This window comes from Mytilus trossulus, chromosome 1 (assembly GCF_036588685.1).
Source record: "Mytilus trossulus isolate FHL-02 chromosome 1, PNRI_Mtr1.1.1.hap1, whole genome shotgun sequence".
Taxonomy (NCBI): domain Eukaryota; kingdom Metazoa; phylum Mollusca; class Bivalvia; order Mytilida; family Mytilidae; genus Mytilus; species Mytilus trossulus.
In genome coordinates this window covers 9,660,614-9,800,917 of record NC_086373.1, presented here as the reverse complement: position 1 = coordinate 9,800,917, position 140,304 = coordinate 9,660,614, and the positions used below count along the sequence as shown (strand labels likewise).

Here is a 140,304-nt window from a genome sequence, read left to right as displayed (position 1 = left end):
ATGTGTAGATTTCACTGTTATATGGTAGTGGTTTGTTGTGTCAGTGTAGATTTTACTGTAATATGGTTAAGGTTTGCTGTCTGTGTAGATTTGACTATCATGGTATGGGTTTATTGTTTATGTGAAGATTTCATTGTTATATGGTAGTGGTTCGTTGTGTCAGTGTAGATTTTACTGTATAAATATGGTTAAGGTTTGCTGTGTGTGTAGATTTGACTATATCATGGTAATGTTTGTTGGTCTGTGTATATTTTACTGTAATATGGTTAAGGTTTGCTGTGTGTGTAGATTTGACTATATCATGGTATTGTTTGTCGTGTCTGTGTAGATTTTACTGTAATATGGTTAAGGTTTGCTGTGTGTGTAGATTTGACTATATCATGGTATTGTTTGTCGTGTCTGTGTAGATTTTACTGTAATATGGTTAAATTTTGCCTTGTCTGTGTAGATTTTACTGTAATATGGTAAAGGTTTGCCATGTCTGTGTAGATTTTACTGTAATATGGTTAAGGTTTGCTATGTCTGTGTAGATTTTACTGTAATATGGTTAAGGTTTGCTATGTCTGTGTAGATTTTACTGTAATATGGTTAAGGTTTGCTATGTCTGTGTAGATTTTTCTGTAATATGATGTGGGTTTGTTGACTGGGTAGATTTTACTATACTATAGTATAGAATGTAGATTTTACTTCATCATGGTATAGGTTGTTGTGTATATGTAGATTTGACTGTATTATGGTATGGGTTGTTGTGTCTGTGTAGATTTGACTGCATCATGGTGTGGGTTTGTTACTTTGTTGTAGATCTGAATTATAAATGGAGTAATTAATAAGTATTTCATCAGAAATTGAACCCTTGTGATTCTTTGTTATGCTAATACTAACAATATACTTTGATTTTAGATTTTGGACTAAAATATGTAAATGTCCAATTTAAAGTTTTTCAGTTCTTTTGCCCTAATCATTTTGTGTCACAAACCTATGATGTGTCAAATATTCAATCAAAATTATATATCAGAGCTGTTTTAAGCTTAATTGATTTGTTCATACTTGCTCAACTGTTCAGGTTTTGACCTCTGCAAAAAAATCAGGTTTGTTGTCACTTTAACAGCCTCTTGTTTCGTGTACATGTTAGACTGCCATAGAACTGCATCATGCAAATCAGATTCTAAAACTTTCTCATTTTATATGAAGCTCTTGAGAGTTGATTGGGTATCAAACTAATATTTTTGCCCCTGCTGTGGTGGAGAGGGCTCTAAGTTTTATCCTTGTCAATCTGTATGTATGTACATCCCAAAGGTGGTTTCCTTTCTCTAACTTTAGTTTGCCTCAATCAAATGTTTTGAAACCTATACACATTACACAATGCTTATTACCACTAAATACAGATCAGGTTTGAAATTTGGTAGTGTCACTTTTACTAATCTAGAGAATTTCCTTTCTCAAACTTAAGTTTGCCTCAACCAAATATTATGAAACTTATACACAATGCTTATTACTACAATATTCAGATCAGATTTAAATTTAAGTACCCTTACTTTTAATGTTCTAGAGTTATGCCCTTTTATAAATGGAAAAATTTCAAAAATATTAATCAAGTAATTATTTTTGTTGAGCCTGCAACTTTTGTTGCAGAAAGCTCGACAGGGATAGTGATCCGGTGGCGGCGGTGTTAGCTAACTTCTTAAAAGCTTTTTATTTTAGAAGGTAGAAGACCTGGATGCTTCATACTTAGTATATAGGTGCCTCATGTTACGAACTTTCCGTCAGTCACATGTCCAATGTCCTTCACCTCATTTTTATGGTTCAGTGACTACTTAAAAAAAAAGTTAAGATTTTTTGAAATGTTAAATTCTCTCTTATTATAAGTAATTGGATAACTATATTTGGTATGTGCGTACCTTGCAAAGTCCTCATGCCCGTCAGACAGTTTTCACTTGACCTTGACCTCAATTCTTGGATCAGTGAACAAGGTTAAGTTTTGGTGGTCAAGTCCATATCTCAGATACTATAAGCAATAGGTCTAGTATATTCGGTGTATGGAAGGACTAAGATGTACATGTCCAACTGGCAGATGTCATCTGACCTTGACCACATTTTCATGGTTCAGTGGTAATAGTTAAGTTTTTGTGTTTTGGTCTGTTTTTCTTATACTATATGCAATAGGTCTTCTATATTTGGTGTATGGAATGATTGTAAGGTGTACATGTCTAGCAGACAGGTGTCATCTGACCTTGACCTTATTTTCATGGTTCAGTTGTTATAGTTAAGTTTTTGTGTTTTGGTCTGTTTTTCTTATACTGTATGCAATAGGTCTTCTATATTTGGTGTATGGAATGATTGTAAGGTGTACATGTCTAGCTGACAGGTGTCATCTGACCTTGACCTCATTTTCATGGTTCAGTGGTCAAAGTTAAGTTTTTTAGTTTTAGTCTATTTTTCTCATACTTTATACATTAGGTCAACTATATTTGGTGTATGGAAATATTTTATGATCTATACGTCTGTTACGCAGGTTTTATTTTACCTTGACCTCATTTTCACAGCTTATTACTCAGTGTTAAGTTCTTGTGTTTTGGTCTGTCTTTCTGAATTTATAAGCAATAAGTCAACTATATTTGTTGTATTGAAGAATTGTTAGCTGTACATGTCAGCCTTGCATTGTTCATCTGAACTTGGCTTCATTTTCATGGTTCATTGATCAATGTTTTGTTTTCTTGGTTAATGTTGAGTTTATGTGACAGTTGTAATAAAGCTTTATATTTGGTCTATCAACATAATATCTATGATTAGTAAAGAAGGCGAGACATTTCAGTGTGTGCACTCTTGTTTTAAATTGCAGTTATCTTCCTTTGTCCATGATTATAGTTGACTCAAATACAATCAATGGTTTTGGAAATTGGAGTTATCTTTCTTTGTCCAGAATGGTAGTTGAATCAGCTTAAGCCAATGCTCTATTCAATGCAATATTCCATTTTACTTCCAACTGGTCCGAGTACACAGTTATTTCGTAGTGCATTTCTTTTAGACAATAAATGTAAATAAAAAAAATCCCACCTGCGCTTTCTCAATAACATTTTTACAGTGTGTTGTACAACTTTTGGGACAAATTATATCAAAATTATAGAAAACTTCATCAGCTCTAACTCAAAATATGGACAATTTTGTGTTAAGGGGGTCTTGAAATCTTTTGACAGCTTCCGAAGTGCTAAATTTTGACCTTTTTCAGCTGGACCTAATCACTACTTTACCTAAATATTTATGACCCAAATTTTTTTACAGTGTCATTTCACCCCCCAACTTGCTATATGAGGCATAAAACATGGAGAATTAAATTTGGAAGGGGTATAACAAAAATTGGCAAGTAACACACTGTCCACATTAAGGACTATATTCGTGAACAACGAAAATCAAAGGACGATAACTGTGTACTCGGACCTAATAGGATAGAAAAAGTTGACCAATCTTTATAAAACTTGGTATGACACAAGCCTAATATATTATAAGACTGCTTACAAAGTTTCATAGCAATAGGATATATATTATAGACACTATGATTAATTCTATATTCAACTTTACGTGTTAAATTTGGACGTTAAAATTGAGAAATTTCAACTATCAACATTTGGGGCTTTTAAAATTAAAATATTGCAAAAAAATACTTTTACAATGCCTTAATATATAATACATCATGTATTTAAAGCAATAGAGTACTCATTTTATATATCAGACTTAGCATAATTTTTCAAAAGTCAAATTTATATGAGCCTGTGCCTAAAAATGGAGGTTTTCCAATGAAGGGGAGCCTTACATGAAGGTGTAATATTTTCCAGCAATTTTAAATTTGTGAAGCTTTTTGATTATAAATGATCCTTACATATGTACTTAATGTACTTTAAATGGAAAGAAAACTTACAAATAACATATCATATTAGTTTAAAAGGGTCTTAGGCCAAGTATGACTAAAAATAATTTAGGGTCAATTTAGGCCGTAGCACATATTTACATTTAAAAATGCATATTGAAGCTATAGGAAATAAAAAATTGTGTCTTTTCTATCATTTCTATACTCAGGTGACATGATACAATGAATCTGAGCTCAAAAAGCCTCTTACATTCAACTTTTTGAGCAGACAGTATGGTCTGATACAAAGATTTTTCACTTTTAGTGAAATACTTGCATGCAATTTTAGTCTCAACAGGCTTATATTTGAACCACATGGTATCCTACAGAGGTAAAGAAAGATATTATGTGAAATGAAACAGGTACAAAAGACATTGTTAAGTGCTTTTTATACAAATTTAGTGAGGTCTTTATTATGGACTTCAACTTTTATGTACCATGCTCCTCACATTTAACTTGATCCAAACAGGGCGTTAGATGAGGGTCATTTATACAACACACTTTGCTCATATTGTCTGAGATAATCTTCTTTTCTGTAAATTCAGAGTTCACAAATGAGTAATACAACTGGATTAAATCATAGAAACACAAAAATTGACACATGAAAACATGTCAGATAGAAAGTCAAAATGCCACTTATGCATCAAAATTGAAAAAGCTATGAAATGCTTATTTTGACCATATAATGCCAAAATTGGTCATTTTTGCAGAAATTCTATCAAATAAAAGTTTAAATCCTTTACTTTTATGCTATTTGACAAATTGACACCATCAAATCATTCAGGGAAGTTGCCAAAGTACAGATTCTATATTTCCTGATTTCACCTCTTAGGTCCGAGTACACAGTTATTTCGTAGTGCATTTCTTTTAGACAATAAATGTAAATAAAAAAAATCCCACCTGCGCTTTCTCAATAACATTTTTACAGTGTGTTGTACAACTTTTGGGACAAATTATATCAAAATTATAGAAAACTTCATCAGCTCTAACTCAAAATATGGACAATTTTGTGTTAAGGGGGTCTTGAAATCTTTTGACAGCTTCCGAAGTGCTAAATTTTGACCTTTTTCAGCTGGACCTAATCACTACTTTACCTAAATATTTATGACCCAAATTTTTTTACAGTGTCATTTCACCCCCCAACTTGCTATATGAGGCATAAAACATGGAGAATTAAATTTGGAAGGGGTATAACAAAAATTGGCAAGTAACACACTGTCCACATTAAGGACTATATTCGTGAACAACGAAAATCAAAGGACGATAACTGTGTACTCGGACCTAATAGGATAGAAAAAGTTGACCAATCTTTATAAAACTTGGTATGACACAAGCCTAATATATTATAAGACTGCTTACAAAGTTTCATAGCAATAGGATATATATTATAGACACTATGATTAATTCTATATTCAACTTTACGTGTTAAATTTGGACGTTAAAATTGAGAAATTTCAACTATCAACATTTGGGGCTTTTAAAATTAAAATATTGCAAAAAAATACTTTTACAATGCCTTAATATATAATACATCATGTATTTAAAGCAATAGAGTACTCATTTTATATATCAGACTTAGCATAATTTTTCAAAAGTCAAATTTATATGAGCCTGTGCCTAAAAATGGAGGTTTTCCAATGAAGGGGAGCCTTACATGAAGGTGTAATATTTTCCAGCAATTTTAAATTTGTGAAGCTTTTTGATTATAAATGATCCTTACATATGTACTTAATGTACTTTAAATGGAAAGAAAACTTACAAATAACATATCATATTAGTTTAAAAGGGTCTTAGGCCAAGTATGACTAAAAATAATTTAGGGTCAATTTAGGCCGTAGCACATATTTACATTTAAAAATGCATATTGAAGCTATAGGAAATAAAAAATTGTGTCTTTTCTATCATTTCTATACTCAGGTGACATGATACAATGAATCTGAGCTCAAAAAGCCTCTTACATTCAACTTTTTGAGCAGACAGTATGGTCTGATACAAAGATTTTTCACTTTTAGTGAAATACTTGCATGCAATTTTAGTCTCAACAGGCTTATATTTGAACCACATGGTATCCTACAGAGGTAAAGAAAGATATTATGTGAAATGAAACAGGTACAAAAGACATTGTTAAGTGCTTTTTATACAAATTTAGTGAGGTCTTTATTATGGACTTCAACTTTTATGTACCATGCTCCTCACATTTAACTTGATCCAAACAGGGCGTTAGATGAGGGTCATTTATACAACACACTTTGCTCATATTGTCTGAGATAATCTTCTTTTCTGTAAATTCAGAGTTCACAAATGAGTAATACAACTGGATTAAATCATAGAAACACAAAAATTGACACATGAAAACATGTCAGATAGAAAGTCAAAATGCCACTTATGCATCAAAATTGAAAAAGCTATGAAATGCTTATTTTGACCATATAATGCCAAAATTGGTCATTTTTGCAGAAATTCTATCAAATAAAAGTTTAAATCCTTTACTTTTATGCTATTTGACAAATTGACACCATCAAATCATTCAGGGAAGTTGCCAAAGTACAGATTCTATATTTCCTGATTTCACCTCTTAGGTCCGAGTACACAGTTATTTTGTAGTGCATTTCTTTTAGACAATAAATGTAAATAAAAAAAATCCCACCTGCGCTTTCTCAATAACATTTTTACAGTGTGTTGTACAACTTTTGGGACAAATTATATCAAAATTATAGAAAACTTCATCAGCTCTAACTCAAAATATGGACAATTTTGTGTTAAGGGGGTCTTGAAATCTTTTGACAGCTTCCGAAGTGCTAAATTTTGACCTTTTTCAGCTGGACCTAATCACTACTTTACCTAAATATTTATGACCCAAATTTTTTTACAGTGTCATTTCACCCCCCAACTTGCTATATGAGGCATAAAACATGGAGAATTAAATTTGGAAGGGGTATAACAAAAATTGGCAAGTAACACACTGTCCACATTAAGGACTATATTCGTGAACAACGAAAATCAAAGGACGATAACTGTGTACTCGGACCAACTGATAAATTAAAGCAATCATTACCATTCAGTGCTTACAAGCACTTTGTTTACCATTCTAGGGTTATGCCCCTTTTCGAATGGAAAAATTATTGAATGTTTTCCTTTCTGTTCTGATCTCTTAACTGAAGTTTGTTTCAACTAAATTTAATGAAATGTATATATAATGCTAAATACCACTAAACTCAGTTTAAGTTCAAATTTTGGTAGCTTCACTTTTTCAGTTCTGGAATAATGTGCCTTTATAAAGTTATATGCTACCGGGGCACCATCTGTGTCCCAATGGACACATTTCCCATTTATTTTTTTGATAAATTCCTGTTGATAGATTACAATCTTCAATCTGTTCTGTTATTAAACAGTAATGTTCTGACAATTTAAGGTACTTTTTGAATTCTAAATTTCTGCTTCAAGCTAAATTTCATTCCAAATGTCAATACTGTTATTTGGAATTAATTTAAGCTACAAATTATTGTAGCATAAATTCTGAAGGTTTTTTTTTCCTGTTCCAGGACTTGGGATATTTTTACTGTTGTAAAATTTGGGCATACTAAATGATCATTGGAACACAGGAAAATGATACATTTATCAAAATAAATCATTGCGAAGGTTTATGAAATGATGATAAGAACATTGTGAGCAATGATTAAAAATAAACCATAAATTAAAGTTAACCTAAATTTCATTAAATTTATGAGAAAAAAACAATTACCCTAATTACGTAACTAGTAGGATCAGCCAACTTATATTTTATGTTAATTGGCCCTTTTATCTGAATACCAGAATTAACAGATTATAAGTGCAGATTTACTTTAATTTATAAAATCTAACCCATGTTAATTTTTTTAAATATTGCCACGTAAATGCTCCAATTTTTAGATCAAATATCTCTAATAAATATTATAATGGTGTTTCTTCTTGATGATGTTGAATTTTGATCAATTCTATGTGTAAAATATTATGTGTATGTGCAAATGTTTTATACTTCATTCAACTAATTAAAAAATATTAAAAAGTGCAAAAATTTGATGCATCAAAATATTTACTGCCACTGTTTAATTGAAAAAGGTCAAAATCTCAAGATTTATATGTATTAAGCATTTTGTATTCACATATATTTTGCATCTTAAAGAGTGAGGGATCCAGTTCATAGAGAGTAGATGGAGTGTTTTTATAAACCAATAGAACATCCAGTTTAATTGTTCTAGTACCAGCACAGTATATCTCAACCCTGGATATCTGAATGCTAGACTCCTTTAAATCTGTCATACAAACATTATCAATTCCACATTCTGTTCAAATCTTTTTAAATTATTCCTTTTGTAAAACATATTTATTTATATTACTAATTGAAGACGTTTTATATTTGTACCCATCACATGAACATAATCAAATATTCAAGTATTTGCAACTTTTTACTAGTCTAGCAGTTAATCTGTCTATTAAGTTTTGTAGTGTGAAATTGAATTATTAATTTAAAGAGACAAATGTATCATATTTTATATAAAAAGTAATAATTCTATTGAACTGAAGAAAAAGTTGATAGAAGTAACTGGCTTAAAAAAAATATATAGTTATAAAAATGATAAATAAAAATTGGGATTTTTTTTTCTCTGAAATTCTTCTTCCTCACTTTTTCATATTCATTATACAATCAGTATATGACATCTCGGTCTATTATTTATTTTAAATATGGAATTCATTATGAACATTAACATTTACATATAATTGCACCTATATGACAACAACTTGGCACATGGAATATTTGACAAGACATTCAATAAACAATAATGGGACAAATGATATAACAATGTATAATATGATTCAATTGTTATTTGCAAGTCACAAATCTGTGTAATGCCAATAACTTATCTGTGACTATAAGTCATTGTGTATTATCTGATTAAAATATAAATACCAATCAATGAATAAAATATAAAAAGACTTGGAATGTTTCCAATAAAACTTATCAAATTATAATAAAAACAATAACATTATAAAATATTTGATAAACAGAAAAACAGAAAAACACATGAGATTCGTTATCCATATATTATACAAGGATTTTGTGTTGACCTTATGTTGAACAGGGAAAGAAGCTTTATCTAAAGATTTGTATAACTATACAAATCATTCGTTTATTGTAGTATACATGATTAATTCTTTATAAAGTTTAAAACACACATTTGTAACTTCTTTTGAAATAATGATTCCAATATAAGAAGATAAAAGGGTCTATTAAAAATCAGATAAACAAACAACTTCATGGTCTATCGAATGGCGAAAAGAATAAAGAGACCAGTTGTAGATGATGAATTTCAAAAACAAAAAACTAAAATATCATAATTCTTAAATGAACTTGAAACCAATCTAGGAGGTGTGAAATGAAATTTATTAAAAAAAAAAAAAACACCATCAATTTCATTTACGAAATAAAGATAAGAAGTTTATATTTACCATTTCCAACATAAGTTTCTTAAATGAGTGTTTCAAGTTTCTACCATAGCTATTTTTTTAATAATTTGTTATTCGTTTGATGTGTTTGAGCTTTTGATTATGCCATTTGACATATGTTTGATAAGAGATTTTCGTAATGAATTTTCCTCGGTGTTCGGTATGTTTGTGATTTTACTCAGTTTTGCTGCATTTTTATCCATTCTACACTATTTTATTTAATGAATGGTTTTGATCATTTTGATTTTGATTAATACTATGCTAGCTGAAAACGTTCTTGGTGGGAATCTGAGTATTATGCATTGGGGAGTTCAAATTGTAATGAACTTCGTTGTCTATGTTCATCCTGCCATCCCTGAATTGTGTACTTCGTGGGTATCACCTTTCAGTGTAAAATATAAACTAAAAGCCAAGGCATATGTGGCTAGTCCAGCAAGTATTCCAACTATCACAAAAATCATGGCTTTCTTTGCGTGATGTTTTGAAGCAACTTCATCTCCAAGCTGCCATGCATGGTTTGCTTTGACTGAAATAGATAAATGCTTGGAATTAATGTTCTATGCAAATACCTACCAGAGAAAAAAAACATTACTAAATCAACCGAATGTAGGACTTGCCATTGTCTTGCATATAAGATGTTTTACTCCATTCTATCGTAGATCAAACACATTATGTTTAGATTTGTTTTAACCTTACACATTTTGCCTACCCATTATACATTTGTCCTAGCTACCAACCCTAGTTCATTTGAACAGAAGGAAAGAATTTAACGAGTCTTTGTAAGAGACAAGTTGTTTGTAGGATATTGAAAGTGTAGAGAATTGCTTAAAAAAGCGTTGCACTGCATCGTTCACTCATGATAACAGCTTATTTAATGAATTACCTCCATAATGATATCCCAGAAATCCAAATATGAAATTGCATAGCATGATAACACAACATGAGGTGACCACATAGTCCTTTGGTTTTCGTTTTCCATCAGGTTTTCCTTGAGTTACAACGTTACTCCCCGATTGTTCTGATATGATAACACCAGACGAGCTATAGCCAACTGTTGGCTGGGTTTTAATCACAGCTGGTCCATTTGATGATTTGTCTATATTTACATGGACCTCTTCGTGTGTTATGGTTGCAGGGTTGGAATGTTCTAGACTCGACATTTCCTATCGCTAAACAAACGGTGGTTTTATTTACTGTAACAGAGAGAAAAAACATGATATATTTTATTAAATTTAACTTTGTCCCAGGTCATTTCAGTAAATAAAACATGCCTTAAAAACGAAAGCAGACATTTCTCAATTTCTGATAGAAATAAAACCAAACCCTTATCCTAACACAACCATGACCTTGTATCCCCAAAAAAGAATAAATATGAAATATATCTATTTCAAATATATTGACATTTATGCAAAAACAAATCTCCAGAAACCCCTTCCTTCACAATAATCTATCTTACCTTTTACATCAACGATGAAGATATGCGTAGGTAACGGTCCAATTCAGAAATAACTTTATTTGTACGTTTTTAAAATATTTTAAAAACACGTAATTCAGGGTCATCTTCAAGATAATAGTGTATTGATGTATTTGAAGATTTACCTGTTATTTACCTGTTGACGTCACTATTCTTCAGGTGAGTCACCTTTTTATAAGGGTGACAAACAGTACACAATTCAATCATCTGTGTATTGTATAAACATATTTATTATCCACCAGGAGGTCCGAGTTCTAGCGGTCAGGAGATTGAATCAAATAGAAGTATATATTTCACCAGGAGTCCGAGTTGTAGCGGTCATGAGAGAGAATCAAAAAGAAGTCTATTTCAAGCTGCAATAAAAACGACAGGGTTATTGCAGTATTCAGACCATGGTCTTTGGGGAACCTTATTCTGTTTGATTGATTGCTTGTTTGTTACTTTACGTCCAGTGGCAAATAGTTCATGCATGTGCTAGACGAATGTCGGTTTGAAGTGTTACTGATATTCATTTTGTCTCAGAGACAGTATCATTTTATAGCTATGCGGTATTGGTTTAACTCCATGTTGAAGTCAATACTATGGCCTTTATAGTTGTCAACTTGTACGTCATTTGGTCTCGGATGGAGAGTTGTCTCATTGGCTATAATCATAACACATCTTCTATTTTTTATATTGTCACGAAAAATGCTGTCACAGTTGAGGCCACCTTATTGTCGGATTCACCCAAGGTTTAAGACTTTAAGGTCTGAACAGTGTTAAAATAGACATGATTTATGATAAACACTGGAATATCTCTTTATATCAATGACTTTATGTTTATGTAATTACTGCACACACCCGAATGCATAACAATTGTGCCAAAATAAAACTGCATCTGCTTAAAATTAACAGTTGATTTATTTATCAAATAGAAATTATCTTACCCTCAATGCATGCAAGTTGTATGTCCTATAACCCTACTTATTATTTCGTGCTAATCTGTCATTGATTTTGTTGCTTAATGCCACACTTGGCTTGAGAAGCAACAGATTCGTTTTAACCAACAACTCAGCAAGCAAGCAATGATCGTTCAGGTGGAAGCAGGAGGGTCGGGTTTTCCATGTATGATAGCATCAGACTTACGGCAATTTATTTTTATTGCCATCATTTGTCACATTTCTGATTATACTTTTCAAAGCGATTATAATTATTTGATACGGTATCCGATTCTACAGTAGTATAGAAGTTACAAAAACCTTGCTTTAATTTATTGGCAAGCTTAAAAAATAATAACGTTACAGATTTTAAACACAAGGCAAACTAGAGTTATCTTTCTTTTTACAGGTTCGGTAAACATGATAAAGTTTACAATATCTTTCTTAGGTGAACACACAGTGAGTGGGTGAATAAACTATTTTATCATTTATATAATAATATGGATTCATTTATTCAGAAAGTGGCGATAATATATATACACTTTCGCGGACCATCGCACTTTAGCGTGTGAAGGCATAGTACTTTAGCGTAGACCATCGCACTTTAGAGTGACCATCGTACTTTAGCGTCCCCATCGCACTTTAGAGTCCTACATATATTTTTTTTATAATTCAATGAAATTACTCTGCTCCTTGTGGGCGCTGTAATTAACCAAAAAAACATCAGTAAATGTTTCTTTATACAAGACAACCCTCTGTACAAACCCATAAAAAGAATTGGATTCAGATAATATATTAGAAATAACTTATATATGGCATAATTCTCCATTGCAAATCATATGATAATATACAAAACAGCATTTGTAAGTTTTTCTGTAGTATAAAACAATACGATTATGTAAGAATTGTTTCTAATTTCTAATGCATCTGTCCTACAGTGCATTTTTCCAGTTGTACACTTTTTTTTTTATTATTATCTAAGTCAAAAGATACAATTTAATAAAACTAAATTCTTTCTTTTTCTTTTTTTTTTACTGAACGCTAGGATATTTTCCGGAACTCTTTCTAATAGTTTATTTTTTTTTACTTTTAATACTTGATATATTAGTTTCTGAAGTGAATTTGTTGGGTCCTTACATTTAATAGTTATATAATTATGTGTATAAATGTTTAGGAAAGTATTTATCTAAAAATCTAGAGATAAGGAGAAGTTCAAATATAATAAATGCATATTAGCCACAAACATACATATATTGAGTGGTATATGATTTTTAATGGTATATTTTAAAGATGTAAATTGTATTATCTGGTTCTGTCCTGGCTTTTTATAGTATTTTTAATAGTATACAAATATTCTTATAATACATTTATTGTACATTCTCGACCCTCTATAGTTATCCCTATGACTTGATATATCATATACAAATTCCCGCAGTTATCCACTTCAACAAAACACAATGAAAAAAGATAAACCCATTTCGCCAACCCTGCTTTTTTTTTAATAAAGACGTGTCTATAATTCCCACTTTCACTGATAAAAGTTGAAACCATAAAAGATACCCCATTAAAATTTCCTGGACAGGACTTCCACATGCAGTAACGTTACATTAACAGTATCTGAAATAACCCAATTTTACCCCACGATTAGAATAATTATAATGACATGTTTACTTTTGTTGTTGTGATAGAATGAAATAGGTTACAACTGGTTGTGACGCATTATTAGTTATTTTTAGATATGCCAAATATGGAACCGATTATGACGTTCTCTCATTTCATTGGTTCAACGTATGCATAATTATCCGCTGATTGTTGACGTAGGGGTTTTTAGAGTGGATTCTACACAACAAGCGTAGCCATTACAGCTGAGAGAGCGAACAAAGAAGGGTGGAACATCTAAAGCAGAGCTGTGGTGAAAAGTAACGAAAAATTGGTTAAGAAAAGTGTGAAACTGGAATATTTAAAGAACAATAAATTGAAATACCGAGTTATATCAAAGAAATTTTAATACGGTAACAGAAAAATTTGGTGTAAAACAACGACAGCTGTTGTAAACAAGTTACGGAAAACTCAGAAAATTTTATGACAATTGTAAACATTGAGTATGAAAATTGAATTAAGAAGTGCAGTGGATTTTCTGTCAAATTTCATCAGGATTTCAAAGTATGTAACGGACGAGCAACTATGTAACTTCAGGGAATCATTACTCGACTTACTCCAAAACAAGTATGAAAATCATTGGTTTCCAGAGAAGCCATGCAAAGGAAGTGGATATAGGTGTATTAGACTGAATCACAATATGGACCCAACAGTCAGGGAAGCAGGGTCAGCTTGTGGACTTAATCAGAAAGCTCTAGAAGACATTTTACCTAAGGAATTAACAATGTGGGTAGACCCAAAGGAAGTTTCGTATAGGTTGGGTGAAAATGGAAGTATAGGCATTATATTTGATGGAACCGTCCGAATTAACTCATTCTACGCCAGTCCTGCCTCACATAACAGATTGCAGCACTCCTGTAAGGGGAAAGTATTTATATCTAGAGACAACTTTCAGCAAATGCCAACTTTAGTTCAGGGCTGAGCAGGTGGATTTTCAGACATTCATTTTGTTCATTAAATTCCAGTATTTTGATCACGACCTCATTTAATCTCAAAGGACATTGAAAACGGGAACAAAACTTTTGTTTGTGCAGTATTTATGGAACTTATTGTGAGTGTGCATGTGAAAACTTCGAGAAAATGGTTGTTATTGTGGAAGTGCTAGGGAGTGTGTGATTTGAATTATAGATCAAAATGTTTACCTCTAAACACAATTTGTATGATATATCATTCAATGATATTGATATTTTGATCAATTGAAATGCCACAACCATTTAATGGGACAGAATTTGTACATTATTCACAGTTATTTTTTTAATTGTGCAAAGCAATGTCTTTCATCAATTTTTGTCATGTCCCTATGATCTCGAAATCAATTTTTCTTGTTATATTAATGTAATGTGTATAAATAATGCGATGTTATATTATAAATGGCAAAGCATATTGTACCTTAATGATCTAAGGTAACTATTTGTTTAAAAATGTGTAAAAAAAACAAAAAAAAAAAGAAAAAATAGAAATGAATATTGATTTAATATAAATTCAGCAAATTTAAGCACTAGTTTGTTATCTATTTATCAGTTATACTGTTGCAGTGTCATTTACAGTTTTTGTTTGAGTAACTAAATCAGTCAACTTGTGACAGATGTCACCTGATGTTTTATCTCGTCCTAAATTAGATTTCATTAAGTTGTTAATTAGATGTTAATTAAATCTGTACCTTAAAAAAGTCTAAATATATTTATAATGAATTATATATAATATTGTAACAAGCTAAGTGGTTAATTTTTACAAATTCTAAATTTAACTATGTTCTGTATTTTAAAAAAAAATTGTCAACCTTTCAGATCAAACCTAGAATAGATAAGAACTTGTTTTATTAAAAAAGACCAAAGGTTGATTAATGTTAGGCAGTAGAAGTTGACAACAAAAACTGTAAATTGAATTGCATTGAACATATTGGAGTAATGGTGAATACATATTGCATGCAGCAACTTTTCTGCATTATATATCATTGCACACATGAGTTAAAAAGTATTTTTTTAGTACAATAAAAAAAGAGTTACTACAATGTCATACACAAAGTCAGTCTGACTTCCTCTCCTGGTTAAATCCTAATCCTACTGATTTGGTTTGATTCTTGAGTTGGTAGGTTGGTTTATTTGTTTTGATTAAACATTTATGAAAGAACAAACATGTTCAAATGAAGGCTGTATGGTGACCTATATGCTATAGTTTTTAATTTCTGTGTCATTTGGTCTCTTGTGGAGAGTTGTGTTTATTTCTGTGTCATTATGATTTGGTCTCTTGTGTAGAGTTGTATCGTATGCAATCTGCCTTACCAAATCACTTGATATCATAATTATCATGCTTATGATCTTTGCATCTGTATCAGGATGAAAAAATTTAAAATAAGGAGATGTGTCAAGAGCAAAACCTGTTCTCTATTTATAGTTGTATATAGAAAGCCCTGACATAAGAAATTGCGAAACGTATATAGCTGGATATAAAATGCCCTGACATGACAAATTGTGAAATGAGGGACTTTTTTGATGTGACAGACTTATGACAGCAGAGTTCATAACTTTTGACAGGTTTACTTTACACTCTGTGGTTGGACTATCAGATACTCGGTCTGGTAAAAGATGTCAAATTGAGCTAATTATAATTGGTGCCAATTAGGGAAAACATGGATGGATGGATGTGATAGAAATAGTTGTAGTTAATTGCCCCTATATTTGTACTAAGTGTAAGCTTGATTTTACTTTTTTGAGTTGCTCTTACACTTGACCAAGTTCCAGATAGGTATTATAATATTCTGGAGTTAAAAGTCATTGTAATAAGTTTAAAATAATCCATTCCATTATACATATATGAAATTTCAATATACTGTTGATTGAGGAAAACTAACAGGTTCCTGGTTTTGCTGAAGTATGCCTACAAGCCTATTGTAGAGATGCAATTTGTTGAACATTTAATTTCATGGTTCATGATCAATACCCTTGAAATCCATGAAAATTGGTATCCATTGAATAATAATGAATCCACAGTAGTTGCCTTAGAATGCCAAACCCACATCAGAGACATATAATCCTCTACCTACATATATATAAGTATGATTTTAAGTAACATTATATCGATTTTAAGGATTGAGGAAAATATTGTTTTCATGAATTTAATCTGGTTACAGCCTACAGTAAATGACTTTCATTGAACATTTGAATTCAAGGATCACAGTTACACAAAAAATGATTTTCCATGCATGATATGAAATGAAAATAAGGAGATCTGGCTGGTATGACCATTGGGCAAAACCCATACTGTACTGTAGTCAGCGACAAGGTCTTGAAATGACAGTGCATTGTATAAGCAACAATTCCAACATAAAACTAATGGTCTGATTTATAACCGAACAATGAATGATTGTCATTTATTAACCTTAGAGTTGTGGTCACATATACACTTGGCATATAGTACACATGTTCAAAATTATAATGTGAACCTATTGAATTACATGTCATGTATATGTCAAATAACAGTATCGACTCAAATTGCATGACAAAGAGATGTGTGAGTAGGACAAGGTATGCAATTGGCATACATACATGTATTCTTGTTTAGCATATTCAGCATAATTTAAACAACAGACTTAAAAGTCTAACAATCAGCAAAACCAATACAGTATAAATTTGCTACACACATTGGGTTTATATATAAAAGTATCAAAGTGCTTTACCCTAAAAATGTGCTTCCTATATAATACATGGTAACTTAAATTACAGGCTTTCCTTTTTTTACGCCCGTCTTTTAGACAGGACGTATTATGGTATACCGTTGTCCGAACGTCTGTCGTCTACACTTCGGACAATATCTCAAAAACTCTTTCACCAATTTCCATGAAACTTAAGTGAATTGTTTATATCTATTGACGTAAGCTCCCTTTAGGGTTTTTTTAATTTAAGATTTTAAGTTTTGGATTTATGGGGCTTTATTCATAAAAAAGGGGGTCCGTCACTCACACTAAGGACAATAACTCAAAAACACTTTCACCAATTTCAATGAAACTTATGTGAATTGTTTATATCTATTGATGTAAGCTCCCTTTCGTTTTTTTAAAATTTCAGATTGTAAGTTTTGGATTTATGGGGCTTTATTCATAAAAAAGGGGGTCCATCATACACACTTCGGACAATAACTCAAAAACACTTTCACCAATTTCCATGAAACTTATGTGAATTGTTTATATCTATTGACATAAGCTCCCTTTCGTTTTTTTTTATTTCAGATTTTAAGTTTTGGATTTATGGGGCTTTATTCATAAAAAAGGGGGTCTGTCGTCCACACTTCGGACAATAACTCAAAAAGGCTTTGACCAATGTCCATGAAACTTTGGTGAATTGTTTATATCTATTGATGTAAGCTCCCTTTCAATTTTTATAAATTTCAGACTTTACATTTCCGTGTTATGAATTTTTATGCTTAAAAAGGGGGGATTTTCCAATTTTGGGACAATAACTAACACTTTCACAAATTTTTATGCAACTTTGATAAATTGTTTATATCTATTGACATTAGCTCCTTTTCCATTTTTATAAATTTAAAATTTTACGTTTTCTTAAGTAATGAATTTTTATACTTAAAAAAGGGGGATTTTATGCAACTTTGGTGAAACTTAAAAGAGCAACGGGCGTATCATGCGCTAAAGCGGAGCCCTTTATTGAATAAACCTCAGAGTTCACTATTTTTGTGATTTTACTTTTTTCACCAGTATTAGTGGCCATTTCTGACCATCAAACATCACTACTATTTTACAAAGGGAATCACTCGGTAGAGAACAAGTGTTCCACCCAAGACTATTTTATTGATCAATCCATAAATTAAATGTGTAAACATTGTATTATACATGTATATAACACTACCAGGTGAATAAGACATTTTGATTGAGGCTGCATTTTGGGATTAAATTTTATATTTGATCCTGATTTAAGTGTTTTTGCTGAGCTGTTCAAATTGTTAGAGCTTTCATACTGACAGGTATTAAATTCTGCTGACTTGTTGAAATGGAGTACATAGGCAGATCCGGGGGTGGACCCCTCCTTTCGTGGGAAAAATTTGGTTGATTATATAGGGAATCTTTGAAGCATGACTGGAGCGGGCCCCCCTTAGGTCAGTCAGCAGCCCCCCCCCCCTTTAAGGGAAATTTCTGGATCCGCCACTGGTCAGTATCTATATAATATACATGACTGAGAAAAAATATATTTACATCATTTAGGACAGCATAAAGTCTTCAAAATTACATTCCGAATTTCGTATGTGAAGGCTTCAATTTACATTTTAAAACTGTGGACTCCCTGTAACCTTCGGAGTGTCCAGATGTAAAACTATTACTTGGAATAGCTAATGACTATGAATTCGTTTCAATGACAGGGACAAAATCCAAATGAGATCAAATTAAAAGGACTTTTCAGTATTCGGATAAGGATAGTTTACTGTATGTTGCCAGAAAACAAAGAAATATTGATGCCAACGTTACAGCCGGTTTCATTTAGTATGTAGCCAAAGATAATGGCTTTGGTTAGCTTGCGTGTTAGCTGAGCCGTGACGTCATTGTTAGGCCAGGTAAACTACCCTCCCTTGAAAGTAGACTAGTCCAGCAAATAATCGACATATCTCTCTGTTGGACTAGGCTACTTCGAAAAAAGGGTAGTATACCTGACCTTATAATGACTTCACGGTTCAGCTAACAAGCAAGCTGACCAAAGATTACATTATAGTAAGGCAATTAGTAATGATGGACAGACGAGCTCAATAGAACTGAGGGTAATGTTATAATGTTAATGACGACTGATATGCTAAGATCAGCTGATGACTAATATAAATCTGCCTTCCTTTTCTCCTTTTTTTGTGACATCTCACCGTGAGTCAATTTTTAACCATTTTCGTAATTTTGGTATTCTTTTACTATAACCTTCGTCACTTAATATACTGATCCTAGTAGTATTGAGCTTGGCCACATTTTCAATAGGTATCTTGATTGAACAAGAGGCTCTCAAGAGCCCGAATCGCTGATCTGTTTTTCGAAGGAGAAGCTTTTTGAATGTAGCAAACTTGAGTGTAACATTGTCTTTAAAAGACAATAACTCCTTAAAAGATCAATTGACAATTTTGGTATTATTAACTTTTATGTAAATCTCAGTTATACTTTGCTGAACATTATTGCTGTTTACAGTTTATATCCATCTATAATAATAATCAAAAATAATTTTTAAAAAATGCAAAATTTCGCTTAAACTACCAATTCAGTGGCAGCAACCCAACAATGGGTTGTTCGATTCGTCTGATAGATCTTGACCAATTCAACAATTTAACCAAATTCCAGATAGCTGTAAAAGCTTTATTTTATGAGATATAAACCAAATACTGCATTAGACGCCTATATGTTCTATGTTTAGCCATGGCGGCCATGTTTGTTAATGGATCAAAACTTTGAATACATTTTATAAACTAGATACCTAATGAAAATAAAATTAAAGTTTGGCCCAGTAGTTTCAGAAGAGAAATATTTTTAAATATTCGTAAACTTGATGAACAAATTGTGTAAAATTTTCTTAAAAGGACACTAACTCCTTAAGGGGTGAATTGACAATTTTGGTCATAGTAACTTTTTTGTATATCTTACTTTGCTGAACATTATTGCTGTTTATATATATAGGAAGATGTGATGTGAGTGCCAATGAGACAACTCTCAATCCAAATCATAATTTAAAATAGTAAACCATTATAGGTCAATGTACGGCCTTCAACACGGAGCCTTTACCCACCGTGACCGAACAACAAGCTATAAAGGACCCCAAAATTACTAGTTTAAAACCATTCAAACGAGAAAACCAACGGTCTAATCTATATAAAAAAACGAGATACACGTATAAATTACATAAACAAACGACAACTATACTGTACATCAGATTCCTGACTTAGGACAGTTTATATCTTTCTATAATAATACTAATATTCAAGATAATAACAAAAAAAACTGCAAAATTTTCTTAACACATACATCCAATTTAGTGAGTTACCTATTCATCTGAAATTTTCAGGGCTGATAGATCTTGAGCAAATGAACAATTGAACCCCATGTCAGATTTGCTTTAAAAGCCTTAGTTTTTTTTAGATAAAAGCCAAAAACTACATTTGACCCTATGTTCTATTTGAGCCATGGTGGCCATCTTTGTCGATGGATCAAAACTTTGGATACAATTTATAAACTAGCCTCAAGGAACATTTAGCTTAAGTTTGAAGGAATTTGACCCAGTAGTTTCAGAGGAGAAGATTTTTTAAATGACTAATCGACGATCGCGACGCACGCTAAAAGATGACATAAGCTCTTATTGGGCACTTCCGGCCCGGTGCGCTTAAGATGTCATTGGCGAACCTGTCATCCAACCAACATGTGGGTCTCATTGGGGTCTAAGCGTGACACGGAATTGCCTATTTTTTGTAAGCGTGACACGTGAAAGTCAAATTATTGTGCCGTAAAAACGGGAAATGAAGTGTAGCCGGACACGGGAAATAACAAAAAAATGAGAATTGCTTACATAGTGTAAGAGGGATACGGTAATCTGGCAAAACAGTAAGCGGGATCCGAGATCAGAACACCCCGATGAGCACACGATAAAATATCAATTGGCAGTCTTAACTCAATCAACAAATGTAAATTAATAAACAAAGAACGAATAAATTTGAAGTGTATGGATCTCTCTGACATTTACCACAAGGCTCCATATCACAAAAGGAAGGCTGGGATTAAGTTTGGGGGTACATAATAAATATTTGTCACTGGACGTTTAGCAATCAACAACCAATCTAAATTTTGAGTTTCCTCCCCTTAATGTTTCTGTTTTTTGTTGTAAAATACAAGAATAACTATAATGATTAGTAATGTCATTTTCCATATTTAAATGAAAATTCTTACGCATTAATTACCTACTAATCTTATAATTCCCACATTCGATTATAGATCTAGACCGATTATTCTGGTATTTCAAAATCCAAGATGGAGGAAGACACCCTATCTAGCTACCTTAAGAGTATGGATTACTCTGAAATTGTACCACAAGGTTCCATACTACAAAAGAAAAGGTGGGATTGAGTATGGGGATAATTTTTTCCAAGGGGAGGGGGTCAGAAAGTTTGGGGGCTACAATTTTTTTTAAGGGGTTCAAACTATTTTTTCAATTTTTTTTAAATATCATTTTTTTTAATTGCACAGTATTGCGCAATAGATTTGTAAGATCTTGACATTTATTTTGAGTTAGAAACATATACTATGTCAACAATTTGTTCAGAATCAAAATTCAGACAGTATCACTATCATGCTTGAATATTGTGTCCAAATTTGCACCAACTGTTCAGGGTTCAACCTCTGCGGTCGTATCAGGCTGCGATTAGCGAAGTAATTTATTATTTTTATTAATAATCTATTTAAATCCCCTTAGAAGTAAAAAAAAAAAAGTAAAACTAAGTTAACATAATTTTAATTATAAATAAAATATAAAAACAAAAAATAAAAAGGGGGGTCCACTCCACATGCAAACGCCTGTGGCTTAAATAATAATTATGGGTCTTCATTAACCATTGTACGACTACACTGGGACAAAGCTCTTGAGTACATCTAGTTCTTTTCTTTGAGTATATAAGAGGCAGATGATTATAAAGTTGTATGTGTATTAACCCTTTACTATAATATTTCCTATAATAGCGATAATTCATTTGTGATATAACGGCGACCCCCGCCCTCAAAGTTCATTTTATGATGCTACTCATGGACACAAACAGAGACATATAAGATAATACATGTCCCGGGCACTATGTTTGGAAGAACTGTTCGATAACAGCTGAATGAGATACCGACATCTTCGTTTGGAGTCCCCGGACCGTTTTTCCAAGTTCTCAGTTTAAAACTTTTCTATGCAACGGTTCGTATATCACACAGTAACACTAGTTTTATATCATACGCCTGCTCTCCAATGTGAAACTTAAAGAAGGGAATTCGAAAATATTGAGTGTTGTTGAATCGTATTGATAATCATCATGACATAATGCTATAATTTGATGATCATATATATATATATAAGTCTTAAAAAGGGGGGTCCATTCAGCAATGCTTATGCAGTGGCGGATCCAGAACTTTTCCTAAGGGGGGCCCGCTGACTGACCTAAGAGGGGGCCCGCTCCAGTCTTGCTTCAATGATTCCCGTTATAATCAACCAAATTTTTCCCACAAAAGGGGGGGCGGGCCCCCCAGCCCCCCCCCCCCCCCCCCCCCCTTGGATCCGCCTATGTTATGTGATTGATATACACCAGTCCAGAAAATCTATTTCTCTGCACCCAGAGATCGGGCATTCTCAGGCACGCCGGATAATATAAAATAAAGTTAAAAAAATTTAAAGATTCCAATTCTTGGAAATATATATTTTTTTACAATGTAGCTGTAGTCAATGTTGTCGGTATTCTGAACACCAAGGAAAAATTTATCTATCATCTTTAAGTTTCATTTAATTGAGGAGGTTTGGTATCGAAAATACCTTCAATATCTTAATCTATTTGTCTTTTTGTTCGATCTAAAACTATGAATTCCCTAATGTTTATATTATATAGTGTTCTTATGTTCCCTTACTGAACCCCAATCTTATAGAACTCTTTCTTGTGGAGATTAAAAAAATGGCGGTTAATGGAAATGTCAGTTTTAGAGGAGAAGGCCTTAATAACCTTGTATTAACGTGTTCTGGGGTAAGTATCTGTTACAAAAATTTCCATAGTTTCTTCTCACATTCCATGAATATTGAAAATCTTTTTTTTGTCAATAAATGTGCTTTTATAAGTGTACAACATCAAGCATTTAGTAGCGGATCTCATGTTTACACGTTTATAACCAGAACCAGATGTACATGTATTACGCAGATATTCTGTACTAGTGGCAGCAGTAGCCACCATTAGAGGGATTCCTCAAACAATGACTTGGTGATCATAGAATTTTAAATCAAATGAAGCTGTTCTCTTTTATTTGCAAGCTGCAGACACAATAAAAATGTATTGAAAAAAGGGGGGGGGCACAAATTTCTCCAAGGTTTAATAGTTGCCAAGGATAAGGCTTGATGTGGTTAACTTATACTACAGAATTTTCTCTGAGTATAAAGTAATATGTGCACCTGGAAATATGTTCAGGTATGGAAGAAAATATGTTCTTGCAATTGAAATGTATTTATTAAAACAGAAAGCGGAGTTGTTTTACTTTCTTGGAAATTGATTGTTGTCATTTGATATGCATAGTATATATGCAATATTTAAATACCATGACATTCCCTGAAAAAGATTTATTTATTTGTGTATTGGCCTTTGTCTCATTTATTGTCTAAAATTATCAATTACTGCAGATTGATATACTAACCTTTTTCTCAGAACTCTACCTGGCGGAGATTATAAATGGAAGTCACTAGATATGTTAGTTTTTCTTTTAGAGGAGAAGGTTTCAGTAACCTTGTATTAATGAGTTCTGGGGTTAGTATCTATCACTTCAGTCTAAAATGCTTTCATTCCTTACAGTTTATTTTGAAAATCTGTATTTTGGCCAAGAATGTGCACATCTAAATATACATCATGATCAAGCATTTGGTAGCTGACCTCATTTCAATGATTAACCAGAACCTTAGATATTTTTTACAGAGGTTGCAGTAGTCACCATTTAAGGGGTAATTTTTATGCTTAAAAGACATGACATACTGTTTTTTTTTTTTTATTGAAAAGGATGTTCATTTCACTGTCTACACCCCTGAGTATGCCACTCTTTTACATGGCACCATAAGCATGATAAGGGTCCCTTACAATTCTGCTGATTCTTCTGTGAAATGTATCTGGTGATAATATCAGGCTGAGGTAATGAGGTAGGAGGTTTTTTTGTGTTATTGATAAGAAGCGGACTTATATAGTTTGTCTAGGCTGGAATTATGAAAGAGTGTTGACTGCATGTTTTTTGTCTTATTTGTGTGCGAAGTAGATATTAAGTTGGTATGTTGCAGTTTGTAAATCATGTTCCTCACATATAGATAAAAGAAATAATAGTTAAATGTCTGACCTGTAGCAAGTTTTCTTTTCATAATGATGTTGTCAACCACATATTCATTGACAAAGTCAGATTCCATGGTTAAACTGAAATCAACATCGTTGGTACGATCTGTACACACAAGTCTCAACCCCTCACTATACTAAATGACTAATGAAATGTCAGCACCCAGGTCATCTGCATTTGATTTGACATTCAAAGGAAATCCTGCATCAAGAAATCATAACTCAATTGTTGTTGTTTTTGTTTTGTCTGATGACTTCTCAATCCAATGAATGGCTTAACCAACTTTATAGTGAAGTTTTTCATTGGGAAATCTAGATTCAGTTATATTGTGCTGCTTGAACAAACACATAATATTCATGGTAATATTAACACTGTTTGTTTTTTTTCTCTCTGGAAATCAGGACATTTTTCTCAATCATTTTAAAGGCATGGACAAAATGCACATCTAAATTACTCCTACTTTGTGTTTATTGTATACATAACATTTCATGTTTCTACTGTATATAATTTTTGACTTTTAGCTTGACAAAAATAGTTGACGGACAGATAGACAATGTGAAAAGTATAGAGCTCCTGCATCCTTGATGCAGCAACTGAAATATAATACAGCGAGCTATAAAAGCTAAATCAAACCCTAAAAAAGGGCAGCACTTCCGCTTAGAAATAAGCTTAAGTTATATAAAAAACAATTTCCAGTTTATACCAGACAAAAGTTTGGGATCTAATAGAAAGAGATTGATTACCCACTTTAAAAATCTCCCTGTGATAACTTTTAGTTTACCCCTTTTAAAATCCCCCTAAAATAATTTTTAGTTTACCCCCTTTTAAAATATACCCCTGAAAAAAAATTGGGCAGCACAGAAATTGAGAAGAAGTGGGGCAGATTCATTTATAGGAACATGAACCAAACATCATCCCAAACCTACAGATAGACTAATATATTATATACACTGTACCTGGCAGGACACTTTCTTTTGGCAAAGCATCTGTGGCTTTTCATCAGAATGTCTAAAGCATTGATTGGCTGACCAGTTTCAGATGGATTAATATCAGGTTCATTTTGAAGAAGGGTCTGGCATGAAAATAAATTTAATTCCAAAAGATTGCATTGTTCCAACAGTTGTGTTATTGTCATCAACCTTGGTCCAGTCATTTTTGCCGGTGGCCGAGCACAAAATTTGTGTTGTGTATTTTTTTTCATCGATGTTAGACATTGGATGAATTTCATTGCTTATGTCAAAAAAGGTGTTACTTTCTGTAAAATTTAGAAATATTTTTTTCCCCCGCGAAATGGTCACACTTTCCGCGTTGAACATTGAATAGGACGCGTTTTGTTGCCATGTTTAAACACTGATTAACAAAAATATCTACTGCGCATGCTCCCGCATATATAATTGGCCAAGAAGATTCCACTTTCCAGTACATTCTAAAAATAAGCCTCGAGTTTAAATTAGTGTTGTTTTCTTTTGGGGCGATAAAAAGATTGAGGGACTTTCAGAAAAAACAGTTGGTAGGTATACAAATTATTTTTTTTCCCACATCAGCTTTAAAAACTTTTGATTCGGGGGTCTGAAGGATGGTTGGTCGGGTGACCGGAAACACAACATTTTTTTTTAGGCCCCATCACTTTACGTCCTTTGTTTGTAGTTAAGTCGTCGTTAACTTTTACAAAAATCTTCTCCTCTTAAACTACTGGGCCAAATTAAACCAAACTTGGCCACAATCATCATTGGGGTATCTAGTTTAAAAATGTGTCCGGTGACCCGGCCAACCAACCACAATGGACGCCATGGCTAAAAATAGAACAGAGGGGTAAAATGCACTTTTTGGCTTACAACTCAAAAACCAAAGCATTTAGATCTTATATGGGGTAAAATTGTTTATCAGGTCAAGATCTATCTGCCCTTAAATTTTCAGATGAATGGGACAACCCGTTGTTGGGTTGCTGCTCCTAAATTGGTAATTTTAAGGAAATTTTACTTTTTTTGGTTATTATCTTGAATACTATTACATGTATTATAGATAGAGATAAAATGTAAACAGCAATAATGTTCAGCAAGGTAAAATGTACAAATAAGTCAACATGGTCTTTAATTATAAGGATGACTGATACCTGAAATATATATATACACAGTACATTAGTAAATGATTAGTTAATAAACAATATATCTGTATATATTTGGTGCATGGAAGGACTGTAAGGTGTACATGTCCAACTGGTAGGTGTCATCTGACCTTGACCTCATTTTCATGGTTCAGTGGTTATAGTTAAGTTTTTGTGTTTTGGTCTGTTTTTAATATACTGTATGCAATATAGGTCTTCTATATTTGGTGAATGGAATGATTGTAAGGTACATTGTATACATACATATCTAGCTGGCAAGTGTCATTTGACTTTGACCATATTTTCCTGGTTCAGTGGTCAAAGCTAAGTTTTTTTAGTTGTTGTCTTTTTTTCTTAAACTATATGCAATAGGTCAACTATATATGGTGTATTGAAATATTTTATGATTTATATGGTTTTATTTGACCTTGACCTCATTTTTTACGGTTCATTGCTCAGTGTTAAGTTTTTGTGTTTTGGTCTGTTTTTCTTAAACTGTAAGCAATAGGTCAACTATATTTGATGTATGGAAGAATTGTTAACTGTACATGCCTGTCTGGCATGGTTCATCTGACCTTGACATCCTTTGCATGGTTCATTAGTCAATGTTTTGATTTCTTGGGTAATGTTAAGTTTATGTGACAGTTGTAATAAATAAAGCTTTATATTTAGGACTTTAAATATAATATCAATGATTAGTAAAGAAGGCGGGACATTTCAGTGTTTGCACTCTTGTTATAGAACAGTTAGTTTGACAGAACTTTCCATTCATAATACACTTAGTTAATGATTTCTGCAAAGAGATAAGATGGTTTAACACTGAGTAGGTAAAATAATAGACAACTTTCGAGTTCAATGCATTTCCGTCAAAAACTCTGGTTTTAATGAACGTCATTTTTGGTTTAGGGGAGTTGTCACTTCCATTCCAATGTTGAGCGAGTGGTTGGAAAACTATAATTCTATATTGTAAGAATTATTCGGAAAATTGAACTCTCAAAATTGACAATCAGCTCTGCTGTCATTAAAATGATTAAGTACATACAGAACAACCATTATTTCTAGTTTATCTTGCACAATGCTGATCACTAAGACGCTTGATGAACTTTAATAGTGCAGGGATACAGGCGACCCCCTCTATCTGGTAAATGACTTCATAAAGGCGCGTATAATTGATGAGTTTTTTCCGGTGATGGATGAACTCGAAAGTGGTCTATTCCCTGTCATTGTTCATTGTATTAAAACATATTGGAGCATTTAGGATAATTCTTATGTACCATTTGAAAAATACTCAATAAAACTTATCTTTGAATTAAGTTTAGGAAAGAAATGTTTGTTTTCATTAACTAGTGGCCACCTTCCTTTAACATGTTAACCAATTACTTTAACAGTGAATTGTTTGAGACGTAAATTTAAATTTCGAATATTGTTGTGTTATTTCTCCCTTAAAACAGCATTATTTCATTTTTTAGGATAAAAAAGTATACCGATTGATGAAAAAGAATACAATAGTTTCACATCAAGATCACAACAATCATTCTGATAAGGTGAGTAGTCAATTTATTACAACAATAGCATATAGCAATCTTATTCTTAAATGTTAGTGGTATTTTTGATTCATCAACAATCTGAATTCTTTTATTTTTTTATTTACACCACATTCAAACAATCCGTTAAGTCTTTTAATGTTGACATATAAACTATCTTGGCTTATGATAGGAAAATTCCCTCCAGGCTCCATGTGTCACCATTGCAATTGCTGGTCAAAATCATTTGTCCCAAAGAGAATGTCTTTAACTAATTAAGATAGATATAAATGCCACAATGGTTAAACATGTTAAAGTCATAGTCATAGCAGCTTTTTTAACTGAAATGTTGGTTTCTTCATGTTATCTATATGAACCATGTCTATCAAACATGGATTTATTATGTCTTATGCTCAGGAAGATCTCTTGGTTGTTAGGGCAATAAACTTGAATTAATCATGTCCATATGGTCAAGATGATCTCTATTGATTGTTATGGCAATAAACTTGGATCGATCTGTTAGTCTATCATGCCCATATGGTGAAGAAGATCTCTATTGATTGTTATGGCAATACATATTGATCATGCTCATCTGATGAGGAAGATCTCTATTGATTATTAGTCAATCATGTCAATATGGTGAGGAAAATCTTTATTGATTGTTAGGGCAATAAACTTGGATTGATCATGCCCATATGGTGAGGAAGATCTCTATTGATTATTAGTCAATCATGTCAATATGGTGAGGAAAATCTTTATTGATTGTTAGGGCAATAAACTTGGATTGATCATGCCCATATGGTGAGGAAGATCTCTATTGATTGTTAGGGCAATAAACTTGGATTGATCATGCCCATATGGTGAGGAAAATCTCTATTGATTGTTAGGGCAATCATGTCAATATGGTGAGGAAAATCTTTATTGATTGTTAGGGCAATAAACTTGGATTGATCATGCCCATATGGTGAGGAAGATCTCTATTGATTGTTAGTCAATCATGTCAATATGGTGAGGAAAATCTTTATTGATTGTTAGGGCAATAAACTTGGATTGATCATGCCCATATGGTGAGGAAGATCTCTATTGATTATTAGTCAATCATGTCAATATGGTGAGGAAAATCTTTATTGATTGTTAGGGCAATAAACTTGGATTGATCATGCCCATATGGTGAGGAAGATCTCTATTGATTGTTAGGGCAATAAACTTGGATTGATCATGCCCATATGGTGAGGAAAATCTCTATTGATTGTTAGGGCAATAAACTTGGATTGATCATGCCCATATGGTGAGGAAAATCTCTATTGACTGTTAGTATATCATGCCCATATGGTGAGGAAAATCTCTATTGATTGTTAGGGCAATAAACTTGGATTGATCATGCCCATATGGTGAGGAAAATCTCTATTGATTGTTAGGGCAATAATCTTGGCTCAATCATGCCCATATGGTGAGGAAGATCTCTATTGATTGTTAGGGCAATAAACATGGATCGATCATGGCCATATGGTCAAGAAGATCTCTATTGATTGTTAGGGCATTAAACTTGGCTCGGTCATGCCATATTTAGGTTTATGGTCAGTCACATTATTTTAGCCTTTATAGTTAATTCATACAGTGTTGACATTTTCAAACTGACCTGTTTTGTGACCATGTCATTGACCTAAAGGTATTCAATCAAGCAAGTTTGGGAGGTATATTTTGTACTGTCATTTTTATCTGCAGGGCTGAAAGTATCATTTGTATGTTTATTCAGTTGGATAGAAAAGTTAGTGTGAAAGTACTGGTACTCTCGTAAGTTGTCTGAAAGGATAAACTGTTGACCCTGTAACACCAGTGTATACATGTTTCAAATGATTCCAATATTTAAATGCATAAATTTAATAATTCATCCAATCATTTATAAAAGATCAGGTTGTGAGTGTGACTACTGTATGTGGGCTTGACTCCAATCTCAATTAACTACAATTGTCAGTTTTCCTACCAAAAGTAGATGGTTATCTCCAGTCCAGGTACCTTGGGTCCTTCCAATTAAAACTGAATGCATAGAAAAAGGACAAACTTATATATAGTGCTGAAAGTGGGGTTAAAACACCTATCAATCAATCAATCTGAATTGAGTTGTATAACAATTCCACTTACAACTGTTAAGTTTTTGCCACTACTTGTCTGATTGAACAAGTGTAAACAAGTGATTGCAGAGGCATGATCTACCCCGTTGTACCTATCCAGATGATGGATATCCAGGTAAATGTACTATAGATAGCCTATTTATTTCAGGAGCTTTATCACTTCAGTAAACCAATCAAATTTTAATTCAGTTTGACAAATATTAGATATTTTTTCACTGATGAAGGAGGGATGAACATTTTATGTAACTTTGACTTTCATGACCTTGATAAGTTTAATCTTTCAGGTACACCTCTAAGGGGTAAACAATCATAACATTTTGTGCTATAAAACTACACTTAGTGGTTTATCATGGCTTCCAATTCCAAATTCTGGTCTCCTTGCAAAATAAAATCATCTTTTATCAAAGTAGATTTAATTATCATTGAACAAATGCTACTTTGGAAAGGTGCATATAACAGCCTCCTACCAACAACATGCATCTTAGGTTTAGGGTATACTGATACTGAAAAGTTGTTTATTTTTATAGACTTAAAATTTTGCTATTGCAATGTCTGAACCCTGCTTGCAAAATCTTATTTTTGTGATATTCTTGTCTTTAATTTTAATTTTCATCTATAAAGATCATATTTACTGAAAGGGAAAATTACACAGTTTGATATTAATCACACATTAGTAAAATAAACCCTTCATAAAACTTTCCAATTTTTTAGTAGAAATTTTGAAGCAGTTCGGATATCTGTACTGTCTACATAACCCAAGTGCAGAACTCAGTCAGTAGGTGACTTCTTGCAAGGCAAAAGTTTGGCCTTCTTATAATTAATAAACCTCTCTTATCCATCATGTCCATGGCAGTGGAATTCTTTATTGCATACTAATTTGTAGTAGGATTAATCCTTATGCTAAATATGCATGACATATTTAGGGCATATCAAAGGAAACGTACAACACTTATATATGTAACATATTTCAAAAAAATTGAACTTGTTTTTCTGCTGGTTTTGCTTCATAAGTTTAATGTGGTATTGGAGGTAGATATTTTTATTTTAGGAAAGGACAGAGAAGATCAAACAGATCCTAGAGAACCAAGTAGAATATGTCGAACATGTGATCAGACCACAGATTTTAAAACAGTTTATAGCTGTACATGTATGTATATATACACATATTTCATTTCTAGGCTTCTTATATAAACTCTTCGACCTCTACACCAAGAGAGAAAAATGGTTACTTTGATTTAAATTTATTATTATTTGGCTGCACAATTGATATTCTTGACCAATTGTTACTTCTAAGCCAGCTTGCCCTTAATTTGAACCAATATGAATGTCTTCAGATGACTGAGTTAAATTTCACCATCTATATAGATATATCTGGATATTTTTAATATGAAATCAATAATATAAAGAATCATCCTACTATAATTTTATTTTTTTATAGAAAATTGTTACCCTCCCCGATGGTTTTGCAGAAACTATAGAATCAGACATAGCAGATGGGAGACCAGGTATGTGCACCATTTTGCTTAGTTTTGGTTGGGGAATTGTGGGATAATGTTGTTTTTAAAGCCACCATTTGAAGGTCTCCTGTAGTTTACTTAAAAACGAATATATTTACAAGTATACATGTTACATAACTACTATAACAGCATGTCTCGAATAAATTCAATTTACCGCTGAAGATTCTAACCAAGAAACATCTGTTCTGATAGAGATAAGATGATTAGTGCATGTTTCATTTAGTTTATATGTACAGTAAATATGCAGCTCAGACTGATACTGATCGTAATGATGAATAACCACATATTGTAGCTCGATCAAATATACTTGAAATAGAAATGATTCTATCAATTAAGAAAAACATATATGTGTTACAGTGAATTTGTATAATCAGTGATTATGTATAATCCCTGAATTTTTCAGTGATTAGTTAGAATCACTGGCTAGTTTAGTGATTATGTAGAATCCCTAACATTTTCAGTGATTATGTAGAATCACTAGAAAAAACGTCAGGGATTCTACATAATAACTGAAATGAAGAAATAGTTGTATTTATAAAGAAAGTGAATAAAAATAAAATAATTTATTCTATAAAATCACATAAAAACATCATAATAAAGTAACAAAAATTGTAACAATATATCAAAATGATAAAACCATATATTTTTTTAAGTTAGGCACACTATATTAAAATGATATACACAATACATTAAAATAATATGCTTCACATCTGTTTTTACCACAATATCCACATTTTTAAATTCCTTTTCCTGCACATATCGAATCAGATTTTAACAACACGCCTAAGAGAAAAATAAAAAGTTAAGTAAAAACATACGCAGGCACCCCCCCCCCCCCCCCCCAAAAAAAAAAAAAAAACTAATTAGAAAAATAAATAAATGGGAATTTGCAACCTTGAATTGGTTCAAAAAGAAAGATAATAATATCATTATTTGGTGGTCAGGCAATATCCTTTTTTAGTATTTTTTTAAGAATTGCCATTATGTTTTTTGGGTTTCCCTTTTCTTTTTTATTCCGTCGAATTGATATGAGAATATGCCTCTTAAAGTTTGATCTATTTGTCAATCCCAAGTTCTGCCTGTTTTTCTTTACATTTATATGCCTAAGTTCTCAAAGTTTGAATTTCTTGCAAATTGTTCTTTGAACAAAAAAAACCCACACAAAACAGTTATTCCATAATCTACTTCACCATTTGCTTTACATGTATAACAAATAAAATGCTTGTGGATTTACAAATAGAGCATGACTATCCATTCGAAGATGGCTTTTAATAAACAAACAATACATGTTAAAGGAGACGTGACACAATTTTTTTTTTTTTTTTTTTTTTGATTTATTAATAAATATTGGTAAAACAATATATTGTAATAAATTTTTCTTGTCAAAACATCATTTAACGGCCTTTAAATGGTCAAAGAATCCAGCGCTTGTCGTAATCTTTGATTTTTAATGAGATACCGGTCACGTGATCGTGATGACGTCAGTGGATACAAGCCGAGAAAATTTCTCAATGAGGACGAAGTCGATCATATTTCTGCATAATTAAACAATGGACAGTGTTATCATCAGTTTTCAAGGCAACTCTCTAACTTTAGATATTCGACCGTATCATTTTGAGCCGTTACTTGTAGAAAAAAATCAAGTATAAGATATAAATTCGTCATCCGACATTGACGATCTTTCTAGCATTGTCGATATAATATAAAAATACTATATCAATAATTAATTTCACCAAAAATAAAGATACATTTCTTAAAAATTTAATTACATTTAATAAGAGAAAAGGATAGGTCATAAAGAATGTAGGACAGAAAGTCACAGGACAAAAAGTCACAGCCAAAAAGTCACGGACAAATCGTCACAGTACAAAAAGTCACAATTTATTTTCGAAATTATTTTTCTAATAACGAGAAAAAAATAATTTAGGAAAATACAAAATTTTTGATTTACTATATATGAAGTAACTGTGTTACTTAAAATTATTCAATAGATATCAATAATCAAATAATTGTTATAAAAATAACATGTCAAAGTGGCTTGATGTCTATAAATGGCTTCATTTTGGCGTCAGATATATCCTTTGCATGATAAAATTTGATTTTTTTTCATTAATCAAGCTTCATGAAAAATTTCTTAAACAAGCAAATGAATGAAAATAATATAATAACTATCACCTTACCAAGTGTGACGGGTGTAAAATTTGAATCACTGAAGCTGTCACCAATAAATGTGTTATAAGTATGACATAACAGGGGGTTTGGGGGGTGGGGGGATGTATTAAAAGAAATATTTTAAGAAGTTGTAAAACAGTAAAAAAAATCCATATGTCTCTTCTCCTCCATAATTAACCCATTGAAAATATTCTATGAGTACTGACTTATTTTTTTAAAATATTTTTTCTGTGTGGTATATCTTCAGTCTTTAAATTGTTTTGTATTTTGTGACTTCTATCTAACTTCGACAAAGTTTGGCATAGGGGCCGTATAATATGTAAAATGAAAGCTTACAGTATTGACGGAAATTATTGAATTGGTTTCAGGACTTTCTTCACGACAGAAAACAGAGAGCAGTAATGTATAACAGAAATTTGAAAAAAAACACGATAAACGATTATATAAAATTGAAACGTTTCATTTGTACGGCCCAATAACGCAATTGAGATGTTCCCATTCATTTATAACAATGATCTTTTTAGAGCTAATATTATAAATGATCCTTCTTGTCATTGTGGGTCAGATATTAAGGATGTCTACCATTACTTCTTTGTTTGTCCAAAATACACATCATGCAGAAAAACCTTATTCAATAATCTTAACTGGCTATCTGAAAGCATTGTTTTAGATACAAAACTATTAATTTGCAAACACATTGAACTTTCGAATGAACAAAATATTTAAATTTTCAAACATGTTCAAAATTTCATACAATGGTCAAACAGCTTTTGTTAAGCCTTGATAGTCTATGATAGAGCGTTACTGTTACTGGCACGGAATATCATGATCGTCATCATAAGTACACACGTCATTGTCACATTATCATACGACTTTTCAAACTTTCCTTTTCTCTTTTTTACAAATGAAAGCTAGTATTATTCTATAAACTGTTTGCCTTATATGTATGTCCATTATATCATACTAGTATAATTGTAATTTTATATTGTCCATGTTGTATGATTTACTTGTGTCTAATCCAATTTGCTTTAATTCGGCAAATAAAATAATGTTTCAACTAACTCAGTCTATACTTATACATAAACTACTACTCCCAGGTCTGTATCAATTGGATGTATTTGCATTATTTAAGTTAAAACTATGTAATACAGCTGTATGTCTTATGCAATATAAAGACTTGCATACATTCACTAGCCAAAATATTCGTTGCACATTCAAATCGCCTTTTGCGTATAGTTTTTCACCGCAATAACCTTGCATCAATGGTCTGTCATTTGAAAAGCATTACTTGACATCTCTTCACAATTATTTTTTTATTAAGAAATAAAATGATTATTAATTAAAGAATAAAATAATAAGGGTAAGTACTAATAACTTATTGCAATACACCTTTCATACCTGCCTTATTTCTATTAGAAAACTCAATAAAATTTAGTTCGTCGTACGTAAGTAGTTCATGAATATTCATGACATGTGACCATTCGTCCGCACTTAAAACCCGTGCGGTCATCTTTCTGACCATCGACTCTCGCTATAGCCTAAAGTAGACACGTGTATTATGTCCGAAGAAGAAATTTCTGCCGTGGAGCCAATGGACGAAAGTCAACTTTTAAAAGACGACGAAAGTGATCTTACTACAGCTGATGCAGTTTCCTTATTTAATAGTTCTTTAAATAAGGCCCTTCAGAGACAGAAAAGTGAGATTTTGTCGGAGTTCAAAAAGACCCAAGTAAGCTCTGTCAATACAAACACACACACGTTAGTCAGTGGTCAATCCTCTACAATTGCTTCCCAGTCTCCGTCATTTGAATTCAGACAGGAAGGGATTAAAATGCAGTTTAATTTTAACACCGACCGTATTTCTTCATTAAGAAGAATTGAACATTTGCTAACTTCCGAGTCACTTGACCAAACTCTTGACCTACAGTCCATTGTTAAAACTGAGCTTGACACTTTGAACCAGCGAAACAAAATTCTGAAAATCGCTGATCGCCATGGGTGGGATACCGTTCACGAATATCTGGACGATCCTCTTGCTGACAATGTTGAAGATGCTTCAAAGTTACGCACTGCCGTTTTCAGAGCTAACCGTAAACGTACAGCTAACAAGCCTTACAGCAGAGGTGGTGGCAGAGGAGGTTTCAATGCTAGAGAATTTTTTCGTGGCTTCAGCAAAGAATCTGGACCCAGAAATGACAACTACAGTCAACAAAACAACTCCCAGCAGCAGTACAACGACGGACTGTGCTTTTACTGCAAAAGACCAGGACACACTGCCCGTTTCTGTCCCTTCAAAGCACGTGCCTTCAGTAGTACCAAGTCAGCACCAGCCACTATTACAAGTGCTCCATCCCTGTCTTAATGAAAAAGTTGAGTATGATATAGAATTTGATAGTTACGAATATACTGATGGCAATAAGACTGTAAAAAATCGATTAAAAGATCATGTTCAGTTTTGGGAAGATAGTTTAAAACCTTCTGAATTAGTTTTAAGCACTGTAAAATTTGGTTACGTTATTCCTTTTATTCAAGAACCTCCATCAGTTTATTTGAATAATAACAGATCAGCATTTAATAATTCCTCATTTGTTTTGAAAGCTATTACAGAATTAAAACTGAATGGTTGTATTACTGAAGTTTCAAACAAACCTTATGTAATAAATCCTCTAACTGTAGCCATCAGTGATTCGAAGAAAGAGAGATTAGTTTTAGATCTGAGACATGTTAACAAATATGTACAAAAACAGAAAATAAAATTTGAAGGGGTTAAAGAGGCCAAGCAATACGCCAAAAAGGGTTTTTTCATGCTAAAGTTCGATTTACGTCATGGTTATCATCATATTAATATACACCCAGAACATCAGAATTTTTTAGGTTTTTCCTGGGTAATTGATGGACAAGAAAGATATTTTATTTTCTCAGTTTTACCTTTTGGGCTATCTTCAGCTGGACATATTTTTACTAAAGTTGTTCGTACATTAGTTAATTTTTGGAGATCACAAAGTTTCCCGATTATTGTGTATTTGGACGACGGATGGGCTTGTGACAGTAGGGAAAGATGTGTACGCATGTCCAAATCTGTTTTACATACTTTATTAAAATCTGGGTTTTTACCAAATTTTGAGAAATCAATTTTTTCACCAGTGCAAAAATTAGACTGGTTAGGTTTTTCATGGAATCTGGTATCTGGTGTTATTGAAGTTCCCAGAAAGAAAATTGAAAAAATACAGTTAAAAATTGAAAAAATTCTTTCAGATAATCGTTCAACTGCTAGAAACTTGGCATGTGTTCTTGGTAAAATCATATCTTTGATCCCAGCTTTTGGTCAAATTTGCCAATTGATGACACGTAATTTATGCATGTCTGTTTGCCAGAGAAATACTTGGGACTCATATTTTGAAATTTCCACCCAAGTCAAAACCGAACTTGAGTTTTGGAAAAGTAATTGTAAATCTATACCTAATTTATTGGTATGTCCTATACACAAGATTCCAGAACGTATTATTTTTTCCGACGCCAGTATGTATGCTGGAGCAGGTTTTGTCGATGGTAATGTTTTACAAATTGCTCATTATATGTTTAGCGAACAAGAAAGACTTAAGAGCTCCACATGGAGAGAGTTGAAATCTGTCGAGTTTATATTAGAAAGTATGTTTGCACAGTTAGCAGGAAAACTTGTAAAAATTTATACTGACAATCAAAATGTCGTGCATATTTGTCGAGTTGGCAGCATGAAGCCTGATTTACATGAACTTGCTATGAATATTTATACAACTTGCATAGTTAATAGTATTACGATTGAGGTTGAGTGGATCCCCCGATCCGAAAATGTACAAGCAGATTACTTAAGTAGAATTTTTGATTTTGATGATTGGGCTGTGGACGACAGCGTTTTTCTTATGTTTAATAACAGATGGGGGAAATTTACGTTTGACAGATTTGCAGACGATAAAAATCATAAAATTGCACGGTTTAATTCAAAGTTTTGGGTTCCAGGAACTACAGGAGTCGACGCTTTCGCTTTCGACTGGTCAGGAGAAAACAACTGGATTGTGCCTCCAGTCTGCTTAGTTTGCCGAGTTTTAAATCATATGTTAACTTGTCGCGCAAAAGGTGTATTGGTAGTTCCTAAATGGAAGTCTGCTCTATTTTGGCCTATGGTTTGGAACAACACAGAAAATAAATTTAACGATTTTATCACAGATGTTGTTGAATTTGATCGTCCTAAACATTTCTTTTTATCTGGTTCAGACAGAGACAGTGTTTTTGCTAAATCCCCATTCATCAGTAGCGTCCTTGTTTTTAAACTTGATTGTTCATCGTAGGAGGTCACATTCCTTTGTACGGTTCAATGCACAATTTTACTATCGGATGTAAATTTTTACTACACGGTAAAATACACGTATCAAAATAGGTAATTACTACGGAATGGACCCACACGCTTACATATGTATACATTATTAGTTCAAAGTATATTAGCTTTAAAGAATTAAGATGCACCTTGTGCGGTTATAATTTGAGTAGCACCTTGCGCAGTATTTAATTTAGATGCATCTTGTGCATTTTATCTTTGAGATGCACCTTGTGCAGTATATAATTGAGAAGCACTTTGTGCAGTTTATAATTGAGATGCACCCTGTGCAGTTTATAATTGAGATGCACCTTGTGCAGTTTATAATTACGAAGCACCTTGTGCAATATATAATTGAGATGCACCTTGTGCAGTTTATAATTGAGAGGCACCTTGTGCAGTAAAAAATCACGAAGCACCTTGTGCAGTTTAAATGCAAAAATGCACCTTGTGCAAACTTTAATTGAGAATTACATTGTGCGGTTACAGTACAAAAAGATTTAAGATAAGAGATGCACCGAGTGCGCTTTAAAATATGCTCCTTGTACAGGTGTTTAAGATGCACTTTGCATGATTGTTCTGTTAAAGTGATATATTTATTTTTATCATTAAGCTAAGTTGTGCTTAGTTTTATTTATGTTTCATTATTACAGGACAGTGCAACATGGAGGAAAATTTCTCAGTTTGCGAATTCAAATCAAGAGTTTACCGGATGTGAAAAAAGCATTTTCAATATTGTGAGAAGCAGTAAAGCAGTTTCTACAAATAAAAAGTATGATGTGTATTTCAAAAAATTTAAAGAATGGTGTATTTCATATAAAGTTATTCCGTTACCTGCAAGTGTATCATCCGTTGCAGTTTATATTAGTGGCCTTGTGCAGCGATCCGTATCTGAGTCTGTTTTATTAGCTCATTTTTATAGCATAAAGTGGTATCATGATTTCAGTTTAGTGTGCAATCCGTGTGAAGACAAGCTTATTCAGATGATGATTGAAGGAGCTAAGAGAATTCTAAGTAAACCAGTTTTGAAAAAAGAGCCAATTACAGCAGATCATTTACAGAAGATAGTGGACAAAATTGGTAGTGATCGTGCTCATTTGCCGAATGTTAGAATTTGTGCTATGATGTTAGTTGGTTATGCAGGATTTTTACGCTACAGTGAGATAGCAAATTTAAAAATGTGTAACATAAAATTTTTTGACACTTATGTTTCTTTGAATATTGAAACCGGGAAAACTGATGTATATAGAAGGGGTAATAATGTTATAATTTCTAAAACAAATTTGCCTACCTGTCCAGTAGTTTGGTTATTGACATACATTAATTTAGCTAAATTGGCTTTGGATTCTAATCAATATGTGTTTCGTTCTGTTAGATTTTTTAAGTCAGTAAATTCTTATAAGTTAGCAGAGGTTGATCGTCCTTTATCTTATACTAGAGCTAGGGAGTTACTTTTGGGCACATTAACTGCGATTGGTCTTGATTGTAAACTTTTTTGTCTTCATAGTTTGCGCAGTGGTGGTGCAACTGCTGCTGCAAGAAATGACGTTTCTGATCGTTTAATTAAAGAGCATGGAAGGTGGCGTACCGATTTTGCTAAAGATGGTTACATCAAAGATTCTGTTAAAAAGCAACTAACGGTTTCGTCAAATCTTGGTATATAACAGGTTATAGATATTTAACAATTTTGGTGATATTATTCAGCTCAATTATACTATGAATTTGCTATTTTTTCCCTTTGTCTCGAGGTTATAGCGAGTAGCACACCTACTTTATGTCGTTTGTTCTTTGTTAAGGCCATAGAATATTAATTACTTTATATTCGGACGAACGTAGTGAGGGAGAATATAAATAAAATTTAGTTCGTCGTACGTAAGTAGTTCATGAATATTCATGACATGTGACCATTCGTCCGCACTTAAAACCCGTGCGGTCATCTTTCTGACCATCGACTCTCGCTATAGCCTAAAGTAGACACGTGTATTCACGGTTGATTTAATGTGAATTTGTAATTGGAATTATGATATTATTGTTATTATGTTTGTATGTGGTACATACATTGTTGTATTATATAGAATTAAAGGTTATAGCGAGTAGCACACCTACTTTATGTCGTTTGTTCTTTGTTAAGGCCATAGAATATTAATTACTTTATATTCGGACGAACGTAGTGAGGGAGAATATAATAGAAATTTATGTACCAACTACAGGTTATGTATTAGTTATGGGGACTGACAGGCTTTTTTTTAATTATTTTTTTTTACTTTAGAAGCATTACTTCTTAATTCTCTATTTATTTTGCTTATTTAATTATTGTTATCGTACTCCATTGTTTACAAAGTAAATTCACAAACCCAATATTTTCGATCCGCCCCCTTTTAAAAGCTGCACTGTCCAGTCCTTTTTTTCTCTATTCTGTAATACCCCATATCCGACAGTTAGGTATTGACTATTGTTTATTCAAACAGGTTAAACAGATATGCATTACGTAACTTATATCCGTAACAATTGCCAACCTCACCTGTGAACCCAGTAGGTGAGCACATGGATGTACACAGATTCGGCGCATGTTACGCAATAGCGCATATTGCCGATGTCTTACATATCACCACCCGGGGGCATGACACCTGTAGCTTTCAACTTCAAAGGTAAATCAAGCGTTGTAGAGAACGTGTGCCGATACCTGTAACTTCTGATCAATGTTGATGACTTTTAATTTATTATGTCCAATTTCAGTGTACACACCTGCACACGTGAACAGGTAGTAAGGTACACACAGGAGGTACAAAATACCAATTTTTAATATTGAGATATATTTGGCTATACAATTATACACAAATATGACTAAACTATATAAAAAAAAATTATAAAGGGAACCAAAAACTATTTGCGAAGAAAAAAAAATATTTTCTTCAGCCTTTCTCTGCTTTTTATAAGCTCCCTGCGTATAGGTATAAGTGGACTGGGCTCAGCTGTTGTTGGTTGTTTCAATGGAATATCAGGTACTGCATTTGGAGTTTTGGCTTCATGGTAGGACATCCCTCGAGATTCTTCTTTACTTCTGGGTCACGATCGCAACAAACATTTGTAAAGTGGGCGGAACAAAGTCTATGACTAGTGTTTGGTAGGAAGTCCTATCTCTTCATGAGTTAGATGATGATCTACTCGGAAAACGAAAAAAAAAAATCAAACTGTCTTATGCCTTTTGTTGCATCCACTGGCAGCACACAGAACCATTTTTAATCACTGTCATGGTTTTTTTAAAGATATTAGAAAATGAAATTGCGCTAATTATGCCTATACACCCGTCAGTCAAATATGATTGATGTAACCACTGACGTCACAGCCTCGTTCTGAGTGACTTCCGGGATTGAAATATGCATAATTAGTAGGTCGACAGATCGATACATTTAGATTCATTATTTATCCATTTAAACGATAATTATATTGCTTTCGATGTTTTTTGGGGGGTAATTATGTATAAATAAATATTTATTTACCAAAAAAAAAAAAAAAAAAAATCATGTCACATCTCCTTTAAGCTATCGTTATAAAGGGAATGTTAATATTTTTAATTTTGAAGTCTTCAACTATATATCGAAATCTTGTGTTGGTTATATCTGTTAAATCATCCTCTGTGGTTAAAAGCTAAATTAATTCATCTGGCAAAGAAAATGAAAGAAACTTAAAATTATAATTTGTCTATATTAATTTGTTTATAAAACAATGGACCATTAAATTATTCATAATCCCTGAAATCATATTAGGGAATTTGTAGAATGATTATTAAAATGTTCAGTGATTATGTAAAATCACTGGACATTTTCAGGGATTATATATAATTACTAATGATTTTAGTGATTCTACATATTCCCTGAAAAATCAGGGATTCTACATAATCCCTGATTATACAAATTCACTGTAACATATGAACAATATAGGGGCCATGGTTGCCAAGTGGTCTAAGAAGTTAACACTGAGGTTCTGAGTTTGAACCCCACTCATGCACGTGTACTTGACTCCAATCTTAAGGCTTAATTTGACAAGGATTTTCAGTTTTCCCTATCAAAGGTCAGTAGTTTTGTCTGGGCTCTCCGACTTCCTCCACCAATAATACTAGCTGCCACAAAGTAGCCTAAAAGCAGAGCTAAAAAGTGGCGTTAAAACACCAGAAATAAAAAAAATCAAATATAAACAATATAAAAGCCAACATTTATATTTTCAAGTTCATCTTTTCAAAGCATTGTTTTTCATAGAAAGAGTGTACATATAGTATTATTTTGTATATTTACCAGTGTTTAGGTCTCAGAGTTTAAACAGTAACCATAACTGCCATAAAACCATAGACCCTGCCACCAAATGTGCTGTCATGTTACCAGATCTTTGTTTTGTTACTGATGTAGAAAGTAACCAGTGCTTGTCTGACGACTGTCCTGACAGACCTACCATTAGTGTTGAAATCAAGGTTCGTATTTTGATTTCTAAAAAAGAGTAACAAATTTTATAAAACTGGTTTTTTTTTTTAGGGTTAGTATAATGCTATGATGTCATCTGAGTTGGCATCGTTGTTGTCCAAAGACACATTTGGTTTCCGGACAATAACTTAAGTTAAAGTGAATGGATCTTTATGAAAATTTACAGAAATGGCTCAATACCACAAAAGGAAGATTTGGATTGATTTAGGGGGTTATGGTATGGTACCAACAGTTTAGAAATTAGGGGCCAAAAACAAGCATTTTTGTAGTTTCCTGACAATAACTTGTGTGTTAGTGTAAGGGTCTCTCTGAAACCATACCACAAGATTCTGATCCCAAAAGAAAGACTAGGATTGAGACTTTGGGGTAATTGCCCAAAACATATAGGAATGAGGGCCCAAAAAAAGGGCCAATAAGAACATTTTTCTAGTTTCTAGACAATAACTTGTGTTTAAGTGTATGGATCTCTCTAAAATTGTACTAGAAGTTTCTATACTACAATCAGGAGGCTGGTTTTTGAGTCTTGGGGTAATTGCTCCATTAGGGGGAAGAAATCATCAATTGCACTATATATTTTTGGTATCTTTGACCACATTTATTTTGTGTCCAAGAACTATATAATGTCAAAAATTTGATCACAATCAAAATTCAGATAGTATCAAGCTTGAATATTATGCCAAAATTTGCCATATCTGTTCAGAGGTGACCTCTGTGGTTGTATCAGCCTGTGCTCAGCATATTTATCTTATCAAAGTCACAGTAAACCTATCTTTATTCAAAAAATCTATCCTAGTACCTTCCCTGTCAATAAAGAAGAACTTGTTTCTATGTGACAAGGATCTATAGCAGTAGTATTGATGTCAAAACAGATATCTACGCCTTATAAACCATAATTTGATAAATCCAAATATAGCTTGAATATGAGGACTAAACAGTGCTCAACTATGACTTTAAATAAAAAATACATGTAAACTATAATTAGAAGCTATTTATATTCTGATATTTCAGCCAAAAAAAGGGTTCATGCCAGAGACTGGCAGCCTTCCTGAAGAAAGTGCAATAAAATACAGTGTATGTAAATTTTGTATACATCAAAGACTGAAGGTAAGTTTTTAAATCATGGGGATAACTGCATGCATGCAGTGCAAGCAAAGATTTCCGTACAACCAAATATTTAGTAGAGATATTAGTATAAACAATTACAAATAAGGACCAATTCTAGGGTGTGCTTAGTTATAGTGACTTGGCATCATGTTTTGACAATTTTAAAAACAATTAACCGAAGAGATAGCACAACTAGGATAAACACATGAGTTATCAATGTTTAAAATGTTATAACCAACATATCCTAATAGTCTGTCGATTTTTTATACGACCGCAAAATTTGAAAAAAATGTTGTCGTATATTGCTATCACGTTGGCTTCGTCGTCTGCGTCGTCGTCGTCGTCCGAATACTTTTAGTTTTCGCACTCTAACTTTAGTAAAAGAGAAAAGAAATCTATCAAATTTTAACACAAGGTTTATGACCACAAAAGGAAGGTTGGGATTGATTTTGGGAGTTTTGGTCTCAACATTTTAGGAATTAGGGGCCAAAAAGGGCCCAAATAAGCATTTCCTTGGTTTTCGCACTATAACTTTAGTTTAAGTTCATAGAAATCTATGAAATGTTGACACAAGGTTTATGACCACCAAAGAAAGGTTGGGATTGATTTTGGGAGTTTTGGTTCCAACAGTTTAGGAATCAGGGGCCAAAAAAGGGCCCAAATAAGCATTTTTTTTGGTTTTCGCAAAATAACTTTAGTTTAAGTAAATAGAAATCAATTAAATTTAAACACAATGTTTATGACCACAAAAGGATGGTTGGTATTGATTTTGGGAGTTAAGGTCCCAACAGTTTAGGAATTAGGGGCCAAAAAGGGACCCAAATAAGCATTTTTCTTGGGTTTCGCACCATAACTTTAGTATTTATAAATAAAAATCTATGAAATTTAAACATAAGGTTTATGACCATAAAAGGAAGGTTGGTATTGATTTTGGGAGTTTTGGTTCCAACAGTTTAGGAATAAAGGGCCAAAAGGGTCCAAAATTAAACTTTGTTTGATTTCATCAAAAATTGAATAATTGGGGTTCTTTGATATGCCGAATCTAACTGTGTATGTAGATTCTTAATTTTAGGTCCCGTTTCAAATTGGTCTACATTAAGGTCCAAAGGGTCCAAAATTAAACTTAGTTTGATTTTAACAAAAATTGAATCCTTGGGGTTCTTTGATATGCTGAATCTAAAAATGTACTTAGATTTTTTATTATTGGCCCAGTTTTCAAGTTGGCCTAAATCGGGGTCCAAAATTAAACTTTGTTTGATTTCATCAAAAATTGAATAATTGGGGTTCTTTGATATGTCAAATTTAACTGTGTATGTAGATTCTTAATTTTTGGTCCTGTTTTAAAATTGGTCTACATTAAAGTCCAAAGGGTCCAAAATTAAGTTTGATTTTAACAAAAATTGAATTCGTGGGCCTCTTTGATATGCTGAATCTAAACATGTACTTAGATTTTTGATTATGGGCCCAGTTTTTGAGTTGGTCCAAATCAGGATCCAAAATTATTATATTAAGTATTGTGCAATAGCAAGAAATTTTCAATTGCACAGTTATAAATTCAGCAATAGCAAGAAATCTTCAATTGCACAAAATTGTGCAATAGCAAGAAATCTTCAATTGCACAGTATTGTGCAATAACAAATATTTTCAATTGCACAATATTGCACAAAAGCAAGAAATATCTAATTGCACAATATTGTGCAATAGCAAGAAATTCCAATTAGATCCAATTGGAGTTATCTTTCTTTGTCCAGAATAGTAGTTGAATCAACTAAAATCATTGTTTTATACAATATACAATGTATATTCACTTTTACTACCAACTGATTGATTAAAACAATCTTTTCCATTCAGTCATTGTCAGTGATAACAAGCACCTTTTTTACATTTTAATATTTTATGATGTATTTAAATGAGTAGCTATTATTGCAAACTTCATTAGAAATTTGAATTGAGATCAGTTTTGAAATAAGGGAAAGGGGGATGTGAAAAAAAAATTGGGGGGGTCAAATTTTTTCATTTCAAATTTCATAAATAAAAAGAAAATTTCTTCAAACATATTTTTGAGAGGATTAATATTCAACAGCATAGTGAATTGCTCAAAGGCAAAAAAATTTTTTTAAGTTCATTAGACCACATTCATTCTGTGTCAGAAACCTATGCTGTGTCAACTATTTAATCACAATCCAAATTTAGAGCTGAATCCAGCTTGAATGTTGTGTCCATACTTGCCCCAACCGTTCAGGGTTCAACCTCTGCGGTCGTATAAAGCTGCGCCCTGCGGAGCATCTGGTTGTAAAAATATTGACTTGAATTTCAACCACATTTTCCACTAAACATGCTAAATGCAAGGAAACAAAAAATGTTCTGAATGTGAACAAAGTTTTTCTATGGCATGTCTCTTTTATTCTTTAATTTTTCTCTGTTAAAGGTATGTTTGCCTATTGAAGATTTCATAATACATAGCATATAGAGGCCTTCAACCTTCAAAAATGGTCTTCTAACATTTCAAAACTAAGAAGAAAATGTTAACATTATAGTTAACAGTTATGAACATATGCTCTTTCTTAAACTTTTCTCTTGTAATCCAGTAGCCTGTAGCATTCTGCAAGAAATACATTTCATGTCCTGCATTTTATGTTTGTATGATTTTGTGCTTTGCATAAATAAACCTGTATGTTCCCTTCAAACAAGAGATAAAACTATCTGTATAAGACATGTGTATAAATCATGTAGAAGTACAGGTCTTTAGTTGTTTCATGTTAACCACATACTAAGGTTGTTGTATAGATAGAACATCAATTATATAGTGTTGAGAGAACAAGGAAAAAATGATGAAACTTCAAATTTCTTATCAATATATTCTGAAAGAAGTAAAAAACAAATAATGTCAGAAGTGTTGATGTGATTAGTTATGGTTTGAATTCCTGTTCAAATGTGATTTTATTGGTTTCCTTTTCACAAACCAGGGCTCACGCTACCAGGCGACTTGGGCGAAGAAGTCGCTTTCCCGACCGTCACTTCACTTCCCCGACCCCCAAAAGCGAAGACAAGTCGCCCTGTTGATTACGATACTTGCTTTCAGTCGCTTCCGTCATCGGACTTTTTCAATTTTTTACCAAGTTGATGAAACATCAACTTTTTATTGATAATTAAAGAAATTTAGACAAAAACGATTAATAATCTTATGAAATGAGGTTGAAGCATCGTTTTCTGCAGTGTGTAGCAAGTTATTTGATAAAAATACAACTTTTTATCACTTGGTGAACTTCTGGAAGTTCCGGTGCTTGTTACTCGCTTTCTCGACCGTCACTTCGCTTCCCCGACCCCCAAAAGCGAAGCATGTTGCCCTGTTGATTACGATACTTGCTTTCAGTCGCTTCCGTCATCGGACTTTTTCAATTTTTTACCAAGTTGATGAAACATCAACTTTTTATTGATAATTAAAGAAATTTAGACAAAAACGATTAATAATCTTATGAAATGAGGTTGAAGCATCGTTTTCTGCAGTGTGTAGCAAGTTATTTGATAAAAATACAACTTTTTATCACTTGGTGAACTTCTGGAAGTTCCGGTGCTTGTTACTCGAAAACGTACATCAACCTAACTTTTGGCTGCAAAATAAGTTTGTTACTTCATTTAAACTTGTAATGCGGCGTAAAGCAACCAACAATCAATCAATCATTTAAACTTGATAAAAGTTGCCCCAAGTAAATGTTCAATCCATTTATTGCATTAAAAACGTCATGATCCTTTCCAAATAACTTGTAAATTTTCTTGCAATCGTCCGCCATTGTTCAATTTCTAAACTACGGATCGGAAACGGACCAACTATGACCGAAATCCGTATTTTTACAAAAATTACTACGAACACATGTACACGGATGGAACAGCTGACAGAAGAATATTGATCCCAAAAGGAAAAATTACGCATTCCACATGCATTAAAAGACTTTTGGTTACATCTAAATAAACTCATCATTGATTGGTGTATATAATTCCCTATGATTTATATGGATTGTTGTAAACTATTGTAAAGTTGCTTAACTCTTAGACTATTACACTAATATCAATATATTATGGCCAAGCTTAAATGCCTTTATATATCTTTTGATGAGAAACACTGATTTCATACACAAGATAGTTTTTAATTTAACTTAATTGTAATTGATATATTATAAATTCTTGACCTTTTTAAAAAAAAAAATTTTTTTAGTGCTAGACATTTAGTTGGTAGTTTCTCACAAGGACCATAGTAAAATTAAAACAACTTTTAATTTGAAATGTTACTTTAATTGAATACTCAGATATGAATTGAACAATATAAAAAGAACCTTATTTACAAATGACCTTTTATACTACAGTAAAATCCAAACATTGTAACCACCGCGCGAATGAGCACTTCTCTTTCAAATCTCACCACTTCTCCCTTTTAGTTTCAAAAAGAGAAGTCACTTCTCCCTATAATTCTGAAGTAGTGTGAGCCCTGCAAACAATATTGTTGTTTCAAAAGTTGCAGTGTCATGAATTAAAAGAGTTAGTCAATGATTTATATGAGTTAAACATATATTTGATGGTATATATGCTTCAGTTGAGATAAATAATACTGAACATGTGGATGCAGTTGTTGTAAACATGATATTTATTCTTTATTTCTAGTGTCGATATTTCATCAATAATATTCTCTAAGTATCTGTAAATGCATTTTAGATTTATACCAATAATAAGTGATTTTGGAAACTTGAACAGAATATGTTTACCTCTTCGAATACAATTTAAATGTTGTATTTTATGCCCAATTTATTATGCCCCATTTATAAGCATTGTGTTTTCTGGTCTGTCAGTTCGTCCGTCTGTCCCACTTCAGGTTAGTTTTTGGTTAAGGTAGTTTTTGATGAAATTGTAGTCCAATCAGCTTGAAATTTAGTACATACATGTAGTACTTAGATGATCTTTCTAATTTTAACGCCAAATTAGAGTTTTTATACCATTTTCGCGGTCCACTGAACATAGAAATGATTGTGCAGATGGGGCATTTGTGTACTTGGGACACATTCTTTGTTTTAAATATAATTTTGGATAATAGAACAGTATATGATTGTTTCCTGGAATACAATTGAAAATTTCAATTTCTTTTTTTTTTATAATTAATACAATTTCCTGCTTCATTGTTTATAACTGTAAATTACTGTCAGTAGAGTTATAAATATCTTCTCGTTAATTACTAGAATTAAATATTTTCTCATTAATTACTAGAATTAATTTGTCACAGGGTCATTGATCTTCCAAGCATAAAAACTTCCTCAGGGATAATGTCACTTTCTCACTATAGTTGACAAAGAAGTGACCCCAGGTCATCTGAGGTAATTTGACCTTTGACTGATAATGATCCAACACTGTGACAATATTACTGATAATTTGGACTAATATCCAATCTTTGATTATGTCATTTATCTATAAGATCAAAGTTTTTTTTCTGACTCAAAAGAATTTAATGTCTGTATTCATAATACATCAATTAAATCTAATACTATCATTTAAATTTGATAAAGGAAGTATTAAAATACTTGTATATATGTATCAATAAAACTTAAATTTTATTATAGAAAATATTTTGTGGGTTTCGATTCCACCTTCAGAATGGAATTTCCTAAAAATTTATAAATATTGTGAAATGAGATGCACCCATGTGATTTAATAACTCATAGAATTGACTGAATTGACATGTATTTGTTAGTTTATTTTTCGATTCAAATGGTATAATTAAGAGTTTTCAATGGAGTGTCTTTATGAAAAAATAAACCAAAATATAGAAACCTGTATTGAAAACATTATATTAATAAAAAATTCGCATGGGGTATAGAAATATGGTCATCTCTTATTCGCAATAAAATCCTTGTCAAAGCAAGGCATCCGTTTGGCTATCTAGTTGTATAAAGGAGTAGTGTTATACCACTGTCCCAGGTTAGGGGAGGGTTGGGATTCCGCTAACATGTTTAACCCCGCCACATTATTTATGTATGTGCCTGTCCCAAGTCAGGAGCCTGTAATTCAGTGGTTGTCGTTTGTTTAGGTGTTACATATTTGTTTTTCGTTAATTTTTTTACATAAATAAGGCCGTTAGTTTTCTCGTTTGAATTGTTTTACATTGTCTTATCGTGGCCTTGTATAGCTGACTATGCGGTATGGGCTTTGCTCATTGTTGAAGGCCGTAAGGTGACCTATATTTGTTAATGTTTGTGTCATTTTGGTCTTTTGTGGATAGTTGTCTCATTGGCAATCATACCACATCTTTTTTATAGGTCTTGTAAGACCCCTTTTCGGCCCCAAAATATAGCAGTTTTACAAAATTGTCAAACTGTTAACTTTTAGTTATTTATTGGATAGTAGAATGCTTCTGCTACATAAATATGGGCTGCTTTTGACAATACAATGCATATATGTCGGGTACTAGCACCTTTAAGTCATGCTAAATCACTGAAATCTTCACAATTCTAGCATTTTAGTTAAATTAAAGACCAATTTTGGCCTCAAATTTCAGGTTCATCTGACGAAAGATTTTGACCACTTTTTAAACACTTATGTGTGTATTTTATTTGATTCTATTAGTTTATGAAAGATTTTAACTGATTTTGTCATTAAAAACGATCTGATTAAACACATTCGTGTTCATCCTTAATATTAAAATGTAAGTTGTATTTGATGATAATACATAACATATATAAAGGTTGAGGATGAACACGGATGCGGCCACTTTCATTTTTGACAAAAAACATCTAAAAAGTGACATTTTTCGTCATATTTGGTAGACTTTTCATATTTGAGCTTAAATCGGATCGTTTTTAATGACAAAATCAGTTAAAATCTTTCACATAAACTAATAGAATCAAATAAAATACACACTTTTAAAAGTGATTAAAAAGTAGTCAAAATCTTTCGTCAGATGAACCTGAAATTTGAGGCCAAAATGGGTCCTTACTGGACCTACTCCTTTGAAGACTAGACCTGTCAAATTCGAGAAGTTAAATTCAATGCCCTGTGTAGAGAGAGTGCCACCCTTTAGTTGTCTATTTACCATACATAGTAAAATAAACAACGATCAATCAATCAAATTACAAAGTACATTAAAGGAACTTTCAGTGGCTCGAAAATCTATTCTGTGATTGGACAAAATGCTGTCATGGTTGGTGATTTGGTTGTGTTTGAAAAAACTTCTCGAAAAATTATATCGTGATGGAAGACTATAAATATTTGAACTAGATCTTACAAAGATTTATATTTTTTTTTAAATAATTGTTTCTCCAATAGCTCTTTGCATCCATGACAGCTGTTTATTCGGGACTATTATATAATTATATAATTTTTAATGTAAACTTTGTTGTTTGAACGTACATGACTTTTAGAACGCACCTACGCATGTGAGATTACCGCAGGGTTTAGGTGAATGTAAACAGAAAGATGCTACTTGTACTACCAATAGTTTCTAGCTTTGTTAACCATGAATTAAGTTTAATGTAAACAGTAGAAAATGTATATTTGTTTCTTTTTATATGCACTAGATTTTTCGACAAAATAAAATTTTTAGGTGTCATCACAATATTCTTATATATTATTGCCTTTCTAATATAACCAGACTTAGTGAAGAATTTCTTGTAGTTACATTCAGATGGAGATTTTACTAAGGAGGTCCTACGTCATTAAGTCATTGTGCTTCTGAAGGTTATCGAAATGATAGTTTTAAACATATACTCAAATTTAAATACGTCGGATATCTTTTTTAAAGAAAGTGCTTGTTTATTATAATCTGTATTTTTAAACTGCCTTGCCTTAAGATGGAATTAAGTTTTAGGTTGTTTTCTCTTTGGGAATTATTTCCCAGTTTCTCTGATGATGTGTTTAAGACTTTGTGGGAGTGTTATCTATTCGCCTTGAGTAAATTCTGGTTATCGCTGTTTCTTCACTTAGATGATTTGATATAATGTCATAATGCTTCAAAGTCTCATTAATTTCTCTGCCAATAATATGAATCAATATCGACTAATTGAATGACTCTTGGAAAATACTGTGACTCAATTCTACATGTTCCTGAATTGTAATGAACCTTTTTACACATTGATGGATATTTTATGGAAATGTTATCATTGTTATTTCTTTAAAATTGAGTGAATATTAGTTGTCTGAATGGTGACAGTATATATTTCCTTTTGTAATTATTGTCATAAAACATGACATTTATCAATCAATGTATTTTTACAGTTTTATGATTTTCCTGATGTAATGTTGACATGTTCGTTATACATGTACAAATTACAAATGGGAATTAGTTTTTACTCATCAGCAATCAATCAAATCATAGTTTACTGCGAACTTTCAAGGATTGATGTACTTTCAGATTGCATAGGTGGATCCAGAGGAGGCCCTGGGGAGCCTGCCCCCCTTTTGTTGCCAAATTTTTGTTGATTATTTAATATACAGGGAATCACTGAAGCATGACTGTAGCTGGACCCTTCTTATGGCAGTCAGTGGGGTCCCTTATAAAAAGTTCTGGACCCACTACTGGATTGTTTCAAATACAAATGTATTCAAACAAAATAACATATTTTTTTCAGCATCTTTAAAGCAAAATGAAGTTTGATCAATTGAATGTTTTCTAAATATCCTAAGTTCAGTTTGAAGCAAGCATGGCTTCTATATAAAGTGTATAAGCACTCACCAATAAACAAACACACTATCAGTGACATGGAAACATTTAATATCAGTATTTGTCATTAGCATCTAATGGACACAAATCATAGATGTAAAAAAAGAACAATAGGCTTATGAATATAAAGGAGCTTAATTGTAAAGGTTATGTTGATGGGTGGAAGAAAATTAATTTGTTATTCTGATTGAATTTTTTTATGGTTGTTTTCCAACTGAATAAGAGGATTTACCGCACGTTGATGAATACGCACGTTGTCTTCATCGTGTCAGCGACAGTATTACCTCATAGATCAATAGAAACCTTCAATCCCGCGTGTTATTCAGATCCGAGAAACCTTCAATCCTGCATGTTATACAGATTGGAGAAATCCGATCAAGGATTTAGTCAGAGATATAATGACAGTGAATGTGTGGGTTTAGTACTGCTGTTTATGATATATATATTTAATAGTAGACATTGAAGTATTTAGAAATCAATAACACGTTTTCGTAATGATGACAGTAATTGTTTATTAAATACAGAAGTTTATAGCACGTTGTTGTAAATATTTAACCCAATAACAAAAATTCAAAATAATGGTTGGGTCTCTGGTTAGGTTGTTTAATCTGTTTCCATCCAATAAAACTATTTGATAATATTAAATACCAATTTATCATGTGACTGTGTTTTTAAAACAAACATATAACTCCAGGGACACGTAACTCACACACTCTGATATACAATAACACAAGAGACACCACAAAACTTACTTGTAGTAAAACAAAATTGCAAATGGAAATGGGGGAATGTGTCAAAGAGCACAGCAAGAAAAACCTGTGTCTCGACAAGGCTTTAAAACAAAAATATGTACTTTTCAGTGGAAAGGGACGTCATACTAAACTCCAAAACATATTTATAACTGAACTAAAATTAAAATCATACAAGACTATCAAAGGACAGAGGCTCCCGCATTTGGGACGGATGCAAAAATATTTTTTAAGTTAGTACTTGGTGTACCCTTATGTTTCATGCATGTTTTAAATTTAACATGTATGAATTTTTTTTGTCCTGAAATTTGTTAACATTCATCATGGGGAAATGTATTATTTCTGTACTTTGTCCTGATAAAGTGTATATATCTATAAAAAATATTGTGTTACACTAGATTGTGGATAATGCAATCTTTTGTAAGAGAACATTCTTGTTCTATATCAGCATTTTGGTAAACACATTGATTGTGAAATTCTGGGGATTGTCTCAAAGGTTAAATCAATCAACAAGAACATATATGCCATATGGTCCTCAATCTGTGTATATTGAACTTTAAATTATTATTGATTATAATAAATAGTATCTCAGATAACTTAATATGAAGAAATATGTAGAACAAATGAATTTAATAGTGTATCCATGCCTTATTTTGGTATTTCTGGCGTAATCATGTATATTTTTAGCTCACCTGGCCCGAAGGGCCAAGTGAGCTTTTCCCATCACTTTGCGTCCGGCATCCGTCGTCGTCCGTCGTCGTTGTTAACTTTTACAAAAATCTTCTCCTCTGAAACTACAGGGCCAAATTGAACCAAACTTGGCCACAATCATCATTGGGGTATCTAGTTTAAAAAATGTGTGGCGTGACCTGGTCAACCAACCAAGATGGCCGCCATGGCTAAAAATAGAACATAGGGGTAAAATGCAGTTTTTGGCTTATAACTCAAAAACCAAAGGATTTAGAGGAAATCTGACATTGGGTAAAAATGTTTATCAGGTCAAGATCTATCTGCTCTGAAATTTTCAGATGAATCGGTCAAACTGTTGTTGGGTTGCTGCCCCTGAATTGGTAATTTTGTGGAAATTTTGCAGTTTTTGGTTATTATCTTGAATATTATTATAGATAGAGATAAACTGTAAACAGCAATAATGTTCAGCAAAATTAGATATACAAATAAGTCATCATGACCGAAATGGTCAGTTGACCCGTGAAGGAGTTATTGTCCTTTATAGTCAATTTTTAACCATTTTCTTAAATTAAAGTAATCTTTTACAAAAATCTTCTCCTCTGAAACTACTGGGCCAAATTCAATCAAACTTGGCCACAATTGTTATTGGGGTATCTAGTTCAAAAAATGTGTCTGGTGACCCGGTCCACCAAACAAAATGGCCGCCACGGCCAAAAATAGAACATAGGGGTAAAATACTGTTTTTGGCTTATAACTCAAAAATCAAAGCATTTAGAGCTACTTTGACATGGGGTACAATTGTTTATCAGATCAAGATCTATCTGCCCTGAAATTTCCATACGAATTAGACAACCCTTTGTTGGGTTGCTGCCCCTGAATTGGTAATTTAAAGGAAATCTTGCTGGTTTTTGGTTATTATCTTGAATATTATTATAGATAGAGATAAACTTTAAACAGCAATAATGTTTAGCAAAGTAGGATTTACAAATAAGTCAACATGACTGAAATGGTCAGTTGACCCCTTTAGGAGTTATTGCCCTTACAGTCAATTTTTAACCATTTTTCGTAAATCTTAGTTATCTTTTACAAAAATCTTCTCCTATGAAACTACTAGGCCAAATTAATCCAGACTTGGCAACAATCATCTTTGGGGTATCTAGTTTTAAAAATGTGTCCGGTGACCCGACTATCAAATCAAGATGGCCGCCACAGCTAAAAATAGAACATAGGGGTAAAATGCAGTTTTTGGCTTATAACTCAAAAACCAAAGCATTTAGAGCAAATCCGACATGGGGTTAAATTGTTAATCAGATGAAGATCTATCTGCCCTTTAATTTTCAGATAAATTTGACAACCCATTGTTGGGTTGCTGCCCCTTTTAAGGTAATTTTAAGGAAATTTTGCTGTTTTTGGTTATTATCTTGAATATTATTATAGAAAGAGATAAACTGTAAACAGCAATTATGTTCAGCAAAGTAAGATTTACAATTAAGTCAACATGACCGAAATGGTCAATTGACCCCCTAAGGAGTTATTGTCCTTTATAGTCAATTTTTAACAATTTTCATAAAATTTGTAAATTTTTATTAACATTTTCCACTGAAACTACTGGGCCAAGTTCATTATAGATAGAGATAAATGTTAGCAGCAAGACTGTTTAGTAAAGTAAGATTTACAAACACATCACCATCACCAAAACACAATTTTGTCATGAATCCATCTGCTTCCTTTGTTTAATATTCACATAGACCAAGGTGAGCGACACAGGCTCTTTGGAGCCTCTAGTTTTAATGCACCTGTCCTGATTTACATTTTCTGTGTACTAAGACTGTACTAAGTTGGAGCCCCTAACTTTAATGGTGGTAATTGGTTGATTTCTGTTATGTTTAATTATCAGTTATTGGTTTGTCAAATATTTCAGGCCATTCACAGGTTCCCTTGTTAGATTGTTTTATATTTTGTCATCTTTGAACCTTATATATTAATATACATGTAGTACAAAAATGTATGGCTTTGGCTTATTTTTGAATGCCTTAGGTGGCCTATAGTTGTTGAAATCTTTTGTACTTTTGTGGATAGTTCTCTCATTGGGATTCATTACACATCTCCTTGTTTTATAGAGTTGTGTGTAAAAAGCCATTATGTACTCATGAAAATGAACAAGTTCAATCAAAATATAATAAAAATAAATTTCATATAAATCATCATTTTGAAAATAATTTTTCTATAAAAGCTTCAATGAACACAGAGTAGTTTACATTTATATATGTGGTAGGAATTTTCATGTAGGCAATTATATCATAGAGAGAACAAAAATTACAAAAATCATTTGAAAATCAAAGGAGAATTACACAAATGATTACTTTAAGAATTCATTATAATTTTAAAGGGTAACCAATTTTGTGGACAGAGGGAAAATGTATCATAATTGTAACTTGATTTTTTGATCTTGACAAGATTCATTTAGGTCGAATGAAAACTGGTATTTGAATAATGAATCCACTGTATAAGATCTAGAGTAATTTTCAGTTTTGAGAAGTTCCCTTATTTTTTTCTGTTTACAACAAGGCTACAAATATTGAATAAACATCAAAGTATAATCCCGATTTAAAGTTACTCATGTACAAGATTGTATTGCCTTCAATTGTGAAATGTTCTACCACAGAACATTCTGTTAGGTATTGTTAGTTGTGATGAAATGTACAACACCTGCTGGTTTCTACCTGATTAAATCAATTTAATTATGTGTATTCACCTGTAATCAAAGTTTGGCATGCAAACAAAACAGTTATCTATGCCATTTGTTAATTAGACTGAAATTAAAAACTGTAATCTTATTGCTGGTTAATTCGGTAGAGAATTTGTTGTTCAGTATTCATTGCAGAGTTGATATCTGTACTAGGGGAAATATATGTTCAATATTAGAGACAGGGACTGAAAGACTTTGCTTTTTTTTTTTAAACCAGAATAAAATGCTGTTTTTATTTTGCTGAAGTAAAACAAAAACATTTAAAGGACTTATATATATTGTTTGAGAACTGTATCATTATACGTTATATATATTGACCAAATAAATGATAACCTTCTGACTCTACATGATAGTTATAGTATTGAGTAAATTATCTTAAAGACATATTAGTTTATTGTTGTCTAGTTGATCCCTTTACTAGGTACAACATATACTATTGGAATCTGGACTGAAAGACCTCAGTTTATGCCTTAAATAAAGTTATCCAGTATTTCATATAAAACTGTCTTAATAAACTACCATTTATAGTTTAAAAAGACTAGTCACATCAAAACTACCAGAAATATTTTTTTACTGTGCTTTCTTTACAATAGGCTTCACCTTTTAAAGTTCAAATTCCCCCCCCCCCCCCAAAAAAAAAATCAATTTGCAGTTTGGATTCATCTTTCAATTTGATCAGTAGGATTTTTAAGTCCATTGCTCCTAGTTGAAGGCTGTGACCTATAGTTGTTAACTTTTACATCCGTTGGTCTCTGGTGGATATTTGTCTTGTTGGCAATCATACCATATCTTATTCTTATACAAGTTATCAATTATTACAGTCTAAAGATGGTGTTGTCGTACACAAATATCAATGCTATGAATGATTTGGTTGGTACAAACATCTTCCACAGTCACTCTCAACACTGCACAATAAGGTTAAAGGTTGATGTTTATTACTGTATTGTTCTGTTCCGAACATGCTAAATATTAATCTGTTAGTTTTCTCCTTTGAATTGATTTATATTGTCATTTCCGGGCCTTTAATAGCTGACTATGTGGTATGGGCTTTGCTCAATGCTGAAGGCCATACTGTGTCATATGGTTTCTTGTGGAGAGTTGTCTCCTTGGCAATCACATCTCCTATTTTATATAAATAGTTGTCTCCTGACTGATGTCACGTACAAAACGTTTTGATTCATAGACATCTAATTAGCGTGTTGTATATATAGAGTTGTTTGGTATGAATTGAAATGACGAGTTGAATATTATATATATGTAATACCTCACGTTTGTTTGAATGTTACAGACTATGAGGACTCGCTGAGGAGGTAAATGTATTTAGCACCTACATGTTGCTAATTTACTTTTGATCAATTCAGACATCTTATTAGCAAGTTATATATATATATATACAGTTGTTTGTTATGATTTGAAATGATGAGTGAAATATGTAATACCTCAGGTTTATTAAATGTTATAGACGACGAGGAGGTAAATGTATTTAGCACCTACATGTAGCTAATTGACAGTAAAAGATGTAAAATATGTAGGAAGGTGATGATACCTCTCTTTGTGAACAATATTACATTAGACATTGGAACTTGTGTAGGTTGTCAAAGAGGACCTATGTGGTTCATATGCGGGTTTGCTGAAATATTGTTTCATTCATTAGAACTTGTATTGTTTGTCACAGGGGTTTTCAAAAAATTGTTTTACTCACAAAAACTTCATTTTTTTTCCCCAGGAATTTGCATATTTTGCTATTAATGGTTTATTTGTTTCATTAATTTACTTAAATGTATCATAATTCTACCCATGAGTCCAAGAACACTTATTTCTAACCCCTTATGTAAATATTATTGTTGAAATAAACGGCAGTTGTAGAAAGTGTAGTATTAGACCTACAGTTCCTTGGCATGTTTCCAAGGACTAACCCCTATATAGGTCAGATACTAACGGCCTATAGTTTACTTTTATTTTATCTGTCTGATAGTGTTATATGTTTCCATAAGGTGTGACATGACAAATGTATACACATCATGCCTAAAGCACCGGATATTTAATTTGGCAAACTTCATGTTTAGAATCATGTTTCTCTTATACAGGGCATTATAATAACTTAGAGTAGTAAAGGACATGTCATATATGTTTAGCTTAGAGGAAAGTGTAATGACATGAATTAATACTTTTATACTTTTCTGTACTTGGTCTTATGTATTAAAATGAAGATTCCGGTTTTCCTGAATAAATTCTCTGTTATCAGAAACCATATTGGAGTCTCAGAAACAGATGCCCCAATTATAGCCTTAGCATAGTAACATAATTCATTAAAAAGTCATGCATAATATAGTTATTATGCAACCACAAAAACATACACAGAAGTCTTCTGTCTCCTCTTCAAATAGGATGTACTTATGGTAAATTTGAAAATGGTTTCTATTTGAGTTTTGCTTAAGAGCACTTTTTGTGACCAATTCATACTTGGTTTCTAGTGGAGAGTTGTCTCGTTGGCAGTCATACCACATCTTCTTAATTTTTTATCAGTAGTTATTAATATACATTAGAAAATTCCACTTTATCTCCTTTATTTTGATTTTATGGAAAGGTACCTGTTTCAATTAAAAATAGACCATATTGGGAGATCTGCTTTATAAAGTGTAAAAACTTTTTTCATTTTAGTTTAATCAAGCACAGACATATATTTTAATATTTGATATTTTTTTTTATAGACATTTGATCAGTACATTTCATTTCACTGTTAACTTTGATTTAAATGTTTATGTTCTTCATTTTGGCCAGTGTTCACAAGCTTTCTTGAAGACAAATCAAATGTACTTTTGTATATAACAAATTTGGGGTAGCGTTAATAAACAAAATAATAAAGATTAGTATTATTTTATCTCGTTTCATTCTTTGTATGAACATAAAGTTACACCACATAACATTCACATGAAGTTTACACAATTACTTTTATTATTCACACTCAAGATAATCATAGATTTAGTTCACAAAAGGAATTCCATTTTAATATAAACATAAGTGGACGTGTCTAGGCGGCTTGTCCTTTGTGAGGTTCTGATAGCCATCTGCTGGTTTTATCTCCAGTTCTCAATCTGTCTTTGTCCAGGGTTTACAGTTATCTTTGGTCACTCAGGTAGAAATTGACAACAAGGCCTAACAGGTATGATTTACCTGTCAAGCTACCATGTGACCATTGTCCTGTCACCTGTCCCCCGTTTGTCTTTTGTTGACAGTATGAAAACAGTTAGTTTGACTCAAGCTTTAGGTCTTTATGAAATAATTGGTCTAAAGATTAGGGATTTGCTTCAATGAGAAATGTAATGTCATACAATTTGACATAGATTGTTAAAAAATAATTTAATTCCAACACCCAAATTGTTTGTTATAAATCCTATAATATAGATTTGTTAAATACCTATGAATAATCTTTATATACACTAAAATAAAGATACAGGGAATTTTTTGGCAAATTATTAGTTTTGTCCTTTCTATTTGATTTTTTATAGACACATTGTTGTAGAAACAAAAATTAGACCGAAAGAGACTACAAGAAACATTTACAGTGTAATCTTTAATGCAGAATCACAAAAGTCTTAAATCAAAAGTGCATTAAAAAAATCTGGCAAACAAAATAAAGAATGAATTGTAAGTTGGAGTAAGAGCTTAAGAGTGATTATAACACACATTAATCATATTAGATAAGGAAGACATATAGATAACAGTAATATTGGTTAATCTTAAGTACAAGTATATCCGATTTATTTTAATTATCTTAATCAATCATATACATGTATTACAATGTAGTACTTATTACATCCTGGATCAAGATTTTCCCTGTTTTATTTTATTGTGTTAACCCCTCACTCAGTTTGGTTCAACGCAGAAAAAGATAGGACCGATTTCCCTGTTATAATATATAGAAGATACCAAATCCCACTAGAATTTGAAATATTAGAGACTTTATCTGTTACAACAGTCCATAAAACATTAAGGTTATTCAGCATTAAAGACAATTTTATACAAAATTGAAAATTTAACATGTATTAGTAACATTTTTGCATTGAAGAATTATGTATTTTAATGGAAATATATTTCTGTACATTCAACATAACCTTGGATTTGCAGTTATTACATTTTATTGATTTCCAAAATCTGTCAAAATTGCAGTTTTGAGTTTTCTTGAGGTGTTTAATCGATTATTTGTTAAGAAGTAGGTCATCTGTTAGAACCTCACAGTACCAGTACATACATGAAGTGTTATACTCATAAATCAAATAAAGGGGGAAAGACTATTCTAAAATAGCCTCTATTCTGTGAAATATATACAGGGGAAATGACCAAATCTCTTTGCTAATGTTACACAGCTTAGAGAAACAATCTCTATCAGGTCTTTTATACGTGTTTGTTGTTATAAATAGAAGATTAAAGTTTGGCTTTAATTTCCAAAATAATTGAAAAAAGCTCTTTTGATCTGTTATCGTATAAAATTTCTTCCTTTTATCAAATTTTTTCCTTTTATCATTGATTATTGTACTGTCAATCCTTTATTTATACCAGCATAATGCCATGTGTATGGTGTAAATATTAAATGTCTCATTTGGCAGATGTTCGGACAAATCTGCGCTGACTTCCACATTCATTTATTTTCCCACAAAGAATTATATTTCCCATTTGCACACACTTCTTGTGAAAAGACCCAGTAATGGAGGGAAGGTATGGATAATGATTTTCATTCAAAGTAAATCAATGCAGCCTGATTTTATATTTTTTTGTTGACATTCTCAACACATGTTACCACTGTCACATGTCCACATCAAAATATGAAAGATTGCTGACAGATAAAAACATGAATATGATATTTCATATGCTAATGTTATAAATTATGTACAGTTTTAATATTGGGTTATTGTGTTACCATAGGGTAGCTTATTTATAAGGTCAAACGTGCAACTCAATGATTACATAGAAATTAAGTTCATTGAAATTTTCAATAAACTATCTATCTGTTACAAGGTGTCTCCAAGAGACTTCTTGAAATGAGTTCCAGAATTCAATATAATTGGATATCTAAGTCATAGTTGTTGAAAGCAAAGTGGAATTCTGCATTTTCCCTCCTATTACTCTCTTTTCATTTTCAAGCCAAATACAAACAAATTTTGAAGGCAACAAGAAATGTTGACAATTACTTCAGACTTCCTAACATTCATGTATTCACGTATTTACGTATTTATGATAGTAGAAATATTACTGTTGCCATTGTTAAATCTTAATTTGCTTGTTTGAAACAAATCTTGCACTCCTTGGCCTCCAAAACAAAAATATTATTCTCAGCTATAAATTGTATTAACTTTCTTTATGCAAATATTTTATATTAAAAAATTGAATTAAAAGGTCTATTTGTTTTGCATTATTGTTCAATATGATGTGCAAAACACATGTTTGTTTGACTATAAGGATAACATAGAACAATTGTTTTAAATAGGGATTTATATTCATAGCATTCAAAACATGTAGATTAAAAATCTTATGTACCAAGTACAAACTAAGAATCTATTATCATATCATATCTGGAGTTCAAAATACAACCTTTATATATGGTTTTTTTGTGGTATATGTTTTTTTGTGGTAAATGTTGGGCATATAAAAGGAGACAATGTAAGAACCTGTTTAACATGTCAAAATAGAAGATCCACACAAATGTTATTGCCATTTTGACATAAAAATTTCATCAAAATGTCATGTGGTAAAAACGCAATGCATTATTGTTCTTTATGGCTGTACAAAACTTGCATGGTTTCTCTAATGAAAATGTCACATCTTTATGGCTGACAGGTGTTTTTATTTCTATAATTATTATTTTCTATTGCAGGCAAAAGAGGGAAGATGGACAAAGACCAGCCATTATTGTCCGATTGATCTGTATTCTGGGTGAGTGGTCAGCAGACTTTAGCCAATGGCTAGGGCAATAAAATGTCATTATTGTCTTGTGATAATGATCAGTGTACATAATAGATTCAAATTAGATCAGGACTTCAGGGCAATATATTGACATCACACTCCAAAACAATTTCCTCAAGTAGTCAAAAATCTTACATTACACTTTTATGAAGCAGAATAAAAAGGTTCTGTTTCAAATTATGATGTATGTTATTTTTAATATCAAGCAAAATTTGTTACAGATGTGTGAAGTAAGATGTTTCTTGGCATATTTTATTAAAAAAACTAGTTCACTCTGTGTAGACAGTGGGTAATACATAAAGACCTAGATTCAATGCATTCACCAGTTGTGATTTCTTTGTGTGTGTTTTTTAATCCTAAAGGTTGCAAACACATTAATCATAGATTTTCATAAGAGCCAATATTTCTTATGTTCCTTTGTCCAAGTGCAGATCTCGGTCAGATCCAGTAAGACCATAAGAATGTAATATAAAACCTGTTCTCCCAGTCCAATGTTTGTATACAAAAGTACAGTTAGAATAGCTTTAAAATTGAGGCACCTTGAAGGGAAATATCAAGGACAATGATAATTGTAAATGGAAAACATTGCAAAATAACGTACATTACCCATTCAATAACTTTAGAAAAATTGATATTTTTTAAAATTTAAATATTATTTAAAGGTGCAATCTAAATTTATTCTGTGATATAACAGTTAATAGTGCTTTTTTCAGATTGACAGTTTAATCTCTGAATAAAGATATGATAAAAACTTTGATATTTTGTACTTTCACTCTGACCAAAGTACACCAGTTTTATAATCTGCTAATCATGCATGTATATTTTTTGCTTAATAATGAGAATTTTAGTAAAACTTTATTCTTAAACCATGCCAACAATTTTATTCTCAACACTAGTACATTGTTAGTGCAGAAGATTTAAAATGAGTTGACACAAACTTGGCTTTTTGAAATAGGAAAATCAGGGTTTTTAGTTTCCACTAGTAATGTAATGAAAGTCAAATAGCACACGGATAGGCAGAAAAAGCTTCTTTTTTTTTTATATATATTTTCGATAAAATGAACCATTTCCCAACCAAAATTACAGCTAGGTTTATTTACTTACAGAGATCAGAAGTTTCTCAATATTTAGTAAATTTATTGTGATTTCTGCTAAATGATAAGAAAATTAAAAGGAGCCATTCATAATGCCAATTGAAATAAGTAAATGAAATAAACAAAAATTAAAGAAATACAGAAGTATTTTTCTCCTTTGGTAACCTCTCTTTGTTCAGTTGATTTAAATGACCTTGAACTGTTTGAGTCAGCTGTTTGTAAATCTGGGAAAATGATACTTTAAATATAGTAACAAAACAAGAGAGTTGTTGGGGATTTTTCAGTATTTTTGGTATTCTTTTGTTGCTGAAATTTTAATTAAACATTTTTTTGCTCATTGATTTTACCAATTGTTTTCAAACTGTTTAGTTTAATAAAATGTTGTCCTAAAAGAGGTATAAATTTCATCCTGCAATAGATGTAAAAAAAAAATGAACTCTCTAAATTTCAGTGTAAAGACATATTGTGCATATTTGAACACCTATTAGGATCCTATTTAGATATATTGATATTCTGTTTACCATGGAGAGATTATGAAATTGATATTTCCTTGAAGGTGCGAAAAGTGAGAAAACTCATTTACACCTTACAAAAGGGTGTGTATAAATGTGCTTTCTAAACAGATTTATCTGATACCTGCGTCATTGTTCTGAAATAACAGCTTGAATAATATAAAAAATAATCAAATCAATGTAATGATCTTTACATACATACTTACTGGAGGTTCTTTCTGATTGCTTGACATGTTTACTGACCCTGACATCACAGTTTGGAAGTTAATGATATCAATGACAGTTTGAAAGAAACAAAATAAGAATGATATTAAATAACAAAATCTAAAATAGCAGAATGTTCCCCTTGAATTAAAATTGTTTTGCAGAATAATAGAAGTATTTGACTATATATGTTGATTTTTCTACGTTTTACTTATATATTTTGATATTTATAATAAAGAGTAGTTTCTATGTTAAATATTCACAATTTTTGGACCAGGGAGAAATGAGAGGTTGATATTGTAATGACAAAGATTTAATGTTGAACCCTCATGGCATACACCATTATTTTGTTTTAGTCATTTGGTTTCTGTCTCTTTCATGTCTAACCCATGTCTCCTTTTATTTTATATTAAGAGCTTTCTTGTTTTATCAATCATTGTGAAATGACACACCAGCTTTATATGTCTGATCCTTGAAGTTGAAGTTGTTGGAATACATTTCCAAGTCTGTAATCTACGACAATGTTTTGTTCAATCCTTGCAGATTTTGAAATATATTGTGAAGTCTGCAATCTGTGACAAAGTTTAATCTTGACTTTAAGCCAGACAGCCATTCCTTACAATAGAATATACAGTAAAGTATGATAATGTGTAGGTTCTAAAGCCACCTTTATACCTGTGGTTATTGTTAGTATGAAATAGACTGAAATAAACAGACATGTAATACATGACAAAGGACACGATTCATAATTATGTCAAGTGTTGATTATTAACGTGCATGTCACTTCACAAAAACTCTTCAGGAATAAGTGTTGTTTTTGACTCATGGCCAAGATAGTATAATGACATATTGTACAACTTTCTGAAGTACACCATGTTTTATTTGGTCATATTTATATAGAAGAACTATCTTTATGAATTAGATTGTGTTTCTGTCAATGATCTTGGAGTTAAGTCAAAGGAAATATCAGACAGATGAAAAGAAAACAATTTTGTATATGAAATATGAAATATACACAGACGTTTTTACCTCTTGATATTGTATCCATTCTTCTGGCAATTGAGTACAGATTTATATGATTATGTGTATTTATCAAAATAATTAACTCTCTGAATTCTTATATAACTTCTAAAAATTCAATGAAAATAGCTAAATTCTTTTGTAATATTTAATTTGATGTCCCTTTCATAGCTTGACTACAAATCTTCTAATGTTTTATAAGGTTCTTTGCATCAAACTCTCAACAAAAAAGATGATTTGGGTGTAGTGATAGTCAAAATAAGTAAGGGTGGGTCTGTTTAACTATGAATAGAATTTGTCAAGACATTTAAAGTGTTTTACACCACCAGTTTCAAATAGTATATGTGTATTACATCACACTTTAAAGTGTTATACATGACCTGTTTCCTATAGCATCATTACATGACATATTTTGCTGATCACATAATGAATCAATTTCGGCCAATGAGTGTATTTACCAAAAAATACTGAATATTTGGAAATGGGAAACATTTGTGTAATCAACATATTTTGATTAATTGAAAAATTTATAATATTACATACTTCCAAATAAACTTTACTCTTGTTTGATAAAACTTTATCAAGAAGAAATGTTAACAAAAGATTCTATTTCATACAGCAGCTCTTTTTGAGACATTTTTCATAGGTTTTATATTTAGAAAGGTACAACCTTGAGCATATGACTATTTATATCCTTCAGTAATCCCTAAATTTTAATAGCATTTTTTCATCATTATTATTTTTAAAATAGCAGCCTTCTAGAACTATCTTAAGTTACAAGTACACGAAGGTTATCAGACAATGTGTAAAGGTTATTTTTGACTGATGGAGATAAAATACTAGTAAGTCTGACTTGGGTCATGTAACGAAGCATCTAATAAGTTGTACAGGATTGGTTCTTTAATTTATATACAAGTAAAAAAAACTGATGTTATACATTATTGTCTCAGTCGGAGTCTGTATATAGAATTAAAAAAATAGTATCAACTTTCAAGACGTAGTTATCTGTTAATTACTAAAAATAAACCTAAATACAGAATTTTAATACTTCTAGTCCACTCGCATGTTTGCTCAGTCATATTTTTTGTTGTTAAAAAGTTAAATTTACAAAAATTTGAAGTGTTGATGGTTTTCCAAGTTACTGGTACATTAAAAAATAAGTCAAGTAGTTATTAAAAGCTCTACTTATAGTTGGGAAAACTGTTTGAGTAGGCTTTGATAAACAGATCCTGTTATAGTTCATAACGACATGATTAGCTCCACTTAGAGACAAAGAGATTGTTGAATCTTGGACAAACTTCATCTTTTCTTTCTAATTTCCTGCTGTTCTAAATTCATATCACTGAAGATCACAAATTGGGCCACACTTAAAAATATTTTGGTTTGCCCAAACCCTACCCAAAGGTTGAGACAGTGGATAGGTAGGTAGGCATTTTCTTTTTTTTTTTTTCAAAAAAAGAAATTGAAGTATCAGATGTCTTCATGCCTATTTAATTAAAAAAAAAACTTCTTCAAATCAGGAAAATAAAAGAATTTGAGAAGGCAGCTTTTTTCTGGGTAGGTAGCGTTTGGGCAAACAAACCTTTTATTTATTATGGCCTTGTTGAATGTAAATTCCATTTAGTACCTTGTTGCATTGACTTGCATATTTAAAGATATGGTGTTAGGGGGATAAAGTGAATAGTACTATAATCCAAATAAGGCTTATAAACATTATATTTTTCAACCTGTTGTGAAATCATTTAAAGCCAGCTGTAGTTTTACTGTGATTCCCCTAGTACCTTGATAGAGTATGAACTTTGGTACTAGCTGACCCTCATATTACTGAATCAATATTAGTATACACTGTATTAGCATAAAGAACAGCTGTACAGCTTTTGACAGATGTAGATTATTGTCACCTAACTCATGTAATTAATACCCACATATTTTATATTTGGTATAATTTTTGTAGAGATTTGTTTAATACTAATGCTGGCTTGTTTACTAGTCACGATATATTGATAACTATATTGACACTTGAGTATCAGATTAATGATCAACATCCGAGAGATCAATGATAAATTTCTCATATACTTTACCTCCTCAGCGATGTAAATATTTTTCTACGTTAATCAAACTAGGACCCTTTTGTCCAGAAATGGACCAAGGATAAAACTTTAATTAAATATAATTGTATTTTGAAAGCGAAGTATTAAATGTATACACAAACATAGAGTTAACTTTAGGTCAGTACAATTTATTATGACGTTTATCAACATATGTTGCCAAATGTAGATTCAACGTAATCTCTACACCGAGGGCGATTGACCGAGTGTGCTGAACAATAACATCTTGTACTTGAAGTAGTTTACGTAGGAGTCTTTACACAGTACTGTGTTACCTGTTTTTAAATAGACCGTATGATTAAAGGTGAGAGCAATGAATTTGTTATTGGCTCACGTTTTCCTGCGAGGAACATATCCTTATTTGTTTGACGTGAGCAATTTAAACTGAATAATAATTGAACTGGATGTTTATCGTAAGGCTTAAATAAAAGCCTAGTCTGCACAAAGGCTGTTTATACCTTACGCATCATAAAAAGAGATTGCGATATACGTCAACATCATCGTAACATGACAAACACCCAATAACAAAATTAAAGGCATGTTATTATTGGCTACACTAAACATCTGAACTTTTTACATTTTTATAGATATAACAAGGCATTGAAATTTCCTGGAACCTATTGATATAAAAATATTGTTGATTCAACATTTAATTGTCTGAGATCTATTTCACATGTCAGATTCCTAACCATCATTTACAATAGCCTTTGTTTTGTATTTAGTAAGAACTATTTTTTTCATGACTTAGAATTAACCTTTTTCGCATGAACTATTGTTCTGTCTGCAGGATATAGTTTCTTGAACCATGTTTATTTTCTCCTAATCAGATTGAAAAGTTCAAAGGTTAACCTATCATTTATTTATTAAGTAAGGTCTCTGACATTTAGTGGTGCTACTGGCCTAATGTTATATCTCCGTATTAAGTAAGGGGACATACACCATGTAGCATATAATTAAATCAATGTTATAACTGACCATTGGCCCTTGGGGCACCTGTACTAATAAACATTAATTAACCTTCTAAGAAAAAGGTTGACCCTACTTGACCTTTACGATTTATAATATACAGTAGGTCAGTTTCTGTCAATCTGTATGACCACAGAACATCCTGATTTATAAATAATTCATCTGTCATTTTATATGTGGTTAGACCACGATAAAGGAGTTTTATATATGCATTATAAGTAAAACCTTTGTTTAAAAATGAACGCTGATCTATTATATTCTATCTATAACTATAATATTATTTCATGAGAACTTTGAGTATTGAAGATTCTGGATCTGATCAGAACTTATAAAAATGGTATTTTTGCTTCAACGCTAAGCAAAAGCATTTAAAAGCAAGAGCAATGGCTTGTAGCTTGTATAGTCAGAATACTGAGTTCTCAAATATTTTTCTTTAGTGATCTTTGATGAAATTACGCTGGTCCTGACTCTTATTTCTATTTCAAAATACAGAATTGTGTAGGTGCTGTGGTCAAAAATTTCAGACAACCTGTTTTTTCAAGAACTCTGAGAATACGTGTATGAGTTTATACAAATTCCTGAAGACTTCCTCTTCTGCTAGCTATAACACATTAAATATCTGACACAGCATGTTTTCATGTTTGTCTAGTAATTAAACAAGATGTATTCGCATTACATGTTCATCATGAATATTCATCAATCTTTACATTTGAACTTTAATCCATCAAATATCAATTTATTCTATGAGACAAGTAATAGTTTGACATTTAGAAAGTCAAACTGTTTAAGGAAATTACACCCTTCAGCTACTGTTGTGGCTAAACATTTATACCACTAAGTAGATATGAAAAAGGATGAATCATACAATAAAAAATTACTGAACAACTAAAAACTGGTGATTAGAGAGGATGACAAGATATACGAGATCTGATTCTCAACTCAACTCTAGCACTAAATCTGGTGAATAAAGAAAAGATATAAGATCTTTCCCTACTAAGCACTTAAAGGCAAACTTTTATACTTAAAACAGTCGAATAAACTACCTAAATAATAACAGGATTGATTCCAAATACATTTGATACAAAATAATTACTCAGTTGGATGTGTTACTTACTTTGATTGTTGACCACTAAATTTTATAAAGTAAATATATTCAAAAGTATTTTAAAATAATAAATTATGAACACAATGAATAAAGCAAATTGTTTAATTTTATATTTTAGAAACAGAGACAGAATGAAACATGCCCTGTATGCCATGTGTGAGACTCCACAGAATAATCTGAAAATGTGTATGGTAAGAAAGATAACTCTGAATGAAAATTAGATAAATAACTGAGCATGTTTTATAAATGTAATGATAAAGAAAACAGATACTTTGAGGAAAGCCATACTAGTATATTTGCTAGAGAGTCATTTCTTTTGCTATATTTGATAGATGAAGGGATTGATCTCCCATATCACCTTGAAATTATTCAGGTGTACAGATATAAATTTATTGATAAAAGTTTCATGCTTAACTTCATTTACAACTATTTAATATTTAAACTGATCAAAGAAAGATAACTCTTGGTTATATATAAAGATTTCATATACTTGTACTTATTGGACATGATATGCTAATGAGCTGTGGAGTAAGTTAAGTGAGAAGCTAAAATTAATGGAATTATGTTTAAATATTTACATGTTAAATGAAATTAGAATTATTAATAATAAAAAAAAATAAAAAATTCAAAAAAACATCTGAATCTGTCAAAATGTTGATTTTTCCTGAATTTTATTTTACATTCATGTCTAAATGAACTTATCATAGATACTAGGACTAGATTTATTATATATGCCAGACGCGTGTTTCGTCTACTAAAGACTCATCAGTGACGCTCGAATCCAAGAACGTAAAAAAGGCCAAAGAAAGTACGAAGTTGAAGAGCATTGAGGACCAAAATTCCTAAAAGTTTTGCTAAATACATCTAAGGTAATCTATGCCTGAGGTAGAAAAGCCTTAGTATTTCAAAAAATTCTTCCAACTTGGTAATTCTAGAAAGGTATTTTAATGTGTCTAATAATAACCTCTACTAGGAAGTGATAAAAACATATTCATTATTGGAAGTATGCAAAAATAGCTGAAACTGAACAATTGTATACAGTGATTAACATAACCCAATAAGATATCATTGGCTTATAGAAATGCTGGCTCATTGTGTATAAGGGATTTTCTCTTTTTTAGAATGGTGATGAAGTATATGGTAAAAATGTAAAACATGATTTGAGAGCAGTTCTGAAGGAATTCTTTGGTGATAAAAATACAAATGGAATCAAAAAGCAGTTGTGAGTAAAGGGAGATAACAACAAGTTTAAGAAATATCAGGGGTTAATAATTTTGTCTGTATATCAACATAAATTGTATTATATCATCTCTTTTGTGTGTCTTCAGTGCAGAATAAAAACAAAAGAAATCTGATATTAGTCTTAAGAAAGTATTAAATCAAATTAAATAGACAAATAATTATTCATTGTTGAAATCCAGTGACAAATATTTTATGCAATTCAAGATAAAATGAAATAAGAATCATTGGGATTAGCACCATAGTATATACTTTTAATAATGAATAATGAGATGTGGTATGATTGTAATAGAAATATTTATTCACCAAAGACCAAAGGACAGGGATGAAACAAATTATATATTACTGCAGAACCTTCAACATGGAGAAACCATATATACTTAACAGAAAAAGGCCAAAGAATTATTTCTTTAATGTTGTTTGAGAGGCTTTGTGTTGGAAATTTGTTCAGTAAGTGTCTTTTTCATGATTACATAGCTTATCAAACCAGTATACAGTTATGTCTTGGGGGAAATGTACCAATGCCTTATAGGGCTTTAATTCTTTACTTAAGATTAAGGGAAACTACATTTGTTTTTCAGAATTTTGTCAGAATTCCTAGATTTGATTTTAGATGCATTGTTACATGTTCCTGTGCAGACCAATGGCCACTCTTCATTGTTACATGTTCCTGTGCAGACCAATGGCCACTCTTCTGGCAACAAATCAGACCCTGGTCCATCAAATGGATTGGAAACCACTGAAGCCAAAGGTCCCTTATGTAGTCATAAAACAGAATACTCATTGAAACCTCGTTCTCCCGACGGTCTCCCACAAACCTCCAACAGTCCAGTTGTAAACGGGCATACCCACCAACCATGCCAAAAGTGTTCACAAAGTTCTTATCATTTATTTAATGATGAAAGTAAGTACACTTTGTTAAGAGTGTTGTCAGTCAGCAAACTTCTGTAACTCATGATCACACCTGTGTTATGAACAATTTTATATTTTGATAATACTTCCAAGGTCAAGTTTGAGGGTATTTGTCATTCTTACATTGATGTCCAGTGATTATGATTGTACCCTCAATGATTTTCAAGGAAGTTAATTTATAAACAAAAAATTCTGCATCAAAATGGTAGATTGTAACTGTATCACTTTTTCTCCCTTTTTCCAATGGTTCAATTTTTTAAACAGTAATTAGTCCCCTACTGGCGAAGTCAAAGGGGACTTTAGGCTTGAACTCTGTATCTGTCTGTATGTTAATCTGTCTGTCCAGCATGTCTGAATCAGTTTTCTAGACTTTTTTCTTCATGCTTGAAGATATTGACTTGATATATTGTTTAATCATGACAAGTTACAAGTTTAGTTCAATTTTCACAATTTTAGCTTTTCTCCTTGTCCAGTTCAAGCCCTTTTCCCAGAATTAAATTATTGATGAAATACTTATTTTAAAATTACGAAAAAATGTTCTAGATTTCTGATTAAATGGAAATAACTCATTTGGTAAAGACATTGTATTATGATAAATGACATTTTGGATTTTTTCCTCTTCATTAGTAAATTGTTTAAAGAATTTAGTGGTAGGTTTGTTTGTTATTTAATGTAGTTTACACCATGACAAGTCATAGATCAAGTTAGAATTTTGTTCCATTACAATGAATTTTTAACTGGTAGGCGACAATGTTTTGCCATGCAATACTCACAGAATGAGTGTTATTTATATCATGCACTTTGTATAAATAAAAGTTGTTCTGTTGGTTTTTTAAATTTTTAGTCTCTTTTGTCTTAATGCTTCATTAAATCAATATTTTCCTTATGGTCCTTTCGTTTATTATAAGAGCATTAATTTTGATGTTTCAGATATTTGGCTCTGTTCTGTCAAATGCTGTTGACTTAAAGCAGTTGAAGTTCATTTTGAAACTTCACGATCCTGCCTTACAGTTAAAAAAAATCCATGTGACAGTCAGTTGCAGGGCATATGGGTTAACACATGTCTATAATTCCGTTTTAGACAAACAGTTGTTTTATTAGTGTGTATTGGTTAGTTTCAGATCATGTTTCTATTCTGGATGTTATTGAGACCTTCTGTAACTGGACAGGCATGACATTGGTGTCATTCTCCATTGGGGTAAAATTTGCACAAAGTATAGTAGAATCCAAGTGGCTACTGGCCTGCTATCTATATTTCATTTTCTTCTATGTCTTTTTCTTCCACTTAGGTTGCACTTACAATCCAACTATTAGTTTCAGCTGAAAGGGAATGGTTATTTAGGTAATAAATCAATATAGTTTTCAGGGAACTAGTACTAGTCACATAGAAAGAAAAACATTAGTGCCAGAATTTAATTTCAGAGAGTAGTTATTCAGAACTTTTAACTTGATTTGTAGAATCTGATATATTTTTATATTTCATTGAGAAGAAACTTTAATTGTTATAATATACAACCCTTCAAATTAGTAGATTTTATTGCATTTAAACCCTACTTTTTGTAGATTTTATTAAACTTTAACTTTCTACTTGTAGATTTTAACCTACCACATACATGTATATTAGGACAAGTTTTAGCAGTACAATCTTTAGACAAATTAGATATAGAATGTGTATACCCCTTGTTTCTGAAGGTCAAGGAACATTTAAAACAACATCCAAAAGACGGGTAAGGACGACAGATTATCTTGTTTGTACAGAGTAGAATTTACCTACAAAATGACATGTACTAACTTTCAACAGAGATCAGAATAACATTATATATACTATTTTGTTTCATACTGTAAAGCTGTACGTTTTCAAAGTTTTTATTTCACAAAATGCAGAAATAAGTGAATATGATGCCACAAAATATTGTCTGTTTAATAATAGATTTTACTCAGTCTAAAAAATATATGGTATTTGTTGTAGCCAGTAAAAGTAAAACAATAGTAATATTATATATTCTTTTCAAACAGTGATAAATGGAGTTTATTTGGACCTTTTAAAGAAGACTCCTGGCTACGACCATGTATAGACACTGTGATAGAAGATAAGGAATCTTTGGAATATGCTGTAGATATGGTAGGTCTAGGTTAAAAAATATAAATAGATTATTGAAGGTTTTTCAAACAAAGAAAGAGCCTTGAGATGAGATGTTGTTGAGAAATTAAGACCATTAATAATTTAAAAAGTTTATAGCTATTTTGCCTATGGCATCATTAATGTTTTCATTGCACATGCACCTTTAGTTCTAGATATAATTTGCTATCTCAAGCAGTTAGAATATTATGAAAAATTACCCCCAAAACAGATCAAAAAAAAAAATATACAAAAAATAGGGATAAATATTATTACACACCTTGATTTGTCCTAATATTCTCCCAAGACTTTTATTTCAGAGCCAGGCTATAGTTTAGGTCTTATCTGGGGTTGGGGGGTGATAATATTCAGATTTATATGCATTACTATATGTCATGAAAATTTTATTCGTATACATTTACAATGCAAAATTGCTGAATACTAGAACAAACATAAAATGTGTCTAATTTATACAAAAGTTAGGTTAAGTTAGACTTATTAATGTACATTTTGCAATGACACATAAATGATATAAAAAAAAAATGTATGCCTTTCCATATAAGATAATTTGCATTATCATTTACATAGGTGGAAACTAATTTGCTTAGACCACCATATTCTCCAAAGTTTACCATATACAGTCTGAGACCATTGTGACAATTCACCGTTTCAGAATCTAATGCATCCTGGGTAATATTTTCAAAAATGTACACCGAAACGTCGTGATTGGTAGAAAACGTCCAAATCAATGGAAATTCAACCAATGACGTAATGTTATTTTCACTTTGGGGTACGAACAATGAAATTACCCATGATGCTTTAGATTCTGAAACGGCCAATTGACCTGACAACTCAAAGAAGATGTCAATCAACAACAAATATTATGATTTTATTTCACATTAAAGGATAATGCTAGTGCATTTTGAAGCATTTCTTGTTCTTCCATGGGTTAAGATAAAAATTGAGAAAAACACAAATCTATGTTAACTTCATCAAATATACAAGTGCATGTCTCAAGACACAATGCTGATTGGTATTGGTTGAAGAATTATTTTATCTCCACTTTGAGCACACTTAGTTTTAGATAGTGATCTAGAGCTAGTCATACAAGATTGTTGATGAAGGGAAACAAAAATGTGACCACTTAGTAAATTTTGGTTGTGTGGTTGCTGTCTTTTATTCCATTTCTGACATTTTGTAGTTGAATAAATCATAACAAATTAAACCTACATCAAATAATAAATAATACTTTTTGTAGGTGAAGAGACACAACGTATCAAAAACGTTACAAGATTGTTCTTTAATGGTGGCATTACAGAGATTGGAAAGGTACTATAGATATTTATGGTGAACTTAACATGTAAAGGCCATACAGTGACCTATAGTTGTTTTAATGTCTGTGTCATTTTGGTCTCTTGTGGACAGTTGTCTCATTGGCAATCATACCACATCTTCTTTTTTATATGTAAAGATTTGTACTTTAAATACAAATGTAAGCCAATCATTTAAGGTGCATGTATATACTTTAAAATAATACATTTTCAACAAATATATGCGTGATAAATTTATCATTTTGATAATCTTCATCAGGATTAGGATTTTCAATGGTGAGAATATTAGCAATAATGATGTCTGCAGAGTAAGAAATCTTCTTCTTTTACATGAAATGATGAACATTAAAATTGAGATTATTTCAGTAGTATTCAGTATTGTGGCCACTGCTGAGTGATATTTCAGACGGTCATTATGAGGAAAGAAAAAAGTCTTGGCAAGAACAAAATTGATTTCAATAACTAACAAAAATAATTTTGAAAAGGCATGGTTTTACTAGATGATAGATTCATGCTCCTAGGAGCTTTATTTTCAATAAAGGTGGTTTATGTAAACGATATATTTATGATTTCAGTTCATCTGACTACAAAGGTCCACTTTTAACAGATTGTCATGGTAGACAGTACAAGTTCTCGGTCAGTATTATAGATCTGGACTATAAACCATTCAACAAAGTACAAAAGTGGCATGATCTAGAGCGAGAAATGTTAAAGGCTTACAGAGAAAAAGAACAATTACACCGGTGTGGGCAACCTAGTTCTTCAGTATGATGAAAGCTTCACAAGCATTAGATAGCAATTGGTTTTGCGTGGTTGTTAGTGTGGAACCTTTATTTATTCTACAAAGCCTTTTACTGGTTGTATGCATTTTTACATTGTGTTCCCAATAGATTATTTTGTTCATTGTTAGCCTAATGATTTGTATTGTTCTTGTTTTCTATGTAATTATGTAACAACATATAATGTTGGATTGTAGACTGTGTGTTATGAATCTTATAAAGAACATTGATTGCTTTACTTTATTTAACATTCATTTTTTTAACACCCATAATGAAATAGATAACCTTTCAATTAAAGGGTTTTCTTTTCATTTTTGTAACACAAAGACAAGTTTTAGTTATCGAATCATGCTTTGCATATAGCAATGGGCTTCCTAATGCATTAGTATCTGGTTTCCATGAGAATGGCAACAAGTTTATTAAAGGGATGTAATTTCCCACCAGATTGGCTTTTAGTGTAATTTATAACATTTTTACAAGGTGAAACTGGTTATAATATGAATTATGTTAAGAGTTATTGTGATATATTTTTATCAATATTTAAAATGTAGAATGTTTTCTTCCTATTTGAAATCCTATTGATTGTTGTTATTGTTGATATGTGATACTTGTACATTTTACTTTTTAATCTGAGCTTTTCTTGTGCAAACTATCTTTTATACTATTCTGCTATAAATTGGTGCTACTTGTGACTATTCTGTTGTAAGATAATCTCTTGTTGTCTAGGGTAATGTTTATATTGCTCAAAATTCTGTCAGCAGAAGAACGCTTTAATTATAAGGAAATCTTGTAATGAACCGGCCTGTTATTTATAACAGAGAATTGGTTATCTGAATCAGTAGTATTTTCTGTATTAGTGCTGATAACTGATGATAATGATAATTATTAAGTTTGTTACTTAGAATTTAAAAAGGGTATAAATAATGAAATCAAATCCGCTATCAATACTCCCATTTTATATTTAAGAAAACAGGGTCATTATTCTAGAAAATTATTTTTGTTGTTTAGATATTGCATATAGTTTCTTTAAATCTTATAGAACCATTACCAACATTCATGCTATTTCACTTTCTTCAGTTTTAAAACACTTATCCATTAGCCCCATTGCTTTCTATGTTAAGTTCTACAATTTGACTGCTTTGTTCAAATAAGTTCACATAAAATGGCAGTCATTTCATGTCAAAACTATACCTTATCCTGACTTGTGCTGAAATATTCAACATACATTTGATTGCATCTTAGAGGGTACTGGTTCCTGAAAGTTAGATACTACAAAAACAGGTATTTCTGATCTGAACAACAGGGCAAATGTGCCCTCCTATTATAATTATTTATTCTTTTTTATTATTCAAAAGAATCTTTCAACAAGGGTTCTACAGTGATCCCAAGTCCCTAAGCTTTCATTTGATACCAAAACTACTCAAATATTTCACCTTTTGACAAAGATACAGCTATGCGTAGTAACTATTTTGTTTAAAATATGTACTACTTTCTTGTATGTTCTTTCCGATTGGGCCTGAATTATTGGTTTTATACTTTTATGCAGTAAACTTATTTATTCTATATAAAGCATGCTGAAATGATGTGTTGAATATAGATTTTTTGTGTAGGAAATTTCCAAACATAGTTAATATGCCTTCATTGCCTTGCCCTCATTAAGTATTTTGAAGGACCTAAGACTCAATAATGATTTATTTATTAAGTTGTATATTTATACTGTTTTATGTGTGAATCAGAAGTCATTGTCACTAGTTAGATATTAGTACCTTGTTTTTTTGTTAAAAGTATACAAGTTCTACAAGTTCTAGTCATTTGAGATACATAATGTCTGTTGATGTATAAATCATTAAATGATAATCTAAAAGAATGTCATAAAAAGCATTGCTTTATATATTACATGCACTATGTATGCTTTGGTGTTATGTTTTAGTTATTATTTTTTTAACTGGTTTTAATTTTATTTCTTCATCGAATGAATATGATCAGTTACCTTAAACAACATATTTTCCATTTAATTTAATTTTAGATATAAAGATGAATTTTTCAAACTTTTATCGCATATGGATATACTATGTACAAAATTGAATTAAATTGTGGGGAATTCGGCTAGAAAGGGCTAAAATTATAAAAAATAACTGCATCAAAAGTTTGTCAAATAACATGGTCATCACCAAGGTAACATTATTGTTGAGAATATTAACCAGAAAGCATGTATTATTTTTTTTCTCGACTTTTACATGGGTTGATGTAATATTTACTCCTATTTTGGTACTTTAATATGAATGGATATGTATTAACAATTTTAAAACTATAGTAATAAAACTTAAATGCAAAAACACAAATTTAAATGCAATAAATGCTATGAAGTACTGATAACCATTACATAGTGGTATTAATAGTAAATTAAAATGACTAATACAGAGTTTAAAATAATTACATATCTTACTGCAAAGTAGACTTTTGCAGTCTGGCATTTTAAGGCAAAGGCATTTTATAGTTTTATAAAAATTAATGATATTAAAGGTTAAATTTTATTTTGACCTTTTCTTCTCAGGTGTTTTATTTTTCATTCAGACTTTACTTTATACCAAATTTAACTCTAAAAATTTACAGCACTCGACAAAAATGAAAAACGGTTCAATTCTAATGATTTCTATAATGTCAAATTTTGTTTTACATGTATTTGCCTACTAATGTCTTCAAACTTTCTGTATTTTAGAAAGTTACAAAAACAAAACCACTGTCAAAATAACCTTTATTTGAACCATTAATTTATTTAAATATGAGCAACAGCTTTATCAAAAAAAAAATAGTTGTCTAAAAAAATGTCTTATACAAAGTAGATATAAGAGTAAAGGTGTTACCAACATGCTGTGTTGTATAATCCATCCTTTTTTTTATCATAGGTTAATAACATTTGTTACAATAGAAAATAGGGATAAAATTGTGTTTGGCCAAATAGTATTAGCCTCAAAAATAAGGCAAGACGTAAATAAACAGTGCACTCATATTATCTCTCTTACGGGTTTGTTTAATAACCATGACTATCCATGAACCTATCTCATGGTTCTTTGATCACCTTTACATGTGTTCTTTCCTTCAATCTTTATCATAGATTTCCTTTTGTGTTCTGTTTTATAAATTAAGAAATCATTACTGTGGCATTTACTGTTATATGTAGAATATCAAATTCTCATGAAAGACAAAATTTGAAAATATTTGTTTTAGATAAATGCAAATTTCATAAGTTGAAATTAATTAAAGTTATTTATGCAAGTTGTTTGATATGTAAATATTTACATAGATTTCAATATAGACTTTGACATACTTTATGCAAATGTTGCATTCAAATGCATCCAATAGAAATCAGGAAGACATAGATCAAGTTTTACCCACCTGAGATTTATTGTAATGTATTCTATAATATCTGTATGATTCTGTATACAATGCTCCGGTGTGTCAAATTAATTCTGTGTCTTTAGCAGTAATATATATCCCTTCTGTCAACAAGACAAGTATCTCTCTTGTTTTGATGTCACCATTATGTGTTATCTAAATGCTAAGTATTTTCTATACTATATTATCTATACATGAATTTGTTTTAAATTTTTAAAAGTGCTGATTATAGAGTTTGACCTTAATATATATTCTCCGATCTATAATACCAAATGTCACATAATACTATGGTGCAGTTTACCTACATATGTGCTAAATAAAAAATTTGCAACCTTTTACAATTTCTTTTTTGTATTTTAAACAAAGGAAAATATTCCGTATATCATCAAATAAATGTAGTAAAAGATGTTGATCATTCCTTAACTACCTAAACATCCTTTAGTCTTTGTGTTGTGAAGAATCTGATTGTTCCTAATGTCATGGGATGTACTCTTTGTGTTCGGTAGAAACTGATAGGACCAAATTTCATGTCCTGTAGTCTGTGTGTTGTGGAGAAGTTAATAGGACCTTATCTTATATCCTGTAGTCTTCGTGTTGTGGTGAATCTGATAGGACAAAATTTCATGTCCTGTAGTCTTTGTGTTGTGGAGAAGTTAATAGGACCTTATCTTATATCCTGTAGTCTTTGTGTTGTGGTGAATCTGATAGGACCAAATTTCATGTCCTGTAGTCTGTCTCTAGTGGAGAAGCTAATAGGACCTTATCTCATATCCTGTAGTCTTTGTGTTGTGGTGAATCTGATAGGACAAAATTTCATGTCCTGTAGTCTTTGTGTTGTGGAGAAGTTAATAGGACCTTATCTTATATCCTGTAGTCTTTGTGTTGTGGTGAATCTGATAGGACCAAATTTCATGTCCTGTAGTCTTTGTGTTGTGGAGAAGTTAATAGGACCTTATCTCATATCCTGTAGTCTTTGTGTTGTGGTGAATCTGATAGGACCAAATTTCATGTCCTGTAGTCTTTGTGTTGTGGAGAAGTTAATAGGACCTTATCTTATATCCTGTAGTCTTTGTGTTGTGGTGAATCTGATAGGACCAAATTTCATGTCCTGTAGTCTTTGTGTTGTGGAGAAGTTAATAGGACCTTATCTCATATCCTGTAGTCTTTGTGTTGTGGTGAATCTGATAGGACCAAATTTCATGTCCTGTAGTCTGTGTGTTGTGGAGAAGTTAATAGGACCTTATCTCATATCCTGTAGTCTTTGTGTTGTGGTGAATCTGATAGGACCAAATTTCATGTCCTGTAGTCTGTGTGTTGTGGAGAAGTTAATATGACCTTATCTCATGTCCTGTAGTCTGTCTGTTGTGGAGAAGTTAATAGATCATAATCTCATGTCCTGCAGTCTTTGTGTTGTGAAGAAACTGATAGAACCAAATCTCATGTCCTGCAGTCTTTGTGTTGTGGAGAAGTTAATATGACCTTATCTCATGTCCTGTAGTCTGTCTGTTGTGGAGAAGTTAATAGATCATAATCTCATGTCCTGCAGTCTTTGTGTTGTGAAGAAACTGATAGGACCAAATCTCATGTCCTGCAGTCTTTGTGTTGTAGAGAAGTTAATATGACCTTATCTCATGTCCTGTAGTCTGTCTGTTGTGGAGAAGTTAATAGATCATAATTTCATGTCCTGCAGTCTTTGTGTTGTGAAGAAACTGATAGGACCAAATCTCATGTCCTGCAGTCTTTGTGTTGTGGAGAAGTTAATATGACCTTATCTCATGTCCTGTAGTCTGTCTGTTGTGGAGAAGTTAATAGATCATAATCTCATGTCCTGCAGTCTTTGTGTTGTGAAGAAACTGATAGGACCAAATTTCATGTCCTGCAGTCTTTGTGTTGTGGAGAAACTGATAGGACCAAATCTCATGTCCTGCAGTCTTTGTGTTGTGGAGAAGCTAATAGGACCTAATCTCATGTCCTGCAGTCTTTGTGTTATGGAGAATCTGATAGGACCAAATCTCATGTCCTGCAGTCTTTGTGTTGTGAAGAAACTGATAGGACCAAATCTCATGTCCTGCAGTCTTTGTGTTGTGGAGAAGCTAATAGGACCTAATCTCATGTCCTGCAGTCTTTGTGTTATGGAGAATCTGATAGGACCAAATCTCATGTCCTGCAGTCTTTGTGTTGTGGAGAAACTAAAAGGGCCAAATTTCATGTCCTGCAGTCTTTGTGTTATGGAGAAACTGATAGTTCCTAATCTCATGTCCTGCAGTCTGTGTGTTGTGGAGAAACGGATATGTCATAATCTCATGTTCTGCAGTCTGTGTCTAGTGGATAATCTGATAGGACCAAATCTCATGTCCTGCAGTCTTTGTGTTATGGAGAATCTGATAGGACCAAATCTCATGTCCTGCAGTCTTTGTGTTGTGAAGAAGCTTATATAACCTAATCTCATGTCCTGCAGTCTTTGTGTTATGGAGAAACTGATAGGTCCTAATCTCATGTCCTGCAGTCTTTGTGTTGTGGAGAGGCTGATTGGTTCTTATCTCATGTCCTGCAGTCTGTGTGTTGTGGAAGGCTGATATGTCATAATCTCATGTCCTGCAGTCTTTGTGTTGTGGAGAAACTGATAGGTCCTAATCTCATGTTCTGCAGTCTTTGTGTTGTGGAGAAACTGATAGGTCATAATCTGATGTCCGGCAGTCTTTGTGTTGTGGAGAATCTGATAGGTCCGAATCTCATGTCCTGTAGTCTTTGTGTTGTGGAGAATCTGATAGGTCCGAATCTCATTTCCTGCAGTCTTTGTGTTGTGGAAAGATTAAAAGGACCAAATATCATGTCCTGCAGTCTTTGTGTTGTGGAAAAACTAAAAGGACCAAAGATCATGTCCTGCAGTCTTTGTGTTGTGGAGAAACTGAAAGGACCTTATCTCATGTCATGTAGTCTTTGTGTTGTGGAGTATTTGATCGGTCATAATCTCATGTCCTGAAGTCTTTTTGTTGTGGAGAAACGGATATGTCATAATATCATGTCCTGCAGTCTGTGTCTTGTGGATAATCTGATAGGTCCTAATCTCATATCCTGCAGTCTGTGTGTTGTGGAGAAACAAATATGTCGTAATCTCATGTCCTGCGGTCTTTGTGTTGTGGATAATCTGATAGGTCATTATCTGATGTCCGGCAGTCTTTGTGTTTTGGAGAATCTGATAGGTCCTAATCTCATGTCCTGCAGTCTGTGTATTTTAGATAAACTGATATGTCATAATCTCATGTTCTGCAGTCTGTGTGTTGTGGAGAATCTGATAGGTCATTATCTCATGTCCTGCAGTCTTTGTGTTGTGGAGAAACTGATAGGTTCTAATCTTATGTCATACAGTCTTTGTGTAGTTGAGAATCTGATAGGTCCGAATCTCATGTCCTGCAACCTTTGTGTTGTGGAGAAACTAAAAGGGCCAAATTTCATGTCCTGTAGTCTTTGTGTTGTGGAGAAACTAAATGGACCAAATCTCATGTCCTGCAGTCTTTGTGTTGTGGAGAAACTGATATGTTCTAATCTCATGTCCTGCAGTCTTTGTGTTGTTGAGAAACTGATATGTTCTAATCTCATGTCCTGCAGTCTGTGTTGTTGGAAGGTTAATAGGACTAAATATCATATCATGTAGTCTTTGTGTTGTGGGAAGGTTAATAGGACTAAATCTCATATCCTGTAGTCTTTGTGTTGTGGAGAGGCTGATAGATCATAATCTCATGTCCTGCAGTCTTTGTGTTGTTGAGAATCTGATAGGTCGTTATCTCATGTCCTACAGTAATTGTGTTGTGGAGAATCTGGAAGGGCCTAATCTCATGTCCTGCAGACTTTGTGTTGTCAAGAAACTAAAAAGACCAAATCTCATGTCCTGCAGTCTTTGTGTTGTGGAGAAACTGACAGGTCATTATCTCATATCCTGCAGTCTTTGTGTTGTGGAGAATCTGATAGGACCTTATCTCGTGTCCTGCAGTCTGTATGGTGTGGAGAAACTAATTTGTCAAAATCTCATGTCCTGCAGTCTGTGTCTTGCGGATAATCTGATAGGACCTAATCTCATGTCCTGCAGTCTTTGTGTTGTGGAGAAACTGATATGTCCTAATCTCATGTCCTGCAGTCTGTGTGTTGTGCAGAATCTGATAGGTCCAAATCTCATGTCCTGCAGTCTGTGTGTTGTGGCGAAACTGATATGTCATAATCTCATGTCCTGCAGTCTTTGTGCTGTTGAGAATCTGATAGGTCCTATTCTCATGTCCTGCAGACTTTGTGTTGTGAAGAAACTAAGTAGACCAAATCTCATTCCTGCAGTCTTTGTGATGTGGAGAATCTGATAGGTCATAATCTGATGTCTTGCAGTCTTTGTGTTGTGGTGAAACTGATAGGTCATAATCTCATATCCTGCAGTCTTTGTGTTGTGGAGAATCTGATAGGACCTGATAGCGTGTCCTGCAGTCTGTGTGTTGTGGAAGGCTGATATGTTATAATCTCATGTCCTGCAGTCTGTGTGTTGTGGAGAAACGGATAGGTCATAATATTATGTCCTGCAGTCTGTGTCTTGTGGATAATCTGATAGGCCCTAATCTCATGTCCTCAGTCTTTGTGTTGTGGAGAAACTGATAGGTCCTAATCTCATGTTCTGCCGGACATCAGATAGGACCAAATTTCATGTCCTGTAGTCTTTGTGTTGTGGAGAAACTAAATGGACCAATTCTCATGTCCTGCAGTTTTTGCGTTGTGGAGAAGCTAATTGGACAAAATATCATGTCAGTGGGAAGGTTAATAGGACTTAATCTCATATCCTGTAGTCTTTGTGTTGTGGAGAAACTGATAGGTCATTATCTCATGTCCTGCAGTCTGTGTGTTGTTGAGAAACTGTTTTTTCATAATCTCATGTTCTGCAGTCTTTGTGTTGTGGAGAATCTGATATGTCATTATCTGATGTTCGGCAGTCTTTGTGTTGTGGAGAATCTGATAGGTCCGAATCTCATGTCCTGCGGTCTTTGTGTTGTGGAGAAACTAAATGGACCAAATCTCATGTCCTGCAGTCTTTGTGTTGTGGAGAAACTGATATGTTCTAATCTCATGTCCTGCATTCTGTGTTTTGGAAAGGTTAATAGGACTAAATCTCATATCATGTAGTCTTTGTGTTGTGGAGAGGCTGATAGGTACTAATCTCATATCCTGCAGTTTTTGTGTTGTGGAGAGGCTGATAGGTCATAATCTCATGTCCTGCAGTCTTTGTGTTGTGGAGAATCTAATAGGACCTAATCTCGTGTCCTGCAGTCTGTGTGTTGTGGAGTAACTGATAGGCCCTAATCTCATGTCCTGCAGTCTTTGTGTTGTGGAGAAACTGATAGGACGTAATCTCATGTCCTGCAGTCTTTGTGTTGTGGGGAATCTGATAGGTCATAATCTTATGTCCTGCAGTCTTTGTGTTGTGGAGAATCTGATAGGTCCGAATCTCATGTCCTGCGGTCTTTGTGTTGTGGAGAAACTAAAAGGTCAAAATCTCATGTCCTGCAGTCTGTGTCTTGTGGATAATCTGATAGGACCTAATCTCATGTCCTGCAGTCTTTGTGTTGTGGAGAAACTGATAGGACCTTATCTCATGTCCTGCAGTCTTTGTGTTGTGGGGAATCTGATATGTCATAATCTTATGTCCTGCAGTCTTTGTGTTTTTGATAATCTGATAGGTCCGAATCTCATGTCCTGCGGTCTTTGTGTTGTGGAGAAACTAAAAGGTCAAAATCTCATGTCCTGCAGTCTGTGTCTTGTGGATAATCTGATAGGACATAATCTCATGTCCTGCAGTCTGTTTGTTCTGCAGAATCTGATAGGTCTAAAATATCATGTCCTACAGTCTTTGTGCTGTGGGGAAGCTGATAGGTACAAATCTCATGTCCTGCAGTCTGTGTGTTGTTGAGAAACTGATATGTCATAATCTCATATCCTGCAGTCTTTGTGTTGTGGAGAATCTGATAGGTCCGAATCTCATGTCCTGCAGTCTTTGTGTTGTGGAGAAGCTGATAGGTCATAATCTCATGTTCTGCAGTCTTTGTGTTGTTGAGAAACTGATATGTCATAATCTCATGTTCTGCAGTCTTTATGTTGTGGATAATCTGATAGGTCATAATCTGATGTCCGGCAGTCTTTGTGTTGTGGAGAAACTGATAGGTCATAATCTCATGTCCGGCAGTCTTTGTGTTGTGGAGAATCTGATAGGTCATAATCTTATGTCCTACAGTCTTTGTGTTGTGGAGAATCTGATAGGTCCGAATCTCATGTCCTGCGGTCTTTGTGTTGTGGAGAAACTAAAAGGACCAAATTTCATGTCCTGTAGTCTTAGTGTTGTGGAGAAACTAAAAGGACCAAATATCATGTCCTGCAGTCTTTGTGTTGTGGAAAAACTGAAATGTTCTAATCTCATGATAATCTCAAAAGTCTTTGTGTTGTGTAAGGCTGATAGGTCCGAATCTCATGTCCTGCAGTCTGTGTGTTGTGCAGAATATGATAGGTCCTTATCTCATGTCCTGCAGTCTGTGTGTTGTGGAGAAACTGATATGTCATAATCTCATGTCCTGCAGTCTTTGTGTTGTGGAGAATCTGATAGGTCATAATCTGATGTCCGGCAGTCTTTATGTTGTGGCGAAACTGATATGTCATTATCTCATGTCCGGCAGTCTGTGTGTTGTGGAGAAACTGATAGGTCATAATCTCATGTCCGGCAGTCTTTGTGTTGCGGAGAATCTGATAGGTCCTAATCTCATGTCCTACAGTCTTTGTGTTGTGGAGAATCTGATAGGTCCGAATCTCATGTTCTGCAGTCTTTGTGTTGTGGAGAAACTAAAAGGACCAAATATCATGTCCTGCAGTCTTTGTGTTGTGGAGAAACTGAAAGGACCTTATCTCATTTCATGTAGTCTTTGTGTTGTGGAGTTTTGATCGGTCATAATCTCATGTCCTGAAGTCTTTGTGTTGTGGAGAAACGGATATGTCATAATATCATGTCCTGCAGTCTATGTCTTGTGGATAATCTGATAGGTCCTAATCTCATATCCTGCAGTCTGTGTGTTGTGGAGAAACAAATATGTCGTTATCTCATGTCCTGCGGTCTTTGTGTTTTGGAGAATCTGATAGGTCCTAATCTCATGTCCTGCAGTCTGTGTATTTTAGATAAACTGATATGTCATAATCTCATGTTCTGCAGTTTTTGTGTTGTGGAGAATCTGATAGGTCATTATCTGATGTCCGGCAGTTTTTGTGTTGTGGAGAAACTGATATGTCATAATCTCATGTTCTGCAGTCTGTGTGTTGTGGAGAATTTGATAGGTCATTATCTCATGTCCTGCAGTCTTTGTGTTGTGGAGAAACTGATAGGTTCTAATCTTATGTCCTACAATCTTTGTGTAGATGAGAATCTGATAGGTCCGAATCTCATGTCCTGCAACCTTTGTGTTGTGGAGAAACTAAAAGGGCCAAATTTCATGTCCTGTAATCTTTGTGTTGTGGAGAAACTAAATGGACCAAATCTCATGTCCTGCAGTCTTTGTTTTATGGAGAAACTTATAGGACCAAATATCATGTCCTGCAGTCTTTGTGTTGTGGAGAATCTGATATGTCTGTCCTAATCTCATGTCCTGCAGTTTGTGTGTTGTGGAGAATCTGATAGGTCCGAATCTCATGTCCTGCAGTCTTTGTGTTGTGGAGAGACTAAAAGGACCAAATATCATGTCCTGCAGTCTTTGTGTTGTGGAAAAACTGAAATGTTCTAATCTCATGTCCTTCAGTCTTTGTGTTGTGGAGAATTTGATCGGTCATAATCTCATGTGCTGCAGTCTTTGTGTTGTGGAGAAACGGATATGTCATAATCTCATGTCCTGCAGTCTTTGTTTTATGAAGAAACTTATAGGACCAAATATCATGTCCTGCAGTCTTTGTGTTGTGGAGAATCTGATATGTCTGTCCTAATCTCATGTCCTGCAGTTTGTGTGTTGTGGAGAATCTGATAGGAACTTATCTCATGTCCTGCTGTCTGTGTGTTGTGGGGAATCTGATAGGTCTTATCGTATGTCCTGCAGACTTTGTATTGTGGAGAAACTAAAAGGACCAAATGTCATGTCCTGCAGTCTTTGTGTTGTGGGGAAACTAAAAAGACCAAATCTCATGTCCTGCGGTCTTTGTGTTGTGGATAATCTGATAGGTCATTATCTGATGTCCGGCAGTCTTTGTGTTTTGGAGAATCTGATAGGTCCTAATCTCATGTCCTGCAGTCTGTGTATTTTAGATAAACTGATATGTCATAATCTCATGTTCTGCAGTTTTTGTGTTGTGGAGAATCTGATAGGTCATTATCTGATGTCCGGCAGTTTTTGTGTTGTGGAGAAACTGATATGTCATAATCTCATGTTCTACAGTCTGTGTGTTGTGGAGAATTTGATAGGTCATTATCTCATGTCCTGCAGTCTTTGTGTTGTGAAGAAACTGATAGAACCAAATCTCATGTCCTGCAGTCTTTGTGTTGTGGAGAAGTTAATATGACCTTATCTCATGTCCTGTAGTCTGTCTGTTGTGGAGAAGTTAATAGATCATAATTTCATGTCCTGCAGTCTTTGTGTTGTGAAGAAACTGATAGGACCAAATCTCATGTCCTGCAGTCTTTGTGTTGTGGAGAAGTTAATATGACCTTATCTCATGTCCTGTAGTCTGTCTGTTGTGGAGAAGTTAATAGATCATAATCTCATGTCCTGCAGTCTTTGTGTTGTGGAGAAACTGATAGGACCAAATCTCATGTCCTGCAGTCTTTGTGTTGTGGAGAAGTTAATATGACCTAATCTCATGTCCTGCAGTCTTTGTGTTATGGAGAATCTGATAGGACCAAATCTCATGTCCTGCAGTCTTTGTGTTGTGAAGAAACTGATAGGACCAAATCTCATGTCCTGCAGTCTTTGTGTTGTGGAGAAGCTAATAGGACCTAATCTCATGTCCTGCAGTCTTTGTGTTATGGAGAATCTGATAGGACCAAATCTCATGTCCTGCAGTCTTTGTGTTGTGGAGAAACTAAAAGGGCCAAATTTCATGTCCTGCAGTCTTTGTGTTATGGAGAAACTGATAGTTCCTAATCTCATGTCCTGCAGTCTGTGTGTTGTGGAGAAACGGATATGTCATAATCTCATGTTCTGCAGTCTGTGTCTAGTGGATAATCTGATAGGACCAAATCTCATGTCCTGCAGTCTTTGTGTTATGGAGAATCTGATAGGACCAAATCTCATGTCCTGCAGTCTTTGTGTTGTGAAGAAGCTTTTATAACCTAATCTCATGTCCTGCAGTCTTTGTGTTATGGAGAAACTGATAGGTCCTAATCTCATGTCCTGCAGTCTTTGTGTTGTGGAGAGGCTGATTGGTTCTTATCTCATGTCCTGCAGTCTGTGTGTTGTGGAAGGCTGATATGTCATAATCTCATGTCCTGCAGTCTTTGTGTTGTGGAGAAACTGATAGGTTCTTATCTCATGTTCTGCAGTCTTTGTGTTGTGGAGAAACTGATAGGTCATAATCTGATGTCCGGCAGTCTTTGTGTTGTGGAGAATCTGATAGGTCCGAATCTCATGTCCTGTAGTCTTTGTGTTGTGGAGAATCTGATAGGTCCGAATCTCATTTCCTGCAGTCTTTGTGTTGTGGAAAGATTAAAAGGACCAAAGATCATGTCCTGCAGTCTTTGTGTTGTGGAAAAACTAAAAGGACCAAATATCATGTCCTGCAGTCTTTGTGTTGTGGAGAAACTGAAAGGACCTTATCTCATGTCATGTAGTCTTTGAGTTGTGGAGTATTTGATCGGTCATAATCTCATGTCCTGAAGTCTTTTTGTTGTGGAGAAACGGATATGTCATAATATCATGTCCTGCAGTCTGTGTCTTGTGGATAATCTGATAGGTCCTAATCTCATATCCTGCAGTCTGTGTGTTGTGGAGAAACAAATATGTCGTAATCTCATGTCCTGCGGTCTTTGTGTTGTGGATAATCTGATAGGTCATTATCTGATGTCCGGCAGTCTTTGTGTTTTGGAGAATCTGATAGGTCCTAATCTCATGTCCTGCAGTCTGTGTATTTTAGATAAACTGATATGTCATAATCTCATGTTCTGCAGTTTTTGTGTTGTGGAGAATCTGATAGGTCATTATCTGATGTCCGGCAGTTTTTTTGTTGTGGAGAAACTGATATGTCATAATCTCATGTTCTGCAGTCTGTGTGTTGTGGAGAATTTGATAGGTCATTATCTCATGTCCTGCAGTCTTTGTGTTGTGGAGAAACTGATAGGTTCTAATCTTATGTCCTACAGTCTTTGTGTAGATGAGAATCTGATAGGTCCGAATCTCATGTCCTGCAACCTTTGTGTTGTGGAGAAACTAAAAGGGCCAAATTTCATGTCCTGTAATCTTTGTGTTGTGGAGAAACTAAATGGACCAAATCTCATGTCCTGCAGTCTTTGTTTTATGGAGAAACTTATAGGACCAAATATCATGTCCTGCAGTCTTTGTGTTGTGGAGAATCTGATATGTCTGTCCTAATCTCATGTCCTGCAGTTTGTGTGTTGTGGAGAATCTGATAGGTCCGAATCTCATGTCCTGCAGTCTTTGTGTTGTGGAGAGACTAAAAGGACCAAATATCATGTCCTGCAGTCTTTGTGTTGTGGAAAAACTGAAAGGACCTTATCTCATGTCATGTAGTCTTTGTGTTGTGGAGTATTTGATCGGTCATAATCTCATGTCCTGAAGTCTTTTTGTTGTGGAGAAACGGATATGTCATAATATCATGTCCTGCAGTCTGTGTCTTGTGGATAATCTGATAGGTCCTAATCTCATATCCTGCAGTCTGTGTGTTGTGGAGAAACAAATATGTCGTAATCTCATGTCCTGCGGTCTTTGTGTTGTGGATAATCTGATAGGTCATTATCTGATGTCCGGCAGTCTTTGTGTTTTGGAGAATCTGATAGGTCCTAATCTCATGTCCTGCAGTCTGTGTATTTTAGATAAACTGATATGTCATAATCTCATGTTCTGCAGTTTTTGTGTTGTGGAGAATGTGATAGGTCATTATCTGATGTCCGGCAGTCTTTGTGTTGTGGAGAAACTGATATGTCATAATCTCATGTTCTGCAGTCTGTGTGTTGTGGAGAATCTGATAGGTCATTATCTCATGTCCTGCAGTCTTTGTGTTGTGGAGAAACTGATAGGTTCTAATCTTATGTCCTACAGTCTTTGTGTAGTTGAGAATCTGATAGGTCCGAATCTCATGTCCTGCAACCTTTGTGTTGTGGAGAAACTAAAAGGGCCAAATTTCATGTCCTGTAGTCTTTGTGTTGTGGAGAAACTAAATGGACCAAATCTCATGTCCTGCAGTCTTTGTGTTGTGGAGAAACTGATATGTTCTAATCTCATGTCCTGCAGTCTTTGTGTTGTTGAGAAACTGATATGTTCTAATCTCATGTCCTGCAGTCTGTGTTGTTGGAAGGTTAATAGGACTAAATATCATATCATATAGTCTTTGTGTTGTGGGAAGGTTAATAGGACTAAATCTCATATCCTGTAGTCTTTGTGTTGTGGAGAGGCTGATAGATCATAATCTCATGTCCTGCAGTCTTTGTGTTGTTTAGAATCTGATAGGTCGTTATCTCATGTCCTACAGTAATTGTGTTGTGGAGAATCTGGAAGGGCCTAATCTCATGTCCTGCAGACTTTGTGTTGTCAAGAAACTAAAAAGACCAAATCTCATGTCCTGCAGTCTTTGTGTTGTGGAGAAACTGATAGGTCATTATCTCATATCCTGCAGTCTTTGTGTTTTGGAGAATCTGATAGGACCTTATCTCGTGTCCTGCAGGCTGTATGGTGTGGAGAAACTTATTTGTCAAAATCTCATGTCCTGCAGTCTGTGTCTTGCGGATAATCTGATAGGACCTAATCTCATGTCCTGCAGTCTTTGTGTTGTGGAGAAACTGATATGTCCTAATCTCATGTCCTGCAGTCTGTGTGTTGTGCAGAATCTGATAGGTCCAAATCTCATGTCCTGCAGTCTGTGTGTTGTGGCGAAACTGATATGTCATAATCTCATGTCCTGCAGTCTTTGTGCTGTTGAGAATCTGATAGGTCCTATTCTCATGTCCTGCAGACTTTGTGTTGTGAAGAAACTAAGTAGACCAAATCTCATTCCTGCAGTCTTTGTGATGTGGAGAATCTGATAGGTCATAATCTGATGTCTTGCAGTCTTTGTGTTGTGGTGAAACTGATAGGTCATAATCTCATATCCTGCAGTCTTTGTGTTGTGGAGAATCTGATAGGACCTGATAGCGTGTCCTGCAGTCTGTGTGTTGTGGAAGGCTGATATGTTATAATCTCATGTCCTGCAGTCTGTGTGTTGTGGAGAAACGGATAGGTCATAATATCATGTCCTGCAGTCTGTGTCTTGTGGATAATCTGATAGGCCCTAATCTCATGTCCTCAGTCTTTGTGTTGTGGAGAAACTGATAGGTCCTAATCTCATGTTCTGCCGGACATCAGATAGGACCAAATTTCATGTCCTGTAGTCTTTGTGTTGTGGAGAAACTAAATGGACCAATTCTCATGTCCTGCAGTTTTTGTGTTGTGGAGAAGCTAATTGGACAAAATATCATGTCAGTGGGAAGGTTAATAGGACTTAATCTCATATCCTGTAGTCTTTGTGTTGTGGAGAAACTGATAGGTCATTATCTCATGTCCTGCAGTCTGTGTGTTGTTGAGAAACTGTTTTTTCATAATCTCATGTTCTGCAGTCTTTGTGTTGTGGAGAATCTGATATGTCATTATCTGATGTTCGGCAGTCTTTGTGTTGTGGAGAATCTGATAGGTCCGAATCTCATGTCCTGCGGTCTTTGTGTTGTGGAGAAACTAAATGGACCAAATCTCATGTCCTGCAGTCTTTGTGTTGTGGAGAAACTGATATGTTCTAATCTCATGTCCTGCATTCTGTGTTTTGGAAAGGTTAATAGGACTAAATCTCATATCATGTAGTCTTTGTGTTGTGGAGAGGCTGATAGGTAATAATCTCATATCCTGCAGTTTTTGTGTTGTGGAGAGGCTGATAGGTCATAATCTCATGTCCTGCAGTCTTTGTGTTGTGGAGAATCTAATAGGACCTAATCTCGTGTCCTGCAGTCTGTGTGTTTTGGAGTAACTGATAGGCCCTAATCTCATGTCCTGCAGTCTTTGTGTTGTGGAGAAACTGATAGGACGTAATCTCATGTCCTGCAGTCTTTGTGTTGTGGGGAATCTGATAGGTCATAATCTTATGTCCTGCAGTCTTTGTGTTGTGGAGAATCTGATAGGTCCGAATCTCATGTCCTGCGGTCTTTGTGTTGTGGAGAAACTAAAAGGTCAAAATCTCATGTCCTGCAGTCTGTGTCTTGTGGATAATCTGATAGGACCTAATCTCATGTCCTGCAGTCTTTGTGTTGTGGAGAAACTGATAGGACCTTATCTCATGTCCTGCAGTCTTTGTGTTGTGGGGAATCTGATATGTCATAATCTTATGTCCTGCAGTCTTTGTGTTTTTGATAATCTGATAGGTCCGAATCTCATGTCCTGCGGTCTTTGTGTTGTGGAGAAACTAAAAGGTCAAAATCTCATGTCCTGCAGTCTGTGTCTTGTGGATAATCTGATAGGACATAATCTCATGTCCTGCAGTCTGTTTGTTCTGCAGAATCTGATAGGTCTAAAATATCATGTCCTACAGTCTTTGTGCTGTGGGAAAGCTGATAGGTACAAATCTCATGTCCTGCAGTCTGTGTGTTGTTGAGAAACTGATATGTCATAATCTCATATCCTGCAGTCTTTGTGTTGTGTAGAATCTGATAGGTCCGAATCTCATGTCCTGCAGTCTTTGTGTTGTGGAGAAGCTGATAGGTCATAATCTCATGTTCTGCAGTCTTTGTGTTGTTGAGAAACTGATATGTCATAATCTCATGTTCTGCAGTCTTTATGTTGTGGATAATCTGATAGGTCATAATCTGATGTCCGGCAGTCTTTGTGTTGTGGAGAAACTGATAGGTCATAATCTCATGTCCGGCAGTCTTTGTGTTGTGGAGAATCTGATAGGTCATAATCTTATGTCCTACAGTCTTTGTGTTGTGGAGAATCTGATAGGTCCGAATCTCATGTCCTGCGGTCTTTGTGTTGTGGAGAAACTAAAAGGACCAAATTTCATGTCCTGTAGTCTTTGTGTTGTGGAGAAACTAAAAGGACCAAATATCATGTCCTGCAGTCTTTGTGTTGTGGAAAAACTGAAATGTTCTAATCTCATGATAATCTCAAAAGTCTTTGTGTTGTGTAAGGCTGATAGGTCCGAATCTCATGTCCTGCAGTCTGTGTGTTGTGCAGAATATGATAGGTCCTTATATCATGTCCTGCAGTCTGTGTGTTGTGGAGAAACTGATATGTCATAATCTCATGTCCTGCAGTCTTTGTGTTGTGGAGAATCTGATAGGTCATAATCTGATGTCCGGCAGTCTTTATGTTGTGGCGAAACTGATATGTCATTATCTCATGTCCGGCAGTCTGTGTGTTGTGGAGAAACTGATAGGTCATAATCTCATGTCCGGCAGTCTTTGTGTTGCGGAGAATCTGATAGGTCCTAATCTCATGTCCTACAGTCTTTGTGTTGTGGAGAATCTGATAGGTCCGAATCTCATGTTCTGCATTCTTTGTGTTGTGGAGAAACTAAAAGGACCAAATATCATGTCCTGCAGTCTTTGTGTTGTGGAGAAACTGAAAGGACCTTATCTCATTTCATGTAGTCTTTGTGTTGTGGAGTTTTGATCGGTCATAATCTCATGTCCTGAAGTCTTTGTGTTGTGGAGAAACGGATATGTCATAATATCATGTCCTGCAGTCTGTGTCTTGTGGATAATCTGATAGGTCCTAATCTCATATCCTGCAGTCTGTGTGTTGTGGAGAAACAAATATGTCGTTATCTCATGTCCTGCGGTCTTTGTGTTGTGGATAATCTGATAGGTCATTATCTGATGTCCGGCAGTCTTTGTGTTTTGGAGAATCTGATAGGTCCTAATCTCATGTCCTGCAGTCTGTGTATTTTAGATAAACTGATATGTCATAATCTCATGTTCTGCAGTTTTTGTGTTGTGGAGAATCTGATAGGTCATTATCTGATGTCCGGCAGTTTTTGTGTTGTGGAGAAACTGATATGTCATAATCTCATGTTCTGCAGTCTGTGTGTTGTGGAGAATTTGATAGGTCATTATCTCATGTCCTGCAGTCTTTGTGTTGTGGAGAAACTGATAGGTTCTAATCTTATGTCCTACAGTCTTTGTGTAGATGAGAATCTGATAGGTCCGAATCTCATGTCCTGCAACCTTTGTGTTGTGGAGAAACTAAAAGGGCCAAATTTCATGTCCTGTAATCTTTGTGTTGTGGAGAAACTAAATGGACCAAATCTCATGTCCTGCAGTCTTTGTTTTATGGAGAAACTTATAGGACCAAATATCATGTCCTGCAGTCTTTGTGTTGTGGAGAATCTGATATGTCTGTCCTAATCTCATGTCCTGCAGTTTGTGTGTTGTGGAGAATCTGATAGGTCCGAATCTCATGTCCTGCAGTCTTTGTGTTGTGGAGAGACTAAAAGGACCAAATATCATGTCCTGCAGTCTTTGTGTTGTGGAAAAACTGAAATGTTCTAATCTCATGTCCTTCAGTCTTTGTGTTGTGGAGAATTTGATCGGTCATAGTCTCATGTGCTGCAGTCTTTGTGTTGTGGAGAAACGGATATGTCATAATCTCATGTCCTGCAGTCTTTGTTTTATGGAGAAACTTATAGGACCAAATATCATGTCCTGCAGTCTTTGTGTTGTGGAGAATCTGATATGTCTGTCCTAATCTCATGTCCTGCAGTTTGTGTGTTGTGGAGAATCTGATAGGAACTTATCTCATGTCCTGCTGTCTGTGTGTTGTGGAGAATCTGATAGGTCTTATCGTATGTCCTGCAGACTTTGTATTGTGGAGAAACTAAAAGGACCAAATGTCATGTCCTGCAGTCTTTGTGTTGTGGGGAAACTAAAAAGACCAAATCTCATGTCCTGCGGTCTTTGTGTTGTGGATAATCTGATAGGTCATTATCTGATGTCCGGCAGTCTTTGTGTTTTGGAGAATCTGATAGGTCCTAATCTCATGTCCTGCAGTCTGTGTATTTTAGATAAACTGATATGTCATAATCTCATGTTCTGCAGTTTTTGTGTTGTGGAGAATCTGATAGGTCATTATCTGATGTCCGGCAGTTTTTGTGTTGTGGAGAAACTGATATGTCATAATCTCATGTTCTGCAGTCTGTGTGTTGTGGAGAATTTGATAGGTCATTATCTCATGTCCTGCAGTCTTTGTGTTGTGGAGAAACTGATAGGTTCTAATCTTATGTCCTACAGTCTTTGTGTAGATGAGAATCTGATAGGTCCGAATCTCATGTCCTGCAACCTTTGTGTTGTGGAGAAACTAAAAGGGCCAAATTTCATGTCCTGTAATCTTTGTGTTGTGGAGAAACTAAATGGACCAAATCTCATGTCCTGCAGTCTTTGTTTTATGGAGAAACTTATAGGACCAAATATCATGTCCTGCAGTCTTTGTGTTGTGGAGAATCTGATATGTCTGTCCTAATCTCATGTCCTGCAGTTTGTGTGTTGTGGAGAATCTGATAGGTCCGAATCTCATGTCCTGCAGTCTTTGTGTTGTGGAGAGACTAAAAGGACCAAATATCATGTCCTGCAGTCTTTGTGTTGTGGAAAAACTGAAATGTTCTAATCTCATGTCCTTCAGTCTTTGTGTTGTGGAGAATTTGATCGGTCATAATCTCATGTGCTGCAGTCTTTGTGTTGTGGAGAAACGGATATGTCATAATCTCATGTCCTGCAGTCTTTGTTTTATGGAGAAACTTATAGGACCAAATATCATGTCCTGCAGTCTTTGTGTTGTGGAGAATCTGATATGTCTGTCCTAATCTCATGTCCTGCAGTTTGTGTGTTGTGGAGAATCTGATAGGAACTTATCTCATGTCCTGCTGTCTGTGTGTTGTGGAGAATCTGATAGGTCTTATCGTATGTCCTGCAGACTTTGTATTGTGGAGAAACTAAAAGGACCAAATGTCATGTCCTGCAGTCTTTGTGTTGTGGGGAAACTAAAAAGACCAAATCTCATGTCCTGCAGTCTTTGTGTTGTGGGGAAACTAAAAAGACCAAATCGCATGTCCTGCAGTCTTTGTGTTGTGGGGAAACTAAAAAGACCAAATCTCATGTCCTGCAGTCTTTGTGTTGTGGGGAAACTAAAAAGACCAAATCTCATGTCCTGCAGTCTTTGTGTTGTGGGGAAACTAAAAAGACCAAATCTCATGTCCTGCAGTCTTTGTGTTGTGGGGAAACTAAAAAGACCAAATCTCATGTCCTGCAGTCTTTGTGTTGTGGGGAAACTAAAAAGACCAAATCGCATGTCCTGCAGTCTTTGTGTTGTGGGGAAACTAAAAAGACCAAATCTCATGTCCTGCAGTCTTTGTGTTGTGGGGAAACTAAAAAGACCAAATCTCATGTCCTGCAGTCTTTGTGTTGTGGGGAAACTAAAAAGACCAAATCGCATGTCCTGCAGTCTTTGTGTTGTGGGGAAACTAAAAAGACCAAATCTCATGTCCTGCAGTCTTTGTGTTGTGGGGAAACTAAAAAGACCAAATCTCATGTCCTGCAGTCTTTGTGTTGTGGGGAAACTAAAAAGACCAAATCTCATGTCCTGCAGTCTTTGTGTTGTGGGGAAACTAAAAAGACCAAATCTCATGTCCTGCAGTCTTTGTGTTGTGGGGAAACTAAAAAGACCAAATCTCATGTCCTGTCGCAGTCTTTGTGTTGTGGAGAAACTGATAGGTCATAATATCATATCCTATAAAAAAAAAATTATTACACTAGCTTGTATACAGAATGATTGTTATATATATATATAAATATATAATAAATATCAATATATGTAAATGTCCTAATGAGAGGGTTCATCTAAACTGAACGACATTTCATGGAAGCTTATTTCAGCTAGCAAGACAGGTACTAAAGAGATCTGGATATAACTGGAAATTTCAACAGTGTTAAGCTGTTGTATTATTTGCAAGCTTTAGAAATGAACTATTTGTGAATTTAACTCGATATTAACGCTCAATAAATTCACAAGGTTGTGCTTTTCTCAGACGGTTTATGACGTCTTTACACCTTTTGATGTGTACTGGTTGATAGTAAGGCCGTGGAAACATGATAGTTTTATCAGCTTTTATTGGCTCTCAGTAACTGCCAGCTCTCTTAGATCGATACTTTACTGAAGGTCGTACGGTGATCTATAATTGCTTTGGCAATCGAATTTCATCTTCTTATTTTATATAATATATATTCTATTTTGTACATCAATATATGGCAACGGAAATAAACTCTGCTAATTGATGGCGAACTTCAAACCAACAGTCAAATGAGAATTGCATAAGAGGGAGAATGTTCAAGACAGGTACAACGTCAGAGTAGAGTCATGAGTACTACAAGGCACAGTTTTAGCCCTTTAATATGTTGTGCTAATTTATGCTACACATGCACAGTTAAATCATCGGTTCGACTTTTAGAATATGAGTGGTTAAAATAGAAAAACTTTTAGAATATGAGTGTAAAAATAATCTGCAGCCAAAAAACTTGAAGATAATATTAATACGCTCCAACAAAATCTAGAAACTTTATAAATGGGCCAAAAACTTGAAAACGAATTTCAACCAAAACAAATTTTTATCATGTCAACTGAATCTGGAAATGTCAAAACTTAACCGAATCATCCAATGAACAATTTAAAAACTGGCTATTCGTAAAAACAGCATTAGACTGGGCCAACAAAGGAGACATCATTGTCACAGCAGAATACTTTTAAACGTATTCAATATGTCATTTGCCAGATCCTGCAATGTACCTATCAGAGGCGGATTCAGAAAATCCCCCCTTCCCCTTTTTGTGATGAAAAATTGGTTGATTATATGGAATCACTGAAGCATGACTGAAGAACCCTCTTATGTCATTCAGTCCCCCCCCCCCCCCCCCCCCCCCTTATGAAATTTTCTGGATCCGCCACTGCCTATTCAGATACTGGAAATTAGAAAAGGCATGCCTTTAAAGAAAAGGTAATATAACAGCTTATTAAGTTTGGCGGCCATCGTTTATAAGCGTTCCGTCTTCGTCTGTTAATTGTTCTTTGTCATAATCTTTTAACCATACTTAGCTACAATCATTATTGGGGTATCTAGTATTTAAAATTTGTCTAATGACCTCAACTGCCAACCAAAATGGTCACTATGACTGAAATAGCACCTAAAGGTAAAATGCAAGTTTTGTCTATTATCTTGAAAGATCTTGAAAACTAGGACTATGGCTATTGATAGCTGAGACTAGTGAAACCCGGAAAGTTGAGATCTGCCTTCTGTTATTTAAAAAAATGTATTTAAAACTGTCAGACGACTCCTAATAGTAGTAATTGTCATTATTTGACGAATGTTACCATTTGTTTTTATGTTGTCTCGTAATCTTGGAAACTATAATAGATATAAATAACAAACAAATGAGAGTTGCGGTTATGAAGCTGGTAAACGGAAAAAAGTTGACAGGAAAAAGTCACTGGAAAAAAGCCACAAAATCACTAGGAAGAAAGTCACAGGAAAAAAGTCACAATATGTTTAGGTAGAATTATTTATCAGAAGTATGTTGGAATGCACATGAAAAAGTCCCTATGAACATGTATGCAAACAATAATTAAACTGGAGTTGAATGCATAGAAAAAAGTCATAATAGTATCAGATTACTTATCTTAGTGGTCAATTTTTAAAATCATAAAGGAATTATATATTAACTTACAAAAGCGTAATAGAATATGTTCTTTTTTTCAAAATTGACTTTTTATTGACAACAGGGAAAGTTGATTGTTTCCTTTTATTTAATTCTGAGCATAAGTCATTGGTATGACTTCCTACGAAGACAGGAAGTGAAAGGTCTACAAAAGGGGGACGGTACCACAAAAAGCCACAAATCAATATCAACAGTCCCTATAAATACTTGTTTGGCTATTATTAATGGCAATGAGCTGTTTGTTTAACACTAAATGGAACGATATTTATCTTTAAAAATCAAAAATAACACGTGGTCAAGTCATATACTGAACTTCTAACTTGAACTACATATAAGTGAAGGAAATTGTTGCTGTTCAACTCACATCTCGTTCTTGAGAGATATAAAACAAAAATAATAACAACAAATCCTTGAAAACATGATTTAGTACACCACCATGTACATGTTTCATTAAATTTTTCGCAATTTATATCTAAATTTCCAAAGCTAGTCGTATAAAATGAGTTAAAAATATCCATTTCCTTACAAAATATCTATTCTCAGATCTGCAGTGACATCACAACATGAATGTTTCCCAATTAGTCACATATATGTGCGGCCATATGACCATTTCCATAGAAAATATCTATTGGGAATGTTTCCCAATATATTCACATATATGTGCGGCCATATGACCAGTTCCATAGAAAATATCTATTGGGAATGTTTCTCCTATTATCACATGTATGTGTAGACCATTTGACCGTTTCACACAAAAAAAATATATATTGTGACTTTTTTTCCTGTGACCTTTTTTCCTGTGACTTTTTTTCTGTGACTATTTTTCCTGTGACTTTTTCCCTACATTCCTTCAACTAACACATGGCATATATCCATACCCGTAGCCATAAACACTGTTAAAGTCAAAGTTCTGTTCGAATTGTGACTGATAAAGTCGAGTTTGTATTAGTCTAAATACCTTTGGAAATTCCTTGCTACGCCGGACCTGTATATCTGAACTGTAAATCTACCAGTTAAAATTTTTATCAACATATAAGACTATAGAGTCTATGTATTGGATGTTATTTCCACTAAATATTGAATGATCTTAGTCTAGAGCGTGCAAAAACTATAAAATTTATGAAATAATGCTAAAACATTTAATCCGGAATTTGCTTATGTGTTATCCGTTTTGTGTAAACTTTTACAAATAAATCTGTCTGTGAGTCCTAAATTATTTTGTTTATTTTCATTTTTAAGCAATTTTATTTATACCTTTCCATTTGATGGAAAGATAATTGCAAATAACTATTATTAGGTTGATAATTGAATGTGTATGATAAACTATAAACCTTATGTGAAATAAATTGGCAAAAAAACAAGGTAACTTAGAAAAGGGGGGTTGTTTGTGGAAGGGCACATGCCTATAATGATCTGATGCCTTATTCAATATTTGCAATACAATACATAAGCACATCTCTGTCATATTCCATAGGCACTTGATATGCATACCCATCCTATATAATCACATCATAGACATAGACAAAACTTGCCTCCATAACTATGATATAATTGACTAAGCTGGTTGTGTCGCCGCAGGACATCAAATTAATGTAGCCATATTAGACTTCTCCAAAGCATTTCATACAGTATCACCCAACAAATTACTCTGTAAACTTTACCAATATTGAATTTAAGCAAATACACCTGAATGGCTATAAACTTCCTAACTGTCATATCAATGCACGGTAATGTGCACCATCAGAGAGGGGGAAATATCCAGTGAAACATCTGTTTACTCTGGGGTAACGGAGGAGGACATCTTGCATATTCCTGTTTTGTGCCACATAAACCACCTGCCAGACTGACAGCTTAAAATCATCATTAAGACAATTTGCAATTGATTGCCTGTCATCATCATGATCATGATAATATACAGAACAATTAAAAGTGACCAAGACCAACACAAACTACAATCATATTTGGATCAACTTGAAGTTTGGGTCACCAAATAGGGGATGTGATTCAATGCCAAAAAATGCTATGTCTTATCCATCAATAAAAAAACAGACAATTCTACAACCTTAATAAACACATCCTCCAAGAGGTACAAGTGAACCCATATTTAAGACTCCAAATATCAAATTAACTGAAATGATACAATGTACAAATGTATATCCATTGAAAAAATCTTGAAACGTTTCAAAGCATGCAAAGATTTAAATTAATAAGAACTTCAATAGTGAAAAAGATGTGACACTATTTCTAGTGTGCAAAACAGCTCACACAGCATGGACAGAAACACAAGAAATTTTAAATTTTGAAAATGATTTCGTACACTAAAAGTTAAACCCCTATTATGATTTGCAGGTAAGCATTTTTCATGTTCTTAACTACATGTATTTGCTTTCGAAATCATATGTTATGATATAAAAAAAACAGCATTCAATTCTTTTATCATTTAGATCAGAAAAGTAATACAATTATTAAATGTGAGTTTAATGATAAGAAATTCTCCTTATTTACAGGCTGCAGTAGACATGTCGCTGTATGATGGCTTGGATGACAAAGATGATGGAACATCTAAAACAGATGTTGGTATGTATATAAACCAGTGTGAGCTAAGGCTCTGTGTTGAAGACCGTACTCTGACCTATAACGCTTTACTTTTACAAATTTAACTTTGATGGAGAGTTGTCACATTGGCACTCATACATCATCTTCTTATATCTAATGGCACTAAAAATACATTTACTGTAAAAATGAATGTACATGTATGTTATGTTTGCCTGTAATTAGTGGTAAGGGTGTAATGTCTGAAGATTTTTCTGATTACAGTCAAATTCACATTTAAAAAGATAAAGCAACCAATTCAAATTTGATGAGTATATATATGCAATTTTGAATTAACTATTTCACAAATAAACTAGTTTGAAAATGATTAGATTTGATTTTATTTCCATTTTAGCTGGATGGTCATCAAGTTTGAAGTTAATGCAGTCACAGTTACAGGCAAAGAAAGCTAATTTAATGCAGGTGAAGGTATGTACATAATCTGGCAATTGTTGTTACTAGAGCTCCTACAATGCACCTAATCGATCTGTAATCATGTTACTACTGACAATGAAAATTATCAAAGTTTTCTTGGACTATTAAAGTTATTATGTAATACACAACATAGAGCTATTGTGTAATACACAACATAGAGCTATTATGTAATACACAACATAGAGCTATTATGTAATACACAACATAGAGCTATTATGTAATACACAACATAGAGCTATTATGTAATACACAACATAGAGCTATTATGTAATACACAACATAGAGCTATTATGTAATACACAACATAGAGCTATTATGTAATACACAACATAGAGCTATTATGTAATACACAACATAGAGCTATTATGTAATACACAACATAGAGCTATTATGTAATACACAACATAGAGTTATTATGTAATACACAACATGGAGCTATTGTGCTGAAAGTGGCAGTAAACACATATCAATCAATTAATCAATTCAACAAGCAGGATAATGATTTAGCCACTTATTTTTGACAGATCTTAGATATCTTTTTTCATGGGAAACTTGCAAGTAATTATTTACAACTTAAAATTGTCCATGCAGATGCAAGATTGAAACTTAAAAACTCATTTAAAAATATTGAAATGAAATGTTTTTCAGAAACAGAAACCCAGCAGTAATACAATGGCCCCTGTAATAGATTTGAAGAAGAATGACTTGTACAGTGATCTGCATTTTAATATGTTAACAGGCAGAGTAAGTTATAGGGACACACATAGTAAACGTTAGCTGAGGATTGATGGCACAAACTAATTATAAAAAAAGAAGATGTGGTATGATTGCCAGTGAGACAACTGTCCACAAAAGACCTAAATGACACAGAAATTAACAACTAAGTCTGAGTTAAGGTATGGTTAAAAACCTAGTAAAAGTTGACACATTCCTTAAAAGTGTCATATTGTTAACTTTAATTTAAATCAAATGCTGTTGATGTAGCAGAATATTAAGAACTATCAGTCCTTCATAAAATTTTTAATTTCCAAGTCATGAAAAAAAAAATTGATGCACTTGATATTTTGCCAGACCTCTATATTACAACACATCTAGTTCAAAAATGATTTAGAAAAATTAAATTGTAAGCAGCAATTTCAGATCAGCTGTTCTTTATATTTTCTAAAAATGGATGAAATGCCTCAAAATTAATGCAAAAATAAATATATACTGTTATATTTTTCAGAATTTTTTGTTCAAAATATTTATTCCATGGCATGTAAAATTTAAATCATTGATATTGATCTATATATCTTAGTGAGAAAAAAAAAAACACAACAACCTTGGCAGCCTGTTAAAATGAACAAAAATTGTCTCTAAAGTTTGGAATATATCAAAATAATGTTCAATTTACCAAAATAAAATTTGTTTGTGGTATGAGTGTAAAATTATTACTATTTTTCAGTTAGAGAGATTATCCGAGAGTACAACAGGTGGCTCCCCCTTTCTTCCTTCTGATCCTTCGTCCTCATTAACAGGTGTCATTGATGAGTATGACCCTTTACGGCCCAATGATTACGAGGACTTCACGAAAAAGAGAAAGGAACAAAGACTGAAGGAGAGAGAGGAAGAAAAAAATAAAAACTTTGACGATGAGAGACGGTTTGGTGAAGCAGATGAACCAGAACCTAGACGTAGATCAGAAGACAACTGGAATCGTAACCATAGAGATAGTCCAGACCAAAGACAAAAGTAAACAAATTTATTCATATGTAAAATGTAACAGAGACATAAATTTAAAAGACGGCATCTGCTTGAATAAAAATATGATTCATTGTCGAGGAATATAGGATGCATGTAAATCGCTACAAGAATGGCTTCTAGTTAACGAAAATAGTCATACCTTAATGAAACAACTTTTATTGCATTCCTTCATTGTAAATAGTTGCTTCAAGGTCTTCAGCAATGATCATATTAGCTGGGACCAAGACCACCCATGTTTTCTATAAATTCAGATATAATATATTCTGAACATTATAAATGGTTGCATGGAAAATTTGAAAAAAGAAATAATGATAATTAACATGATTAAAGAAAATTAATGCACACAAATTGCTGACTACACAACTTTCTCATTTAATTGAGGTTAAAATTTTATTTTATGAATTGCATGTTAAAAATTGCATGAATAAATTTTTGCTTGTAATAATGAAGACTTGGAAAGGATGACGAACCTCCTCAGAGACATCGTAACAACAAAAACTGGAATAATGGGGAAGATAACTCTGTTTATGAACCGAGACAGAAGTAATATATAATTAATGATGTCACTCTCCTAATAGGAGGTGGCTATCAATTTCTTAGAAGTGCTGTGTGGCAAAAATCATCAATTTCTTAGACACACTGTGTGGCTTAATATATAGTTAATATATAACATTTTCAATGAGTGATGTTATCACGAAGAATAAGACTAACAATAGATCAATACTAATGTTATGGGAACAGTGCTTAGATAAGATCAATCACTTACTGGTATTATACAGTCACTACTTAAGTATGCAGGTTTTATTATGTTATTTGTAGAACCACTAATCTTAATGTGAAACTATTCAAAGACGGGTATACAGATTATACATGTGTATAGTCTCCTGGTATCCTGCTTCCTTTCCGAGCAATTGGTTACTTTCAGATTATTGATTATGTTGTAGTTTATTTTTATGTCCTCTTCACAATCTATATCTCTTCTAAGAAATGTCCATTTCTTTACTTGACACCAGGGAATTGAAAAAACTGCATAGTTTGGGGACGTTGTTTATTACATTTTAAAAAATGACAGCAGTTGAAACAGACATCTTACAATGTATGAAGCATTGCTTAAGAAATAAAAAGTGTAGGGCTTTTATTGCTGTTCCTAATCTTGGAAGTTAATGCAAGGTTCTTATCATGTGTGTGACACTCATATCATGTGGAAAATTCAAGATATGTGTTATTAATGTCATGAAGGAATTAAACTCATTAATAGATACCAGGATTATAATTTTGTACTCCAGACATGCATTTCTTCAAATGATGTTATTCAGAAATCAGAACATTTCAAAATTCTGGTTAGGAAAGCACTATGCATTTTGTTTGTATTAAATATATACTTATAATTATACAGGTGTGGAAATGATGATGACACGCCACAAAGACATGGTGGTAGATACAACAAGAGCTGGAATCATGGGGAAGAAAGTCCAGGTCATGACCAAAGACAAAAGTAATATATACTAATTAATTGTGGGGGAAAAAAATGGATTTTACCCCGATATCTAATAAAAATATAATTGCGCCACTTGAGTCGAAAAGTTACTTGAGACTCTTACCATATTTGAAAAGTGCCCTATTGAAATCATGTTTATATTGTTGTTTGGTTTGAGCCAAGGCTCCTTGTTGAAGGCCATATTTTTACCTGTAATGGTTTACTTTAATAAATTGTGACTTGGATGGAGAGTTGTCTCATTGGCACTCATACCCCTTCTTCTTATATCTAATTATGAAAATAATATGCATTACCATTGTATTAAATATATTCTTATAATTATACAGGTCTGGAAATGATGATGACACGCCACAAAGACATGGTGGCAGATTCAATAAAAGCTGGAATCATGGGGAAGAAAGTCCAGGTCATGACCAAAGACAAAAGTAATAATTAAATTCAACAGTGTTAGAATTAGATTTTCATGCTGATCAAGTTTTGTCCTTCAAACGGATTTGAACTCACACCTTTGATACACTTCAGCACCTATGGCTTAGCCTCAGGTCCATGCTCTATATACTAATTAATTATCATGTCTCAAGTGTGAAACAAAATTATACACCGGTAGTCCACCCTTGAATCAAAGGAAATATCAAATTTCTCTAACTAAGTCAATCAGATGAGTCTCAAATTAGTTTAGATTTTGCCAGTAAAATTATAAGAGCTTTTATAATGATAATACTTTGAAAACTTTCAAAGCTTGTTTATTTTCATGATCAACTATATAGGTTCTTATGTATATGTTTATTTAGTAGGAGAGGAAGAAGAGACCACAATCGTGACAGAAACCGAGATAGAGATCGTAGTGATGATAGAGGAGGCGGAGGAGGAGGAGGTGGTGGAGAGATGGACAGATTAAGGAGGAGACATGAAGAAGAAGAGGAAGATTATGAGAAACCAAAGAGACCTTCTGGTATTTAAGTCATTTGTGGAATGTTTGACCATATAAAATTAGTGCATTATTATGTAATCTTTATTCACTCCCATAATTTTGTCTGAAATTCAAAACAGCTCTTTTGAAGACTGGTGATTACTCATCTCTACTAACAACAAATTCTGGGGCTCCTCAACCTTCAGTGTTCCATTTTATTTTTTTCAATCTTTGGTAGCAATACACAGTTAGGAAAAAAACTTAAAATTGACACTCATAATTTTTAAACACCCCCTTTCCCCTCCTGTCTAACAAAGAAGGCTTTATATGTGTGTTATGCATGTATATACTTGTAGAAAGAGAATCTTCCATAGATTTGATTTCTAATGGTCATAAGGGTGAAATATGATCCCTTTTGGGTGTAACCATGGCAACAATCTGCATTTCTTAGATACAAAATATAGCAAAAAAGGGGGGTGAACATGTCACGAAAGTCTCCAAAATTTGGTCTAAAGGAAAATTTCAATGAATTACAGTGATACCTTTCCTGAATCCATAGGTTTATATCTATCAAGTGGTCCAAAAAAAATCATATGTCTTCCTGCTCGTTTCCCCATAAAATTGAATTGAAAAGATCGAGCGCAAAATCTTTGTTGATAAACACTACAATAATTTATGGACCTATGAACGGTACGGATAGGAAAATACGGACTGTCAATCATTGAAATGGCCTATAAAACATGTTAAAATCAATCTAAATGTTCATATAAACCCACTAAGAAGGCTATATTATTCTTCAATTACCTAAAAATCAATTTTATTGTACAAAAACTTTCATATTTAAAAAATTCACAGGGGCCATAATGCGAAACTAAACTTCTAACTGTGTATTGCTACCTTTACTCTGATGTAAAAAAAAAATGTATGAAAAGTAGGGTAGGGGCTCAAATAACAAGACCTGTCCTATGGATTCCTTTCACTGGACTAAAATTAAAGCATTAGAAATGTGAAATGTAGAATACAGATCTAATAAAAAGAAAGGATATGGGTATCCATTCATGATAAAAATAAGTATATGCACATGCCACAGCAAAAATCACAATAACTAGTATGGTTTTTAATATGAGTTATTACTACATTACAGTTTCTATTGTTAGAAAAGGAATACTTTGGAGGATAATTAACATTATTTGAGATATATCCAACAAAGTTTAACAATAAATTGAAGTGATAGAGATGTTGAACAGCTTTACAATCAACACTCAATTTACAAGTTTTAAAACAGTAAGAGATAATGGAGAGATTATGAAAAAGCATTTTTATTATGATGGTGTTTGAAATTTTTATTACTGATGTAAATTTCATGTAGAATGACTTGAATGCTGATGATATTAGAGCCTTTTAATTTGGGTATTCTGCATGGACAAGATAATATAGAATTGTCTATTTACAGGAGGTATGGGAGCAGCTATAGCACCACCATCATCACTCATAGAAGACATCCCTATTGATTGTAAGCACCACTATTAAAAATGGAAAAAAAGTCTCAGTAATGTTATTTTCAATTTATACAATTATCCTTCTTTTAATAGAATATAGATAACTGCAAGGAATGGGTTATAGAAGTTATACATTTGTCATTTTTAAAGAATTTGTTAATCCACATATGTGAAAAATGTGTTTCTTCAGTCATTTATTATTTCAAAGAAAGACTTTCTCACTTTAGCGAAAATTATTCTTAGTAACATGGTAACATGGTCTATGACTTTTAAATGAACAGTATTTGTAATGAATTTTAATATGTGTATTGTTATGCGTTTACTTTTCTACATTGGTTAGAGGTATAGGGGGAGGGTTGAGATCTCACAAACATGTTTAACCCCGCCGCATTTTTGCGCCTGTCCCAAGTCAGGAGCCTCTGGCCTTTGTTAGTCTTGTATTATTTTAATTTTAGTTTCTTGTGTACAATTTGGAAATTAGTATGGCGTTCATTATCACTGAACTAGTATATATTTGTTTAGGGGCCAGTTGAAGGACGCCTCCGGGGGTGCGGGAATTTCTCGCTACATTGAAGACCTGTTGGTGACCTTTTGCTATTGTTTTTTTATTTGGTCGGGTTGTTGTCTCTTTGACACATTCCCCATTTCCATTCTCAATTTTAGTATATAATTTATTTCATTTTAGCACCAGGCAGGCCTCAGTCCCCGACACTTCTTGGTCAGAGTATGGGCTTAGGGTAAGTATTTAGCTCCAGAAACCTGTCTTCAATGGACTATGGGCTAAGAGTAAACTATTAATGTACTAACTTAATTTACCAGTTTCAAATTATGTTATACCTGCATGTTAAAATACAGAAAAAGACCTGTGGCAAGAGTCACTAATATTTGATGAATTCACTCAATTTGACATAAACGTTGCAAGTTCTCTGATAAACTTTTATACAAATATGCTTAATAAACGAAATTAAAGACAACAACACCCATCAATTACCGCATGGTGATTAATTTATTGTGGTCTACATGTTTCGCCAACAAGCGTGGCGTCTTCAGGACAATATTATACATGAAATCAAACCGTGAAGTACAAATTTTGTGGTTGTGCGGTTTGCCTGAACAATAGAGGTTGTTATGACGACGTTATAGATATAAATAGAAAGTGAAAGTGAAAGTAAAATAAGAATCTAGTATAGTTAAAAGAGAAAGTTAGTCAATAAAGTTATTAACGATGTGGTTATCTGCTATTCTTGCACGTCTGTGTAGTGGTCCTCATAGAAGTTTCTAGTGGTAATAATGTAGAAATGATGGAAGTAGCTCATAAAATGTCAGTTCATTTCCAAATTGGACAACACCCCATTAGCCATCCCGTACCAATTCAACTGGCTTCGCTCCGAGGGAGGTACTGCTTCCATTGAGTTAGTAAAAGGTGAAGTGTGTGATCGCCGCAATTTTGGGAATTGTAAATCTTGGTAGATGTGTTCATAAAAATTCACTTTGCTAATAAAATGTCCATGGATGAAGCTTTTCTTTATAAAGATGGTTTGTGGTTTATGTGGTTCATCTTGGTTCTGGTTCCTTCCTTTTTTCTCTAAGTAAAATGCCTGGTATTCCGAATTTCTTTGACTTTGTGTACTTATGTATGGTATGTAAATCTTTAGTGATGGACTGCTTCTTCTTTGTATGTTTCTGTGGTTGCTTCTGTTTCCAAATCTCTCCTTATTTTTTTCGTATCTGATAATTTTCGGCAACGGATCGAGAACTCTTTAAATGGTCCGGTATTTCGTTCATGCTGTGTGGTTGTTAGGTACAACGCTAGTTTGGCAAAGGTGGATCCTCTCGGATGCAGGGGTTCACAGTAAAAAAGTAAACTTCAACTTGAAAAATGGTGAACCAACACCTGAAGTGGTAATCGTGCGGTTGGGTAATAGCGGGTGGATACCACGCGGTATTCACAGTTGTCTTTCACTATAAAAGCAAATAAACGAAAGAATAGCAGATAACCACATCGTTAATAACTTTATTGACTAACTTTCTCTTAAAACTATACTAGATTCTTATTTTACTTTCACTTTCACTTTCTATTTATATCTATAACATCGTCATAACAACCTTTTTTGTTCAGGCAAACCGCACAACCGCAAAATTTGTACTTCACGGTTTGATTTCATGTATAATATTGTCCTGAAGACGCCACGCTTGTTGGCGAAACATGTAGACCACAATAAATTAATCACCATGCGGTAATTGATGGGTGTTGTTGTCTTTAATTTCGTTTATTTGCTTTTATAGTGAAAGACAACTGTGAATACCGCGTGGTATCCACCCGCTATTACCCAACCGCATGATTACCACTTCAGGTGTTGGTTCACCATTTTTCAAGTTGAAATATGCTTAATGTATATAAAAAAAATAGCATCAACTACCTGATATGGAATAACAGAAAAAATAATCAAAATATAATGGAGCTGTTCTTAATCATATATATGTTTATAATATTCATACATAGAAACAGTCATTAAAATAATTCACTGATCTGGAAACTTTTTAAACAATTACAATGGTCTTCTTTGTTTCAATCACCATAAACTTCTGTTTGTATCTTGTTCTAATATGATGAATAAAAATAGTTCCATCATTAAAGTTTGACATTTTATATGTATTGCTCGATCGCCGCGATATAGCCTTTTTGTGCTAATGCAGCATAAAGCAACCAACAATCAATCAATGTGTTGCTCGTCATAGAAAATTCTATTCATTGCTTTACAAGACTATATTGATATTACTGACTTATTACTCGGGAGTATATAACTATTTAACAGGTTAACTACTGTCTGGTATGACATTCTAGTACATGGTCAAGTAAGAGCAACTAAAAGAAGTCAAATCCAACATACAAATAGTGTCATTTGTGAAAAAAAAGACAACTGCTTTATATTTCTTTACACAACCATAGGAAAACTTAATCATACTTTTGTTTACTTTTCAGAGGTTCAGTGGCGTCTAAGATTATGGCCAAATATGGTTACCGTGAAGGTCAAGGTTTAGGTAAATCTGAACAGGGAATGAGTACAGCTTTGTTTGTGGAGAAAACAAGTAAGAGAGGAGGAAAAATTATACATGAAAAAGATATACCTAAAGGTAAATACAAGTTATATATATCCTAGCATAACTATGTTTATTAATAGGAATACAGATTAAATAAAAAAAAATTATGAAGGAAGGAAGATAGGTCAGAATGGTTAATTACTGAGAATAAGAATGAAGGCAAATATAGGAACTATATAAAGTAAATTAAAGGAAAATTTTAAAAGAATAATGTATTTATGTAACTTGGCAAAAAGATAATAAAGTGGCGAGAAACATTTTGTTTTGGTGAAAGAGGAGGCAAAAAAATAATTAACCATTAGGAAATAGCCCTGTTTGTAGGAATATGATGATGTCTAAATTGGTCAAAAATCAAATAAAATCTGGTTAATTAATTGTGGGGGTAAATATATGACAGAGACAGATTTTTACTGTTCCTAATCTGCAACCTAATATATTTTATAATTTTGAATATGTGTTTCGATGGCAAAAACAAAAATAAAGGCAGATTTTTTTATTTATGTTTGTATAATTATAATGTCATTTAAACATTAAAGACATTTTGTGCCTCTTAGTGTAATATATTGTAAGTTCATATTTTATACTTTTAGAACCTCCAAAAGAATTACAACCAAATACAAATTTGTTGAGAAATCCAGCAAAAGTTATATTATTACGGGTAAGAAGCAGTATTCTCAATTCTTATGATAGAGATTAATATACCGTGTTTATTTTCATATTATTATGAGTATTAGGATGACTATACTGTTTATATTGGATCTTTGCAAGGATTACACTACATGTCTAATATATCCTGAGCTGATCCTCATTTAATACATTAGTGATCAAGGTTAAGTGTTCATGGTCAGTCTTATATCATAGTACTCTCAGAAATACATCAACTATATTTGATCTTTAAGTACAAATTCCAATCTGAAAGGGATCAACTGACCTGACCTCATTTTCAGGGTTTATTGGTAAAGGTTTTCATTTCTCAGATACTATAAGTAATAGGTAACTATTATTGGTGTATGTTATAATTGAAAAAGAGGGACGAAAGATACCAGAGGGACAGTCAAACTCATGAATTGAAAATAAACTGACAACGCCATGGCTAAAAATGAAAAAGACAAACAGACAAACAATAAAACACATGACACAACACAGAAAACTAAAGAATAAGCAACATGAACCCTACCAAAAACTAGGGGGATCTCAGGTGCTCTAAAAGGGTAAGCAGATCCTGCTCCGCATGTGGCACCTGTCAGGCTCATGTTATAACAAATCCGGTAAATAGTCTAATTCGGTAGGTCACATTCATGAAAGGGAAGGGAATTGTAGTAACGACGTAACGAATATAGCCGATATCAGTTGTAAAACAGTTATTCCATAACAGTCAACTATTATAACTTGTGATGGCGTCCGTAAAATTTACAAAGGGATGATTTCAACTTCACCATTTTGAACTCTTGGTTTAATAGCTTCCTTGTGAGCAGCAACCCTCTATCAAGAAAATCATGACATGTAAGGTGTACATGTCATTTCATTTATTGCAATTTCAGACTGAATCACGTCTTATTTAATTTAATATATTTTCCAGAATATGGTCGGTCCTGGTGAGGTTGATGAGGATTTAGAACCAGAAACTGCTGAAGAATGTGGAAAATATGGAAAAGTTATTAAATGTGTTATATTTGAGGTAATGAAAGTTAATACACTGGTAGATAAGATGTGTATAGATCTCGTTAGTTTCCAAGAGGTTAAAATATTATTATACATGAATTAGTTCGATTATGTATTTTGGATTTGAATATTGTGTACCTTTTGAATTATATACTTTATTTTCTTATTTAAATGTGATCACATTATGCATGTTCTATACATTTCATCTAAGATGTAATGGTACATGCAAAAGGATGATACTTTCAGAATCATAATATCTAAACAAAGTAACAGATGGAGGACATGTAATATTAAGCTTCTCAATGATCAAACTTAGTGTTTGTCAAACTGCTATATAAACAGTGTAATTTTTCTGATAAAATGGTTGGTTCAAATTTTTTGAAATTTTTATATTTTTTTCAAAGGGTCAAAGTAAATACTTTATGAAAATTAAACTAGCCAAATTAATTTTAGTGAAGGTGTTGGGTACCACCTTAAGTGTTGCACATATTTTATTCAAAGCAAGCAATCTGAAATGATATTTGAATGTCTTCTGTACCATTAAGTGTATTTTTAGATACCAGGTTTTATTACAATATATAGTATAAACCATTTTTTATATTTTAGATACCTGGTGTTATAGAAGAGGAATCTGTCAGAATTTTTATTGAATTTGATAAAGTTGATGCTGCAATTAAAGGTATGGTTTGAAAATATTTGCAATGGTCATGAAATTATTGAACCAATGCATGCATATATAATCAAGACTAATCCATGGAGCACATTTATTACAAATACCAACAAAAAAAAATGTCATTGAATGTTGATTGAATACTTGGCCAAACCTGATATGAATTTTATTGACCAGATAAATTTTGTATTAGGACAATTGCACACTATGCAACGAATTTATCCTGATTATATTATATTACATATTATATTCAAATTCAATTATTAGGACAATATCAAGACAAACATATTTAGATAATTAATCTTAAACTTTGAAAAATGAAAAATATAAGGACTAGTAAGCAACTCAATTTTTTTTTTTATTATGTCAATGGTATAAGGGAGATAATTACAGTTGATATAACAAAAAAATGTACTGAAATTCATTAAGACAATATCAGCCAATCAAATTGCAAGAAATTACTTCAAATCAGGATAAATAAAACATATTCATCTTTTTGTTAAATTTCTAGTATCATACGACTAATTATCACAATTTGTATATTTTGTATGATGTCCATGTATCCTTATACCGCATGCTATTTATACTTTCAGCTGTTATTGATTTAAATGGACGATTTTTTGGAGGAAGGACTGTGAAAGCGTGTTTTTATAATTTAGATAAATTCAGACGATTGGACTTAGCTGATGAAATAATAGATTGAAATAAAATTTACAATTTGATAGAGGCAGCTTGTAGTAAATCCAGCATTATGAAAATCAGATTTATAACATGAAGAATTCCCAAAAGAGGATATAGTGAATACATCCTCTGTGATCTGATGAATGGAAGTCAGACTCTATTACAACATGTGTAGGAATGAAGACGCTAAAAGATTTACATGTTATACAGCTGCATATCATGGATAGAATTGAAATTTGATCTGACGTGTGATCATCAATCATCAAGTGTAAATAAAGTACTTCCTCCTATCTTCTTTGTTTATTTCATGTCAAGTGTAAATAAAGTACTTCCTCCCATCTTCTTTCTTTATTTCATGTTGTCTGCAGCTGACCGCAAATAACAAAAAATCTCCATAAGGTTTCAAAACATAGCATACTATTTTGATCTTGCCATTGTTTTAAGTCTGAAATGTTTAGTATTTTTTTTTATCCATTCTTCTATCCAAGATGAGTTTATTTTTCTAGTTAAATGATCAGAAGATATGTTTGGAGTTATCTCCTCTTGAATACTTCAATACAAAGTTGTTCTCCAATAACCAAGAGATTAGGACAATTTTTAGTCAAGTCAAAGGCAAATGTTTTCATATCTATTAGTTGAGATTGAGTGTCCTGACTTTTTATCAAAATAATACTTGTTAATATGCCTCTCTATGGTAGTCTTATTAAACTACATTATTAAACTACATGTATATTGTTGTCTGCTCTCTAGTTCAGGTATGTCTTGCAATAACTAAGGTATGCTTTCCTGAATCCTGATGAAATATTTATGCTGATTTTATAGAAATAAATACCTATAGATTAAACATTTTAATATATTCCGAGTTGCAACTTTAATTCTGATGGCTAGAAAAAATCGTTTATCTTGTGAATCACATGAATTATTAATACCAGTCGGATGGTTTTTTAATTGTCAAGTATGTGACTTTGTCGCAGAAAGCCTATATACATGATATAGGGATAGTGATCCGGCATCGGTGGTGTCTACTTAAAAGCTTAATGTTTTAGAAGGTGGATAAACTGGATGCTTCATACTTTGTATATAGATGCCTTGTGTTATGATGTTAATGTCTGTCACATGTCAATTGGATGCCTTGTGTTATGATGTTAATTTCTGTCACGTGTCAATTGTTCTTGACCTCATTTTCATGGTTCAGTGATTACTTGAAAAAAAGTTTTCTTTTTGTAATGATAATTTCTCTCTTATTATGAGTAATAGAATAACTATATTTGGTATGTGCAAGGTCCTTATTCCTGTCCTACAATTTTCACTTGACCTCGACCCCATTTAATGGATCAGTGAAAAAGGTTAAGTTTTTAAAGTCCATATCTCAGATACTATAAGCAATAGGTCAACTATATTTGGTGTATGGAGGGATTGTAAGGTGTACATGTCCATCTGGCAGGTGTCATCTGACCTTGACTTTATTTTCATTGTTTTGAGGTTGAAGTTATTTTTGTGTTTATGGTGATTTTCTTATACTATATGAAATAGGTCTACTATATTTTATGTATGAAAATATTTTTCAATGTACATGTCAGATGGTATGTTTTATTTGACTGTGATCTCATTTTTAGCTCACCTGGCCCAAAGGGCCAAGTGAGATTTTCTCATCACTTTGCGTCTGTCGTTGTTAACTTTTACAAAAATCTTCTCTGAAATTACTGGGCAAAATTAAACCAAACTTGGCCACAATCATCATAAGAGTATCCAGTTTAAAAAATGTGTCCTATGACCCTGCCCACTAACCAAGATGGCAATCATGGCTAAAATAGAACATGAGGGTTAAATGTAGATTTTGGCTTTTATCTCTGAAACCAAAGCATTTAGAGCAATCTGACATGGGGTAAAATTGTTTATCAGGTCAAGATCTATCTGCTCTGAAATTTTCAGAAGAATTTGAGAACCCGATATTGGGTTGCTGCCTCTAAATTGGTAATTTTAAGTAAATTTTCCGTTTTTGGTTATTATCTTGAATATTATTATAGAGGTAAACGTGAACAGCAATAATGTTCAGCAAAGAAAGAGATACAAATAAGTCAACTTAATTAAAATGGTCAATTGACACCTTAAGCATTTGTTAAGGAGTAATTGCCCTTTATTGTCAATTTTTCGTAAATTTTTGTAATCTACTAAGACAAAATGTAACCAAACTTGTCCACAATCATCATAAGAGTATGTAGTTTAAAAAATGTGTCCGATGACCATCCCAACGAAGATGGCAGACATGGCTAAAAATAGTACATAGGGTAAAATGTAGTTTTTAGAAGCATTTGAGCAAATCTGACTGGTGGCAAAATGTTGATCAGATTTAGTTATATCTGCCCTGAAATTTTCAGACAAATCCGACAACCAGTTGTTGGGTTGCTGCCCCTGAGTTAGAAATTTTGCAGTTTTTTTTGCTATTATCTTGGATATTATTATAGTATCTAATGATATCTTACACTATAAAATATGATTTTAACCTTATTTTACATGATTTCCAAAGCATTAGTAAATGCAGGTGAGCGACACATGCTCTTTAGTGCCTCTAGTGCTCTAGTTATGATTCATTGATCTATGTTAAGTTTTTGTTTTTTGGTCTATTTTTCTAGTTCTTTAAGCAATGGGTCAACTATATTTGTGGTATAGAATGATCGAAGGTGGATATGTCTGCTAGCAGGGTTCATCCAACCTTGGCCTCATTTTCTTTGTTCATTGGTTTTCTTGGTTAAGTTTTCTTGGTGAAGTGTGTTTCTTAGATATGCCAAAGATCAACTATATTTCAAGCATATTTAGTGTAATGATTTCAAATTAGGTTTATCTGACCTTGACCTCATTTTATTGGAACATGTTAAGGATATTAGATAGTTGAAAGCTTTATATTTAGGACTATCAACATAATATGGTTAGTAAAGAAGGTGAGATATTTCAGAATGTGCACTATTGTTTTCAGCTATGAAATTTCAGAGTTGTGGGAGATTTGTCAGAAAACTTGTTGAAGTCAACAAGTACATTTATCACAATCGTAAAGTGTTAGTGCAATTGAGATGTGTGCATGGAATTATTTTGAATGGATGTAATGCAAGCTGTTCTAGAAACCATGTCCCTGTTAAGTGTTTTCACTTAGAATACTGAGGTTCATGGTAATTTTATGTACATGTAGATATTTTTGAATAAGTTAGTCGTCTCTTTGAGAACATGTATTTACTGTACCATGATAAATACTGTTTTAAGTAAGTTCCTGAAATTTGTGTGGATCCTATTCTATATCACTACCTTCATAGACACACAAAAATATTTCTAGTCCAACCATCTGTAATATAATCAACAATACATCATGTGGTAACAGGATCGAGACTATTTTCTAGCACATGGCATCTGCCACAATAAGCAGTAATATAAGAGAAAGCAAGATAAAATCCCTTTATTTACAGCTAAACACATTCTTTTCCACATATATAAGGTGACAATGGAATGATTGCAATACACAATAGTCTAAAACTTAATTAAATTTCAGACATTTACATGTACATGAATAAGAATACACCACAGACTGATCTAATTAAATACAATGTATCAAACATTTACATGTACATGAATGAGACACAAAACCTCAGTCCCAGAATATATTACATTTTAATTATATTAACATATGATCAGGACTATCAACATGATAAAAATAACATCAGGATTGACAGATTACATGAACAATAATATTTCCTTTGATGACTGAAGAAAATGAAGTGTGCAAAGTTAATGAAATAAAAATTAATGAGCATATATACCAACCAACTAAACAAATATTACACTGTACATACAGATGATAAAAATATGAGATTTTTTTTGTAGAATAAAGATTTTATTTAAAAGTTTTAACATAACAATATACATATATCACAACGTTTGGCAGATTATAACAGGAACACATTAAAACCTGAATACATCAAAGTTTCCTTACTTCTCGTGAAGTTTATAGAAAACTTGTCATACAACTTATCAAAAGTTAATTCAAGTAGTAATGTGCTGGTCTTTGAAATAAATAAACTAAATAAATTGTCCATAATAAGTATTAGAAATGCATGGTTATTTGTTAAATAAAAGCTTATTTGAAGTCAGAAGGACTTTTAAAAGTTCACACAAGTCTTATATTTTTCTTTAACTGCAGGTTTATTAATGTATTGATTGATACTCCAAAAGGATAGAAAATATCTGATCATTGTACATCCTTTTTAGAAATAGTACTGAGAGATAAAGAAATGTCCCAAAAATAACCAAGGAATTTGCCTTGGGCCTTTTAAGGAATAAAATGGTTAATTCTAAAATATATACATAATGTAATTTGCAGCTGTTTATATAAAATACATGAAAATAAATAAAAAACACGTAACAATGTCAATGAACATATATCATCACTTATATATAATATTGCTATTCCTGTACGTATGTTTATAAAAAAGATTTATTTTGGCATAATAGTTTCATTAATTAATTATGTTGACATGATGACATTTTAGTTCCACGTGTATTACTCCAAAGACCATTGGACAGGGATCCAGTATACAAGGCTTTCTAGTGCCTTACAGTATCTGGATCGTTTACCGACCTCATCCACCTCCCATTGGTGGAGGACTCGGGGCACCTACAAAATATCACAATACAAAACTTATTTAATATACTATTTCAAAATTAAAAAGATCAAATTATATAAAACTATATATAAAATCAAAGCAAAGATAAACAAAACTTATAATTGCTTATATCTATGTTAGTTGAACTCTGATGGATATTTGTCTCATTGGTAATCACACCACATCTCCTTATTTTTAAATATAGTAGGGCTTACTAATTGATTCATTGGTGCTTGCTTAATGTATGAACTGATTGAATGATCAAATATTTGTATATGGAACACAGGTATTGTCTTTTGATTTTCATTGTCTATCAATATAGTCCCTAGTGTGGAAAGTGAGTTATTTGACAATTTTTTTTTATACCCCTTCCATTTTTATTTCTTCATGTATTATGCCTCAAATAGCAAGAAGGGGGATAAAATTACACCGTAAATAAATTTTATTCCTGAATTTTAAAGTAAAGTAGTGATTTGGTCCAGCTGAAAAAGGTTAAAAATTTGCATTTGAAAGCTATCAAAGTGATTTCAAGACCCCCTTAACATAAAATTGTCCATATTTTGAGTTAAGAGCAGATGAAGTTTTCTATAATTTTGATATAATTTGTTCCAAAAGTAGTAAAAAACACTGTAATAAAATTATTGGGAAATTGCTATTGGGATTTTTTAAATTTCCATTTATTGTCTAAAAGAAATGAACTATGAAATAACTGTGTTCTCGGACCATATGTCTCGCTTTTTGGACATAAATCACAGGCTCAACAAAAATACAAACAGCATATCGAATTTGAGCAGATAGTGAATTGCTTAAAAAAAAGAAGAAAAAAACATAGAAATATATGAAATGATCTATTTGAGAAATAAGTCCCTTTTTAGCTCATCTGGCCCGAAGGGCCAAGTGAGCTTTTCTCATCACTTGGCGTCCGTCCTCGTCGTTAACATTTTACATTTTGAACTTCTTCTTGAGAACCACTGAATGGAATGAAACCAAACATGGCATGAATGTTCCTTATAAGGTGTTGACCAAGTGTTGTTAATTTGTAGCCGATCCATCATCCAAGATGGCCGCCAGTGGGGGACTTAGTTTAACATAGGACCCTATGAGAAATGCATACAAATGACTTCTTTTAGAGAACCACTAAATGGAATGAAACCAAACATGGCATGAATGTTCCCTATGAATTGCTGACCAAGTGTTGTTACTTTGTAGCTGATCCATCATCCAAGATGGCTGCCAGCAGGGAACTTAGTTTAACAAAGGACACAATGGGAAATACATACAAATGTCTTCTTTTAGAGAACCACTGAATGGAATGAAGTCAAACATAGCATGAATGTTCCTTATGACATGCTGACCAAGTGTTGTTACTTTGTAGCAAATCCATCAATCAAGGTGGTTTTCAGCAGGGGACTTGGTTTAACATAGAACCTAATGGGAAATACATACAAATGTCTTCTTTTATAGAACCACTGAATTGAATGAAAGCAAACATAGCATGAATGTTCCTTTCTTAATGAGGTGCTGGCCAAGTGTTGTTACTTTGTAGCCAAATTTCATCTTTTTATATGATTTTAAAAACCCAAGTAGAATCAGGTGAGCGAAACAGGCTCTTGTGAGCCTCTAGTTATCCTAAATTAAAAACCATTGAAAACAGAAGCACAAGGATGATGTGCTATAGACCAGTTTTTCTTATTCTATGTCGATTATTTGTTTTATTTTCAAAATTCAAGTGTCGCCCGGGCGTTTTGACGTAAACGTAGCTACGCGCATGGTTTGTTTGGTGGAAATGTTTCATATTTATACAAGAAGCAGACTTGGACTTTTATGATCATTACTACACTTGTCTCTTTTTTTATTGTCTTAAACATGTATTTTCAATATTTGTCACTTGGTTTAATACATTCCTGATTGAATTTTAACCTTAACATGCATTAATTAGGATGACTTAATATTCAGTCAAATTTTTGTGTTTGACAATGCTGTGATGTTTATCATGTATATCATACCCGTGATTGAGTAATTTTTTGGGTTGTTTTTTTTTGGCTTTAAAAAGTTCCATGAACTTATTCCACAGTATTGTCAAGATAAGTTAAATAATTTACCTCCACCTCCTCTGAATCCTCCCATTCTTCTCCTAGGTGGCGCTGGTGGACCGCTAAAATAAAATCAAATCAAATAAAAAGAAAATGTAACTTAAAAGTCTTTTGTTAAGTAGTTTGTGAGAAAAGTGTGACAAAAGTAACAATTAGACAAACAAGACATTGCAATATACTGCATGTACTGAAGAACGGAAAAATCTATATTACTATAACCCAATTTAAGAGTGGCAGTATTTCTTTCCTTAGTAACTTTTTTGGTAACTTCTGAATCAATTCAAATTCAATTTGACTAAAGTGGCTTAATAACTGAACAAAACATAAATAATTCCTCATTAGTCGATTTGGATTAATGTAAAACGCCAACAACTACATTTTGCAGCATGAACAGAAATTTCCAATAATATGAATTATTCTGTCATTTACCACCAATCTATGGCTGGATCAAACTTATTAGTTTGCAGATGAATACATGTAATAGGACATTTTTTGCTAAATTTATGATTAAACAATAGAATAGGATGATAATATAAGACTTACCCTCCTCCCCCAGATCTGTAGTCTCTAGAATGTGTACTTCCTTCCTTAGAAAGACTTGGCTGGAAAGAGAAAATTAATATTTAAAATGTCATCTTTTAGTATTATATATTTAAGAAATAATTCATGGGGGCTTGAATATATCGTGATTTTACCATGGGTTGGCCCTTTATGACAAATATTTTACTCTGAGTGATAGCGAGGGGTAAAATATCGGCATTAAGGGACAACCTGTGGTAAAATATAGATATATTCAAGCCCCCATGAATTATTTCGATTCTAATAGGACAAATACGGCAATTCTTTAGGATTGAAGCACTCTAGGTGGAGGCAAATATTTGCCGTTCCCATAAATTAACGCACTTTTAGATTGGCGTAAAAGAACGGAGCAAACAGAATTAGTGACATGCTCAAACTATTAACAATAAAGTAATTAAATAGATTTGAATGAATTTTAATGATAAATTTCTTATATGTTTTCTATGTATAAAAAAAAATAGGCTTATACCATTTTTTATCATTGTTTGTTTACGTTTCCTTGTTGTGATGATTTCGGTATCAGAAGCGTGTATTTTCCCGTAAAGTGCATAAATTATTACATCATCATTCTATGACGTCAGGTACTTCATTCATAAAAAAACATATGACACAGGAGTATAATCGGAACAGCCAATGCAATATATTCATATTTTACCACAGGTGTGTACTCGAAGCGTTTGAAGGACGTCGTGTTAAAATTTTCATTAATTTCTTTTTTTCTGTCAAATATAATAAGCACACAAGAAAGTAGAGGTATTATTTTTGCATGGCAATTTGCTGCATTCAGTTATTTCCAGAAATATATTTTAATGTAACATTTCAATAAAACATGCCCTTGTGACAGGTAATTTACATAATATGACGAGGTTTTAAAAATTACAAATGTTTATTTTCAGTGTTTATGATATTTAATATGGTCTTGTAAAAGCAAACAATTACTCATGATACTTACATTTATAAGAGTTCTAAAACTGAAAGAAAAAATAAACATTAATAATTGGTATATAAAGTACACTATTTCAATGTCAAACTTTTAAAATTTCCAAAGACTTCAAGCTAAAGGATAAAAAAATTGGAATCCTGAAAGTAGCACAACTTTTCAGGAAGTTATACTTTTGTTTATCCCTTTCAATGAGTGTTTTAACAAGATGTTGCCTGTAGTGTTGTACTAAGCATACCCCCACTAGTAATTCAAAGTATTGGTAGACAGGAAGTAGGTGTCTGACAAACTTGTTAAAGCACTTTAAGTTACCAGTCATTGCTGTCAAGCGGTAGACCAGAAGTCATTCTATACAGAAACATGTGATGAAAATAAGTTAGTTTATTCAAAATTTGTTTGAAGACATAGTGTCAACATACAAACAGGAAAACAGTGTCTGACAGATTGGAAACAAAAACATTCATACCTATAAACAACTGATTAGTGTCAAAACCAAATATTAAACCAATAATGTTCAGTGAAGAAATGTGTCACTAAAAAATTAGTTCATTCATCTTATTGAAAAAAAAATGAGGACATTATTGACTGACAGACAAGTGTTCATACAGTGCAAATACGTCTAGATGTTACAGTGTTGACAAAATATGAAATCATCCTGTTCAGTAGTACATGAAACAAGAGGCTCTCAAGAGCCTGAATCGCTCACCTTAATTCTTTTGGTTAAATCTCTCATCAATGATTATTTTGGCTTTTCAATTTATTTAAATGTTTTTTGGATCGTCCTATTTTCTTCAAAACCCAAAAAAAATAATCATTTTCTCCTATGTTCTATTTTAGCCAAAGGAGCTATGTTTCTTGACATACAAGGAAATAAAATATAAAATTTATACTAGATACTCTGAAACTCATTTAGCCGAAGTTTGGCTGAAATTGATACAGCAGTTTCAAAGGAGAAGATTTTTAAAAGCAAGTCAACATGATGAACAAATTGTGAAAAAAGTCTTTAAAGGGCAATAACTCCTTAAGGGGTCAATTGACAATTTTGGTCAAATTGACTTAATTGAAGATCTTACTTTGCTGAACATTATTGCTGTTTACAGTTTATTTCTATCTATAATTATAATCAAGATAATAAACAAAAACAGCAAAATTTCCTTGAAATTATCAATTCAGGGGCAGCAACCCAACAACAGGTTGTCTGATTCATCTGAAAATTTCAGGGCAGATAGATCTTGACCTGATAAACAATATTACCCATGTCAGATTTGCTTTAAATGCTTTGGTTTTTGAGTTATAAGCCAAAAACTGCATTTGACCCCTATGTTCTATTTTTAGCAATGCGACCATGTTTGTTGATAGATCATAACTTCGGATACAATTTACAAACTAGATACCCTAAGGAACATTCAGTTAAAGTTTGGAAGTATTTGGCCCAGTAGTTTTAGGAGAAGATTTTTGTAAAAGATTACTAAGATTTACGAAAAATGGTTAAAAATTGACTATAAAGGGCAATAACTCCTAAAGGGGTCAGTCAACTGACCATTTCCGTCATGTTGACTTATTTGTAAATCTTACTTTGCTGAACATTATTGCTGTTTACAGTTTATCTCTATCTATAATAATATTCAAGATAATAACCAAAATCAGCAAAATTTCCTAAAAATTACCAATTCAGGGGCAGCAACCCAACAACGGGTTGTCTGATTCATCTGAAAATTTCAGGGCAGATAGATCTTGACCTGATAAACAATATTACCCCATGTCAGATTTGCTCTAAATGCTTTGGTTTTTGAGTTATAAGCCAAAAACTGCATTCGACCCCTATGTTCTATTTTTAGCAATGGCGACCATGTTTGTTGATAGATCATAACTTCGGATAAAATTTACAAACGAGATACCCTAAGGAACATTCAGTTAAAGTTTGGAAGTATTTGGCCCAGTAGTTTCAGAGGAGAAGATTTTTGTAAAAGATTACTAAGATTTACGAAAAATGGTTAAAAATTGACTATAAAGGGCAATAACTCCTAAAGGGGTCAACTGACCATTTCCGTCATGTTGACTTATTTGTAAATCTTACTTTGCTGAACATTATTCCTGTTTACAGTTTATCTCTATCTATAATAGTTTTCAAGATAATAACCAAAAACAGCAAAATTTCCTTAAAATTGCCAATTTAGGGGCAGCAACCCAACAACGGGTTGTCTGATTCATCTGAAAATTTCAGGGCAGATAGATCTTGACCTGATAAACAATATTACCCCATGTCAGATTTGCTCTAAATGCTTTGGTTTTTGAGTTATAAGCCAAAAACTGCATTTGACCCATTATGTTCAATTTATAGCAATGGCGACCATGTTTGTTGATAGATCATAACTTCGGATACAATTTATAAATTAGATACCCTAAGGAACATCCAGTTAATTTTTGAAAGTATTTGGCCCAGTAGTTTCAGAGGAGAAGATTCTTGAAATAGTTTACGACGACAGACGACGACGGACGACGACGGACGCCAAGTGATGGCATAAGCTCACTTGTCCCTTCGGGACAGGTGAACTAAAAAGTGTTATGAAATAATACATTTGTTAGACAAACTGAAAGAGTGATTGCAATACATGTACATCTAAAGATGTGTGCTGACCAGTGGTTTTACCACAAGGGTTGTGTATGTGTCTAGTGCAGATGGGAGTTAAAACACTCTATCACTGCCGCTGGCTAACTCAATTGTGGGTGAAAAGAAAGTCTAGTGTGTAAATCTTTTCTGCCAGTACAAAGCCTCTACACTATCCAAGACTTCTACAGTGCCTCCCCCCGACAGCACACGGTTAACCAGGTTATATTATCATAGGCATCATCTGTAGAGGATCTGGGAGCAGCAAGGGCCCCAGAGATGCAGTGTGTAGGCCCACCGGCATGTACATATGCTCTAGCACTCATTAGCCTCGCCCCAGCTATGGGTCAAATAGTATCACTGCCTTGTATAAAGGGACCAGAGTAACAGACAATTGGTCGTATTATATTATATATTTTTATTATTACAAATTGCCTTCTTCATTTGCTTTAATATTTTATATCAATTAATTAAATCAAAATCAATCATAGTATGTACTTTGTTTAACCTATTTTTAATTTACTTTACGTTATGTTTGAAAATTATATTGTAATTTATATTCTGCTCATTTTGGGCTCCGTGATTGGCAAATACAATATTTGTTTGTTTGTTAACTTTGTTTGCCTTGTGATTGGATTTTTAAATCATTGTAAATGGAAGCAAATCCAGATAAAAAATTCGGGTTGATGGAACTCGTCAGCAACAGCATTGGTCTAAGGGATGGAAACCCCTACAGAAAAGCTGCTGGTCCTCTGGGCCCAAGAGGTTAAGCGTAGGGTTAATCACCCTGCCTTGGAAAAAATCTTGATTGCAGAAACAGCTAAAATAGCCACTACTCTTTCTTTTTAAATGTGCACAAGTAACAAAAGAGATGGATAGATATGAGATTGGAATTCTAGGACTAATTGAAGTAAGATGGAACACATTAGGTATGACAAATTTGAATACAGTCCACCTGGGGCAGATCCACTAGGAAGCATAATCAGTACATCAGGTGAGACAGATGAAGACATCCAATCTAGAAAAAGAAAAGCTCAACAAGCCTTTGCAATTCTTAAACCAGTCTGGAGGAGCAAAGCACTCAGAACAAACACCAAAACCAGGATCTTCAACTCCAATGTGAAATCTATACTTCCTATGGGTCAGAAACTTGGAGACAAACAGCTGTGTCTACCAATACATTACAAGTTTTTATGAACAGGTGTCTTAGAAACATCATAGAAATCAAGTGGCCTAACACCATTAGCAACAAAGAACTATGGAAAAGGACAATAAAGAGGAACCAATAGAAAGAACAATTATGACACGTAGATGGAAATGGCTTGGACATGTGACCAAGGAAAAAGCAGCTTCAGTTATAATTTGGGCTTTGATATAAAATTCTCAATTTTTATTATTTTAGACTTTAATTCTTTGCGTTTTATAGTTCATTATATTTTATAATTTTGTTTCGATTTACATTTCGTATCCAGGACTTAAAATCAACATGCTTTGATATGCATTTAATTCTCAGTTTGGACATTGAGTGACATGTTATACACTGTAAGCCACTTCAATTGGAATCCCCAGGGACATAGTAAAAGAGAGGGACCAAAATCCACCAGGCGCAGAGATCTTACATCTGAAAATTGGGAAAACATGGGGAGAAGCAAAGAAAATAGCCAAAGACAGGAAAAGATGGAAAGCTACTGTGGCTACCCTATGTCCCCCATGGGATGAAATGGATTAAGTCAAATCTAAAGATGTTTTATGAATTACTTGCAAAAGTTGACCTTCAATTAATCTGTGTAAAAAAGAAGGGACAAAAGATGCCAGTGGGACATCTAACTCATAAATCAACAAGAATGTGTCCACAGTACACGGATGCCCCACTCGCACTATCATTTTCTATGTTTAGTGGACCGTGAAATTGGAATAAATTCTCTAATTTGGCATTAAAATTAGAATGATGTTATCAAAGGGAACATGTACACTAAGTTTCAAGTTGATTGGACTTCTACTTTATCAAAAACTACCTTGACCAAAAACTTTAACCTGAAATTTGCACTATCATTTTCTATGTTCAGTGAACCGTAAAATTGGGGTCAAAACTCTAATTTGGCATTTAAATTAGAAAGATGATATCATAGGGCACATGTATACTAAGTTGATTGGACTTCAACTTCATCAAAAACTACCTTGACCAAATACTTTAACCTGAAGCGGGACAGACGGATGAACGAGCGGAGGCACAGACCAGAAAACATTATGCCCCTCTACTATTGTAGGTGGGGCATAAAAATAAACTGACAACGCCAAGGCTAAAAAAGAAAAAGACAAACAGAAAAACGAAAGTACACAAGACCTAACATAGAAAACTAAAGACTAAGTAACACAAACCCCATAAAAAATGGGGGCGATCTCAGACTCAGGTGCTCCACATGTACAATGTATCACCCATCGTCATGCTCGTGTTGTTCGTGTTATTACAAACCAGCTGGTAAATAGTATAACTAGGTAGGTCACATTCATGGAAAGAGAACAGGACTGTAGTTACAACATTAGGAACATATCAGATATCATTTAAGCATGTTAAGTGAAATAGATATTCCATTTTCATGATGGGGTCGTAAAGTTTTGTTTTTAACCAATCCTCATTGTCAATTTCTAGATGTAAGTCAAGATATGAGTCAGACTTAATTGTATCTGTTGTATCCTTTATCTCTACTTTGATGGTATAGATTCGTTCAACATAGTCAACAAATTTTGAATAATTTATATATATATAATTAGTGAGAGAATATCATCTACATGATCTATATTTATAGCGAAAAGTAAAGTTAAATGAATCAATAGTGCCAATTTCTTTTCTTTCTTGCTAAGAATTTTTTTGTTTGAAGTCCACTTTATAAGAATAAAGTTGGCAAGAAGAGGGGCACAGTTGGTTTCCATGGGAATGGTGATTGTAAACAACATGAAGCAAATGGTTCTTACGGAGATGCTATAACAAAAGCATTGTGACATAGCTAGCTATAGGAAATAAACAGGAAAGTGGATGAATTTCAAAAGTTGTCTCTATAAAAAGTAACATGTCTACTTACAACAAAACAAAGAAGTTAACTATGGACCAAAATAGTTCTGGAATGATTGATAATCTCCATGGTGACCTGGAGTCCAACATTTGACCTCCTGTAAAACAAAGATTTCATCATGTATTATATGCCTCAATAAATTTATACCAGGTAGCAGTCCACAGTAAGACATGTTCAATGTAAACACTAACCCACCATGTTATTCTGACCTTGATTTGACCACTGTCCAGTCTTTATGTTGTACTGTTTTACCACTGTCCCAGGTTAGGGGAGGGTTGGGATCCTGCTAACATGTTTAACCCCGCCACATTGTGTATGTGTGTGTCTGTCCCAAGTCAGGAGCCTGTAGTTCAGTGTTTGTCATTTATGTGTTACATATTTTTTTTCGTTCATTTTTTCTTTTTATAGATTTCTCATTTGAATTGTTTTTAATTGTCATTTCAGGCCATTTATAGCTGACTATGCTGTATGGGCTTTGCTTATTATTGAAGGCTGTACGGTCACCTATAGTTGTTAATTTCTGTGTCATTTTGGTCTCCTGTGGAGAGTTGTCTCATTGGCAATTAATCATACCACATCTTCTTTTTTATATTTGCTCTAGATTACTCCTATAAACCATGTGCTTGGTGGAGAAGCAGCAATGCCAATTCTTAAGTCTGGTTTGAACTTACAAGCTTGCAAGGCTATTATAATGCTCTTTCTGTGAAGGCATCGCAGAAAAAAATAAAATAGTCTTTCAAGATGTCATTGTAACGGGAATGAGTTTTCCTGAGTTCATAGAATATTAGAAAACAGAATACATCGTTACTAATAATATAGATTTAATATCAGCCAAATAATTTAAGCACAGTTTACAATGTCAATGTATAATAATACTTTAAATGTTTAGAATAGCAAAATGAGACATAATGGTGGTTATAAACGTAGCATAAATAAAATTATCAACCTGGAGAAGGTGATGTTCAGTGTTTTTCTTTTCTCAGTCAGTTTGTGAGTGCAGAACTAACGCAAAACCCTATTCTGACGTCATGAGACATCAGACCGGCACAGGCTGAAGAAGACAGGTAGGCCCAGTAACCCCACAGCTAACTACAGCCAGTATGGCAGTTTAGAAGCTATTATATTTCTACAAAGCAGGTTTTATATGAATAAATTATAAGGTAAAACCAACCACCATTACATTATATTTATTTGGACTAATATTGTATTTGTAATTCAATAAGTAAATGTCTTAACACGGTATACCTCAATGGGTCTATCTGTTCTTAAATTGATTGGTGGATTCTTCATGAATTTATGTACAATGCACCAATTATTAGTAAAACGAAATCAGATAAATATGATCAATTAACAGGTTGGGAACAAACCCTCTCTATGGTGATTATACCTGTATAGAGGGATAAACCTTCTATAGAGGGATAAAATTATCCCTCTATAGAGGGGTATTTTTGTTTAGACTGGATTTAAATCAAAACAGGGCAGAATGGCATTCTCTACTTATTATGGCAGTAACCTGCAACAGTTGATGCACCAATTGATGAACTTAGTTTAATATGCACATGCCCAATTTGCTGCTTATCTGACTAGATATAAAATCTATTGTTCACCATGATTGAAAGCTGTGATGATCAGGTAAATTCTACTCACTTAAGGGCATACGATACAGTTTTGATCCTGTATTTACAAGTTCATGAAATTTGCATATAGGCTATTTTCTACCTGATTTAATGAAATATGTAATAAAAAATATACCTTCATGTGCTACTTTTTGAGTAAAATGAGGTCGAAATTTTGTATATTTGCTCAAAATTCAGATTTGTGGCCGTAATTTCGTTTTCGTTTTCGTTTTCGTTATAAAAGATAAACACAAATTGTTTTTTGTTAAATAATCGGTAATTTCTGTATTTTATAAATATCATAAAAAAATATGCAATTTTTTATTCAGAAATAACTCATATTTATCAAATGTTCATGAATTGAGGAAAAAACGTCATTTTTTACTGCATGTTTATCAAAATTAAAAAAAAACCTCTATTTACAGTTTTATAAAATTTGGGTCACATAATCTCTCTGCAAAATGAAACAAAATGCCGTTTTGAAAAATAGGGGTCCATGAACTCGTTTTCAAATTAAATCAGTTTGAATGATAAAAATCAGTCGAAAAATGCATCTTATCCCGATATGTCACAGTTTGACGTCGCGAAAATAACAAATTACGTTAGCAACGTCATTACCTTCCCTGTAACTGTATCGTATGCCCTTAACAGAATTTCTATTGTTAGATTTAACATGAAATTTAAAGGTCAACTATTCCTTTAGATGTTGATCAGGTGTTCAGATAGGTATACAATAGATTTCAAGTTTTGTCACTTTAGCAGAAAACAGGTTATCCCAATTTTTAGTAAAGTGCATACATGTATGTTGATGCACCTACTGCTAGAGATTATAGCCAATATAATTAGAAAATGCCATTCTGCTCTAATTTGCTTTAAATCCAGTGCAAACACAAATACCCCTCTATCTGGGAACAGTATATCTAACGGGAAATGAATCTCGTACGCATTTCAGTATAAAGTTATTTCAGTCCCGTACGTCACGAGACTTCGCGAGATTAATGGAGACTGGAAGCGTCGGACTGAAAGCTATCGTGACTGCTAATGAATCATCCACACAATTCCACACGTTCAACAACTTTAATGAGTTGGTAAGTTTAACAATAAAGAAGATATATTTTTTCACATGAAGTAACTTATATGAGAGTGATTTATTCTATGTAAAGTGTTTTATTACGTTGGTCAAATTCACGATCATTGAAAAATGCTACTGGTGCCATTTTTTTTTGTATTATCCGATTGCATTGCCCAACGTTTTGTGATGAAAAAAATGCGATCATGACAAATTTGAAGCGACAGTTTACAAGTTTAGTACACTAGCTTCACGTTTCATGTAGTTTGGATGTTATTTTATTGGTATTGATAAAGAAATCAGTCATCATTCGCGGTCTCATTCCGAAATGCCATTGGCGCCATTTTTATTATCCCCCCTCTTGCATTGTCCAACGTATTGTGATTAAATGAATGCAATTATTAAAAAAAAAATGTTGCAGATTACAAGTTTGATACACTGGCATCCCGTGTAACTTAGTTTTAATGACATTTTATTGATATTAAAAGAAATATCGAGTCATCAATTTTGCCATATTTGGTCCTTATCTGGCCAGTCTGTGTACCCAGGAACATATATATTATTATATTATACTATTCCAAGGTGTACCTTATTTAAATCTCCATCACAATAAAACTCCTTCTAAAGCACATAAACACTAAAATAAATATAAAATTTGACATGCATATGTGATTTTGATGTTGTCAAAGTACATAAATGCCCCCCCCCCCTCCCACACACACACAAACACAATAACACTATTTTTTTTATTTATAATATATAAGTATTGCAACCTTTATTTGTCCCATTTTTTTCAAAGTTTTAGATCATAAATGCATCATTTCTTCACAACATTTAGAGGTGGCTTATGAGGGTGTACGAAGCGAATGTAGGACAGGAAGTCACAATTATTTTTTTCTGATTATTTTCTTTGAATAAAAGACGCTTATTTATACAAAAAATATTTTTGTATTATACTTGAACTATTGTACATGTTGTATATAAACAAACTTTGAAACAAAATTTATCAAAAACAATTTAAGATGATCAAATTATTGTTAAAAAAACAAAATGTCAAAGTGGCTTGGCACCTAAATGGCTTCATTAGGTGTCAAGAAATATTATTTTTGCATGATTAATATTAAATAAATCTTCATTTTTCAAGTATAATGACACATTTCCTAAACTTTAATATGAATATATGTATATGTGTTCAAAAGTAAATATATAATCATGATAATAGTTAAGGTTTAGTTTGAATTTTTGAAGCTTTGCAGCAGGGGTATAATTTGTGCCCTATGGACACATTCCCAATTTATATTTTATCAATTTAGTAAAATTATAATTTTTATTGCAGATATGTATACAGTTTTTTGGGCCATCACTGAATTGACAGTATTATGTGATATAAGTAGTGTTCAGACACCAGCTTTCCTTATTGAGCAAGATGAGACATATAAAAATTTCGAACATTATATTATCTACCAATGCGATCCTTTCTCTATTAAAGAGAGCATATCAATATATAAGTGTGTTTGTTATTTATTTCATTATTAATAAAAAGTCTAATTGGTATCGTCACAAATAGAAAACGTTAATCAATCATTGCAAGAATTATAGCAGTTAAATTATTGACACAATTATTTAACTATCCACAAAATGACACAGACATTAACAACTATAGGGCACCATACGGCCTTCAACAATGAGCAAAGCCCATACCGCATAGTCAGCTATAAAAGGCCCTGATAAGACAATGTAAAACAATTCAAAAGAGAAAACTAACGGCCTTATTTATGTAAAAAATATCATTGAAAATCAAATATGTTATACAGAAACAAACGAAAACCACTGAACCCAGTCTCTTGACTTGGGACAGGCACATACATACAGAATGTGGCGGGTTAAACATGGGAAAATACTTGTTATAGTTATTCAATCTAACTAGGATACAATTGATATGAAGACTTAAAATATATATACCAAAGAACTGGTCATGATTGAGGTTTAAGGTTTTCCATACTAAAATATGCACTGACAAAAAAAACATTCTTAAGCATTCGCATTGCAAATGTTAATCTGTCTTTCAAGCACGACAAAATCTACACCTTTTTCGGAAAATTTATGTATATATTTAGGAACTAGAAAAAGTGCGAAAAGCTTGCACAATCTTATCAAAAAATGAAAGTAAGCTCATGTGCAATCATTCCACATCTGGTATCATTATGTTTTTAAAGCACTGCAATATATATATATATTAATATGTCTTTTCTAAAAAGACTTTTGAGAAAAGAAGACATATTAATATAGGTGTGAATAGAAGAAAATTCCTTTTATTCTTGTAATGCCAAACTTTTTGTCGTACATGACCTCTAAACTCAGCAATTGACTTTTCCGTCTTATCACAATCTGGACACTGATAACAGGGTGTGTTCAGTTGGCTAGGCTGACATGGTGTTGTTTTTGCGATTTCAGACTTTTTCGCAGCTAAAGGTTCAAACTCTTCATCTGAAAAACTCAGCAGTGTCAGACTCTGTTTAGCATTCTAGTAAACCATCAAAGTCCATATCATCAGACCGAGAAGAGAAGTTCTCTTTTTTCTTCTTCTGTGGGTTTTTGTAAAGTTTGCTATAGCTTGCTATAGCAATAAACTTTCTTAGGCATCGGCCTAACCGGAAAAGAGGCAGACCATCAGACCATGATAAGCAGTTATGTTTGTCGTACATGGTTAGCAAATGACTGATTTGGATTTACAAACTTCATTCTCATGTTGTGGGCTTGTGTGTATTTTGTCATGAATGTTGAGGAATCATGATCAAAGCAAGTTTTCTCGGTCGGCTTGGGTTGTTTTTCATAATATTTTCATCATTTTTAATTAGGATAATATTTGTTTTAATTGCGTTAATCAAATCTTTTGATCCGCAATCAAATTCGAAATTACATTTTAATCAGCTAAAAAGCAGTTTAATAAACACAGTTATTCCTATTGGAACCTTAAGTTTAATGAGGACTTGTATAAACAATTAATTTTGTAATTATTTCACTATGCTCCCTTATTTAAAAGAATTATCCAAGGCTTTCTATTTTAATATGGAAACTAAAATAAATCATTTAAGAACAAAAAAGCTATTTTCTCAAGATAAAACGATTTTCTAGAAGAGGTTTGTTTTTAATTTATAAAAAAAAAACTTGTTCAAAAACTTTTTATTTATTTAATTTTGAAAAAAGGAGACGATTATATAAACAATGATTTGCCGTTTTTAATCCAATATTTCTCTTTTTTATTATATTGTATATTTATAATAGTGATTCATTATATTCCTATTTCAATGAATAAAGAAAAACAAGTTTCCAAACCAATAGTTTTTGAGCTGTTTCGAATAGGAAATGTAGAGCCGTTAATTATCGACCATAATTGCGAGTACGAATTTATACCACGTCCGTTTCCGTATCGTGTCATTTATTATTAAATTCACGACAAGGAAATCGGCGATAATTAGGTAGTGTCAAGTCCCGTTAATATATATGTTCCTGCCTCTATAGAGTGATAATTTTATCCCTCTTAAGAAGGTTTATCCCTCTATACAGGTATAATCACCATCCAGGGGGTTTGTTCCCAACCTGATTAATGAATTATTTGGACTAAATTTATTCAGGTTGAAAAATCTAACGTATTATGTATCTTGTATGACCTTAGTCCGAGATTACTCTGACGTCCGACGGCTGTTTAGCCAGACAAGCTGGGGCCGTGGGACGTCAGAGCTTGTCCCATATCAAAAAGTGGATATTTGCCCACCCAAAATAGATGCGCTACTTCCTCGCTTATGGAGACGACTGAGGGCCTTGGAATTATATAAATCGGGCATCAATCTCTTCAGTTTTCATTTATCTCTTCATTTATGTAAGTTTCACCTACCTGCCAAACCTTTAATTTTCTATATTTTAACATTTTTCAAAGAGACCCATGATTTCTCCATGTTGCCTTTCATTTTCAAAGATTATCACGTGACCACGAGAAAACAGTGCAAATGACCGTAATGTAACACCTCGTTCATTTACCCTGTAAGTTACCTAAATGTCCGAGAGCTACCGATTGTTATCGTGGTCGAAACTAAATGCTAGTTACCGATCTCCTGTAAAAGGAGGTGAAAAAACGTGGTTGCTTCTAAACGTTATTCATCGATCTCCTATAAAGGAGGTAACAGAATATAAATATTTGCATATTTGAGTCTCGAGGCCACGAAATCTCTCGTAATTTAACATCCATTTAAAAGTGAAAGTCAAAAATGGAGAAATCATGGGTCTCTGTGAAAAATGTTAAAATATAGAAAATTAAAGGTTTGGCAGGTAGGTGAAACTTACATAAATGAAGAAATAAATGAAAACTGAAGAGATTGATGCCCGATTTATATAATTCCAAGGCCCTCAGTCGTCTCCATAAGCGAGGAAGTAGCGCATCTATTTTGGGTGGGCAAATATCCACTTTTTGATATGGGACAAGCTCTGACGTCCCACGGCCCCAGCTTGTCTGGCTAAACAGCCGTCGGACGTCAGAGTAATCTCGGACTAGTATGACCTACCCTGTCCAACGTAAACCATGATTACTTTGTTAGCACCCTGTGTTCATTCAATGAATACAAATTTCTTAAATGGCGTTGTATCTTTATCTTGAAACTTATTCCACTCACTTTGTCACACGTAGGCCATGACTTTTGTTTTGATAGATCAACGTTAACTGGTTTTAGATATTACGGTATAAAATCAAAATCTTTAAAACGCATAACTAACATAAAATTTTCCCGCACTAAATCCTAGAAGTTGTCGCCCTTAGACCATGAAAAAAGTAAAAGCACAAAAATACTGAACTCCGAGGAAAATTCAATCGGAGGAAAGTCCCTATGAATCACAAGGAAATGATAAAACACATGAAACGAATGGACAACAACTGTCATAATCCTGACTTGGTACAGACATTTTCAAATGTAGAAAATGGTGGATTGAACCTGGTTTTATAGCGCTAAACCTCTCACTTGTACGACATCAAATTCCGTAATATTTGCAACGATGCGGACAAAACAAAACATAAAATAAGGAGATATAAAAAAAGTAATAAAAATATAGTATATGCTAACTCACAGCTGGGGAAAATGTGAAAGCATAAAATATAGTATAAATGCAAATTACACCGAATGCACGGGTGCTACATTTGGAGCAGGATCTGCTTACCCTTCTAGAGCATCTAAGATCACCCCCAGTTTTAGGTGGTGTTGCTTATTCTTTAGATTCTATGGTGCGTCATTTGAACGATTGTTTGTCTGTTTGACTTTTTCATCTTTAGCCATGACAATGTCAGTTTTTGTTTTCGATCTATGAGTTTGACTGTCCCTCTGGTATATTTCGCCCATCTTTTTAGAAATATCATGATAGACTTCTGATTCTATTTAAAATCATGAACAAGTCAGTGTCTCAGACGATCTAAATGTTAGTGAACAAGTCAGTGTCTCAGACGATCTGCATGTCAGTGAACAAGTCAGTGGCTCAGACGATCTGAATGTCAGTAAACAAGTCAGTGCCTCAGACGATCTGAATGTAAGTGAACAAGTCAGTGTCTCAGACGATCTGAATGTCAGAGTACAAGTCAGAGTCTTAAACAAACTGAATTTCAGTGAACAAGTCAGTGCCTCAGACGATCTGAGTGTCAGTGAACAAGTCAGAGTCTCAGACGATCTGAGTGTCAGTGAACAAGTCAGAGTCTCAGACGATATGAATATCAGTGAACAAGTCAGCGTCTCAGACGATATGAATATCAGTGAACAAGTCAGAGTCTCAGACGATATGAATATCAGTGAACAAGTCAGCGTCTCAGACAATCTGAATGTCAGTGACAAGTCAGTGTCACAGACGATCTGAATGTCAGGGAACAAGTCAGCGGCTCAGACGATCTAAATGAAATGTCAGTGAACAAGTCAGTGTCTCAGACAATCTAAAGGTCAATATACAAGTCAGTGTCTCAAACGACCAGAATGTAAGTGTATGAGACAGTGTCTCAGACGATCAGAATGTCAGTGAACAAGTCAGTGTCTCAGACGATATGAATGTCAGTGTTTGAGTCAGTGTTCTAGAAGACCTTAATGTCAGTGAACACATGTGGCATAGACGAAATGAATTTCAGTCAACAAATAGGTGTATCAGACGATGTTAATGTCAGTGTATGAGTCAGTGTCTAAGACGATCTGAATGAGAGTGTTTGAGTCAGTGTCTCAGACGATCTGAATGTCAGTGAACAAGTCAGTGTCTCAGACGACCACAATGTCAGTGTATGAGTCAGTGTCCTATACGATCTGAATGTCAGTGAACAAAAAGGTGTTTCAGACGATCTGAATGTCGGTGAATGAGTCAGTGTTCCAGAAGGTCTGAATGTCAGTGAACAAGTCAGTGTCTCAGACGAACTGAATTTCAGGATACAAATAGGTGTCTCAGACGATCTTTATGTTAGTGAAAGAGTCAGCGTCTCAGACCATTTGATTGTCATTGTCAGTGTTTCGTACGATCTCAATGTCAGTGTAAAAATTAGTGTCTCAGACGATCTAAATGTCAGTGAACAAATAGGTGTCTAAGACTATCTGAATGTAAGTGAAAGAGTCAGCGTCTCAGACGATCTGAATATCAGTAAACAAGTCAGCGTCTCAGACGATCAGAATGTCAGTGAATAAGTCAGTATTTCAGTTGATCAGTGTACGAGTCAATGTATCAGATGATCAGAGTACAAGTCAGTGTCTCAGTTATCAGAGTACAATTCAGTGTGTCAGATGATATGAATGTCAATGTAAACGTCAGTGTTTAAGACGATCTTAATTTAGTGAACAAGACAGCGTTTCAGACGATCTGAATTTCAGTGTACAAGTCAGTGTGTCAGACGATTTGAATGTTAGTGAACAAGTCAATGCATTAGACGATTTGAATGTTAGTGAACAAGTCAATGTTTTAGACGATTTGAATGTTGGTGAACAAGTCAGTGGCTCAGATGATATAAATGTCAGTGAACAAGTCAGTGTCTCAAAAGATCTGTGATTCGACGATCTGAATGTCAGTGAACAAAGTCGGTCTTAGATGATCTGAATGTCAGTGTACAAATCTGTCTACGACACTCTGAATGCCAGTGTACATGTGAGTATTCAGACAATCTGAATCTCTATGTACCAGTCAGTGTCTCAAAAGATCTGATTGTCAGTGTAAAAGCCAGTTTTCCGACGATCTGAATATCAAAAGGTGTAAAAGTCAGTATCTCTAACAATTTGATTGTCATTGTCAGTGTTTCGTACGATCTCAATGTCAGTGTAAAAGTCAGTGTCTCAAACGATCTAAATAAAATGAGCAAATCTGTCTCAGACGACCTGAATGTAAATGTACAAGTCAGTGTCTAAAGACAATCTGAATACCAGTGAACAAGTCAGTGTCGAAGACAGTCTGAATTCTAGTGAACAAGTCAGTGTCTCAGACGACCTGAATGTCAATACAAAAGTTAGTGTTGTATACGATATGAATGTAAGTGTATAAGTCAGTATCTTTGACAATCTGATGTCAGTGTAAAAGTCCGTGTCTCAGACGATCTGAATTTCAGTATACAATTAAGCGTCTCAGACGATCTGAATGCAAGTAAACAAATCAATGTCTTAAACAATCTGAATGTCAGTGAACCAATCATTATTTCAGCCAATCTGAATATCTGTGTGAAAATCAGTGATTTAGACGATTTGAATGTTAGTGAACAATTCATAGTCTCATACGATCTAAATGTCTGTATACAAGTCAGTGTCTCAGACAATCTGAATATCATCGTACAAGTCAGTGTATCAGACAATCTCAATGTCAATGTACATGCGAGTGATTCAGGCGATCTCAATGTCAGTGTACATGTGAGTGTATCAGACTATACGAATGTTAGTGTATAAGTCAGTGATTTAGACGAAATGAATGTCAGGGAACAAGTCTGTGTCTTAGACGATCAGAATATCAATGTACAAGTCCGTGTTTCATACGATATGCATATCAGTGAACAAGTCAGTGTTTTAGACAATCAGAATATCAGTGAACAATAGTGTCTTAAACGATCTGAATGTGACAATGAATAAATCAGTGTCTCAATCGATTTGAACGTCAGTGTACAAATCAGTGCTGTTTACGATATGAATGTCAGTGTATAAGTAAGTGTCTCAGACGATCTGACTGTCAGTGTACAATTCAGTGGCTCAGACGATCTTAAAAACAATGTATAGGTCAGTGTTTCAGACGATTTGAATGTCAGTGAACAAGTCGTAGTCTCATATGATCTGAATGTTCGTACACAAGTCAGTGTCTCAGACGATCTGAATGTCAACGTACAAGTCAGTATATATGTGAGTGTATCAGGCTATACGAATATTAGTGTATTAGTCAGTGATTAGACAAAATGAATGTCAGTGAACAAATCAGTGTCTCAGACGATCTCAATGTCATTGTACAAAGTCAGTGTCTTAGACGATCGGAATCTCAGTGTACAAAGTCCGTGTCTCAAACAATATGTATATCAGTGAACAAGTCATTGTTGTAGACGATCAGAATATCAGTGAACAATACAGTGTCTCAGACGATTTGAATGTGGCAGTGTACAATTCAGTGGCTCAGACGATCTAAACATCAGTGTAAAGTAAGTGTCTCAGGCGATATGAACATAGGTGAACAAATCAGTGTTGTAGACGATATGAATGTCAATGTACAAGTCAGTGTATCAGACAATCTGAATGTCAGTGTACACGTCAGTGTAATGTCTGCGAACTAATCAGTGTCTTAACTAATCTGATTGTCAGTGACTTCGTCTGTGTCTCAAACTATCTGAAAGTCAGTGAACAGGTCAATATGTATCATTAAACAAGTCAATATTACAGACATGTCACTGTAAAGTAAATGACAAATCTCAATGTCAGAGTACAAGTCAGTCGCTAAGATTATCTTAAATGTAGTAAATCAGTGCGGGCATAAAATTATCTGAAAATCTGTGAACCAGTTGTGTGACGTCTAATATTATTTGAAAGTCAAAGCTAGTGTCATAACTATGTTAATTCAGTTATACATGTATATTGTATTGATTTAGGAGACAAAAACAAGATCATATGTGATGTAGTGTTAAGCTTATCCATAACTCGTAATTCATAGTACATATGTATCAGAAAAAAAATAATAAGGTCCGCAAAAGATCTAAATAGGCTTCACAAATTATAACTCAAATGTGAACTCTGCTAAACTGCCAACTCAATATGGAGTCTGTTAAGAAAAGTATAAAACATATTGAGTAAATTCAAAGTGTATATTGGCAAGCAGAAAGTAGGTGTCTTGACAAATACAAATAAAAAGGTTGTCAAAAAATTACGTACCACTATCTAGCTACTAACCAAATTTGAAGCAATTGTGAACAAA

General features: G+C 33.2%; 6 protein-coding genes across 13 annotated transcripts; 4 read left to right on the top strand and 2 right to left on the bottom strand.

Moving 5' to 3' along the window:
• Positions 1–8,218: 8,218 nt before the first annotated feature.
• Positions 8,219–10,995, bottom strand: LOC134714727 (uncharacterized). The gene is made up of 3 exons (XM_063576231.1): positions 10,842–10,995; positions 10,269–10,578; positions 8,219–9,911 (listed from the first exon to the last, which is right to left on the bottom strand). Exons 2-3 carry the CDS (start codon positions 10,543–10,545, stop codon positions 9,727–9,729), a joined length of 462 nt encoding a protein of 153 aa, XP_063432301.1. The 5' UTR covers positions 10,546–10,578; positions 10,842–10,995; the 3' UTR covers positions 8,219–9,726.
• Positions 10,996–13,597: 2,602 nt separating this feature from the next.
• LOC134714716 (protein BTG1-like) lies at positions 13,598–14,930 on the top strand. The gene has a single exon (XM_063576220.1). The coding sequence runs from the start codon at positions 13,881–13,883 to the stop codon at positions 14,355–14,357; it is 477 nt and encodes a 158-aa protein (XP_063432290.1). The 5' UTR covers positions 13,598–13,880; the 3' UTR covers positions 14,358–14,930.
• Positions 14,931–23,095: 8,165 nt separating this feature from the next.
• On the top strand, positions 23,096–79,851 carry LOC134714706 (inositol-pentakisphosphate 2-kinase-like). Its single transcript, XM_063576212.1, has 14 exons — positions 23,096–23,164; positions 28,074–28,148; positions 31,308–31,406; positions 31,698–31,764; positions 42,595–42,764; positions 43,783–43,878; positions 62,637–62,695; positions 69,853–69,925; positions 70,856–70,956; positions 71,555–71,877; positions 73,480–73,612; positions 73,902–74,007; positions 75,263–75,333; positions 75,911–79,851. Exons 1-14 carry the CDS (start codon positions 23,096–23,098, stop codon positions 76,104–76,106), a joined length of 1,638 nt encoding a protein of 545 aa, XP_063432282.1. The 3' UTR covers positions 76,107–79,851.
• On the top strand, positions 35,421–40,404 carry LOC134714670 (uncharacterized). The gene is made up of 2 exons (XM_063576121.1): positions 35,421–36,317; positions 38,953–40,404. The coding sequence occupies exon 1, from the start codon at positions 35,507–35,509 to the stop codon at positions 36,308–36,310; it is 804 nt and encodes a 267-aa protein (XP_063432191.1). The 5' UTR covers positions 35,421–35,506; the 3' UTR covers positions 36,311–36,317; positions 38,953–40,404.
• Positions 79,852–100,637: 20,786 nt separating the features above from the next.
• On the top strand, positions 100,638–114,538 carry LOC134714675 (splicing factor 45-like). 8 transcript variants are annotated; one of them, XM_063576143.1, is made up of 16 exons: positions 100,638–100,656; positions 101,963–102,032; positions 102,403–102,476; positions 103,131–103,226; positions 103,927–104,213; positions 104,676–104,768; positions 105,622–105,720; positions 106,050–106,148; positions 106,515–106,675; positions 108,087–108,146; positions 108,818–108,869; positions 111,116–111,267; positions 111,825–111,892; positions 112,814–112,912; positions 113,503–113,575; positions 114,160–114,538. In XM_063576143.1, exons 2-16 carry the CDS (start codon positions 101,975–101,977, stop codon positions 114,267–114,269), a joined length of 1,581 nt encoding a protein of 526 aa, XP_063432213.1. In that variant the 5' UTR covers positions 100,638–100,656; positions 101,963–101,974; the 3' UTR covers positions 114,270–114,538. The 8 variants fall into 8 exon arrangements, with proteins under 8 accessions (XP_063432213.1, XP_063432223.1, XP_063432204.1 ...); XM_063576153.1 differs by lacking the exon at positions 100,638–100,656 and adding an exon at positions 100,664–100,817 and having other exon boundaries at positions 106,518–106,675; XM_063576134.1 differs by lacking the exon at positions 100,638–100,656 and adding an exon at positions 100,664–100,817.
• Positions 114,539–117,677: 3,139 nt separating this feature from the next.
• Positions 117,678–135,615, bottom strand: LOC134714663 (selenoprotein K-like). Its single transcript, XM_063576109.1, has 6 exons — positions 135,432–135,615; positions 128,197–128,284; positions 122,521–122,539; positions 121,533–121,591; positions 120,999–121,051; positions 117,678–118,907 (listed from the first exon to the last, which is right to left on the bottom strand). The coding sequence occupies exons 1-6, from the start codon at positions 135,448–135,450 to the stop codon at positions 118,873–118,875; spliced, it is 273 nt and encodes a 90-aa protein (XP_063432179.1). The 5' UTR covers positions 135,451–135,615; the 3' UTR covers positions 117,678–118,872.
• Positions 135,616–140,304: the final 4,689 nt, after the last annotated feature.

Excerpts from the sequence above, each read along its gene's own strand:
- LOC134714727 (XM_063576231.1), bottom strand. The coding sequence starts at position 10,545 with ATGTCGAGTCTAGAACATTCCAACCCTGCAACCATAACACACGAAGAG. Across the intron at positions 9,912-10,268 it reads TCTGGGATATCATTATGGAG|TCAAAGCAAACCATGCATGG; the intron begins GTAATTCATTAA and ends TATCTATTTCAG.
- LOC134714670 (XM_063576121.1), top strand. The coding sequence starts at position 35,507 with ATGTCCGAAGAAGAAATTTCTGCCGTGGAGCCAATGGACGAAAGTCAA.
- LOC134714706 (XM_063576212.1), top strand. The coding sequence starts at position 23,096 with ATGGCGGTTAATGGAAATGTCAGTTTTAGAGGAGAAGGCCTTAATAAC. Across the intron at positions 23,165-28,073 it reads TTGTATTAACGTGTTCTGGG|GATAAAAAAGTATACCGATT; the intron begins GTAAGTATCTGT and ends TTCATTTTTTAG. Across the intron at positions 71,878-73,479 it reads TCATTTATTTAATGATGAAA|ATTTTAACCTACCACATACA; the intron begins GTAAGTACACTT and ends TTCTACTTGTAG.
- LOC134714663 (XM_063576109.1), bottom strand. Across the intron at positions 121,052-121,532 it reads TACAGATCTGGGGGAGGAGG|CGGTCCACCAGCGCCACCTA; the intron begins GTAAGTCTTATA and ends ATTTTATTTTAG. Across the intron at positions 118,908-120,998 it reads AGGATTCAGAGGAGGTGGAG|GTGCCCCGAGTCCTCCACCA; the intron begins GTAAATTATTTA and ends GATATTTTGTAG.
- LOC134714675 (XM_063576143.1), top strand. The coding sequence starts at position 101,975 with ATGTCGCTGTATGATGGCTTGGATGACAAAGATGATGGAACATCTAAA. Across the intron at positions 102,477-103,130 it reads CTAATTTAATGCAGGTGAAG|AAACAGAAACCCAGCAGTAA; the intron begins GTATGTACATAA and ends AATGTTTTTCAG. Across the intron at positions 113,576-114,159 it reads AGTTGATGCTGCAATTAAAG|CTGTTATTGATTTAAATGGA; the intron begins GTATGGTTTGAA and ends TTATACTTTCAG.
- LOC134714716 (XM_063576220.1), top strand. The coding sequence starts at position 13,881 with ATGAAAATTGAATTAAGAAGTGCAGTGGATTTTCTGTCAAATTTCATC.